This window comes from Hoplias malabaricus, chromosome 11 (assembly GCF_029633855.1).
Source record: "Hoplias malabaricus isolate fHopMal1 chromosome 11, fHopMal1.hap1, whole genome shotgun sequence".
NCBI classification, from domain to species: Eukaryota; Metazoa; Chordata; class Actinopteri; order Characiformes; family Erythrinidae; genus Hoplias; species Hoplias malabaricus.
In genome coordinates, this window is record NC_089810.1 from 9,842,946 (window position 1) to 9,962,362 (window position 119,417).

General features: G+C 43.4%; 4 protein-coding genes across 7 annotated transcripts in view; 1 reads left to right on the forward strand and 3 right to left on the reverse strand.

The window, feature by feature from the left end:
- Window positions 1-825, reverse strand: part of wnt2 (wingless-type MMTV integration site family member 2) — a 14,230-nt gene extending 13,405 nt beyond the window's left edge. Inside the window, exon 1 of the mRNA XM_066684789.1 lies at window positions 444-825. Coding sequence (XP_066540886.1) covers window positions 444-526 — 83 coding nt within the window. The 5' untranslated portion in view covers window positions 527-825. The remainder of the gene's footprint in view (window positions 1-443) is intronic.
- Window positions 826-9,528: 8,703 nt separating this feature from the next.
- On the reverse strand, window positions 9,529-29,757 carry asz1 (ankyrin repeat, SAM and basic leucine zipper domain containing 1). 3 transcript variants are annotated; one of them, XM_066685133.1, is made up of 13 exons: window positions 29,561-29,757; window positions 28,099-28,198; window positions 27,729-27,851; window positions 24,106-24,220; window positions 18,596-18,707; window positions 18,075-18,188; window positions 17,613-17,731; window positions 17,410-17,485; window positions 17,173-17,229; window positions 14,997-15,109; window positions 13,517-13,622; window positions 12,718-12,831; window positions 9,529-10,684 (listed from the first exon to the last, which is right to left on the reverse strand). In XM_066685133.1, the coding sequence occupies exons 1-13, from the start codon at window positions 29,663-29,665 to the stop codon at window positions 10,538-10,540; spliced, it is 1,401 nt and encodes a 466-aa protein (XP_066541230.1). In that variant the 5' UTR covers window positions 29,666-29,757; the 3' UTR covers window positions 9,529-10,537. The 3 variants fall into 3 exon arrangements, with proteins under 3 accessions (XP_066541230.1, XP_066541229.1, XP_066541228.1); XM_066685132.1 differs by having other exon boundaries at window positions 9,530-10,684; window positions 17,410-17,482; window positions 18,075-18,209; window positions 29,561-29,756; XM_066685131.1 differs by having other exon boundaries at window positions 9,531-10,684; window positions 18,075-18,209; window positions 29,561-29,756.
- Window positions 29,758-33,614: 3,857 nt separating this feature from the next.
- Window positions 33,615-69,581, forward strand: cftr (CF transmembrane conductance regulator). 2 transcript variants are annotated; one of them, XM_066685129.1, is made up of 27 exons: window positions 33,615-33,862; window positions 35,580-35,690; window positions 36,583-36,694; window positions 37,792-38,007; window positions 38,116-38,205; window positions 40,474-40,637; window positions 41,624-41,749; window positions 42,217-42,463; window positions 43,722-43,814; window positions 46,156-46,329; window positions 47,328-47,519; window positions 52,726-52,820; window positions 53,362-53,448; window positions 53,711-54,422; window positions 55,310-55,441; window positions 58,037-58,074; window positions 58,360-58,640; window positions 58,740-58,819; window positions 58,974-59,124; window positions 61,783-62,010; window positions 62,465-62,565; window positions 63,830-64,063; window positions 66,937-67,092; window positions 67,181-67,270; window positions 67,621-67,793; window positions 67,886-67,991; window positions 69,206-69,581. In XM_066685129.1, exons 1-27 carry the CDS (start codon window positions 33,810-33,812, stop codon window positions 69,416-69,418), a joined length of 4,455 nt encoding a protein of 1,484 aa, XP_066541226.1. In that variant the 5' UTR covers window positions 33,615-33,809; the 3' UTR covers window positions 69,419-69,581. The 2 variants fall into 2 exon arrangements, with proteins under 2 accessions (XP_066541226.1, XP_066541227.1); XM_066685130.1 differs by lacking the exon at window positions 33,615-33,862 and adding an exon at window positions 35,362-35,484.
- A 360-nt stretch (window positions 69,582-69,941) lies between these two features.
- Window positions 69,942-118,340, reverse strand: cttnbp2 (cortactin binding protein 2). The gene is made up of 22 exons (XM_066685127.1): window positions 118,238-118,340; window positions 98,846-99,070; window positions 92,099-93,554; window positions 88,562-88,768; window positions 87,125-87,224; window positions 85,840-85,990; window positions 83,384-83,605; window positions 83,037-83,154; window positions 81,468-81,728; window positions 77,608-77,703; window positions 76,205-76,284; window positions 75,153-75,239; window positions 74,872-74,971; window positions 74,619-74,774; window positions 73,454-73,635; window positions 73,121-73,299; window positions 72,781-72,986; window positions 72,458-72,640; window positions 72,259-72,310; window positions 71,974-72,085; window positions 71,620-71,766; window positions 69,942-71,146 (listed from the first exon to the last, which is right to left on the reverse strand). Exons 1-22 carry the CDS (start codon window positions 118,328-118,330, stop codon window positions 70,847-70,849), a joined length of 4,713 nt encoding a protein of 1,570 aa, XP_066541224.1. The 5' UTR covers window positions 118,331-118,340; the 3' UTR covers window positions 69,942-70,846.
- Window positions 118,341-119,417: the final 1,077 nt, after the last annotated feature.

A 119,417-nucleotide genomic window follows, 5' to 3' on the forward strand; every position in this document is an offset into this window, starting at 1 on the left:
AAGGTATAAGTTACATATCTTCCGTAGATTCGTAGGTAAAAAAATCTGCTTGAGTTTAGAAAAATATTGGAAAAATTCAAAACTAATTTCACACCAACCCCTTTATTATCATGGTTGTGGGTGACAAATCTAGAAAAACCTCAACATGAGGTGAATTCGTGGCTATTAAAAATACATTAAAAAACCACTATCTGAGTCTCTTTCCCACTAAAATACGTCGAGTAAATAATTCCGTTGGGGTTCATTTCAAGCCTCTGAACCTGGAGCAGAGTTAACGGACTTAACGGTCAAAAAAAAACGGTCGAGAAAACACGACTCTCTTCACGTCTAGTTTTTCCCTGCTGTGCTGCCTTATTGTGAAAAGCAATATTCGTGAAATAAAGAGTAAACAAAAGAAAAATGAAGCCCTCAACGTCTTCCAGGAGAGACAGACTACTACCCACCACCAAGACGAGTCGACTCCTGAGGGGAAGCAGCAGGCAGCGACAGACAGATACAGACATATTCCCTTCGGCAGAAAGTTCATATTCCACCAGCCGCGGTGCTGCACTCATTCGCGCCCGTCCTCTTTCTGGTGAAAACGAGAGAGTTGAGGAATCATACAGAGCTGGAGACGGTGGGAGTCTCCGCCTGAGAGAGAGAGAGAGAGAGAGAGAGAGAGAGAAGCGCTGGAGGCGGGAACGCTGAGGTAAAAACTGCTCTTCACCGTGAAAGCATGGTGTGTGTGTGTGTGTGTGTGAGAGAGAGAGAGAAGTGGACCGCTGCTGTCTGAAAATGTGCGATGCTCTCTCCTCTATCTCACTCCAGTAGGTTTTACTCGAGGGGTGGCGCACTGCTGCCTCAGGAATGAAGAGCAGAAAGTATGTGTTCAGGCTTCACACCAACGCCGGACGAGCTGGAATACATCCAGACAGCACAGCCTCAGAGGATCTGCTCTAACGTGAAATGTCTCTTCATGAGACTTCAGCAGGAAACAACAGTGCGATAGACGACTGCAGGAGTCAAAATAGCAACCACCCTGTTCACGATGAAGACGTTTTCTGCTTCATTTTGAACGCTTAAAGGCCAAATATTAGGAAACACTCACATGTTCGGTGCTTGAGCAAAGTCATCTGGGTCTTTGGAGCCTACACGTCCACAAACTGAAATAAGACAAAAGTCAGATTATAGCCTTTTAAAAGTCTTCTAGTGTGTTGTCAATGCAAGATAGAAATTGTGAGATTCAACAGAATAGGATATAACGTTAAAACCACGTAAAACATGCGAAAAGTGTGGAGAGCTAAGAGAAAACAAAATGGAAGAGAAAAAATGAAAGAACTGAAAGAAGCAAAAGCAAGAGAAGATTCATAAGAGATTGGAGCAAAAATGGTGCACTCGAGAGAGGAGTGAGCTGCAGCTAGCTACCATTTAAAGAAACCAGGCATTCTGAACAGGGCTGTTGTAGGGTTTGGTCCTTGTGGTATTTTGACTACACAGATGCTTCACTGAGACCCAGAAGTGTGTTCACTAACATCACTAGAGGTTTATTTTTATATAAAAGACTAACTCATTTACATACACATTCATTCATACATTATCTGTAACCCTTATCCAGTTCAGGGTCGCGGTGGGTCCAGAGCCTACCTGGAATCATTGGGCGCAAGGCGGGAATACACCCTGGAGGGGGCGCCAGTCCTTCACAGGGCAACACACACACATTCACTCACACCTACGGACACTTTTGAGTCGCCAATCCACCTACCAACGTGTGTTTTTGGACTGTGGGAGGAAACCGGAGCACCCGGAGGAAACCCACACAGACACAGGGAGAACACACCAACTCCTCACAGATAGTCACCCGGAGGAAACCCATGCAGAACACACCAACTCCTCACAGACAGTCACCCGGAGGAAACCCACGCAGACACGGGGAGAACACACCACACTCCTCACAGACAGTCACCCGGAGGAAACCCACGCAGACACGGGGAGAACACACCACACTCCTCACAGACAGTCACCCGGAGGAAACCCACGCAGACACGGGGAGAACACACCACACTCCTCACAGACAGTCACCCGGAGCGGGAATTGAACCCACAACCTCCAGGCCCCTGGAGCTGTGTGACTGCGACGCTACCTGCTGCGCCACCGTGCCGCCCTTACCTACACATAGGCATTACATACACAGTACCAGTCAAAAGTTTCACTTGTTAGTCATTGGTGGAATAGGGGTATTCACTGTATACCACTGTGTACCAGCCCCAGCCTCTGCACAACCCAAAGCGAGCGGTTCTACAAATGAACCCTTGACGAGGCCACAGCTGTTCACTAAAAACCCTTTGAGGTGACGACCTCATGAAGCTGACTGAGAGAACGCAGTGTGTGTGCAAAGCTGTCATCAAAGCAGAAGGTGGCTACTTTGAAGAATCTAAAGTATAAAACATATTCTGGGTTCTTTAACACTTTTGTAATAAAAAAATAATTAAAAAACAAAGAAAAACCATTGAATGAGATGTCGTCCAAACTTTTGACTGGTACTGTACATTCACAATATGGGGAAAATGGCCCAAAACAAAGGAAAACCTGTCTGAGTGGGTGTGTCTAAACTTATGATGGGTATTCTACACACATTTAAATCTCATTGCAAATCTATAATTCTATCTGATTATGTCTTGCTTTGTTTGTTTTGTTCCCTAGTCAACCACAGGAGGATGGATTCCCCTTTTGAGTCTTGGTTCCTCTCAGTGGTTCTTCCTCATGTTCTGGGGGAATGTTTCCTGCCACTGTCGCCTCAGTGACTCTCACTTGGGGCTAGGTCCCAGAACTCTGTCGAGCCTTATTGTAACAATGCCAGTCGTTAAAAGGGCTCCATAAATTCAACTTGAACTTCACTGAATACAATATTTCACACAGCATTAAGTAATGAGACTGCAGTGAACTATTTCACAGCTCATTTCTAATAAAAGGTGGGACTGTGATAAAAGCTTAGACAAAGTGAGGTTGAGCCACATATTCTGCTTATTCTTTTAATTGTGAGTCAAACTACAGGCAGCACACAACATTTGTACCATAGCACTGAAGACAGAGAGACAGCCATGATACAGAACCATAGAGAAGCCACTGTCCTATTTTCAGGGCTAATAAACGGTTCAGAATTTATCCTGAGGCTCCACTGAAGACCTTGAAGTCCCTGACGGCATGTCTCCGGCTTTTACTACTTAACCACAGGTCTTAGCTGATCATGCCATACTGACAGCAGCACTTCACATTAGTCCTGAGTCCGAGGTGCAAGTAGTCTTCAGTAATACGACTAGTCTGAATAAGAAACGTTAACAACATAGTCACAGAAACATTAACACTGATGCACAATGACTTTAGATATCGGCAGATATTTGTACAAAATGATTTGATGGAGCTCTGTCCAATACTTTTCCAAAGAGTGCGACTGGCATTTGTAATCCAGGACTTATTAGTATCTGACCTCATTAATACTCTTATGGTTGAATGCCTTCAAGAAGGAAACCCATGCAGACACAGGGAAAACACACTCCTCAGACAGCTGCGTGACAGAAACACGACCTGTTACACTCACCCTCATTTATGTTTTATTACATTAATAATAATAATAATTATTAAATAAAAGCAGCAGGGAGTGTTGCTGTCACACAGCTCCAGGGACCTGGAGGTTGTGGGTTTGAGTCCCACTCCGGGTGACTGTCTGTGAGGAGTGTGGTGTGTTCTCCGTGTCCGCGTGGGTTTCCTCCGGGTGACTGTCTGTGAGGAGTTTGGTGTGTTCTCCCTGTGTCTGTGTGGGTTTCCTCCGGGTGACTGTCTGTGAGGAGTGTGGTGTGTTCTCCCTGTGTCTGTGTGGGTTTCCTCCGGGTGAGTGTCTGTGAGGAGTGTGGTGTGTTCTCCCTGTGTCTGTGTGGGTTTCCTCCGGGTGACTGTCTGTGAGGAGTGTGGTGTGTTCTCTCGGTGTCTGTGTGGGTTTCCTCCGGGTGACTGTCTGTGAGGAGTTTGGTGTGTTCTCCCTGTGTCTGTGTGGGTTTCCTCCGGGTGACTGTCTGTGAGGAGTGTGGTGTGTTCTCCCTGTGTCTGTGTGGGTTTCCTCCGGGTGAGTGTCTGTGAGGAGTGTGGTGTGTTCTCCCTGTGTCTGTGTGGGTTTCCTCCGGGTGACTGTCTGTGAGGAGTGTGGTGTGTTCTCTCGGTGTCTGTGTGGGTTTCCTCTGGGTGACTGTCTGTGAGGAGTGTGGGTTTCCTCCGGGTGACTGTCTATGAGGAGTGTGGTGTGTTCTCCCTGTGTCTGTGCGAGTTTCCTCCGGGTGACTGTCTGTGAGGAGTGTGGTGTGTTCTCTCTGTGTCTGTGTGGGTTTCCCCCGGGTGACTGTCTATGAGGAGTGTGGTGTGTTCTCCCTGTGTCCGCGTGGGTTTCCTCCAGGTGACTGTCTGTGAGGAGTGTGGTGTGTTCTCCCTGTGTCCGCGTGGGTTTCCTCCGGGTGACCGTCTGTGAGGAGTGTGGTGTGTTCTCCCTGTGTCCCCGTGGGTTTCCTCCCACGGTCCAAATACGCACGCAGGTAGTCGGATTGGCGACTCAAAAGTGTCCATAGGTGTGTGTGTGTGAGTGAATTTGTGAGTGTGTGTCGCTCTGTGAAGGACTGGCACCCCCTCCAGGGTGTATTCCCACCTTGTGCCCAATGATTCCAGGTAGGCTCTAGACCCACCGCGACCCTGAACCGGATAAGACATTACAGACAATGAATGAATGAATGAATGAATTAATTAATTAAATGAAACACTAGGTCAGATTTGGTATTTTATATCATCGGCTCCCCCTACAGTTGCTGAAAGTAATTCACTTTTACGGCACTGCTCTGAAATCAAGCAGGGAGTGATTTCCTACTCTCCTTTAAAAGTTACATAGTGCACTTTCTGCAGTGCTAAGCCTGGAGTAGCAACAACAGAGACCCTATAGTCTCTCTATTGCATTTCAGTAAAATATCACAATGATTCTGAAGCTGTAATTGTATGCTAAAATATTACATAGTGTTCCTTTAACGTATATAAACTCAAGGGTTTGAGATGCAAATAGCATTAAGTTTGACTTAGATGCTGCAGACAGCTCTGGACTAGATTGGTCTTGGCCCATAGGGTCAATAGGTTGTGGAATGAAGGATGGGGAATAAAGAAACAGCACTGTCTCCTCACTCATCATTCACAGCTGAATGATTAAGGCACCTAACCTGCAATTGCTGGAATGGCTGCCATCCGTTCACAGTGTGTGTGAACTCATTGCCCTCAGTCAGTAGTGTGTGTGTTTTCACCCCCACACACACCCAAAGTAGCAGGTAGCCATACCAGCAAGCACTCATCAGCATTGGATTCTGAGGGAGGAGAAAGCACCCTTCCTTCACTGCCCCTGCCCCATTTATCCTGTCATTTAACCAGCATCCTCTCTGTCCCAAGCCCACATCACTAACCCTCAGGACAAGGCTGCCTCCTGTTTCATTTAATTAAAATGCATCCTTATTTTCCACTTGAAAAGAACCTAAAGAAAATCTGAGGTCATACTAGATTTTAGTCTGAAATTTTGTGAGCAGAAACCCCTTAATTGTAATAGATAACGTTACGTTAAGTGAGTTTGTCCCATAGAGTTCTGTGGCAAATATATTTAGAGATCAAAACTACACCCTGATTTCATTCATTGTATGTAATACTTGTCCAGTTCAGGGTAGAGGTGGGTCCGGAGCCTACTCGGAATCGCTGGGCGCAATGTGGGAACTGACCCTGGAAGGGGCGCGAGGAAACCCACGCAGACACAGGGAGAACACACCACACTCCTCACAGACAGTCACCCGGAGGAAACCCACGCAGACACAGGGAGAACACACCACACTCCTCACAGACAGTCACCCGGAGGAAACCCACGCAGACACAGGGAGAACACACCACACTCCTCACAGACAGTCACCCGGAGGAAACCCACGCAGACACAGGGAGAACACACCACACTCCTCACAGACAGTCACCCGGAGGAAACCCACCACGCAGACACAGGGAGAACACACCACGCTCCTCACAGACAGTCACCCGGAGGAAACCCACGCAGACACAGGGAGAACACACCACACTCCTCACAGACAGTCACCCGGAGGAAACCCACGCAGACACAGGGAGAACACACCACACTCCTCACAGACAGTCACCCGGAGGAAACCCACGCAGACACAGGGAGAACACACCACACTCCTCACAGACAGTCACCCGGAGGAAACCCACGCAGACACAGGGAGAACACACCACACTCCTCACAGACAGTCACCCGGAGGAAACCCACGCAGACACAGGGAGAACACACCACGCTCCTCACAGACAGTCACCCGGAGGAAACCCACGCAGACACAGGGAGAACACACAGCTCCCTGGAGCTGTGACACTGCGACACTAAGTTCATGAATTCAGGTGTTTCGTTCAGTCTCGTTGCCACGTGTACAAAGTCATACACCAAGTGTTGCAGGCTGCCTTTACACACATTTGTTAAAGAATGTGTCTTGTTCAAGATGTCACTGAACTGTAATGTGATGCCACCGTTGCAACAAGTCAGTTGCTAAAATTTCTTTCCTCCTAGACATTCCATGATTAACCTGAAGTAGTTTTGTTGAAAAGTTACAGCATTTAGGAACCACAGCAACTCAGTGCTGAGGCACACACCAGTGCTCTTCTGACTCAATAACTGCACAGTTCCAAACCTCCTCTGGTATTGACAGCAGCACATGGGGAGCTTCATGGCATGCCGAAGGAGTCTCATGCAAGCCTTACGTCACCAAGCACAATGCCAAGCTTCAAAGAGTGATATAAAGCAGGCTGCCAATGGACTCTGGAGGAGTGGAAAAAATATTCTCTGAAGTGATGAGTCAGCGTCCTCGATCTGGCAGTCTGATGGACAAGTCTGGGTTTGGCGAATGCCAGAATGTTACCTGCCTGCACTGTTCTGTGAAGATTAATAGAGGAGGGATAAAAGTATGGGGTTGTTTTTCAGGGTTTGCTTTACTCTTCTTACTATTTCCAGTGATGGGAAATGTAAATGCTTCAGCATACCAAGTCATTCTGGACAAGTGCAAGGAAAGCCCCTTTCTCTTCCAGCAGGACTGTGCCCCAGTGCACAAAGCAAGGTTCCTAAAGGCATGGTGGGGTGAAGTTGGTGCGGAAGAACCAAGAACCGACTGAGGTCAATCGGACTGCAAGCCAGCTCCCCTGTTTCAACATATGTGTCTGACCTCACAAATACTCGTCTAGATGAACGGGCAAAGGTTCCCACAAACACACACTCCAAAATCTTGCAGAAACACTTCCCAAAGTGTGGGAAATGGATTTAGAATGGAAAACACCTCTAAGTACAATGTGTATTTGCCCCAATACTTTGTCTTTAGTTTTTTTTTTATTATTTTATTTATTTTAAGCAGTTTATTATTGGTGAGTGAGTCAGTGTCTTAGTTAATCACCAAAATAGACAACTGTTTACACGGCATAATCTTTTGGCTCCACCCATTTCACAGAGTGACATAAATAAAAGCAAATATCTAGTGACTGCAGCTCAACACAAGTACTGCAGAGTAGAGACTGTACGATGTGAACATGTGGAGACCGAATCCGCCACTTACCAAGATCCAATGAAAAATATTTTCACATTCCATACTTAACAGTAACTGTAAGATGTCTCGACTCCACCTGCTGCACTGTGTTGTGTGATTTGCACAGAAGGTGCCAAAAACGGTTATTTGGAGATATGCCATAAATGAATTAATCACATCCTTTCAGATCCACAGCACAGACTCACCTCACAGTGGAAAGACGGGCAGAAACACTTAGGGAATTGAATCCTGAAGTGAAGCTTGAGCCTAAAAGCTTGAAGAGCTATTTATCTGATGGTGACACTTTTGATCGTCTGCCAAATGTTGCACAGATTTTAGGTGTCATTCTTTCCCTGTATCTTTTAATAGATTTTGATTTCTAATTTAGGAACCTCCACCTGTTTTCCCAGTTTTTTCAATAAAGTGTGAAAGTAGTGCATTCAACTAGCGAAAGTGGCCTTACTTTTGCATACTAGTGTAAATGCAGGTATTTCCTGTCTATTTGTTGACTCGTCATTTTCTGGTATAATTTACAAAGGCATCAGTATTCGAGTCCCCAACAGCTGCTAATGAGAGGCACTGTGAACGGGAAGAAAGAGTAGATTAGACAAGGTTTAGAAAAACCATGACAATTTACATTTGAATTTAAAAGTCTGTATGTATATGTGTGTGTGAGAGAGTTTATGTACGTTTCTATATCTTATGTTTTGCTTAAAGGCTAAGCACCAGCTCTATGAAAGTGTCAAACAAATAAATACAGTGGGATTTGAGTTCCTAACTTGTGTTTATTGATAGTCAGAAAACATGTTATTTCTTACTAATTGAAGGAATAAGGTTTAAAAGACCGTTGGTCCCCCCCCCAACGGTGTTGGGAAACTCTAATAGGCGTCTTGCCTGTGACGTAGATGGTGGACAACAACTCTAGAAGCTGCACTTAATTTAATGCAAAATGACGAAAAGGTGTGTTGTTTTTGGCTGCAATCATTCAATGTACAGTGGGACATCTGTGCACAAATGGCCCAAAGATCCCAAAATATCCAGAAAATGGACTAAACTTGTCCACTTTAAACGGACACTTTGGAAAGGACCATCCGCTCACTCCGTTATCTGTAGCTCATTTCACTGGCGCTTTTCCAACAATATGGGCATGTAAGGACACCAACGAAAGGTGTTCAAGAGCCTCTGTAACATGGAGGTAAACAGGGTAAGGACACTTACTTCGCCTGTTTTAGTTGGTGTTAGTTAACGTTAGCTTGACTCGCTAAACTCAGTGGCTCAGATTATACTCGGCTACGTAGCTGCATTACGGAGGTTTATAGTGTCGGATGAATTCGAGTTCGACTTCGATCACATTTACAAGAATAACGGTACCTCTACATTTGAGTTTAGCTTATTGCTAGGCTATTGTCATGAATAATGTTGGTTATTTAGCTAGATACTGTCATAACAGTCAGTCATAACGGTGTTTTACCGCGGCGTTGTTCAGCTGTTGTCCACCAGTGACGTCACGGTTACGTTCAAGAATTTCCGTAGCGAGCTCGGGTTTTTCCGTCAGTTTAATAAAATTGTCAGTTTTAAAGCAAATTAAGCTGCTATTTTCATTTTAATTCATACTTATATCTGTCAGTAACTACAATAATGTGAAATATTCATGGAGGTCCATTAAGTGGTGCTTAGTCTTTAAGCTCAGTTAAAGGCAATGTAGATGGTTCTGGAGAAATACCGTTTTCACAGCAAAACAAATCACCACTCTGTATCTAAAAATTCTGAAGTTTCACCATTTTTTTTTAAGTGGAATTCTATGTGAGTAAGAAACCAACTGTAGCTTGTTTGTGGCTGAAGTTCAACTTTTCTGTAAAATTTTATTCACCGTTTGAATTACCACTGAAGCTCATTTGTAACTCAAGCCGTTTAGTTTAATAGCACTTTGTCTGTGTTTACTTTGACACTCTGTAGTTTGTAGTGTCAATTCCATCTTAAGTAACGCAAATGTAACAGTAAAAATAAGTTTATATTACCCACCTATGGTGCTGAAATAGAGCAACAGCCTCAACCCTTTTCATGCTTTTCAACATTTGGAAGTCTCTTTACAGTCCAAAAGCCTCCAAGAGAAAAAAAAAGAGCCATTTCGGACTGAGAACCTTAGTGTTTTCCCTGTTTACCGAGCTAGTGCTGCATACAAACACTTGACCTTTTTTGAGTCTGCAAATAAACATTCTCTGAATGTATTAAAAAGAGTTATGGATAAAAAAAAGTGCGAACATTGCCTTTAAATAAACAGAAACTTTACCCGACATTCAATCAAGTTCATTATGTCTCCAAATTATTTAACCTAAACTGGAGAGCTTTATGCACTGGTTCTGATCAAGCATTTGACCTTTAAAAATAAGAAAACCTTATGTTGACTGCATGGCATTTGGGGAAGGGGGAAAGGCACTTCAGCACCATAGACAGCAGCTTGTTCACTGCTACTTTTCACCAAACAAAAACACACTAATATCATCTGTGCACATATATCTCTATGGATTCTTGCAGTAAATTATTTTTCCCCAAATACATCGCTCTGCTCGTCCTATGGGGGTCCCTATGAGGTCACAGATACAAAGTACAGAATCTGAAGCTCTCCAATCAGAACCAGGTGAGATTCAATGTGGTAAACTCAGCCAGTGATTTAAAGTTCAGTAACTTGCTAAAATCATAGCAGTGTTCTGTTAACGAGTATGTGATGTGAAATGAAAAAAAAAAACTGTTTATTAACAGAGAACATGGTTTAAGAAAACCAAAAATCTTAAATTATCTCCTTAAACAACTGTATTTCAACACAAAGAGAAGCAGCATTAACAGTCTCAAACTTTGATAAATGATATGCCAATAGCAATATAAGTCAATAAAAGAAGAGAACTTAAAAGACAAACATAAAACAATCTTCAAGGGAAAACTTTGAAATGTCTTGAGAGCAGCAGCAGGAGTCCTGCACCAAGCACACTCAGTGTAAGGTTCTTCAGGACACGTCTCCTCTTGCTGACGGGGGATTTGGGCAGAGAAGGCTGGAAGGTGTATTCAGGGGGATCCATCTAAGGGACAGCATCATAAAGTTAAATAACCACATCTGGTGTGGGATGTACAGAGCAGCTACATGAAAACGTGCTGAGAGATAACAGAAATTTGGGAAACAGTGACGTATGTTAATGCAGTAGCAGTCCTGAGGAGATGTGAAACAGTTGTTTCTATTGGAAAAGAAAGTGTAATCTAAGCACCTGCTAGAATACAACATGTATAGCTTAGAAATGGCTTGACTAACTCCAAGTCTGCCTTTAAGGCATTTTTAAAACACAGTAGAACCCCGGAAGTTGACGGTAATCCGTTCCAGATCTCGCGTTGACAACTGATGCGGCCGAGTTCCGAATCAAATTTCCCGATAAGAAATAACTGAAAACCAATTAATTGGTTCTTGACCATCAATTTTTTACCATAAAAAAGGTCACAAAAACACATAAAATACACAAAAACTTGGAGCACAACCTCAAAAAGCTTCCAACCTTGCGGAACAACGCCGTAAACTGACGGCAAGTAGCATCAGTTAAGTTCAACACAAGAAGCGTTTGTTTACAAAGGACGCGTGGGACAAAGCGCCAATCCATATCTGGGCGCACACACGTTCACTCACACACCAGCACATTTATTAGAGAATACAGTTCACCTAACCTCCATGTTTTTGGGAGGAGACCCTGGAGGAAACACACACAGACACGGGGAGAACATGGAAACTCCACCCAGATAGGACTTGAACCCAAGATCCCAGCGCTGAGAGGCGAATGTGCTCACCACTAAGCCACCTTGCCGCCAAGTAGCGTCACTTAAGCTCAACACGAGTGGTATTTGTTTACAAAAGTCACGTGGGTCGGGTCGGGTTCCGAGTTTTAAGGTCGACCTCCGAGCGAAATTCTCTTGACATTTGGCGTCGACTTCTGATTATGTCGAATTCAGAAACGGTCGACTTCCGGGGTTCTACTCTACGGACTAGAATGAATTCAGAACCACAACTTAAAAGACGGGTGGCAGTGATGGCGGGGCAGCAGGTACGTGTCGCAGTCACACAGCTTCAGGATGCTGGAGTTGTGGGTTCGAGCCTCGCTGTGGGCCACTGTCTGCCAGGAGTTTGACGTGTTCTCCCTGTGTCAGCATGGGTTTCCTCCAGGTGCACCGATTTTCATCCACGGTCCAAAAACACACATTGGTAGGTGGGTTATCCACTCAAAAGTATCCATAGGTGTGACGCGTGAGTGTATGTCACTCTGCGTGGCGCCCCCTACTGGGTGTTTCCACCTTGAACCCAGCGATTCTGGGTAGGCTCAGAACCCACATCGACCATGGGCTTTACAATGGTTAGAGACAGCGAATGAATGAATGAATAGTTCACCAGAGTCCACCCAAACATCAGCATGTATTCCTGGTTAATGTTTTGAGCTGATGAAGTATAAACAAGGCAGATTTACCATAATTCAAAAAAAAAGAAAGAAGGAAATCCCATAGATTTAAGCTCCGTAACTAAAGGTAACAAAATGTAGCTCTTTAAATTCCAATAGGGCTTAGTCTGATATGTGGAAGCTAGACAGAGACATGTTGATTGTTTTATTATTATTGTGTTTTTTTTCCCCCATTTGTTTACTGAATATTAAAGTAAGCTCAGTCAACTTCGTGAGCATGAGAGGTACCAGGTTAATACAGCAGCACCAAGTTCTATCACAACCACCGCCTCTGGGCGGTTTTCCGATCCCACTGCGGAGAGATTGATGAGATCTGTAAAAAAGCTTTATGGTTTTTTATGGTGAACACTAGCAGATAAGATAAACCACATCGGCTCGCGTCTCCTCTCGGCACGCTGCCAGTCTTTTCACATGTCCTCCATTTGCTCTCAGATTCCAGCCTGACACAGAGGGCACCCCGGCTGCCCTCTACCAGCGCCCACCTTTCATGCTCCCCTTCTCCACAGAAGACTCCACGCTGCTTCTGAGTTATGAGCTGCGAAGGCTTCTGCTGTCAGCCTCTGTCTTCAGCGGATCCTCAATGCAGAGCTAATGCACAAAGAAATGTGGAAGTTACTGACCTTGCTGAGGAGGTCCCTGAGACAGGTCAATTCTTTCTGGAGGTCTGCAGTCTGGGCCACTAGCTCTGTGCAAATGGCCTGAGCCTCCTTCTTCGGATCCCATGTGAGAACGAGCTGTCAAGCCAAAAAGAACATAGTAAAACCATCCTGATTTGGAGAATGCCCTTTCTGCAAAGTAACTTATGTAGAGAACATACATATAAACATACACACACACGTTGCTACACTCACTGTCCATTCTCTGAGTTCCACTGATGCTACAGGACGACTTTGCAGTTTTATAATTACAGACATAAGTCCATTTGTTGTTCTGTATACTTTATTTTTATTTATTTATTTACAAACAATATCCATAAATTCAATTAAAAAGCTTCCACAGGTTTTATATTTTCACCCACTATTTCCCCCCCTTCCCCTTGTTCTTCAGTGGTCAGGGCCCCACAGGACCACCACAGAGCAGGTATGATTTGGGTGGTGAATCATTCTCAGCGCTACAGTGACGGTGGTGTTTGTGTGTGTTGTGCCAGTACAAGTGGATCAGACACAGCAGTGCTGCTGGAGTTTTTAACTGTTATCCACTCCCCGTCCACTCTGTTAGACACTCCATCCTCGTAGATGTAAAGTCAGAGACAGTAGCTCATCTGTCGCTGCACAGTGTGTCGTTCGTCCTCTAGTCCTTCATCAGCAGACACAGGACATCGTTTTCAGTTGATGAACTATCCTCAGTCCAGCAGTGACACTGAGGTCTTGGAGCACCAGCAGCACTGCTGTGTCTGATTAGATGGTGTGCGTAGCCTACCTCAGACGGGCTGCGGGGGAACCTGCTGATGACATCCTGCACCGTCTCAGTTAGGTAACAGCACTGCTGCCTCAGGCTGATTAGAAAGTTGTACAGCTCCTCACTCCTAAAGAACCAAAACAAAACCAAAAGTCATCTTTCAGCAAAACTCAACACGGACTGAGAAAAAGTGAGTTGACAGACCTTGAAGTTTGAAATCATAAATGGCATAAATGTTGAATTACTGAAGGTTTGGACTCACCAAGTGTCATGAAAAAAGACCTAACATTTAACCAGAGCAAAGGCTTTAAATTCATTTATTCTCTTTAATGCCCCCTTCTCTCCTCAGTTCTGACTCAATGGAAATCTAAAGAAAATATTTTGTCAATGATCACAAGCATCATTCATTGGGTGACAGCATTCTTGAAGCACTTCGTCCATCACTTACCATGTCAAAGCCCTGTAATGGCTGACAGCAAGGCAGCGATGTTGATAGCGTTATCTTAACCGAGCGTTTCCCCAAGCAGCCGTTTTCTTCTCCTAACACTCTGTCAGAGGCTGTGGTAAACACTGTCAGACTCGCTGGAATTACTATCTCCCCCAAGACGGAGAGATGGGCTCAGAGCATTGCTTTGTTAGTTTTTCTTTGACCAAATGAGTGATAGGCTCTCACAGGACGACTAAGTGCTGGGTAAGAGCCACCGTCCTAACAGGCACCACACACAGATCCATCCTTGTACAGTCAGAAGCATTATTCCAAGTATTCCAAAAGTCCAGCTATCTGAGGAAATGTCGTTTAAGGGCCTGCTATCGTTTTATACACTCACCTAATCCTCATCCTTGCAAGCTATTAAACATCAATACTTAAAATGCATTAAAAACAATAAACTACTGCAAGGAAATGATTCCTTACACAGGTAACGTATGAACTTGAAAGGGTGGAGCACATGTTTACATACATCCCATTAGCCAGGAAACCAAACCTTGCCATGAATTTTGGCGTAACTCTATAGCCCTTTAATGTGTGTTTATAGACTGCCTCTCAGGAGAGGATTTAAACTCAGAATTTATTGCATGTCCCTCTCCTCGTACTGTACACCCTCAGGCTTGAATAAAGAAAATCACAGATTGATTAGCTTAATTAAGTGAGGACATGGCAGTTGGGCCAACTGCTCACAGCCATCGGTCAAAACATGGAACATGAAGAAAACGCACTCGCTCATTCCTCACTTTACAAATCATTACTAGAGCTTAAACCATTAAGACAGCCTTGAAAGGAAACCCTGTGGAGACACTGTGTCTTCCCACTTCAAACAATGAGAATCTGCCTTGGTGCTCCAATGGTAAAACTCAGGCCTCTGAGGAAGAGTTCCTCTGAGACAGAGGGCAACTGCTAAGCATCTTGGATTAGACTACGTTAATAATTCAGATCCAGGTAATAAACAAAGTTAAGTACCAAATGAACAAGTGTCCTCAAGTGAGGATGAATGAAGAGACTTACCCGCTCTCTATGTTGTCAAGCCGCGTCAAGGTGTCCACGTCCACTCGGTCGAGGTGCATCTCCTGAATGGCATTAAGAACCTTCTTCTGGTCTTCTGGGTCTATTACTCCAATCTACACAGAAAGACAAAAGAAGTCAAGCATAAACGGTGTGGTTTAAGGGCAAGTAAGATGGCAGGATTATGCCTCAAACACAAACGTGAAGTAATTATTCAATGTAATTACGCACTACTCTGTTCTAAACAACCAGTTCTTACTATTGACAAAATACAACATTTGTTCTGTGAATAAGCAACTAATCTGCATTTAACAATTTAAAAAGCCAGGCTAATCGACTAAAGAGCAAATAAATTCAATTTACAGTGCGATTTTAACTACACACACACTGAAAAGTGTTACATGTATTCATTTAGTCCACTTGGGAGCTTGGGATTTGAAAAGAAAGGCTAATAAGACCACAGAATAATAAAATATGTAACAATACTTTGAAATATTAGGTGTACAAATACGTCTTATAGTGTTTTTTTGTGTAACATATACAGTGCAACCTCGGTTAACGACCACAATCCGTTCCAGAAAGTTGGCTGTAATCCGAAATGTTAGATTTCCGAAATTATTTTTCCCATAAGAATTAAAGGAAATAGAAATAATTGGTTCCAGCCCCTGTTGACTCGCTAATATATAAAGTGTTAAAGGTTATATAGGTATGTTGTTTTAATGAGAACAGTTATAATACAGTTCATAAAGAGTTAAATAAACATACTAACATTAAAGAAAGCATTTAAACTTAAGAAAATTTACCTTTTTGACTGCAAAGTGATGGCGTGAGTGGATGGAGGTGTGGGAAGGAAGAGTGGAATTACTGCTTGGAAGGGGAATCCCCCTCCATGAGAACAACTGGCATTGCGAATTCTGGGGTGACTTCCCTTTTCTGTCGCTTTGAGGTCGAAGGAAAAAACTTGCTACTTAACCTTCTTTGGAGCCATGATTGAGGGCTAAATAAAGCACTTGAAATCACAAACGAAGTATCACAGAAGGAAGCAGAACGATAAGGAACCGAACGTAACTGTGTCTCGAACGGACGCGCGGGGCTGACGCCATCTGTACGCAACCCGAAATTTTGTTCACTAACCGGTACAAATTTTTGGTCGTAACCCAATTTGTTCACTAACCAAGGCGTTCGCTAACCGAGGTTCCACTGTAATTGTAATTTAAAATTCAAACATTCTCCTCGTCTTCTGTCACATTATGGTTACCGCTGCGAAGTATAAAGAATCAAAATTGTTAATTAATAACAATTCAAAAGAGTATACGTAAAGAAAATGTAATACACTACATTCACAATCACTAACACCAAATATCTCCATTTCAATTCAATTCAATTCCAATTTTCTGCAAAGAATTCAAACCAAAATTCAAGTGTACTTTTGGATACAATATTACCCCAAAGAACAGAACAGAGGTTGATGCACAAGTGTTTGCAGTGTTCTGTCTTTGATTGAACTCATAACGAATGCAATAAATACATTTATCTCACTTGCTGTTATTAAATTACGTAATTTTTTAATAAAAAGACAATAGTTATTTTTATACTACACAACAAAGAACAGGAAATGGTCTTCTAATGGTCTACATTTTTTTAAAATGAAGATAAGATTATTTATAATGAAGTCTTTTGATGACGGCCCCTGTCATACATATGAAAAAAAATGACCATAAGAGACATTAATCATTGCAATGCAAAGAGATCTCATCAACTGAAAAACCCTGGGCTAACGAACTGGAGAATGAAAATAAGCTTATTTATTTATTTATTTTTTTTTTTTTTTTAAGTGTTCCTAAAGGGCCAAAAGAAAGATAAGCTGTGAGAGCATATTGCAACATCCTTAAATGACCTTATGATTATTGTGGGTCTCTTAGACACCACCATAACTGCAACACTCCATCAATCATGAAGCCCGCATAACAGCGGATCTTTGCGCTGCATTTTCCCCAAACACTTCCAAATCCACTGAGCCACTGCTTACGGTAGATTAAGGAATGTTATCAAGGTGTGGCAGGAAACTATTTTGGGGACCACCTACGTATCAACGTTGTGAAACATACTCAATAATCAAATCTAAGCATTTTGTTTTAATTCTTCGTTCCAGGTGATATGTCGTTCACTATAAAGTTACCTTTTCCAAGTCCTCCTTCTCCATCGTCAACAAATAGCTCCAAGTGATGTCATTGTCCTTAAAAATGAGTACAGGAAATAAAAATAATATCCAGAATCAAACATCAACTGTTCAAACTGAAGGAGACTGAAACTGCTGATCTACATCCACTGGGTTATTAGTCACTACCTTTGGTCTATTAGCATTATGAAAATTCAGATTGGGCGTTCACACCAAATGACTGAGAATTCTGCTCACCATCATGACATCAGTGAGGTACTCCAGGTTAAGGCCATGCAGTAGGAGTTCAATATCACACAGCTTAGCAGAACTGCTAATAATCAGCAGAAACAACACGTCTTACATTCAGATACCACAGTTTATCAGGTGTCTTAAGGCCGCGCCACCACTAGGGGGCATCACAGCCTTTAGGACAGTGACAGATCTAGGTGTGACTTTACCTCTCTAAGCCAGATGGAGGATCTGGGTTTCTTTTGAGAAACTTAAATACAGTTTCTGCTTTAGACAGCTTGCCACTATTATCAGGGAAGTCTCCGGAGGAGCTGAGAATCCTGTAGATCTGTTGAGACATCGATGTTCATGTCAACACAACATTTGTTGTGTTTTATTGTCTTATGACTTCACACAGTAAATTCACTGCCTCCCAAGACCCTCTCTAAAAACATGCCAAAAAGTGAAAAGTAATGATTCCAATAATTTAAAAAAGAATTCTATTTCAAGACACTTCCACTAACAATAAATATCCCTGGCTTTCCTCAGAAGCTCGTTTATACAGAGGTGAACAGAATTATTGTTCTAGCGTTGTCCGATGGGGAGATACTCACATTGTAAACATGACTTGCTAAGTTTAAGTCCACTTGACAGATGAGGTGAAGTAAGGCCTCGGGCCAAAGGTCAAATACCTGAGGATGTTTGAGCTCTTGGGCCAGGTCAGCTGCCGTCTTCCCTGCTTTCGATTTGATGGACTTGTCAGCTCCAAGCTGAAGCAGTTTTAGAACAGCTCCTTCATTCCCATACTGCACAGCCAACATGAGCGCCTGACATTAATGGGAATGTGGGTTACTGTCTAAAGTATGAATCACAAATACTAAGCAAAGATCACCCAGGCAAAGCACATTTCATCATTCATGTATGGTAGACTGATTAAAACACAAGCCTGTGCATGATTTTGTCAGACAAATAAACAAAGAAATGTTGAATTATGAAAGTACAGCTTTTCTGATATATGTTCGCTTTTGGGTAACATACCACATTCCAAAACAGTGCCAAGTTGTTCTTACATTTACTTCAAGCCCTAGCATGCAATCCAGTTTTTTTTTTTATCAAAGCAAGCTTGATAAAGTCATGCGGGTAATGCATGAAAATGTAAAGCTAACTAGAACACCCGTTTTTGTGTCCAAAGAATAAGTGGAGCTTGACGTACTGTTGCGCCACTGTCATCCTGAAAGTCCAACTCTGCTCCGTGGGATACCAGAAGATTGATTACCTGACAATAGCCGTCCCTGGCAGCCAGCATCAAACACGTCATGCGGCTCCTGGGCAAGGACGAAAAGACAATTTAGGGCAAATTAAACATCTGTGTGAAGCAGTCAGGTTAGAATGACTGTCCCTGGATTTTATTCTCCAGCTAAGTTTGTCTATTGGTGCATACATGGCTTACACGGGTAAAGAAAACTATGTACAATGCACTCAGGCACAGATTTACACAAAGTTTTGCGTGACATATTAACGCCAAAAGTTTGATGTTTGAAAAAAAAACATTGTAAACCATGTGAAGCTTAAGTCAGATAATCTTTAAAAGAGAAGTGAATAGGGATTATTCATTCAATTAATTAATAATTCATAAATACAGTAGTTCTGAAAGTTTTTCCCAAACTGAAGTGAAATTAATTTTAAACATCTTATTTTGCAAAACAAAGCAACAAATCATAACACCGATGTGTTAAGCATCCAATTAATTTGCCTTGCTGCCCCCATTACAATAGCTCAGGGCCCCCAGGAATCATGACATTTAAAGGAGCGCTACATAATATTTTACATTATAGTTACAGCATAAACTCATTGTGACGCTTTACTGATCAGTATTAGCGTTCCTTTTATGCACTACATTGCCAAAAGTATTCACTCACCCCTATCAAATAATTGAATAGGGGTGTTCCAATCAATTCCATGAACACAGATTTATTAAACCAAGCACCTAGGCATGCAGACCGCTTCTACAACCATTAGTGAAAGATTGGGTCGCTCTCAGGATCTCAGTGAATTCCAGCATAGTACTGTGACAGAACGCAACCTATGCAAGAGTCAACCATCAGTGGTATAAAAACAAAGTGAAAGCCACAGCAACTCAGCCCCAAAGTAGTAGGCCAGGTAAAAATGACAGCGGAGTCAGCGGATACTGAGGTGCATAGTGCACAGATGTCTGCAACTTTTTGCAAAGTCAGTCACTACAGACCTCCAAACTTCATGTAGCCTTCAGATTAGCTCAAGAATAGCTTCATCAAATGGGCTTCCATGGCCAAGCAGCTGAATCCAAGCCTTACATCACCAACCACAATGCAAATCGTCGGATGCAGTGGCGTAAGGCATGCCACCACTGGACTCTAGAGCAGTGGAAACATGTTTTCTGAAATGATGAATCATGTTTCTCCATCAGGGCTCTGAGGAGTTTGGGTTTGGTGATTACCAGAACTGTACTTGTCTGACAGCTTTATACCAATTGTAAAGTTTGGGGGGTTGAGGGGTTGTTTTTCAGAAGTTGGGTTAAGCCCCTTTGTTCCAGTAAAAGAAACTCTTAATGTTTCAGCATACCAAGAGATTTTGGACAATTTTATGCTCCAAACTTTGTAGGAACAGTTAGGGGCGGCCCGTTCCGGTTCCAACAGGACTGTGCACCAGTGCACAAAGCAAGATCCATGGATGAGCTAGTTCGGTGTGAAAGAGCTTGATTGGCCTGCACCTTAAACCAAAAGAGCACCTTTGGGATGAATTAGAGCGGCGACCGTGAGCCAGGCCTTGTGCAACATCAGTGTCTGGTCTCAGAAATGGAAGAATGGTCAGAAATTCCCATAAGCACACTCCTAAACCTTGTGAAAAGCCTTCACAGAAGAGTTGAAGCTGTTATAGCTGCAAAGGGTGTACCGACATCATATTAAACCCTATGGATTAAGAATGGTATGTCACTCAATTCATATGCGTCAAATCTTGATTTTTTTTATTTCAATAATGTAGCTGCATCAAGAATCACTGTATGATCTTTCCATCATGAATCATTGGTACCAGACTCCAAGAACCTACATAGTATCGTTGTGTCTCAATGTGTGTGTGGCTGTTGAAGTGAGAGTTTATGTGACTACAATAAAAGCAAAACCTCTCATCAAACATTACACAGTACAGTGAGGTGTGTGTGTGCGCGTGGGATGTAGAAAGGGTCTGTGGGAGTATCCTCAAGTCATTCATCACAGTGACTGACATTTCCCCAGAGAAGAGGTACTGAGAACTGCGTCATGTACAGGTGAGAGGGGGCTCATTACTCCTCAACATGACACTATCTAGTTGCCAGGTGCAAACTTCCTCTCTTCAGTGTCAAATCGGGTGACAAACGTGTGATGGCTTCAGTGCACCGTTTCCCAGGGTGTCCTTCTTTGTGATGAAGACACTACACCAATCAGGAAGTGTGCTGAATTTATTTAACCAATCCCAAGAAGGTAAACACTGTACTGACGAAATTGCAGTGTTGACAAGATTCATATTGACTAATATGGCACAGGAGGAGGTAGATGGTGAATATTACAATAATGATTCATGCAAAGTCCGAGGATCATGGACCATAAGACAATAGAAATTAGAAATCATTAACCTCGTTAATAAAGATGTAATTCAGGATTTAGTTCATTCACCTGGCATAGCATTTGCCCTGATTTTTGCATCCAGGTCTATTAATACTCAATAGCACTGTTGAGCTAAACTTTTTGAAAACCCTAAAACTTATGATAAATGACAGGATGAGGTCTGAATCCAGTTTGCATTTTCAATAAAATCCTGCAATCAACATTATCTCCTAAATATATCACCAATACATCTGGAGGTCGTATAAAAAGTCATGAAATACTACATGCTCTTTTTGTCTGTGTAACGAAATCTGCTAAAATATTCAATGGAATATTAATTTAATTTTTGCATAGAATTAAAATTACAGTCCTCACTCATGATTTATCAACATTACTCCGTGTTTAAACTGAGTATTGCATAATATTCAAATTTATTTATGAGGAACATTTTCAGACATCACAACAGTTCTGCAGTAATCTTTCAGGCAAGTTACCAACTCACTGACTCGCTTATTGTAGTTTGTCAGTGTAAATTCTATGAATATTGCATAACTGGTTAGTGTGGCTTAGTTGGTAACACTGGTACCTTCTAAGCACCCTATGCTACAGTAATTAGAGTCTTAGGGCAAGACTCCTTCGCTATTTATATTCCTCTGTAACTGGATTAAACTGCAAGTTGCTGTGGATAAGAACATCTTGCTAAATATCAGATGTAAATGCAAATATAACGGGGGTGTAATGATACACAAATCTGACGACATGATGATTTATACAATGCGAATTACATCAGGGTACAATAGAAAACTGCAACATATATTTTTGCTTTTCTACCCCCTCTCATTCTTTCACTATCTGATCCTGTGTTTTTTATGTGGGGGGAGCGCTGTGCAGTAAATATCTTGCACATGCAACAGATTCATAGCCACCAAAATGGCGTGAAAACATGGCTCAATCACAACTAGAAAACTGTGAAATACTAGATTCTCCCACCCTTCGGAGCGACTTATTTTACTCATTCAGATTCGGTACTAGATGAATGTAGCTGCTGACATGTGTTTATGTATTAGCTTCAGAAATGTACAATAACTTGAGCAATTTCGCTCACAATTTCGTCACTGTATATTCATTAACCCATAAACATACATTTTGTGACATTAAACAGAATTCCATATTGTATCTGGGTTTACTGATTAAACGCCCCTACCCTCGGTAAATATACTAAACCATCAAGATAATTCTGTAGAAGCAAAACTCCGTGTTATCAGCTGAACTTTAATCTCCTGGAGGTGTTTTTAAACACACTCTTCCCTCTACAGAGAAAATTATTAAAAGGGAGGAGCATGACATTGCAATTAAACAGCGAGACAGGTCGTGATACATGCACAAACCTCCCATTAGATTCCTATCTTTCAGATATCACTCAGATTAAACAAAATGATTGGATGGCCTACTTGCCTGTTTACATGCCTACCCTACATATTTACACCTGAAGCATCCTTCACAAAGCTACACACACACACACACACACATTACTGAAAGCTAACAAGCTTGATGAACATAAAAGGCATGAATGTTGCACTGAACCGTACTTATGTTATAGTCTATTTACACAGCTCTCAGGTTGTATTCAGACCTGATTACAAGTCTAATTCCAAGAAGAAAAAAAAAATTACTCAATTTTTCCATTGACTTCCATTTGGAGATACATGTTTTTCATTGGACAGTGATGAAATACAAGAGAGATGTAGCCACCAATGAGTTCTATTCATTCATTCATTCATTATCTGTGAATTAGCTTATCCAGTTCAGGGTCGCGGTGGGTCCAGAGCCCACCAGGAATTACTGGGCGCAAGGCAGGAACACACCCTGGAGGGGGCGCCAGTCCTTACAGGTCAACACTGACACACCGATACACATTCACTAACACCTACGGACACTTCTGAGTCACCACCAATCCACCTACCAACATGTGTTTTTGGACTGTGGGAGGAAACCGGAGCACCCGGAGGAAACCCACGCGGATACGGGGAGAACACACCAACTCCTCACAGACAGTCACCCGGAGCGGGAATCGAACCCACAACCTCCAGGCCCCTGGAGCTGTGCGACTGCGACACTACCTGCTGCACCACCGTGCCGCCCGCTAATGAGTTCTAGCATTTTACAAATGCAGTTAAATAAATAATGTACAGATATTTAGAGTTCCGTTATAAAAGGTATAAAATAAAATGTATGAAATATTGGTTTAAACAACTTTCTGATGCCAGAGGTTTCATATAAACAACTATATCTGCTAATATCAATATAATTCCTATTAGGCACTTACTGGAAAACCCATGGACACACCCCAGAAGCAAAATTTCAAGTGTGAAATTACAGACGGCAAGACACATTGATCCAGTCACCCACAATTCCGTACTCTCTGACACCAGCCTCATATTTGCGTCCATTCCTCAGGCCCTCCACACCACAATTACTTACTTAGCGAGAAATCCTGCAGGACATAATAAAGGCTTGCAGTATGTCAGTACTTTTGCAAGCACACTGCATTTTGTTTACCAGACTCATTATGGAAATCCAGCTGTTGAAAAATTCCAGACAAGTGTACTGTCTTCAGAAGTCTAGGGAGAGAGGCAGTGTTTGACAAAATCCATCACTTGCCCACTTCCCTCTGGATCTTGTTCCAGTTCTTCAAATATTTTGTCTGGACAGGATACAATCACTTTCTTACCAGTCAACTGAACAACATGCTTGTTGACATTGGGTCATGTGCTCAGCTTTAGAAACAGATGATAAGCAGCTGGGGGCTGGTCGGAAAGATGCTTACTGTACAGGCCCACCATCACCACCTAGGTTCCAGCATTACCTTACCCAGGTTACTTACTACTCACTATAGTAGCCCATGACTCAATGTGTGATTTCTTTGTTTAAGACACATGTGGATTTAAAATGAATAATTGAATGCCATTTTAATAAATGTGTAACAAACTGAAAAGCCATTGGTGCATTTTAACTATCTTGTAATATCTCCACGTGCTAAACTGTTCTTTTTCACAAACTATGCACTTAGAGCATTGATTTGTACAAAAATGATGTACGCTACCTGCTGTAGATGTTTGGGTCAGCATTACGACTCAGCAGTAGAGCGACACACTTGGCAATTTGGTCCTCTGTAGCAGAGTCTGCTGTGCATGCAGCCATCAGCACAGTATAATCATCTGGGACCAAAAGATAGAAGAAAACAAAACGTAGAGAAAGCACAACTTAATTTTAACAAGGGTGCCAGATATAAATAGTGAACACACACACACACGTTAATGAGAATTCTGAAAATCAAGGCAAATCTCAGAACTGCTTTTATGCTGGGCTGAAAAGAAAAAAAGATCTGCGTAAGGTATCTGAACAGTTACATAAAAGTTGGCACTATCATACTGTGCAGCTTTCCTTACACAAACCCGATCTGCGCGGCAGAATTGTTAGAAAGAATATAGTATCTGCAACCTTTTTAAAAAATCAGTATATATTATGCAAAACATATTACTATGATTACAGTCCCCACACATTATAATTCAGTGAATATCTGTGGGTGGAGCTTAAACAACCTGTGCATTCAAAAAAGAAAAATATCCAACAATTTGTAAAATCTGTCTAAGGAACTAATACTAATAATTCTTTTTTTCAGATTTTGAAGTTAAATAACATAACTATGTTTTTATATTTGCAGAAATGTATTACTGCCTAAAACCGCTTGCTGCAAAGACTGCTTAATATTTTTAATTCATTCATTCATTATCTGTAAGCTCTTATCCAGTTCAGGGTCGCGGTGGTCCAGAGCCTTCCTGGAATCATTGGGCGCAAGGCAGGAACACAGTCCTTCACAGGGCAACACACACACACACACACACACTCACACCTACGGACACAATTGACTCGCCAATCCACCTACCGTGTGTCTTTGGACTGTGGGAGAAAACCGGAGCACCCGGAGGAAACCCATGCAGACACAGAGACTTCAAGACACAGGGAGGACACACAACACTCCTCACAGACAGTCACCCGGAGGAAACCCACACGGACACAGGGAGAACACACCACACTCCTCACAGACAGTCACCCGGAGGAAACCCACGCAGACACAGGAAGAACACACCACACTCCTCACAGACAGTCACCCGGAGGAAACCCACGCAGACACAGGAAGAACACACCACACTCCTCACAGACAGTCACCCGGAGGAAACCCACGCAGACACAGGGAGAACACACCACACTCCTCACAGACAGTCACCCGGAGGAAACCCACACAGACACAGGAAAGTACACAACAACTCCTCACAGGCAGTCACCCGGAGGAAACCCACACAGACACAGGGAGAACACACCACACTCCTCACAGACAGTCACCCGGAGGAAACCCACACGGACACAGGGAGAACACACCACACTCCTCACAGACAGTCACCCGGAGGAAACCCACGCAGACACAGGAAGAACACACCACACTCCTCACAGACAGTCACCCGGAGGAAACCCACGCAGACACAGGAAGAACACACCACACTCCTCACAGACAGTCACCCGGAGGAAACCCACGCAGACACAGGGAGAACACACCACACTCCTCACAGACAGTCACCCGGAGGAAACCCACACAGACACAGGAAAGTACACAACAACTCCTCACAGGCAGTCACCCGGAGGAAACCCACACAGACACAGGGAGAACACACCACACTCCTCACAGACAGTCACCCGGAGGAAACCCACACAGACACAGAAAGAACACACCACACTCCTCACAGACAGTCACCCGGAGCGGGAATCAAACCCACAATCTCCAGGTCCCTGAAGCTGTGTGACTGGGACACGCTACCTGCTGTGCCACCGTGCATATAAAATTTATTTTCCACATCTGAAAAAAACATGCCAATTTAACAAATTTGACATGACCAACTGCAATCAGTCTTTTTACAGTAGAGCACCAGCATTATTCCATTCCAAATGCTTCCCATTTCAGTAAGATACAATTAGCCCAAAGTTTAAGATCTGGCCACGTGACTCCATGTTGTAGATGAGATGTTGTGTTGATGTTGAGAGGAGACACAGTCGTGTTGCAGATTTATTTGCTGTGATTAGAGGTGGGTTTAGACTGCAGGAGCACTGCTGGGTAAGGCTAGGATGCAGACTCAGTCTGGTTGCGTCTGCGGTGAGGCAGGAAAATAAATAAAGCGTCAGTGTTGGGCCAACGCAATGACGCCAGCATCACGCTCTGTGTACTGAAATTATCAATCACTTCTGCATTCTTCTCTCTCTCTCTCTAAGCGGAACACAGGCTAGGAAGCGGTGGCTGCTTTCACATTTAATTATTTCCTTCCAAAGCCTGAAGCTCCAGTCGGCCCATCAACACCCCCGGCTCTCAACTCCACAAGCTGGACATGCTGGAATTGTCTAAATTACTTCACTCACTCTACCACCAACATCCTATTTCACAGAGACCTCCAGGTGCATTCAATTTTTTGGGGAAACAGAAACGTGACGTGTAAACTGAAAACACACCAGTGGATTAATCGCATGTTTTCAATAGTTCCTCTTTTGCGTCACGGCCATTAAGTAATGTCAGATGAAGCACATTGAAGAAAGCTCTGCTGGGCCGCCATCTTTTTGCTGACACATGAAGCGAAATTAAAAGAATATGCACATGTCTACTTCAAGGTAGAACACGATAATGAAAAGCAAGCTTTCACCCCTAAAGGATTAAGTCTAGCCGCTCTTTTTTGATTCGATAGCACAGGGTTCCTTCCTTGTGGCTGTTACAAAAATCCTGTTATCTCCAACGACTCCAGAGAAAGAGCTGGAGTCACCGAAAGGCCATCTGGTACAGTGCCAAAGTGACAACTTCAAATTTTGCCTTCCTCCAGGTGCTTCCTTACCGTCTAATCAGGTTTTAAGCTTCAGATATTATTCATGAATCTGTAAATAGAAGGTATTTACTGTTTCTATTCTAAATAGCTGGTTTCTTATCATATCAGAACTGCACCTTACCTATAAACACAGAAACAGCTCTATGAATGCATGATTATCTGCAAGTTTTAAATGGTCAGACAAATACGCCAGAGCTGACAGAGGTCTGAAATATAAATGAAAACATTAAAGTAGATATAGTGCATGTGCACATTAATTAGAGGAACTGAAGCCTCCCGACCAACACAATTGGAAATAAAAACAACCCAATCAGATTTGTAATGGTTTGCCTAAATCAAAAAATAAGGGACAAAACGAGCCTTTATGATTTTGTGCTGCATCTTCTAAGTCTCTCCAGTGGATCTGCTTTTGTGTGATGCAATGAAAAGATTCAACGGAGCAAAACAAACACAAGTAGTGCAGAGAAATAAGAACCGAAAAGAAAAAGAACTGTGCTGTCGTTCATCATCATTGAAAGGAACAGGTCGTTCGGTACAGGGGTGTTTAGGAAGAGCTGAGGAAACTGTGATGAAAATGACCCCACAAAATTGATTTAACATTTTAGTCTAAACACACTTATGCTACTGTTATAGTTAACACACACACACACACACACACATTTGTAGGCTTAGAGTTGTCCCACCCTTTTTTAAACAGAAAAGAAGAACACTTATAATGCTGTATTTTGAAAGTTTAGATGATTACTTAAGCAAAATTTTAGCTTTCAAAAGAATACATTTAAAAAAAGGAAGTCAAGCCTTTTACCTCTGCTAAAATTTGCACTCGCGCCACGGTCCAGTAGAAGTTGGGCCAAGTCATAGTGGGCTACATAGACAGCGCACATTAATGGAGTCCATCCGAATCCCAGACGAGTGTCCACATCCATTCCTGAGAGAAAAACGTACAGTGCATCCAATCATGTCCACAAAAGGCAAGTAAGCAGATTTACATTCACATTAGAGCAGTAGGTTCAATGCTAAGGCAAACTGATTACACAAATACATTCAAGGGATGGCATGGCAGCACAACAGGTCAAATCTTTCAGGTAGGGCTTTTCAGATCTGAATTTGCTGTGTCCGTACCCTTTCCACTGTCTGTATAGTGCAGTGTAGTCCACAAAACTGAAAATACCAACCAGTGTCCAGAAGCTGCTGAACAAGATTGACATCCCCCGCAGTGATGGCTCTTTTTAAGGCACTAATGTTGTCATCACCGGGCAATGATGAGCCTGACACCTGCAAGCAAAGTGCGTGTTATTAGGCTCCCTATTTCCTACATTGTGAACTGCTTGATACTGAGACTTCTACAATTAAGCAGTGTAGTGGATGTCCAGCAGATAATTGTTTCCATGTGGCTATGTCCAAAACTGCAGTTCAGAACTGTCTGGGCACAGAAGGCATTGTTTAAAATGTATTCAAGTTGCATTCCTACAACTCACCTCAGTTCATCACGCTTACATATTTACATCAAATCTCCTTCAACCTCAATAGTGGCTAAAATTCAGTTCTGCTCATTTGCCACTCAGCCCTCTGCTGTTCACCTGCAAGCAGAAAGTCCAACCCTGCACATGGACAGGACTGGTTCCTTAGGTTTGTGATGTCAGAAAACATGGATGTCTGTGTTGGCCGATATGAGACTAAACCTGGAATGCTGCAATTTTAAAGCAGAAATGCTCAGCAATGGAGTTGAATGCTTATATTGCTCATGTAGGTAAACACCACATGTGAATGTTAACACTTTTTTTTTTTTTTTTTTTACTGGAGGGGGTCTCTAACCTACATCTGAATTTTCTTTCCAAAAATCACTGCATGGTGCACAGACTGGTAGTCTGTCTGTCTGTCTAAAGATTCAAAAATATTCTCTGAATTATTCAAAATTTTTTCAGACTTCATTTTTCCCCGACTGAGTGATATTTATTTTAATTTTTCCAGACTATTAAGTTTAACTATGCTATTTCACAGCTAGCTAGAACTCTAGTGCCATGTTATGGGCGTTATTATTGTTATTACTTATATTTATTCAAATCAAGGGTAAACGCTGTAACTGAAGGACGGACCCAGTATCCTACATTTTACAATGATTCACTGATAATTTAGTGAACGTTTGTAGCACAGTGGCACTAAGGCTGGGTTGGGTGCTGGTGAAGCACTGAACCCCGAATCTACTCCGTGAAATGCCTTAATTTATTACACAGCCGCACACTATATTTGTGAATTTTAGCAAGTAAAGTTCTTAGAAAAAAGTTAAAAGTTAGAAAATAGACATTAACGCAGTTCCCTGACGTCACCTGCGGCCTTTACTCTTAAAATTTAACGGTTAACCGTTTGGAGTCTCAAAGGCTCTATCCTGTCCTCCCTGAGACAGTATGCTTTGTAAGTTATAACATTTCTTTCCCCAAAACCTAGCAGTTCACTTCTTAAAAGACATATGTGCAGTTTGGACTCCTAAAGCTATTATTTTACGGCTAACATATTGCCCTAAGTAGGGGGTGATTTGTGCCCGAGAGAAGCTCGTTCCCTACGTTAACTGACGTATCTTTAACCCGCCAAATATTACGTGGCCAAAACAAAATGGCAGTATTTAGCCGTAAACACAACCTCAGATGAAGTCTTTGCAAAACTGGAATATCCAATATCCCACTCGTCACTACTTTCTTCACTTTCATCCCCCGCAGGAAAGCCGTGGTCGACATTATTTATCATCGCCGTTTAGCTCTGGGCCTGTTCCAGCGGAGCCGCGGTTCCCTGGAGCTCGGTGGCTGTGACCGGGGAGGAGCCACCGCCAGGTGGAGATAGAACGAGGCGGCCATTTTACTGTCGATCTGCAAGTAGGCCCCAAATCATTTTTCATCGATATTGATTTTCTACAGAGCCCCTAAATTTTACAACGTTAAAGCATACATTTAAAGTTGTTTTTTTCCATGTAAAAAAGAGAATATTTGGAATGATAAGGTTTTTTTTAAGTTAAAATCAATAAATAATATATGACCAATTTGGTCATCTATAAAACCCCTAAATTTCATTTCTGATCATCAGAATTTAATTTAAAATTATATATTTTATTTATTATTGTATTTTATCTGGTTATTTTTTATTTATATTATTTAGAAATTATTTTTAAGAAAAAAAACATTGCTTTTAAAGTGGCTTTGATGCAATGTTACACACACCTTTATTCAGTATGCATGTATTTATGAATATGCAAATAAAGCGGAAGAAAAACATGTTAGTTTATTAATCCCCTTGAGGAAATTGAGTCTCTGCATTTAACACCAGTAAGTAATGTTAGCACACACACTGGGGGCAGTGAGCAGATCTTGAAAGCCCCACCACACAAGTGGACGATATTAGGTCTTTAAGGATAAAGCAGATCTTAGGTTTATGATGTCAAAAACAATGGATGTCTGAATCAGCCCATTTAAGACTGTCTTTAGCCCTGTTTGGATGGGATTAGTTTTACCTGTAGAACTGGGGTTAAATAATTACATTGTTATCTCACTGATTGTTCTGTTTGAATAGAACATTTCAGTAATTTTTCTGGAGTCCTCCATACCATTTCAGAAAAGATTTGAACGTTTTACAAATCAACAACAAAAATAATCCCAGGTTATACTTATCCCAGGTTATACTAATCCCAGTTTATACTACTCCCGTGCAAATTGAAATGTGGGTGATTATTGCATTTTATTCCATGATAAAGGAGTTTTTTTGCTAGTTTTCTCAAGAATGGAGGTGCTGGAGGAGGCATTTAGTGATGCAGTGTATGGCCCGAATGAGATGTTTTTCAAGTATGTCGCGCACCTCAGGTGTTGAACGATGCATCGCTAAAATCTACAAGACAACCTGTGCACAGCAGCAACCTACAGGTTTGTTATACACATGCATCATATTCATTAAATTACTACCAGTAAAATAGAGGTTGTTATATTTGTGTGAATGATTATGAGTAAGTGACTTTTTTTTGCCCTCATTTAATTTCTTCTGAAGGACAAGAAGGTCATTGTGGGCTGGAAATGTATGGTTGTTGTGACAGCCTAAAAACACCAGTAGCAGTGCTGTGTATGATCTACAATGTGAAAGAGGTGCACACAAACATCGGAAGCAGGGAAAACCTTGGTGTAAAAGGAGTAGCCACTCCCATTTCTGTTAATTGCACTAATGTTTCTTGTCCAGTGTAAAACCAATCCTGTACAAATAGCTTGTAAAGGAAGAGCACAACATTGGGAGTTATTCCTCACTTACTCGTGCACATTTAGGGACTGCTCCACAAGGGGCCGCTAATGTGCTTGGCATTAAGGAGACACAATGTGTCCTCGCTGGCACTTTTATTCCCAATGTTTTAATATCTACTACCAAAAAAGAACACTCAGTTGTTTTCATGTGACTGCACTGTTTTCATCCCAAATTTCATTACAAAGTGCATCAGCAATGGGCTGCAGTGCATTAAATAACTCAGTCACACACTTACAGCATTTACACTCTAACATTTCTCTGAACGTTAACATCCACAGTGAGAGTGTATTGTATTAGAATAGAGTTTTCTTCCAGCATTAGATCAGATTATTTCATTATTATTATTATTATTTTAACCCATTTACCACTTCACTTCACTTTACCCAGTGCCCTGTTCCACCCACTTGCTAAAACCCCTCCAGTCACAGGATGCTAGTAATTTAGAGGGTAGGCATGCACTATATGGGACATGTGAAACCAGCCACTCCTTCTTTTCGAACTGCTGATTGACGCAACATGGACTAGCACGCTTGGAGGAGAACACTAACTGCCCAATTATCTCATGTAAACTAAGAGACACCGGTGTCAGTTGTGCGTTGAGAGGAAATAGGATCATCCTACACACCCAGAGAGTGCAAGGCCAGTTATACACTCTTGTATTTTCAGGGATCGAACCTATAACCTCCTGTTGATTGAGCCCCTCATGAGCCTCTCTCTTTGGTATCTGATCTAACGATTTTGGCTTTTATTTGGTCAAACAGCACAGCCCTTATTCCAAGTGTCTCCTATTGGAGTCTCTGGTGAAAATCACTGCCATCAGTGTCAGTAATCAAAACAAGCCATCTGGTTGCATTATGCTGGGTTTGGGGTTGATTAGTCACATTTTTCTTTTTTTAAATAGAGTTCATTGATTCATTGTCTGTAAGCACTTATCCAGTTCAGGGTCACAGTGGGTCCGTAGCCTACCCAGAATCACTGGGCGCAATGCAGGAGCACACCCTGGAGGGGGCGCCAGTCCCTTACAGGGCGACACACACTCACACATTCACTCACACACTCACACTTATGTACACTTTTGAGTCACCAGTCCAGGAGAACACACCAAACTCCTCACAGACAGTCACCCGGAGCGGGGCTTGAACCCACAACCTCCAGGTCCCTGGAGCTGTGTGTTAATAGAGTTTATAATTTATATATTTTATGTGTTCATCATTGGTCATATAATTAAATCTTTGTGGAACCAAATCTCTTTTATTTAAAAATTAAAAACAACCATAACCTCAGAAAATCACACCAAAACTTTAAACATGTGCATCTTATTTACAACTTTAGCTGTTGGTTATTTGGGAAATGCTATAGACCTAGTTTAGGTTTCTAAAAGCATTTTTTGTGCCTGAGATGTGTGTTATTTAGTGTGTGTGCGGAATTATTTCAAAGCAACGTTTGACTGTTAATTCAGGCATTATATAAGCACATATATAGATGTGATGTGTGACTGTGCGTGTTTTGGTTGTGGTCTGTTGTTGTGTGTTGTGCTGGTGCGAGTGGATCAGACACAGCGGTGCTGCTGGAGTTTTTAAACATGGTGTCCACTCTCTGTCCACTCTGTGAGACACTCCTCCCTCATTGGTTCACCTTGTAGATGTAAAGTCAGAGACAGTATGGCTCACAGGTTTTGCGGGACATCGTCTTGTCCTTCATCAGTGGACACTGGACACTGGATGCTTTTGGTTGGTGGACTATTTTCAGTCCAGCAGTGACAACGAAGGGTCACTGCTGTGTCTGATCCACTGATACAAACGCAACACACACTAACACACCACCACCAGGTCAGTGTCACTGCTCCACTGAGAGTAATCCACCACCCAAATCACACCTGTTCTGGGGTCCTGACCCGTGAAATTGGGCAAAGTGTGCAGAGCAATAGATGGACTACAGTGTTACCTTAATTTTTAAGAGTGTGCGTTGCTTCGACCTGAATTAGAATCGGGATTTATTGGCTGTGTTCTGGAACATTCAAGGAATTAATTTTTGGTTACACAGCAGCTCCCAGTGCAGAGTAACCCACAGACATTTCAATCACATATTCTCTTTCTCTCTCTCTCTCTCTCTCTCTCTCTCTGGCGCGCGCACCTGTGTATTTGGAAACACAGGGAGTTTAAGCTGTAATGTTTGACTTTTTGTGAGTTAAAGAGAAACCCACTGGATCTGAAGCGCTGTTCCTGGGTCAGTTCTTGTGTCTGCGCGTGTTTATGTGTCGTGTCTCCTCACCGCGCCGCACGTGAGTTTAAAAGGCGCGGCGCGCGGGTGCCTCGCGCTCACAGAAGAGCTCGCGCACTGCTGTGGACACACACGGACGCTCACACACACGGACACACACACGCGGACACACACGCTGGACAGGGGGAGGGAACTCGAGGCTGGGGACAGCGTCGGAGAGCCCCCAAAGTGTGAATGAGAGAGAGAGAGAGAGAGAGAGAGAGAGAGAGAGAGAGAGAGAGAGAGAGGCTATGCTGGAGTGTGTGAGAGAGAAAGGGAGAGGGAGTATGGAGTTGTGCTGAAAGAGCAGCTGATGTGAGCGGAGAGCAGCTTCCCGCGCCGGGGCTCGTTGAGCATGAACAAGTCACCTGTGGATGAGGCCAACTTCCTCTCCAGATACTTCTTCTGGTAAGAACCTGCTCCAGTTCAGTTCTCCGCTCACTCTGAGCAAACCCGTGCTGTTTAGAGGTCCGTCCGTCTGTAAAAGTGCTGTTACAGGAGTCCTACCATGCTTTCATCCAAAGTGTAGCATCAAATACCTCAAACTCAACACTGTTTCCTCTCAGTCTTTTCATTAATACTTCTCTTTACACTGACATAACACTAGGAGGGGGCTAAAGCTGTCTGAACACGAGCTGAAGTAAAAATACGACTGGGCACTATGTGTAAAAATATCATTATCACGATACAATAAACATATCACGGTATTTTTACATGTTCTTTTAGTGCTAAGCCTCCAAACGGACTACAGTTCTTTTTATCTGTGAAAACCAGTCCAGTTATGGTCTTTCTAGAGAATTATGTGACTGCTTCTTTTAAAGTTCACCTTTGTTTATTGATTAACAGATTTGAGACGTTTAATTCCAAAAATAAAATAGTTTAACGCCTTAAAAGTGGTTTAAAAGTAATGCTAAATATTCAACTACTTGCAGATCTAGGAATATGGAGTTAGCCCTCTGTTCACCAGCAGTTTGAAAAAGCCCCGCTCCACAAATTGATGGGATTGGTTACTTTGGTGTATGATGTCAGAAACCCCGTCTGTCTAAATCTGTGTTTTGAGACAAATAAAAATTTGTGTGCACAGAAACATTTCTAACTGACGAAGCAAAGCTGTGTTAAATAAGTTCAATAATCGTATCGCTACAGTTTCAAAGCGAAATACTCAACCGTGGCAGTGACTGCTTATTTAATTCATGATATATCTTCAAGTTAAAAACATACTAAGATTATAAAAATATTAAAAACACTTTAGTCAAAAAAGATGCTAACAAGGTTAACGTTAGGTTGTTCTCAGAATAGATAGCTTTTGATTCACAATAGCAATTAAACACACCTCTTAAAATTATGGTAAAATAAGTACATTTTTTAAAAATGGTAAATTAAAAATTATAAAGTAAGAATACTATAAAAAAATGTGGAGATAAAATACGTAAGGGATGCAAAGCACAATAACCCCCCCTTGTGGAGCAATCTCTACATATGAGTGAGTATGTGAGAAATAGTGAGCGAGTGAATATATGGAGAAAAAATTGTATTCAAACCTTAAATCACACTTTCCGACATCCAGGTTTCCACTGTTGTACCAATGTAAATCTCTTGGTAATGAATCATGCAGCTGGTTCTTAAAGGACCATTATCCTAAAGTGTTCAACGCTATTCCCCTCTCTTTGGGATCTTTCTGATCCAAAATAAAACGATAAACCCCATAAGACCAAGCAGTGGAGAAGCTCTCACCTCTAACAACATTCATTAATGACTTCATCTTCTGTATCCACTTCATCCTTCATGAAAATTGTGGTGGGTCTGGGTCCTACCCCGGAATCGCGGTGAAAATAAACCTATAAAGTAATTAAATCAGTAATTACCCACGCATGACTGAAATGTAAAGGATTAAAGAGCAGATTAGTGTCCTCACAGATGTAAATTTACTCAGGAACCACATGCAACTGATTAAAAATCACTGCTTCTACCCACCCTTGTGATTAGAAGACGAAACGAAGGTCTGCTAACAGCTCTAACATCAATAACAGGTGCAAACTATAGCCTCCTTGTTTAATAGATGAGTCAGAGCATGCAACAACAAGATGCCTGTGGCTTTCTCACTTACGTTTTGACCTTTCTGCAGGTGGACAAACCCTATTATGCGAAAGGGTTTCAGGGAGAAACTAAGACCAACAGATGTATATCAAGCTCCTTCAAAAGACACCGCGGATGTGCTCGCAGAACGTCTGGAGAAGTTTGTATCTTCTACACACCCTTCCATGCCTGCTTCACAACAACAAACAACTATTCATTACCCACCAGAGAGTGTCATATCCGTGGATTTGTGCTTATGTTATTAGTTTGTGTAGCAGTATGTTTTATTCCTGGTGGAAGTCGTCTGATTATTATGCAACACTTAATTTATAGAATAAGTCTTATTTGACTTATTTACAATTACAGCATTTGGAAAATAACCCTGTCTTGCCCAAAGTCTCTTACTGGTTTAGTCTGCCTTGCATTCCCAGTTGGGGAAAATGGGGTTGGTTGCCCACTACATCACACCCACCGCTCAGAGAGAGAGGAACTCCTGGAATAGTGACTCAAACCTTAAACAATACGATTTCTTGCATAGCCAGATTTACACAATGTGAAGCTCCTAACAGGATGCATCCTTGCTCCTGTGGCATCTCCCAGTGGTTCGGAGGGTCCCGTTGCTCGAGCGGGGGCTAAATGTCACACCTTTGAGTCACGGTGTTAATGTGTTGTTTCTGGGTAAATGCCATCCTACTTCTTCCAATAAAGTCCCTAACATGCCATGTTTCTCTTCGCCCACAATGCAGTGCCTTGGCTCGGGGTGCCAGTGCCCCTTTAACGGGCATCAAACATGACCTTTTAAACCGCCAGGCTCCTGGTGAGTGATGGATAGTGGGCAGTAGTTTTAGTCCTCGAACATGCTGGCCTTCTGGGAATTTGAACTTTTTATACAATTAAGAGCTCAGAGCAATCTCCCAACTTCCCCCGGTTTGTCAGCGTCTCTTTTCCACGGCTAATAACTTCTCTAAATCACCCTGGTTATTCACGAGGGTCCTGAACAATGTGGACAGGAGGATGTGGAGGGAGGTTTAACTGTTTCTCTCTGCGTACAGGGAATGGGACAGAGAAGTCATCTCGGCAAAGAAAAAGCCCAGTCTCCTCCGAGCACTGTCTCGATGCTTCGTTCGGCCCTTTCTGTTCTTTGGAGTCCTCCTCTACTTGGGGGTAAGTCTCTGCAGCATCTCCGTCTTTCTCAAGCAGTCTGGTATGCAAAGACTTCTGCGTGTGGCAACAAAGAGCTATGCTTCTGCCTGTACAAGAGCAGAATAGAAGAAATCTCTCAGATTTATGGTGCGTACTGTGAGTGTCAGCTTGACGTTATGTATTGCTGGCTCACTGGGGTTACAGCAGTGCAGTCGGGCGATTCCTTCAGCAGTTCACAGCTTTGTGTGACTTTAGCAGTGTCCTTAGCTTAGAGGGAAATGTCCTGCCTTTTAGGTAGCCACCGCTGGAGCAATTCTCCTGTTGTTATAGCTCTTGGAGACTGACACATTCTATGTAAAAATGTGGCAGTGGGGTGTTCAGTGCTCACATTTTAATGATGGTGGTATTCTGACAGAGTGGTTCAAATGGGCATACTGCTCCCTGTATTAAACTATACAGAGTAACAGAAATACTCTCTTTAAAACCAATCGTGTGACATGCACTTCATGGATTAAAGTGTTTGTCCTTAAATTTGGGGCATCTGGAGCCTTCTAACATTCAGACTGTGAAACAAAACAACCAAAAACGTCAAGACTACGGGTCTGTCCTGCCTCCTCATCTGAGTATTTCAGATCACGCCCATGTGGAAAGGTGGGGTTAAACTGCGTAAAACACACACAATAATGAGACCTAGGTAAAATGAATGAACCCAGCTCGATGCTGCTGCTCGCTTGTGTGTGAGGTGTGTGTGGCTCATTCTCATTTAAAGGAACAGGCGCTTAAACCAGGCCACTCTGAACAGGGCTGTTTACACAGGGAGAGGACAGTGCTGTGATGTTATTTATGTGTTCCCTTGTGGAAAACAGGTTGTATATGTCACAGGAAAACATTTTTGATAATATGTAATAAGCCCATTCTATACTGGGGAATTCCACTGGAAAAGTCTGGCTTATGAATGATATTAATGAACTGAATCAGTAATGAATCGCTTGCTACATTAACTCATTTATATTTTTGTCCTCTTACTGAAAACCTACTATTTTTTTGACTTTTGATCTGTGAATTAATTACATAACGGTATTGAAAGAAGTCTCAACGTAACTTACCTTTTTGTGCAGGAAGCCACAAAATCTGTACAGCCACAGCTCCTGGGCCGAATCATCGCCTCGTTTGACCCTTTTCACGAGCCTGAGCGGGAGCAGGGCTACTTCCTGGCATTCGGGCTGGGCCTGCTCTTCATCGCGCGCTTCCTCCTGCTACAGCCCGCCATGTTTGGGCTGCATCACTTGGGCATGCAGATCCGCATTGCCCTCTTCAGCTTGATTTACAAGAAGGTGACTTGCCCTAATTCTTCTGTACTGAGTAAGACTGGGTTACGTCTTTTCTTGTTCTTGTTCTTAGATGTTTGTGGTCGCTCAAGTTTTTCTCCCTCTTCACCCTAGACACTGAAACTGTCCAGCCGAGTCTTAGACAAGATCAGCACAGGGCAGCTGGTCAGCTTAATGTCAGCCAACCTGGGCAAGTTTGATCAGGCAAGTATGACCAGCAATATGCTTGTGTCTCTTTTCTCTTTTCCAGGCTGTATTTACACTTTATCCAATGACATCCTCCTACATTTTATCACGCGCACCCCAAAAAAAACCCAAAACGTTAAGTAGACCAAAAGACAGAAAGACCTGGTCAGATTTATCCAAATTGTCCCATCCTTCTTAAATTATGCAGGCCCACGAACGTAACTGTGGCACCATTTAGGGTGGAACAGAAAATTGGAACAAAATCACAGGAACAATGTTAAGGAGCCTAAGGCAGATCTTAGAAGTGTTTCCTGACATAAAACCACAGAGAAAGGAATCTCTTTAATAAAGAGCCCAAAGCTGAACCCGTGGCTTGTATTGACTCAGAGAAACTAAAAGCACTGGAATGGGTTCTGATTGGTTAGTGAGTGGGCAGCCTGCTGATTGGCTAGTCAGCGCCGCCATGGGAGGGGAGGGGGGGGGGTGGTGTCCTATACTGTGACTACAGCCTTGGGTTCTACAATGGTGGATGGTCATCACTCCATGTGTGAGATCCCAGACGAGGGAAGGACTGAACTTTGGAACTCTTCACAGAGGTTGAACCAGGGTGCTGAATGTGGATACACTTTGCAAGTGCTCAGAGGCAATTATCACCTGTATAAAATGTGGTGGGTGTGAGGAACTGTTTGTTACCATAAACATATGTGATCTTTGCCTTCCTTGTGTGTGCTCCAAGAGGCCAAAATGCCACTGTATTCTCTTTGTGAGGCAGAGAATGTGATCCGAGTGCCACTATTTGTAGAGAAATGTATCCCCTTCTTCACTCACACCAGACCTCGCTGGTCTGTAGGTGAATGTATTTGAGGACAGGCCTGATATCTTGCATTTAGGTGCTGGGCAAGTGCTTCAAGAGATTGTGTGCTGCCCTAGTTAAGAGAAGTGGACCGAACTTCATTTAGTTCATTCATAATCTTATGGAGTGAGTGGAATGCAAGTTATACATTTTTAGAGTCAGAAAACAAACATGTCCCAACAACAAAATATAATATATTTTAATATACACAGCCATAGCTACACTATTGTTCCTACACTCTCAGATCCACTGACCATACAGGATCTCTTTGTAGTTCTACAATTACAAACCATAGTCCACCCAGTGCTCTGCATACTTTGTCTCATTTCAATGGGCAGGACACCCACATTGCAGCTATGATCGGGACACTAATGAGCAGTGACACTAATGTGTTGGTGGTGTGTTACTGTGTGTTGTGCTGGTGTGAGTGGATCAGACACAGCATCGTTGGTCGAGTTTTTAAACACTGTCTACTCACTGTCTTCTTTGATCCAGCTTGTAGATGTAGAGTTAGAGACTGTGGCTCATCTGTCCCTTCCCAGTTTGTGCTGGTCGTCGTCCAATTTATTCACCAGTGGACACAGGACACTGTCGGCTGGATACTTTTGGTTGGTGGACTGTTCTCAGTTCAGCAGTGACACTGATGGCGGTTGCAACACGCACTAACACATCGCCACCACGTACGTGTCACTGTAGCGCCGAGAATGATCCACCGCACAAATCATAAATGCTCTGTGGTGGTCCTGTGGGTTCTTGGGGATAAAAGAATTATGCAAAGGAACAGGTGGACTATAGTTTGTTATTGAAGAACTACAAAGAGCTCTTGTATGGACAGTGAGTGCAGAAACAAGGTAAGTGTTCCTAATCCAGTGATCCTTCATACCATAGAGTTTAATAGATTTAAAGCCATTGAAAACAACTTTAAAACTGTTTCTAGGAGGAACAGACAAGCAGAGATACTCTGGATACTCCGGCTGTATCCTGTCAATAATCTCTGTAGGTAATCGGGTAAAGAGGACATGGCAGTAGTCTAGACATGAGAGATAGAAAAGCATGAAACAGTTTCACACAGTATGACAAACGTGTGAGTTACAGCACATTCTCGAGGTGGAATATTATCTGTTTCCTAAGTTGTTGTTGTTGTTGTGTGATTTTAAATGACAGCTCAGTTATTAATATCAAAATGTTTAACTTTGGGCTTTTATAACTACCACTTAGTTAGCAACTAAACAAGTTGTATCAGGAAGGTCATTCCACAACAGTGTCCGGCTATATTTATATCTCAGACTGTTCTAAGTGTACTTTTGGGAATGTGATTCATCTGCATGAATCTTGTGGTCCTCGTAACGATTGCTGCTGCTGCATTGGATACAGTTGTTTTGACCTGAACTCTGTACAACGAACCTTCATCTGATACTGTGTTTGTCTTACAGAGCCTGGGCATGGCCCACTATGTGTGGATTTCTCCACTGCAGTGTATACTGTGTGTGGGGCTCATCTGGGAGCTCATTGAAATCAATAGCCTGTGTGCTCTTGCTGCCATCTCACTACTAGGAGTCATACAGGCCTGTTTGTCCCATAAAATGGGTCCCTACAAGTAAGTCCTCTCTTTTCCGTGTGTATCCCTCTATGCATTAGTGTTGTGGGTGTGTTTATGTATTTTAAATGTCTTGTTTTATATCACTGGGAGAATCAATTTAACATTGAGCATATTATAATGTATTTGCAGCTTTGTTTTTGTTTGTTTTGTTGCTGCTTTTATTGTTAAACTCCACATTTTCTGATCATTAATTAGTTAATTCATTCATTCATTATTTTTTGTAAATGCTGTTCCAGATCAGTGTGCGTTCAGAGCCTATCGAGAATCATTACGCATAAGGCAGGAACACACCCTGGATAGGGCATCAGTCCAAACAGTTTTACACAATCTAACGTGTTTTTGGATTGTGAGAGGAAACCCCAGCCCCTGGAGGAAACCCACACAGATACAGGGAGAACACAGCACAATCCTCACAGACCCAAGGCAGGGTTTGAACCCATATCAGTGCATGTTCTTTACAAATCAAATTGAGAGTGTAAAGTAAAGAGAACTTTAATACTGGGGGTTTTTGCCTCTCCATCAAAGGACTACATGGCACCTAGTAAAACACATTCCAGCAGTGATTCCCACTGGTCAAGCTCTTTGATAAGTTTGTACAGGTAGCTCTGATCCACGCTTGTAATCAGGAACTCGGCTTCCTTGTGCTTTTGAGAAATGTAAACAAGACTGCTAGGTAGGTCATGGTCACTACAGAGGAACGCTCGGCTCTGGTATCTTTTCGGCTAAACTCAGGAAGCGTGCTGTCCACATTTCTATTTACTTCAGCATTTCTCATGAACGTGCTGTTGTAGCTGCTGACAGTGGCTCAGTCTGATTTCTGATTTCAGTTCTAGCTTTGCACCCAGTGATTCCACTGCAACACTAAAAGGGTGAAGTGATTAAAGAAGATGAATGAATGTTTTTGAAAATAATGTCTGAATACAAGGACACTGCAAAAAAAGTGATCCAAACTAATTATTCTTTTCTCTCCTCTTTTTATTTAGAGCAAAAAGGGTGCTGCTGACCAACAAGCGCCTGGCTCTGACCTCAGAGATCATGGAGAACCTGCATTCAGTCAAAGCTTATGGCTGGGAGGAGGTCATGGAGACCATCATCAAAAATATCAGACAGTAAGAGAAAATGTGACAAAAAGAATATTAACCACACCATACATCAGAACCATAACAGATCGTTTATATCATGTGAGGTTATGACTTATATAATTGCTTTTCTATGTGGTAAATGTTGGCTCTAACGACCATACCTTGCTGTTTGAACGGTGGGGATGCTGCTCCATAATAAATCTGAAGGGCAGCTCTGGATTACGGAGCACGGTTCCCTGATTTGTTGTGGGTGTATTTTTAACTGTGCCCCTACAGGGCTTTTGTGTTTCTAAAGCTTGACTGAGACTTGAAAACTTTGATGTAGCGTACTTCTTGTAACGAAATGCTCAGTCCACTATGAAATGCATGTGATTTAATTCCAGAAAACTCTGTGTGTAATTAAATAAAATAAATAAATTGAATTATTTTTGTCTCTTAAAACTATTTAACCTACGTTTCACATGTGGTCATACATTGTCATCTCGTGCTTGCAGGGATGAGGTCAAGCTGACCAGGAAGATCGGCTCTCTGCGCTACTTTTACAGTGCTGCTTACTTCTTCTCTGCCATCTGGGTGATCTCAGCAGCAGTAGTGCCCCAAGCCCTCACCACGGGCATCACGGTGCGACGCATCTTCACCACACTCTCCTACTGCATGGTGCTGCGCATGACCGTCACCCGGCAGCTGCCTGCTTCCATCCAGATGTGGTATGACACCATTCGGCTCATCTGGAAAATCGAGGTCAGTGCCTTTAAAAGCAGTCGGCTGTGTGAATTAAACTCATTATTTTTAGGTTTAGCTTTGCCTTTGGAATGACTGGGCTGGGAACTGATCACTGCTTTACTGCAAGTTTCTGTCAAATCAATGTAAATGCCATCAAAATATCAGGAAGATTCAGTTACATGGAAACAGGGAAGTACTCTCTGTCTCGGGTAATTATTAAAGGTAATGATTAAGTTTAACACTTGAACCATATTTATTCTTATCATGCATTTAACACCTGAGGACACATAATCTCACACACTTTCAAAGTACAGGGAATACGAACCCCAATTCCAGGAAAACTATTGCAAAATTAAATTAAAACGTGAAATGATCTGCAAATAAATATATATGCCCATTTAATGACAACAGCACCTTCCTGTGCAGGCACCGTTAATGCTGAATGACATATACAGGTATGGAGCAACATGCTGATATCCAGACCTTATTCATTTCAGTATGACAGTCTACATTCTACATGGATTGCAACAGCATGGCTCCATATTATAAAAGACTGGGTGCTAAACTAGTCCAGATTTGTCACACATTAAAAAAACTGGTGCATTATGAAATGAAAAACCCTTTAAAGGGGATCCCAACATTTTTAAGCAGCTGAAATCCTGACATTCAACTTTCAAATCTACAGCAACCGGTTTCCTCAGTTCCCAAATATGTACAGAGTCTTGTTAAAGGATGAGGTGATGAAACACAGTGGTAAACACTTCCCTATTTTAAATAAATATAAGATTTAAATGATTTGAATATTGTTGCATTTATTTCTAATTGTGTAAAATATCTCAGCCGTTTTTTAAGTGGGGTGTGTTAAATAAACTTCATTTACGAAAGCTGAGTTGCACATGACAGTATCTCTTTTGATTGAATTGGATTTTTGCCCATCTTCTGTAAAATGTGTCCAAGACATTGACAACAGGAGCTGCTATGAAATATCTCACTTGTACCTACAGGGTAGTTGCGTAGCTGAGAGCTGCCTGTGCCTCTGCCAGTCTCTTTGTAACATTAGCATAGTTACAGATACAGAACTGGCAGAGACGTGACCTGCTTTGCTGTGGGTCAGAACGGATCAAAGTGCCCAGAAGACCATATATCCTTTGTACTAGTTTCTAACAATTTGTTCTCTTCTGAAATACAGCAGGAAGTAACTGTGTACGTCTCAAACTGTATCTAAAATGTGACTGTTCTTCTGTATAATTTCGTTATTGCCCAATGTGTCCTCTAGGAGTTTCTGAGCAAGGAAGAATACAAGATTATGGGTTATGACCTGAGTATTACAGACATGACACTTGAAAATGTCACAGCTTCCTGGGATGAGGTACATTTGACTGTTTTTTTCTTAAGGACCTGTCCTTCTACTGATGTTTTGTGTTTGTAGTGCTATGAAATTCACATATAAAAAACGTCAATAGATGATTTATTATCTCACACAAGCCTCCACTGTCACAAAATACCCTTCAAACATAAAAGAAAGCATTAACTATTTCTTAAATATATTATTATATTTAACTTATTTCCAGAAGTCAAAATCATTTCTGTGTGAATAACAGTGTAGGGTGCGATGGTGTGATTCCCAGCCTGTCTGCTTTTGCTGTGAGGGGGGGATTTATGAGGGGAGGAGAAGGCTAATTGTTGTGTTTTGTTGCCTTTTTTTCTGGCCACATTTGAATTTGAAATGGAAGCCAATATAAATCACTGACAACTAACAAAGACTGAGTGAGGTTAATGACTAAACCAAAGTCACTCCCATTTATCTACTCCTGAGTAGTTTACATTGTCCACTTCCAGTAAAAATGCGCCAATGGCCAGGGGCGGAGCTCATCTTGTCAATATATGGTTCCTGAAGTGTGAAAAACCTGGTTTGGGAATAAGCCACTGAAATCTGAGTATAATTCCACAGCAAAGACCCTGAAAAAAATCAATACTATACACCAAACACGTGTTTTTGATTCTTCACTTATTTTTCTACATATGATCTTTACAAATTTCTCAGTAACGTTGCCTCTGATCAATATTCTCCAACTCACTATTGTGAAAAATCACACCCTGATCACAAACAGTGCCACCAAAGCGAACAGGTGCTTCCTTTGAGGCACGTGAGGCCGACTCTTGGCTTCTTTTCCGATTTTCCATGCAGTGCCACTGAACTGCCGCAAGAGAACTGTCCACATCTTACACATCTGCTGACTGGTGTCTGTGCTAGCTTGAACCGTTAGCAATCCCACTCACATAAAGAGCATTCAGACGGCTGAGGCATTCCCAGGTGTTGAAATATAGGTCCACTGATGATAGGGCTAACACTTGGGAGCTCCATAGTCTCCTAGTTTATTATCCCCGGCTCTACACCTGTTCTCTCATTTTGTCCTGCATGCCAGCTACAGTTTCAGTTATTTTCAAAACCTTTTTCCCCAGGTCCCTGTTAATAGCAAGTGTTTTCTTATTAACAGGTTATGATTTGGTGGCTATTGAGTTTTCTTGTAAATGTGCTGTATGTTAGCCGTAATTTGTTGTATTTTTATTACTTTAACCTGTGTTTGCCTCAGCTGTGCCGTTAGGTGTTAGCTCTTAAATGTTTACATCACTACAGAATGTGAAAGGGGAGTCTTGTAAACATTTAAGAGCTAACAACTTTGGAACATATCGTTGTTGTCCGTTTAAAAACACGTATCTTCCAAAATAGTAACTTTATAGGAGATGGAAGTGAATGAAAAATGATTTTCTTCCAACTAAATTTGCATTTCTATTGGTTCATTCATCATGAAATGTTCACACGATGTGAAGAACCGCTGCTGTGTTCAAATGATGTCGAAAAACTAAAAATCCACAAAAATGGAGATACATGTTTTTAGTTGGACACCGACAATATAGTTCAGTAACTGGGATCAGGACATAATGTACTTTCTTTGATAGTCAGAAATGTTTGATTTCAGGACATTTATGCTTGAAATGCTCGTGGTGAGGCACAGGTAATCACTCTACAGTGGGGTAGTACTAATTACATATGAAATATTCTAAATAACCAGGAGGGCGGCATGGTGGTGCAGGAGTTAGTGTCGCAGTCACACAGCTCCAGGGACCTGGAGGTTGTGGGTTCGATTCCTGCTCCAGGTGACTGTCTGTGAGGAGTTGGTGTGTTCTCCCAGTGTCTGTGTGGGTTTCCTCCTGGTGACTGTCTGTGAGGAGTGTGGTGTGTTCTCGTGTCAGCGTGGGTTTCCTCCGGGTGCTCCGGTTTCCTCCCACAGTCCAAAAACACACGTTGGTAGGTGGATAGGCGACTCAAAAAGTGTCCGTAGGTGTGAGTGTGTGAGTGAATGAGTGAGTGAGTGTGTGTGTTGCCCTGTGAAGGACCGGCGCCCCCTCCAGGGTGTATTCCTACCTTGCGCCCAATGATTCCAGGTAGGCTCTGGACCCACCGCGACCCTGAACTGGATAAGGGTTACAGATAATGGATGGATGGATAAATAGCCAGGAGATATATTAAATGTAACAAAATATACACTAATTATGCACAGAAGTAGTGTAGTGTAATATAATGTTTGCTAATCAAGTTCAAATCCATCTTTGAGGTCTCTATCACTTTTTGTGACTTTTTTTTAGTGATATTTCTTCTTAAGACTTGGTGATATAGTTTTTTCAGTAACAGTTGTATGTTGTTTCAGGGTATTGGGGAGCTCTTCGAGAAAATTAAACAGGAGAACAAGGCAAATGGCTATCAGAACGGAGATGGACTCTTCTTCACCAACCTCTATGTAACTCCTGTCCTTAGAAACATCAGCTTGCACTTGCAGAAGGGGGAAATGTTGGCTGTGGCTGGCTCCACAGGATCTGGAAAGGTAGGTCAGGAAGTAACTCACACTACTATTAGTTGTTTATTCAATCCTAAGAGCCCATGTGTAGAATGAGTTATGTAGGTGAACAGTGATGAGGCCTTTCTATATCATTTCTGAGTGTAATTAGCATCTGCAAAAAGGGCCATTTACTGGTCAAACTACCACAAGGACCAAACACCACAGCACTGTTCTCCCACTTGTTCAGAGCAGCTGGTTTTAGCAGAAGCTCTGGTTTTTAGTCATTTTTCCTTCAGTTCTTTTTCTTCTCCATTCATGTATCCTTTCAGTTTTGCTCATTTTGTGTCTGTTTTACTCTGTTTAACTTTGCCTTCTCGCTCTCAGATAAATGTGCTCTAGTTCTATTATTGGAGAGATTCAGGCGAGGGACAATCCTAAAGTCCCTCCACTTGACATCAGAAGGAAAATGAAAAAGGCTTGTTTTTATCGCGACAGCCCAAAAAAACAGATTGGGTGGTGTTATTTGTGTGGTTTGATATGCCCCAGACATGCGATGAAGTGTGGGTTATTTTTGCATAATTTTTCCCTTTAAATAGTCCTCTGTAGTAAATAACATCATGATTATACCCTGTGAAGCATTATCATCAGCTAACATTTTAGTGATCACCATTGTTCTGATATGTTGCCGCAAGAAATGTGTCCATGCTAAAGATATGTACTGTCTGTAAGGAGTTGGTGTGTTCTCCCTGTGTCCGTGTGGGTTTCCTCCGGGTGCTCCGGTTTCCTCTCACAGTCCAAAACCACACGTTGGTAGGTGGATTGGCGACTCAAAACTGTAGGTGTGAGTGTGTGTGTTGCCCTGTGAAGGACTGGCGCCCCCTCCAAGGTGTATACCCGCCTTGCGCCCAATGATTCCAGGTAGGCTCTGGACCCACCGTGACCCTGAACTGGATAAACGGTTACAGATAATAGATGGATGGATAAGATGGAGGGCTTGTGCACTTGCTGCTGAATTGTCTGAAGCCTGTTTCTGCTGTCTGTAGAGCTCTCTGCTGATGACCATCCTGGGAGAATTGGTTCCCTCTTCTGGGAAGATCCGCCACAGTGGCCGCGTCTCCTTCTCATCACAGACCGCCTGGATCATGCCTGGAACCATTCGAGACAACATCCTGTTCGGTTTGACCCACGATGAATTCCGCTATACCAGCGTGGTCAAAGCATGCCAGCTAGAGGAGGTACTGGAAAACCTGCTATTCATTCCCTCATTAGTGTTATCTCTCTCTTTCACTCTCTCTCTCTTTGGCACATTCCTTCTAGTCCTCACTTCTCATGATTTACTCAGTCACTCAGTCTCTTTCTTTTTCTCTCTCTCTCTGACTAATCTCACGGCACTGGGAATGTTCAGCTGGCAGTTGAACTGAGAAGCTTTGTTACGTTCTGCGCTGCACTACTGTGTCATATTACTCAATATGGTTCACCCCCCTCGTTCGCAATCTCTTGATACGAAAGCGGCCAATCGTACGCAGCCATCGGCAGTGTTGAGTGACAGGGCCCCAGTTTAATTGAATCTCTTCTGAAAAGAGGCTCAGAGATCCAAAAGTCTCCATAGTCCCGGTGTTCACAGTCACATCTATGCCTCAAGGAGCTGCTCACCTCACAGCAAAACCTGTGATAGCTGATACCAACTTTACACAGCAGTGAGTCCAGTTTTGTCCAGTCAAGGGTTTCTTTTTTTTTTACCTTCAGAAGCAAAATGAAAAAGCCCTGCTGATAGTTAGATCATAAGTAAATATATCAGACTGGACTCTTTCTCTCTGAGGTGATTACAATTTGCTGGAATGAAATCATTTATCACGTCATCCTCCAGGGATTTGTGTTGCTTTTTTTTGGTCAGAGTCAGTGCCAGAGCCAGGTTTTCTCTCAGGCAGAAAAAAAGAGGCTGTTTACCTGAAAACAAAAGCTGTTTTCACAGTACAAGGTGGTTTGGCACCGTACTGACACCTTCTTGTTTGTGACTCTCTTCATTTATCTACAGACAGAAGGTGTTAAAAGGGTTTGTGAATTTGCCATTGCACCTGTAGGAACAGTAGTTTGTGAGACTCTATTGTCTTAACCTGAAATGTGCCTCTTTATACCCTGACTGCCACAGAGATGCTACATCATTGTTCCAGTGTATCAAATGCAACAGGACACATTGTTCCTCTGTATGGAATTTGGTCTAAGATCTATTTGGTCTCTCGGCAGCAGGCCTTAGAGATTCATGACATGGTTTCCGGACCCTCGTAAATATGTTTGTAGTGTCATTAAGGTGCAAAGAGAAGAACCCATTCACTTTAGTGGGGCCATGTTGGACAGTATGTTTCTCTTTTGTTGTCACATGGGGTTTCAGAGCCTCTCACACGTCATGTCTGGGTTGTAAACACAAGCATTTCCACCGATGTGACAGCAAAATCACTACTGCTGCCCACTGGTTTGTAGGTCTGGCGCAGTGCCCCGCTCTTTGTCTCAATTAGTGTTTTGAGCCCTACTGACGTAATCATTTTGTTTTTCAATGCTTCCAGACTGGACAATGATAAGGTAGGACAGGCCCTTTACAGGACAACTGTTTTGATGCTATAAACCTATGTTTTCATTATTTAGATGCATGTAATTCCTTCTCCCTCATTTGTTTGTGATCCACTACACCTGCAGCTACAGTATTTGCTGTTGTGCATTTTCGCATGGAGTGGCAGCATACTTGCTAAGGCTAATTACATAAACATGACATGACTTGCTGAATTAAACTAATTCTTGGTACTTATTTATAAATATTGAAATGTACACATTGTGTCCATATAATGGATGTAATATTTAGGGCACCCTTGGTTAAAGGGCTCATTTTATAATGTTTTTTATATTGATAAATAGTGAATACAGCCTGTGTAGCCTACCGTACATAAACACTATATTTTGGCTTGTTCTACCGTGCGGTTCCTTTCCTAACAGTAAAGCGTGGGTACAATAATTCATTGCTGCAAATCTTAGTTTCTAGTTTCTGTCAACTAAAATCAGTTTTAGTTGACAGAAAGACAAATTAAAACCCCATAAAACCTGTAGGACCATATAGCTGAGACAGGAGTGATGGTGCACCATTCCACTGTGCAGTGTTACATGCACAAACATAATCTTCCTGGATTAGTCATAAGAAGGAAACATTACATTCGCCCTAATCATAAAACAAAATTTTGAATTGTGCTACAGAACGTGTAGCAAGAACAAGTCAAATGAGTTTTGGACTGTGCTGTGGTCTGATGAAGTTAAACTTGAACTGGAGAGAAGAATGGATTCCAAAACATGTTACATCCTGGAAGCAAATGTCCATCTGAAGGCTGAAACTGAAAAGAGGATGGCTTCTGTACCAGGACAATGATCTAAAACCACCATGAAGACCGACAAACTGAAGCTTTATGGCCATCTCCTTGTTTCTACATTCACTGTCCATTCCGTCAGCTCCACCGTCCAAAAAAGGAGCACTTTGTAGTTCGACAGTTAGCTTACTTTCACACTGTTCTTAAATAGGACTCCCACAGGACCCCCGCAGAGCAGGTTGGATTCTGAGAGTAGTTCGCTAACCAAGAATATCCATCCAACAACGACTAGAGGGTGACCAACATAAATTGTGCATCAACAGATGAGCTACTGTCTCTGACTTTACATCTACAAGGTGGACCAATGAGGTGTGTCTAAGGCTACAATCACAAAGCAGTGAATGTAGCCTTAGACAAAGTGAAAAGTGGCCCAAATCTGATTTCGGGATCAAATCAGATTTTTTTTTTCATCTGTTCATTCTGTCTATAAAATGTGAATGTGTCTCAGTTCCATTCAAAGCACTTGTTTTTGAATGGAATGGAGCTGGACTGGTGTTTTACTGCGGCACTGTATCTCAACACGACCCTTTTGTTTATTCCAAATGAGTGTGGAAAAACGGTATAAATTAAAGGCTTAAAAGAATATTAAACTTCCAAATAGTAGGAGACAGGCGCCGGCATAATGAGATTAATATTTCCACGATCCATATTTAAGCAGCTTCATACCGACCTGAACATAATAAAATGTATATAGACTTCTCATGTTTCTTTATGTTAACACTTATTATTAATTTCCATACGTTTTTTTTCCTCATAAATTAGAGACAGGAACCTGGATTAAGAAGTTTCACCCGTTTGTCTTTCCCAATATTTTACACAAATGAGGCTCTTCCATGTTTAGAATCATATAGCTACAGATAGGATATGGATCAGATTTCAATACCACATATGAATGTGGCCCAAATCTGATTTAAAGCATCTTTGGGCCACTTTTGGGCCACTTTTACATGCCTAATAGTGCGGACACAGTGTTTAAAAACTGATCCACTCCAAAGCAACACACACTAACACACCACCACCACATCACACCTGCCCTGTGGGGGTCCTGACCTTTGACCTTTTCCACCAAAGTGAAAGTGGGCAGAGTATACAGTACAGAGTACAGAACTGTCTGTAATTGTAGGACTAAAAGTGCACCTGTATGGTCAGTGGAGCTGAGAGAATGGACAGTGAGTGTACAAAAAAAGGACGTACTAAAAACGTTATGGCTTTTTGCGGTATGCTATATGCGGGTTGCATTGTGTTGTATATGTACTTTGGCTGTGCATGGGTGCTTCTGTGTGTTTTTTTTCTGAACCGATAACGCCAGTCATGTTTGTAATTTATGTTCTGTTTTCCCTCACTGTGTGTGATGTCTGTGTACACTACGTCGCTTATGTGTATTTGGATTGCTGCTGTGTACCTGTGGTGATTTCCATGGTGTGACAGTGACACTGGGGTGATTTGTTATTGTGATTAATTATATTGAGATGTACTTGTTTGTATCATACAAAGGACTCAAACTCAGTCGAGTTACAGAGAGCCTGTAAAGAACAATGACCTGAGTGTGGTATCTGAAACAAGTAGCTGATTTGGACACACACACACACACACACACACACAAAGCTAATATCTTGTTCAGTGGTTTGTTTTAGAGATTGTTGTTTTTTTCTATCTTTTTCTATATTTTAGAGAGTTAACATGTGACTCCTGCTGCTTTGCTGGTGCATTTTGTCTATTTTGAAACTCAGAGAATCACAATTAATGTTGCATCAACACCACAGCCATATCTGCTTCAGTATTTGCCCCAGTATGTGTACATACATAGTAATTAAATTCTGAGTGAAGCTGGTGATGTGATTAGCTTGAGACAAGCAGTAACAGAAAGGCTTATTGGAACATTTGTCACCCGTGTATTTCAGAGAGTGACATGGACAACATAGATTTGACTTTGTCAGGTTTGATTAACTATTAAAAAATAAACTATGCCACAGAGAACAGTGAACGTTCATTCACAGAAACATGATTTATATGGGGCGGCACGGTGGCGCAGTCACACAGCTCCAGGGGCCTGGAGGTTGTGGGTTCGATTCCCGCTCCGGGTGACTGTCTGTGAGGAGTTGGTGTGTTCTCCCCGTGTCCGCGTGGGTTTCCTCCGGGTGCTCGGGTTTCCTCCCACAGTCCAAAAACACACGTTGCAGGTGGATTGGCGTCTCGAAAGTGTCCGTAGGTGTGAGTGAATATGTGTGTGTGTGTCTGTGTTGCCCTGTGAAGGACTGGCGTCCCCTCCAGGGTGTATTCCCGCCTTGCGCCCGATGATTCCAGGTAGGCTCTGGACCCCCCGCGACCCTAAATTGGATAAGCGGTTACAGACAATGGATGGATGGATAGATGATTTATGTGTGAGACACGAAACACGATGTTCTCTAAAATGAAATAATTGTTGAAATGCTGGGCGGCACGGTGGTGCAGCAGGTAGTGTCACAGTCACACAGCTCCAGGGACCTGGAGGTTGTGGGTTCGATTCCCGCTGTCTGTGAGGAGTTTGGTGTGTTCTCCCTGTGTCCACGTGGGTTTCCTCTGGGTGCTCCGGTTTCCTCCCACAGTCCAAAAACACACGTTTGTAGGTGGATTGGTGACTCAAAAGTGTCTGTAGGTGTGAGTGAATGTGTGTGTGTTGCCCTGTGAAGGACTGGCGCCCCCTCCAGGGTGTATTGATGCCTTGCGCCTAATAATTCCAGGTAGGCTCTGGACCCACCGCGACCCTGAACTGGATAAGCGCTTACAGATAATGAATGTTGAAATGCTATAGATATCAGGATTTAAAGAATTTCTAGTAGTTTGGTTAGAGTTGTGCTTCTCTGATCATCTTCAAAAATGTCTTGTTTGCCATTTTCACCAATGTTCTATCAGTGCTTTCACCTGTTAGGGGTTTCTAAGTTGTGGATCTAACACAAGATGTTTTTGAAAGGCTTGATTTATAAGTGTAAAGTACGTGTTTTTAACACTTTTTAGTGTTGAGTATTTATCATACGTTTTCCTTTTCGTCTTTAAGGACCTGGCGGCTCTTCCTGAGAAGGACAGAACACCTTTGGCAGAAGGAGGGCTGAACCTGAGTGGGGGACAAAAGGCACGGGTGGCCCTGGCCAGGTATATACACACACACACACACACACACACACACACACACAGCTCTAGTGTCAAAGGTCTGGTCCAGCAGAAACAACTCCACACACAATAACATCATACCATCTGTCACTACCTCATATTCACTTTTATATAACATTAGATTCGCTTTGAGTGCGGTCTGATTTAGCGGCCTGGTGTTTTCTTCCTCTTATGTTATCATGAGATATGATGCAGATACACAGTGGCTTTCCTTCCCACAATAACGTTAGTGCTACAAGGAAGAACATACACCCCACAGCTTTCAGTTCAACAAAGTGACTGTGTTTATAAATTTCCTCGGTCTCTTTATCTGTCCTCTTCTGAAATTACGTGGGTCATAAAGTATTACACTTTGAGTGAGTGCCACAACTTTACAACCTTAATATACTCAGCTGTAAAAGGATATACTGACACATTTATACTTCTCAGTCAAGGTTTTCTGGATAATTTCCTGGTACAGTTCTCTTAACAAAAGATACAATACTGGAACTAACAGAGTAATAGTTTTACTTTTCTCTCTCAGGGCTGTGTACAGAGATGCTGATGCCTATCTTCTGGATGCACCTTTCACTCATCTGGATATTGCTACAGAAAAAGAGATATTTGATAAGTATGTGTACAGCTTATAGTTACCATATTGAATTTAATGTGAAAAACATTATGAAGTGTTTATGGCAGTCCCAGTGTTTGATCAGATAAGGGCTTCGTGCTGGGGAACTGGGTGCTTATCCATAATAATTATACTACTACTACTACTACTTATAATAATAAATACTGGTGAAATACCCTACTCCAGGTTACAGTACTATTCCTGTCTGTTTAGCTTTAGCTTTTTAGACCTCATAAACTTAGGGCCATTTCTATTTCCCCAGGTGTGTGTGCAGACTCATGGGGTCCAAGACCCGCATTGTGGTCACCAACAAGATCGAACACCTGAAGCGTGCTGACAAGATCCTGCTGCTCCACAACGGTGAGTCCTTCTTCTACGGCACCTTCTCAGAGCTGCAGTCCCAGCGGCCAGACTTCAGCTCACTGTTGCTCGGCCTGGAGGCCTACGACAGCATCAACGCTGAGCGCCGCTGCTCCATCCTCACGGAGACACTTCGCAGAATCTCTGTGGACGAGACGTCGGGCATCCGGTCCGATCGCCCCTCTTATCGTCAGGTGGCTCCTCCTGCCTACAAAGATGAACGGAAACAGTCTGTGATCATCAACCCGCTGGTGGCTGACCGCAAATCTTCCTTCATCCCTGGTGGCCTCGAGGAGGAGGTGAAACGCCCACTGCCGGGCCGCAAGATCTCGCTGGTGCCTGAGAATGAACTTGTGGACGAGTCGTTCATGGGAAACGATATGTACCACAACCATGGCGTGCATATAGCCGGACAGAGGCGGCAGTCTGTGCTGGCCTTCATGACCAATGCGCAGGGCCAGGGAAGACGAGACCAGCTCCAGTCGTCTTTCCGTCGCCGTCTGTCCATCATACCTCAGAGCGAACTTGCCTCGGAGGTGGACATCTATGCCCGCAGACTGTCCAAGGACAGCATTTATGACATCACTGGGGACATGGATGAGGAGAACATCGAGGTAAGGGACATCAGACACATTCAGAATTCAGTAACTGTAGACCATTGGTAACCAGACTTCCTTCTGGAGATCTGACATCCAGTAGATTTAAATCCAGCTAGGGTTGCTTATGAATATGATCACGTGTTTATGATATATGACTAGATACTGTGTTCCAGTTGTGTTGCATTGTAACCTAAAAGCCCTTCATTATTTTGATTGTATTCATTACATTTTTAATAGATCCATTGATCCTAAAACCAACAGGAAGCGGTTGATCAGGATGCTCACAGCTCATACTAGTATTTTGGAATCTGTTCACAGTGTATTAGTGCTTCCAGACAGTATCACAATACAAATAAATAAGCATTTGCATTTTTGGAGCCCACCAACCCACACACTGTGAAACAAGAACACCTAGTCGGATTTTTGGGATCTGCCCAAGACTGAAAACATGGGCAAAAACGTTTTGATTTTGCATTGCTTCTTATATAAAGTGCAGGCACTTGGAATTGTCCCGCCTCCTCACCCACGTCTCTCCAATCACAGCACAGGACTCGTGTTTATGTGAGAGCACAATGACAAGGTTAAACAGAGCAAAACAGACACAGTGAGCACAGATTAAATATGGCAGAATGACAGCGGAGAGAAAAGAGAACCGAGCGAAACTGTTAATAATCCAGAGTTTCTGCTCCTCGTTCCTCATTGCTGGGATCCTGTGGTGAACTGAGCTGTGGCTCATTCTCATTTAAAGGCACAATCACTGAAACCGGTCTGTTAAAATGAATCGGCCTTCAGTTACAATGATGAACTCTCTCCTGTACCAGTTATGTGAATGTGAACATGATGATTTGTGGTTGCTTGTTTTTTTGTGAACAACATGCACTTAATGCTTTTTTGTTTTGCAGGCGTGTTTTGCAGATGAACAAATGGAGAACATCTTTGAAACCACAAAATGGAACACATATGTCCGATACGTGTCCACCAACAAAAGTCTCATTTATGTTATGATTTTCATCCTTGTCATCTACGCTGCTGAGGTACTGAGACTACTGATTTTTTATTCTTGATAGTGTAGTGTTGCAGTCACATGGCTCCAGGTTTGTTTCCTCTGGGTGACTGTCTGTGAGGAGTGTGGTGTGTTCTCCCTGTGTCTGCGTGGGTTTCCTCCGGGTGACTGTCTGTGAAGAGTGTGGTGTGTTCTCTCTGTGTCTGCGTGGGTTTCCTTCGGGTGACTGTCTGTGAGGAGTGTGGTGTGTTCTCCCTGTGTCTGCGTGGGTTTCCTCCGGGTGACTTTCTGTGAGGAGTGTAGTGTGTTCTTCCTGTGTCTGCTTGGGTACCTCCGGGTGACTGTCTGTGAGGAGTGTGGTGTGTTCTCCCTGTGTCTGCGTGGGTTTCCTCCGGGTGACTGTCTGTGAGGAGTGTGGTGTGTTCTCTCTGTCTCTGCGTGGGTTTCCTCCGGGTGACTTTCTGTGAGGAGTGTAGTGTGTTCTCCCTGTGTCTGCGTGGGTTTCCTCCGGGTTACTGTCTGTAAGGAGTGTGGTGTGTTCTCCCTGTGTCTGCGTGGGTTTCCTCTGGGTGACTGTCTGTGAGGAGTGTGGTGTGTTCTCCCTGTGTCTGCGTGGGTTTCCTCCGGGTGACTGTCTGTGAGGAGTGTAGTGTGTTCTTCCTGTGTCTGCGTGGGTACCTCCGGGTGACTGTCTTTGAGGTGTGTGGTGTGTTCTCCCTGTGTCTGCGTGGGTTTCCTCTGGGTGACTGTCTGTGAGGAGTGTGGTGCGTTCTCCCTGTGTCTGCGTGGGTTTCCTCCGGGTGACTGTCTGTGAGGAGTGTAGTGTGTTCTCCCTGTGTCTGCGTGGGTACCTCCGGGTGACTGTCTTTGAGGTGTGTGGTGTGTTCTCCCTGTGTCTGCATGGGTTTCCTCTGGGTGACTGTCTGTGAGGAGTGTGGTGCGTTCTCCCTGTGTCTGCGTGGGTTTCCTCCGGGTGACTGTCTGTGAGGTGTGTGGTGTGTTCTTCCTGTGTCTGCGTGGGTACCTCCGGGTGACTGTCTTTGAGGTGTGTGGTGTGTTCTCCCTGTGTCTGCATGGGTTTCCTCTGGGTGACTGTCTGTGAGGAGTGTGGTGTGTTCTCCCTGTGTCTGCGTGGGTTTCCTCCGGGTGACTTTCTGTGAGGAGTGTAGTGTGTTCTTCCTGTGTCTGCTTGGGTACCTCCGGGTGACTGTCTGTGAGGAGTGTGGTGTGTTCTCCCTGTGTCTGCGTGGGTTTCCTCCGGGTGACTGTCTGTGAGGAGTGTGGTGTGTTCTCTCTGTCTCTGCGTGGGTTTCCTCCGGGTGACTTTCTGTGAGGAGTGTAGTGTGTTCTCCCTGTGTCTGCGTGGGTTTCCTCCGGGTTACTGTCTGTAAGGAGTGTGGTGTGTTCTCCCTGTGTCTGCGTGGGTTTCCTCTGGGTGACTGTCTGTGAGGAGTGTGGTGTGTTCTCCCTGTGTCTGCGTGGGTTTCCTCCGGGTGACTGTCTGTGAGGAGTGTAGTGTGTTCTTCCTGTGTCTGCGTGGGTACCTCCGGGTGACTGTCTTTGAGGTGTGTGGTGTGTTCTCCCTGTGTCTGCGTGGGTTTCCTCTGGGTGACTGTCTGTGAGGAGTGTGGTGCGTTCTCCCTGTGTCTGCGTGGGTTTCCTCCGGGTGATTGTCTGTGAGGAGTGTAGTGTGTTCTCCCTGTGTCTGCGTGGGTACCTCCGGGTGACTGTCTGTGAGGAGTGTAGTGTGTTCTTCCTGTGTCTGCGTGGGTACCTCCGGGTGACTGTCTTTGAGGTGTGTGGTGTGTTCTCCCTGTGTCTGCATGGGTTTCCTCTGGGTGACTGTCTGTGAGGAGTGTGGTGCGTTCTCCCTGTGTCTGCGTGGGTTTCCTCCGGGTGACTGTCTGTGAGGTGTGTGGTGTGTTCTCCCTGTGTCTGCATGGGTTTCCTCTGGGTGACTGTCTGTGAGGAGTGTGGTGTGTTCTTCCTGTGTCTGCGTGGGTACCTCCGGGTGACTGTCTTTGAGGTGTGTGGTGTGTTCTCCCTGTGTCTGCATGGGTTTCCTCTGGGTGACTGTCTGTGAGGAGTGTGGTGTGTTCTCCCTGTGTCTGCGTGGGTTTCCTCCGGGTGCTCCAGTTTCCTCCCACAGTCCTAAAACACACGTCGGTAGGTGGATTGATGGCTCATAAGTGTCTGTAGGTGTGAGTGTGTGAGTAAATGTGTATGTGTGTTGTCCTGTGAAGGACTGGCGCCCCCTCCAGGGTGTATTCCTGCCTTGCGCCCAATGATTCCAGGTAGGTTCAGGACCCACCGCGACCCTGAACTGGATATGAATAACATTATATAACAGTTGTAATTAGTTATGATGGCGTATGCAGTATTAAAAAATACCAGCATGAAAATTTGCGGGGAATGTATTTAAAAAAGAATAATAATCAAACAAGTACAAAATACTAGTGAGAATGGTTAACTATGTCAAGCTAAGTTTGTCAGTGGCTCTAACAGGAAAAGTCCTAACAAAATACATGTCAGTGCTTTCACAAATGTATAATCACTTGGTTTAAGATGTCAGGAATGCATTTTTTTGTAATCAGTCTTTGCTGAGTCTTATCCTGTGTGTTTGCAGGTGGCTGGATCTGTTGTTGGGATTTTCTTAATAACTGAGTAAGTATTTATACTTCAGCAAGTCATATAAGTAATTATTATATAAAGAGTTATGTTCTTATCATAGAGTGTCATACCACATTTTTCTACAAGAGCAGGCGTGTCTTTCTCAAGACGTAGCTGACCACATTTCTGCAGACACTGACATATTCCCTCTTCTGACACTCTGCAAAGAACACACCAGGACTTTGCTCATTAGATGTGTTTAATGAGATAGAACCCTAAACTCTGCAGTGCTGTTGTACATTCTCCAAATTCATTTTAAATGATATGTTTCTACCACAGTGAAATCTGGAAGGATGAGTATCAGTCGTTTAAACTGAACCTCACCAAACAAGTCAATATATCCCTGGAAAGCTCAGAGTACTCTAACAGCATCCGTCCCACAAGCAGCTACTACATCTTCTACATCTACGTGGCCACATCAGAGAGCATCTTGGCGCTGGGCTTTTTCCGGGGGCTTCCACTGGTCCACACTATGATCACCGTCTCCAAGAAGCTTCATCAGAAAATGTTGAGCTCTGTGCTAAGGGCACCTATGTCCGTCCTAAACACCATGAAGACAGGTCAGAATGGAGTCTCAAAGGAAAACAGAGCAGAACTGTGCCTATTGTTGTATTGTTATATTTTTATTTCTCTAATGTGTCCTGTTCTCGTTTTTGTAGGTTCTATTATGAATAGGTTCACTAAGGACATGGCCACTATAGACGACATGTTGCCTCTCCTAATGTTTGACCTTGTCCAGGTTAGTAACTACTTTAATTAGCTCTTTTTGAGCGCGCTGCATTTTAGAGAGTGGGTTTGGGACAATGACAGGATCTGGCAACCCACATGAGGAGCTACCCATCCTGCCTCCATTTTAGGCTCCCTGCATTAACCTGTTGGTTTATCCCGTACAGCTGACCCTGGTGGTGACTGGATGTATTCTGGTGGTGTCCATCATGCGGCCATACATATTCCTCGCAGCTACCCCCTTGGCTCTCATCTTCATTGTGATGAGGAAATACTTCTTGAGGACAGGTCAGCAGCTGAAGCAAATGGAGACAGAAGGTGAGATTAAGGGGGGATTGTTAATGTGCATGTAAATGTTCAGTAAAGTGTCCCTGTCACTGCACCAGGCATCGGGATCCACACAGACCACAGGGGTGACTGTCTGTGAGGAGTAGGTGTGTTCTCCCTGTGTCTGCGTGGGTTTCCTCCGGGTGAGTGTCTGTGAGCTGTGTGGTGTGTTCTCTCTGTGTCCGCCTGGGTTTCCTCCGGGTGCTCCGGTTTCCTCCCACAGTCCAAAAACACACGTTGGTAGGTGGATTGGCGACTCAAAAGTGTCCGTAGGTGTGAATGTGTGAGTGTGTTTGTTGCCCTGTGAAGGACTGGCGCCCCCTCCAGGGTGTATTCCCGCCTTTCGCCCAATGATTCCAGGTAGGCTCTGGACCCACCGCGACCCTGAACTGGATAAGGGTTACAGATCCTGGATGGATGGATGGATGGCTGTTGGAATATAAAAACGGACCAGTTTCAGTTTGAACACAGTTAGTATAGCGCCTTGTTCAGTGGAGGGTCTGTAGGCGTGTGTCTGGATGTTCTCAACGGGAAAAAATGTGAAAAACGAAAAACAGGTTGATTTGCAGTATTTTGATGAAATTCCTGAGCTGTGTTGCTTGCGTGAGCAACGGTGGTGGCGTCTATGTGACTTCATATTCGAGACCGGACACGCGGCGGTTGGGGACAAAGTGAGGATCAGGAAGAGTCCTAAGAATGAGTGGCGCATGCCAGCAGAGGTCAGAGAGGAGGCAGGAGGGTAAACCTAGAGCTCACAGACGGAGAGGTGAGCCTCTGACTGCACGCTGCACAAGCTGGCGTGTGACTCCTCTCGGACGAGGCGGCCAGTTTGACAGAATCCCTGGCAGGAGGTCAGCGGCATGGCAGAAAACAGGAGAAGAGGAGAGGATGAATGAGTCAAGCTGGAGGAGATGGGATATTCCAGAGGAAGCAGTTTGGGCGTAGGGCAGTATTTGACCTCTCTATTCGTCTGCGGCTCCTCGTGTGCCCGAGCTGGGCAGTAACCCCATCGCGGTCAGTCTGTCCAGGGTCATGTGGGGAGCAACAAAGATTTTCCGCACTGTAAACACACAGCGAGTGTGGTTTTGGAAAGAATACCCGGCCTGGGATTTCCTCCTGACGGTGCTGACATCATTCCCTCACTGAGGCAGCACTTTTACCGGGGGAGATTGCAGCAAACTGGCAAGCCATGTCAGCCCTAGGTTTGAGGGGCAGGAGGAGGCTGGCCGTGTTTGTGAAAGAGCGTTAGGGATGTTGACGTGCTCTGATGAATGTCAAGAATGTGACGATGAATGTACGGTCGGGGAACGGTGTACGTTACACACTGTGCTTTCATAAACATGTGGGTGAGGGCGGGCTGTTGGGCAGTAGGTGCTTGAAAGCAAAAGGACAGAGGACGAACTTTTATTTCTTCCTTCCTTTTTCCTGGCTTCCTCTGCGGTGGGACCAGGTGGGATGGGTTGTAGAAAATAAATGAGAAGTGTTGGGCCCAAAGGTCAATAGTTCAGGATGCTCGCTCTTCTCAGTTCCACTTTGTCCAGTGCATGGGTCACTGTAGCCCTCATGATTGAGACTCCATGTCTGGACAGATGAAAGGAGGCTGTCTGCACCATTAAAACAATATTGTTTGATCCTCAGTATTTATGTGACCAAGTGTCTGGCCTTAAAACATTAATTTGAGGATCTGGAGCCTATCAACCCACACACTGTGAAACAAGACCCCCCCAGTTAGCTTTTTATGGGCTGCCTAAGTCTGAAAACATGGAATAAAACTAGCCATTCTGATTCTGTGCTGCTTCTTATGTAGAGTGTGGAGACTATAGGATTGTCTTATTTTGCCTTTCTTTTAAAGGACCAGTAAAGAAGGGCAACCTTTCAGAAACAAGATTTTATAAAAAGTCACAGTAACAAATTGTTTAATAATGAAATTTGGAGGGCGGCACGGTGGCGCAGCAGGTAGTGTCACAGTCACACAGGGTTCGATTCCCGCTCCGGGTGACTGCCTGTGAGGAGTGTGGTGTGTTCTCCCTGTGTCTGCGTGGGTTTCCTCTGGGTGACTGTCTGTGAGGAGTGTGGTGTGTTCTCCCTGTGTCTGTGTGGGTTTCCTCCGGGTGCTCCGGTTTCCTCCCACAGTCCAAAAACACATGTTGGTAGGTGGATTGGCGACTCAAAAGTGTCCGTAGGTGTGTGAGTGAATGTGTGTGTGTGTGTGTGTGTGTTGCCCTGTGAAGGACTGGCGCCCCCTCCAGGGTGTATTCCCGCCTTGCGCCCAATGAATCCAGGTAGGCTCTAGACCCACCGCGACCCTGAACTGGATAAGGGTTACAGATAATGAATGAACACACACACACACTAATGATTAGGGGTGCTCAGCGGAAAGCAGATGTGGGTTTGTCACCTTTCTCAAGGGCACTTCAGCCATGGCTGTTGAGGGAGGAGAAGGTGCTGTTCCTTCACTCCACTGCCCCCATTTCTCCAGCCCATCTTTTGAATCGAACCGGCAGCATTTTGGTCTCAAACTGTTAGGCCATGGCTGCCATCTTCTAAAGCACAAATGTAGTGTAAGGCTATTTAATCTTGTCTGAATAAACATCTCGCCTTTAAAACTTATGAACATGGCATAATCTTTTCTCTGTTCTCTCCATTCAGCTCGGAGTCCCATCTTCTCCCATCTCATCATCTCCCTGAAGGGCCTGTGGACGATCCGGGCCTTTGACCGACAGGCGTATTTCGAAACCCTTTTCCATAAAGTCCTCAACACTCACACGTCCGTTTGGTTCCTCTACCTCTCCACTCTGCGCTGGTTCCTCTTCCGTGCTGACATCATCTATGTGTTCTTCTTCACGGTGGCCGCCTGGATTGCTGTTGGAACCAACCGTAAGATCTCTCTTTCTCTCACGTTCCACTTCTAAATCTGAATCTAAAACAGGCTGCTTACAGGATGCACAGTGCACTTTATCTGCCATGAGGCCTTTACACCCCCCCCCCCCTTCGCAATGAACTTACCATGAACTCCTGAACCTTTTCCACATGGTGAGGATTGGTAGGAGCAGAGTAGGGGAGGTTGCTGAGGCTGTGGCGAGGGAGCAGATGCTACTGTTTGGCTGTTTATATTAGAAGTTTTCTCACGTAACAGAAAAGCCTTGTGGGTCTGAAAAGCCACTGAACACTTGGTTTGGCAGGTTTCACAGACAATTGATTTCTTTGAGAGTTAATTGCTAGCAGTACTTGGAAAAATGCTTTGAAGAGATATTTGAGGTCATTGCATGGACCGTTGTTCTTAATGTTTATGCATGTGTGTGTGTGTGTGTGTGTGTGTGTTATTCCACAGAGGATAAACAGGGGGAGATTGGTATCATTGTAGCCCTGGCAATGCTCATTCTGGGCACCTTCCAGTGGTGTGTCGTCACCAGTATTGCTGTGGATGGAATGGTACATGGTCTTCTTTTTCTCTCTTTCACCCATTACAAACATGCACACACCACAAACACACACACACTCTCATTCATTCATTAGCTTCGAGTAAGATTTATGGGGTGGTTAAGATGAGAGCATTTCATCATTGTAGTATTGTTCTTCACAAAGGCAGCGAGGTTAGTACTGATTACCTGAAACGATGCTACACTATAGAAGCCCATACACCTACAGCTGTTCTCCTAAACTGGCACTGGGTCCAATCAAATAATCAAAAATAATGACTTACATCTTAATATTATCAAAGATTTTCTACAAATTACATTTAACCACAAAAAGCCAGAGCCACAAATCTAGTCATTTTACAGAGGAAGGTAACTGTAGTGTGAGGAGCACTGCCCAAGGACTCTTACTGGGATAGCGTAGTGGACTTACCCAGAGAGGGAACCGAATAGTTTCTGATTCAGGAAACAATTCAGAAAACAGTGACACATTCATTGAAACTAACCTAAATATTAAAGATGAATGGTGTATTGTGAAACCTGTTTAAACACTGCCCACTGTTTGTAGCCTTTCATTCCTGCCGTTGCCGGTGAAGTCATGACCCAACCTTTTTTGGTGGGGGTTCTGTAATGTTCTGTTCTGTGACGGTGGAGTAGAGAGTGTATGTGCAGGCTGTTGACACTCCTAAGCCTTTGTCTTCATTCTTCACACCCGTCTTGTCCATGCCTTGACGGGCCTTATCTCGGTGCAGAACATCAAGTTCTCCCACATCTCGCCAGAAGAGTTGGGGGATTTTGTCATAGATATGCTAACAGAGCGGCTGCCTGTACACACTCTTCCACACGGACATTCACTCTCAAATGTAATCATATTCAAACACACACACAGGCTCACTTTGTACTGTAGACATCAGTGCAACTCTTTGTATATTATGCCCTGCCGAGTTAAATATCTAACAACGCAGTTAAATATCTCTCTGTAACTACGCATTCGATTTTATTTACCGTTAATAATTGGTTGGTTGAAATGTTTGAAATTACGTGACGTGACTTTAGCCTCCATGTTGTAAACCTTATGAACCAATCATAAAGCTGAGTTGCTTCTTACTACTGTGGCCACTAAAGCTGCAGGGAAGGCGCCTTGTGCAAAGTGAGCCTTCAGCACACACTCAGGCCCCGAGGTGAAGCATCATTTGGAAAGCAAACAAACCCATTTGTAGGAGGCACATTTAGGTGATGTCTTGAGTCGATTACATCATTGCTCTTCTCCTCACCTCCAGATGCGTTCTGTGGAGCGCGTCTTCAAGTTCATTGACCTGCCGTCGGAGGAGCCCAAACCCCGAGTGGACCAGAGAAAAGCCACAGACCTGGTCTTCGAGAACCCAGACGCTAAGAACGAGGACGCTTGGCCCAGCCGTGGTCAGATGGACGTGCAGAATTTAACAGCCAAATACACAGAGGCAGGGCACACCGTGCTCAAGAACCTCTCCTTCACTGTGGAGGGTGGACAGAAGGTAAGGATCGGTGTAGTTCTGAAACCTAAATTTCACATAGGGGTCAGTGGTGAAAGGTAATATTGGGCACTGCACATGTCTTTTATACACAATAGGTCCAAACATTTGTACCTCTATTCATTCATTCATTATCTGTAAACCATTATCCAGCTCAGGGTCGTGGTGGGTCCAGAGCCTACCTGGAATCATTGGGCGCAAGGCGGAAATACACCCTGGAGGGGGCGCCAGTCCTTCACAGGGCAATTTTAACCTCTATATTATAATTATTAATGTCATCTTCTGTGAGGTGCAGCCAAGGTGCCAACAGTTGATCAACTGCACAAACACAGCTTCTCTAACTTGAAAAGAAGAGCATGAAATGGAATGCTCTGGAGCAGCTGGACATGAGCTAAAGGCGCTTAATGCCAAGTGTCTACTAGAGGAGTATAAAGACCCAAGCATATATGCACTGAAGGACTGAAACTGCTCTCTGGAGTAAAGAGCAATATTCAGAACCTTCAGAATGAGCTGCGGTGGAGCTCATCATCCAAATGAACCATCAGCCAATCCTCATGTGGCTAAGTGCAATCATATAATCACAGAAATATTCCATAATCTAATCAAAAGCTGTTTCATTCCAGAAGAAATATTGGATGAGCAGGTGTCCTCCGTCTTGTGGCCAGTGTTTAGTTTTCATGCTCTCAGTAAACAGCTGAAATACAGTTAGGGTTTGAATAACTGAAGAAATGAAGAGGGTTCTGAGTGGCAGAACAGAGCTGTGACTGAGAGACTATGAGAAGACTGGGGAACAGTGGGAGAGCTGGCTGTGAAAGCTTCTTCAGGGAAATGCAGGGTAGAAATGGTGATTTATCAGGCATTAGACAGAGGTATTAAAACTGTGGGGCCATAAAATGATTTTTATTTCCCTATTCCCTCATGTTTTTCATATTTTTTCCCAATGAATAAAATAATTGGAGTTTAGGGGCCAGTGGACCCCAGATGAGGAGAGAAAGTGCCCCACCCCCACCCTGAATTGGGGTGTGTTCTGTTCTTATATGTCATTATTTTTCAATGTATTTTATTTTTAGACAGTTAATAATTAACAATAACAGTGATGGACAAACTGGGTGACATGGCCTGATTTTGATAAGTGTTAGTGGTAGTTTAGGGGGCTCATGAAAAAAAAAAAACTGGCAAGGGCAGCCTCCAGAGGAAAAACTATGAATATCTCTGGTTCAGGAGGAGGAAGAGCTGCAGTCAACGTCCTTCTCCCAAACCTCTGTTATTTCATAACTCCATTATGTGATGTTTTCCACTGGTGAGACCTGATATGAGTGCATGCCTGGCTGATAGTGTTATAAATACACGCTCCTGGGATGGCAGTGCTACGTTAGCCTTTAGCTCTTTAGCTAGCATCTTCCTCTAACTGAATTTGCTGATGGAACATCCACAGAAGGTAACAGTGCCCAGCAAACATACAGCTCACTCTGTCACAAGCCTGAACTGAAGGACTCCTCCTGTCTGACAAAAAATACCCTTGATGCCTATAGCATTAATGCCCTTATAGGATACATTAGAAAACTGATCATTCATTCATTTCATTCATTATCTGTAACCGCTTATCCAGTTCAGGGTCGCAGTGGGTCCAGAGCCTACCTGGAATCATTGGGCGCAAGGCGGGAATACACCCTGGAGGGGGCGCCAGTCCTTCACAGGGCAACACACACACACACACCTACGGACACTTTTGAGTCGCCATCCCACCTACCAACGTGTGTTTTTGGACTGTGGGAGGAAACCGGAGCACCCAGAGGAAACCCACGCAGACACAGGGAGAACACACCACACTCCTCACAGACAGTCACCCGGAGGAAACCCACGCAGACACAGGGAGAACACACCACACTCCTCACAGACAGTCACCTGGAGGAAACCCACGCAGACACACGGAGAACACACCACACTCCTCACAGACAGTCACCCGGAGGAAACCCACGCAGACACAGGGAGAACACACCACACTCCTCACAGACAGTCACCCGGAGGAAACCCACGCAGACACAGGGAGAACACACCACACTCCTCACAGACAGTCACCTGGAGGAAACCCACACAGACACAGGGAGAACACACCACACTCCTCACAGACAGTCACCTGGAGGAAACCCACACAGACACAGGGAGAACACACCACTCCTCACAGACAGTCACCTGGAGGAAACCCACACAGACACAGGGAGAACACACCACACTCCTCACAGACAGTCACCTGGAGGAAACCCACACAGACACAGGGAGAACACACCACTCCTCACAGTCAGTCACCTGGAGGAAACCCACACAGACACAGGGAGAACACACCAGTCCTCACAGACAGTCACCTGGAGGAAACCCACGCAGACACAGGGAGAACACACCACACTCCTCACAGACAGTCATCCGGAGCGGGAATCGAACCCACAGTGTGACTGCGACACTACCTGCTGCGCCACCGTGCCGCCCAAAACTGATCATAATAATAATAAAAAAAAACAATAATAACACTCCCCCTCATTTTAGTAGACATAAACATATTTACTTCTTGTGAACTTCGTCTTGTTTTTAAAGCAGGGCAATGAAACAAGTTGTCACTACTTATTTTTGTTTGCCATTTTTCATAAAACCAAGTCGTCGTACGGTGGCCTGGCGGCTGGGCCTCTGCTGCAGTTTAGCAGAGTGTGTTCTCCCCGAGTCAACCCTAGCCACTCCAACTGAGCTCTGTTCCCCAAGCCTGAGTGAATAGGGAGGGTAGTGTCAGGAAGGGCATCTGGCGTACAATCTGTCCTGTGTCTGGTGGAGATAAATCTACAGAGCTAATGACCTGATTGAAACCATATTATGTGCTTTTCCTTTAGGTGGGTATACTGGGAAGAACAGGCTCTGGGAAGAGCACACTATTCAGCGCACTCCTGCGACTCACCTACATGGACGGAGACATGGGCATCGATGGCGTCTCCTTCAGCAACGTGCCCCTGCAGAGATGGCGCAAGGCCTTTGGCGTGGTGCCTCAGGTACGTCCACACCTTCAGATGACACACTTTCTTAAATTTGCTTAGATGTTTTCATCCACCCTTCATTTCTACTCCTCTCTGCCTACAGAAAGTTTTCATCTTTACCGGAACGTTCCGCATGAACATGGACCCCTATGGATGCCATAGTGACGAGGAGCTGTGGAGCGTTGCTGAGGAGGTGAGTCTCATTATAGGAGGACTCTGACAGGCTGGGAGTGCATGTGGGTTATTTCCTTCATTACAATCCTGGAATGCTCTAGACATAAGTTTGAAGACCACTGGGTTGGGCTCTTTGACTCTATTGCAGTCCTGTACTTGTTAGCAACGTTAGCTTCACCGCTTTAGATCTAAAATAAAGTAAAATTCTTAGAGCATGTGTGTCCTGGATGAAATGTTGCATTAAGCCCACAGCAGTTTAGCCCCGCCCACTCATGCTGAAGTCACAAGGTGCATTTCTTTTGCCTATACCAGTCTGTAATAAAGAGGTCAGGAGGTTGCCACAGTGACTGTTGACTGGTGTCTCCGCAGGTGGGTCTGAAGTCCGTAATCGAGCAGTTTCCCGATAAGCTGGACTTTCAGCTGGAGTATGGGGGTCACGTGCTGAGCTACGGCCACAAGCAGCTGATGTGTCTGGCCCGGTCCATTCTCAGCAGAGCTCGCATCCTGCTGCTGGATGAACCCAGCGCTCACCTCGACCCACTGTACGTATACACACCCTGTAAAGAGCGCTGGCTAGCGTATGTTCTCTGTGGTGGGTGAAATGAGGATAACTGTGGACTGTGTTGGATTACAGCACTGCGAAGGTACTGAAGAAGATGCTGAGGCAGTCCTTCTCTACCTGCACCATCTTACTGTGTGAGCACAAGGTGGAACCACTGCTGGAGTGTCAGAGCTTCCTGGTAAAATTCATTTTATCATGATTATTATTATTGGTTCAGAGATGAATCTGTCAAAACTTTTGTCTCCTAACACAACCTCTAACAGGATATTAACCAGGCCGAGTCAGAGGTGTTTTTTCCACTGGGGCTTCGTAAACACATCACATCAGTTTAGAGCACAAACAGACTGGAGAGCAGCAAATGACGAGGAAATATCTTCTGAATTTGATTAAAAAAATAAATGTCTTTTGATTACAGTCGCGTACATCACCTTTAACACAGAAAAGCACTGAATGTGATGCTCTGCAGCACCAGTACATGAGCTTAAGTGTGTAAAGTCTCCTCCGCACTGTGCAGCAGCAGCAGAACTGCCTTCTTTAGAGTAATGGTGCTCCACGGAATACCTCTGTGATGAGTGGAATTTGTGATATTCAGACCTAACATTTAAAAAACTAAAAAAATCAAAACTTATCTGAGTAGATGCGCCTTAGTTTACGATGGTGCGGCACGGTGGCACAACAGGTCACACATCTCCAGCGCCCTGGGGTTGTGGGTTTGAGCCCTGCTACTGTTTCCTCACATGATCCAAAAAAACGTGTTAGTAGGTGGATTGACAACTCAAAAATGTCCATAGGTGTGAGTGTGTGTCGCCCTGTGAAGGACTGGCGCCCCCGGGTGTATTCCCACCTTGCGCCCAATGATTCCAGGTAGGCTCTGGACCCACCGCGACCCTGAACTGGATAAGGGTTACAGATGATGAATGAATGAATCATTTACGATGGGGTTACATCCCAATAAACCTATTGTATTGTTATCGTATTGCAAAGCACATTTTTATTGGGAAAATGTTTACTTAATAATACACTTTCTACCCAGTGTGTGTGTGTGTGTGTTATTGGATTCCCATTTTGGAGTTGAAATATCGTAAACTGATCCATCATAACCTGAGGATCATCTGTACCGTTTCCTGATGTTTAGAGGCTGTTATTGAAGAAAAGGCTTCAGATGCTTTTTTTAAATCTATTAACATGATAACGAAGCATTAAGGACATTAAACTGTTCACTAATAAAGACAAGCAAGTGTATATGAATAGGAAATGTGCATCGGTCGTCTGGCCAGTCCCTGATCCGTTGATAAGGCTAATACTAGCACAGCTAATCAGTTTACTGCATCTGTATTAATGTAATACTACAGCCTGGATTTGACCTGTTTGACCTGTGTCCTTTTGTTGTAGATGATGGAGCAGGGCCAAGTGAAGGCCTACGAGTCCATCCAGAAACTCCTGAATGAGACCAGTCATCTGAAACAGGCCATAAGTCCGGCCGAGCGCCTCAAGCTCTTCCCCCGCCGTAACTCCAGTATGCGAGTCCCTCAGCCCAAGCTCAGCTCCGTCACACTGACCCTGCAGGAGGAGGCCGAGGACGAGATCCAGGACACTCGCCTCTGACTCGACCTCCAGGAGCTCTCAGGGGCAAAGCCCAGCTCACATTTCTGAAGGAGAACTCATGAACTGGATTAAGACCATGGTACAATGGACATCTCAGACATTTTTATATATGCAGTTAGTTATTTACCTACGGTACTCAAGGACTTCCAGAGGAGGACACAGTGGAATGAGCGGACGCTGTTAAAACCAAGTCCTTCCTCTGTCTTTCATCATGTTTCAGTGCAGCTGTTTACAGCTGTCAGTCTTCCCTTTAACTTATTGACCGTGTGCCTGACCTCGCCTGGCCTCTTATGTAAATCCTGTAAAGGGAAAGCAGCACATGTTTCTTTTTTATTTAGGAGTTTCACAGAACTCAAACTAGGAACAAAATGGATTAAAAGCTTTGCGCAGGTGTAAATCCATAAACAGTGTTGATGTAAACATGGGCTATTTTTTTATAGAACCTTGTTGTTTTGGATATACTTTTAATAGCAATGCTGTGTGTGGGAAGACGAGAAAGGAGGGGAAATAAAGCCAGGGTTGAGGTGATGGTTGGGGTAAACAGTGCATTTTAATGGTTGTGCTGGGAGGAAACAGGAAAATCCTCTGAACCTCGTCAGACAACTATCATACAACTCAGCAACAGTGGTTGACTATAATCTCTTCTGTACATATGAACAATGGCAAGTTTAAAGTAGTACTTGATTCTCCTAAGTGTTTATTACAGAAACACTGAGCCAAAAATGAAGCGCGCCCTGCTTTAAGTTTCGGTCCGGCTTTGAGCGTGTCGTGACTCGGCGCGAACGAACTACTCCATATGGCTTCACAGACGAAAGAAAGTAACCTGTGTTTGCAATGACTTCACTTATTGCCACATTCAGTTCACTTTGAAACAAGTGAAAAATATCAACCGAATTCAAATATTACAAACACTATGTACAGTTTTTTTTTCCCCCTGTTTAGGTTTCATCAATGTACAAGCGCAATACCACAAACACTAGTCTATATAACATTTAAAGATCCCGTTTTGTATTTACACATATTTGGTAAAACCCTGATTAATTTCGACAATATTTAAAACCAACCTCGACAATATCTCAAACATAAAATACTTGTTTTAAATATTTAACAGCAAAAAAAAGACTGTCTTGCTTTTGCTTTGATCCACAACATTTTTTTACCTAAAAAAAGTGAAGGTTGACAAAGCTCTTCTCGTCTTAGGCTTTCCTTCCACTTCCTGTTTTTTTTTTTTTTTTTGTTTTGTTTTTTTTTCCTCTCAAATTTAATACTTCAACAGTAAAATTTAATAAAACTATGGTCCCCAAGTACACAAGGTAATATAGTGTGACGCGTATGGACGACGTATAAATACTAAAAGGCTGTCAGTAACGTAACTTCACAACGTGGAGGGAGTTTACAGAGTAAAGGATCTAGGAGTCGGGAGGGAGTCTATTCATGATTACTGTAGTTTTGATGGGAGTTGAGGATCCAGATCTCCTCTTCTGATTGGTTGTTTCTGTTGTTGCTTGGGGTCTGCCTTGTTCTGCTGCTCGCGTGGATCCTGCTTGGAGTGCTTTTGTGGGATTGGGACGGACGGCTGCTGCTGCTGATGGTGGTGGTGGTGGACGCTGGGTGGGGGTTGCTGTTCGTTTGATGGAGCCCCCTGCTGCTTGGGACAGGGAGCTGAGACCTGGGCCTCGCTGCTCGTCGAGGAGAGGCACTACTTCCTGCTGAATGACTGCTGTCAATCTGTGGACAATCCATCACTTCAGTCAAACAGGACATTTATCACTGCCAGGGTGTGTAGCACAGGTCAAGGCATGAACAGCAGGAGGTGCATTTACTTCAAAATACAGATGTCCCAGGTCATCTTGGCCTTCCCATAATGCATGTTTACATTAAAACAAAAACACTAGCAGCTGATAAAACCTAATTAATAGGAAGTTGTCTCTTTCTGCTCTTTTTTCTCCATCTTTTGTGTTAAATACAACACGCCTACAGCACAAAGAAACATTATTAATGCTCCTGGCGATTAACAGACATTTAAATTATTATTTTTTCCAATGTTAAACTTTGCTTACTGGACTTACTGCATATTTAACAATTAAACAACTTAAAAATGGCTTCTGCACCCATCCATATTGATGCGGTGCTTTGTTTATTGTCAGTGACATGGATAAAGTTCATTAAACTGGACCTGAAATCTCTAGTTCACGTGTTACCTGCTGTGGAGGAGGCTGGGAGGTCTCCACACTGCCCTGTGTTCTGGCCCGTGCCTGGAGCCCGGTGCAGCTCTGCTCAGTCTTCCTCTGGGGAGCAAGTCGACTTGAGCCTGGGAGCAGGATGAAGTCCTCCTGGGACAGAGCGATCTGCAAATACAGGCGAAAGACGAAACTGATGCGTTACAAATCCAAGTCTGAGAGGAAACAGTAGTCTGTTCTTCTGCCCAAGAACAGAACCCAGAGCCCAAAACACCAACCTCACATTAGTAACAGAGCTATAACAAATGTGTAAAGCTGTGTGTACTCTAAACACATCATTTCCCTGAGAAAAACCGATGTGGGAGATTAGCTTACCTTGCTTATGTCAGGCTCAGATTTACTGGAGCACATGGTCTGTAGTTCCCTGATCAGATCGGTTTCATCGTCAGAGCCGAAAGACAGCGTGACTGGGTCTCCATCGCTGAGCCTGGAGGAGCAGGGTCGATACAGATTTATTCAACCACAGCCGAGCTCTTCGTGTCAATCTCTGAATGATCCATAACTGAAAAACGCTGCTCTGCTTTTGAGGTATGTTTCTGGAGTAACAGTGCCCTCTGCTGGCAGAAGTAAACTCAGCTCTCTCAGTTCTAGGAAACTAACCTGGGATGGTTGGCACTCGTCATTAAGTGGATGTCTGAATTGGCCACCGAGCCTGAAGAGGGAGGACAGAATTGTATTAACCCTATTCTTATACATTCTGAATGTTTATTCAAATATGAATACCACGTTTGACTAATACTTGGTGATGTAAACCACACAAATCATATTTTACGAACTCCAAAAACAGATCATTCCTGACCTTCTCGCAGGGAGCTGTTAGAGGTTCTCCCAGAGGCAGGACTTCCTTTCTTTCGTGGACTGGTGTTGGATCGTCTCCATGCCCCATTATCACGGCCCTTCCTTCCACCTTTTCTGTAGGAGGAGCTAATAGAGGACAGCGGAAAACATCCACCCCGGAACTCTGGCAAGAGCCGATCAATTTCTGAACAGCATTCAAACACACACAAGATACACATTTCAATATAAATACACCATACGTTTTTCGAAGACGCAGTGGTCAAACATTAGCGTGTGGAAAGGCAAAGACACTGGGGTGGCTTTACTACTGCATTAATGCCGCACCTGATCTGGCCAATGGGCAGCCCTGCAGCACAGCCTTGTTCAGGAGGATGCTGAGAGCCGCTCTGACCACAGCCCTTTGTCCTGGGCTCAAGCCTTTGTTGCTAGGGGACCGTCTCTGTGAGGGCGAGCGCTTGGCTGTTACCCTGGAGATGACAGCATCCTCCACTCGCGGGACCACCACCACATTCCACAAGCGGGCCAACCACCTGCATTCAGTCCCAAAAGTGGAAGTGAGGCACTGGTCATCACAGACGAGTACAGCAGTGTTCAAAAAGTCATGCCACACTCTACTAATAGCAGACAAGAGCAGTAATGATGAGGGGACATCATGTTTACTCACTTTAGGACAGCGTGGGTCTGTTCAGGCAGGACTGGACAGGAGAGAAAGACGTGAGGGCCCAGGAGGGCCTCAGGGGTCCCCAGCCGAGAGAGGCAGCCGTTAAGCTGCTGCCAGACCGAACACACCCAGGAGAGAGCTCTGTGCACAGGGTCATCAAGTGCCCAACACTGGCCTTGAGTCTGGAATGATCATAATTCTGGTTATGTTTGCTATATGGGTATAATACTATTTCTCACAGAAAGACACCACAATATATTAATACACATTTGATGTTCATTAGAACCAGGGCTTATGCAATTACCAGTCACGAAGAAGCAGAGGAAGAAGGCTAACCTTGTGGAGGAGTTTCCTGCGAAGATGGCGTCCCAGCATGCCGCTGAGAGGCTCAGTGTCCCAGCGCAGCTGCACCCAGCGAAAGTGCTGCTGCAGTCTCAGCTCTGGACCCTGCAGCCGTGGCTTGGCTAATGTGCCAATCAGAAAGCTCCCCTCCTGGAAGTAGTACAACCCGTCTGGACCTGCCGGCCAGTAAGAAACAGAAATATGCAGGACTTGTGTGTGGTAATTCTTAACGTTATGAAAGGGTTAAAACTGGTCTCTGTCGACCATTTTGTGATGAATACAGACGTGGTTCTGGGCTTAAGGTTCAGTGAATGATGTACGAGTGAGACTAATGCTAGCTTGGTTGTATTTCTAGATCTACAGATGATATATCCCTGGGAGGGCCGACCCAGGTCATGGACCGGATGCGGCTCTTTTCGGTACAAATGCGAATATTCCATTCATAGTAAAAGATGTAGCCATGTACTTTCGGGCCATTCAGTATTCTTTTTGAAAAAGGAAAATAGGAAACAACCAGTTTCTAATTTGGAGACAGAAAATATGTAGACAAGTAAACACATGTATACGTCTGTCTCTGTGGCCGTGGTCAAGGGGCGACTCGATCTGTGCTCACTTTCACCGGTTCTCTCGGTAGTTTCTCAGCAGGACAAGCCCTAGAACCACACTCTAGAATAATTTTACACATGGCAAAAAGTAAGTATCTTCCGATATATATCAGAAAGTTATGAAGGAATGAGGGTTTTCTGTTAGGAGTGAGGAGACTGGTCTAAAATTGCTTGACTTGACACACTATTTCTATATTAAAAGCGTTTTCGTCCTGTGAAATAGGGCAGATATTGCTCGGTTAACAATGTCCATTGTTATTTTCAGATCCTGGTCCCAAAGCGCACCGCTGCAACGTCTCTATTCAGAGCGAGAGCGGCCAAGCACAAAGTAAACAGAGATAGCGAAGAGAAATCAACTCGTCTCTCAGTTTGGGATTGTCATAAGAAGTTGTATGGGAGGACGATAGGTTGATCATCCCTGGTATAGCCTTGAGATCAGAGTATACAGCCTACAGATCAGTGGTTATCTGGTAGTCAGAGTATTTGACACCATTCTCAGGGCTTGTAAAGTGTATCACATACATTTTTTAAAAAATTCAGCATATGAATCTCACCATGGTCGAGGGAGAGCGAGTAGAGGGAGCCGCGGTTCTCCAAAGCCTCACAAAGGTCTTCAAGCAAGTGACTGAGTGACTGGGCTTTTTCGAGACCCTCCAACAGCGCCACCACGCTCCGGCCTGGAGCAGCCTCACGCACAGAGATCAGGAACCCTGAGACACAACACAGCAAAGTGTTCAAGGTTTTATGTTTGTATATTCAAGTGTTTGATGTGTGATTGATCCAGGAGACTGAACAGGAAGGTCTTACCACAGTTGATGAAGGCTTCCAGCAGTTGATCTTTACTCAGACCCTCCTCTATCTCCACACGGATGACATCACAACCTATCCCCATGGCCTCCTGCCTGTGCTACAGAGCATTGCACGTACAGAACATTAGGACAGATGAAACATTTAACACAAACTTGTTTCCACACTAAAGAGCATGTCCAATGCCCTGGATCCAAGACTGAAAGCTTTCTGACAGTGTTTTCAGTGTTTAAAATATCTGTGAAAACAACAAAAACAAAACGTACGCTTCTCTCTCTTACCATGACATGGTGGGCAATCTGTCTGGCGATGTACTCCTGGAAGCTCCCCTCCAGTCCATGGAAAATGACATTACGATACTGTTCAACCTAGAGAGTAGGGGAATGGATTATTTAACCCTTTGGGGTCTAAGGACATTTTTTATCAATTTTCGGAAATTCGCCTTTAAACTACTTGTATTATAACATATTGCCCACGTGTTTTATATCAAAATGTTCAGAACGATCTCAGCTCTCTCCTTAAGAGAGGCCCATGTGACCTAGAGCATTTTATGAAAAGATAATCTGTCTCTAACCCTGAAAAACTTAAATCCGATTTTAGAAAATCTTTATATTTCTTGTGATTTCATCCCTCTACTCGTGTGGATGAACTGTGTTGGTGATTGAAACAGTTTTATCAGAGTCAGAGGCAGAGGAGGCGTGTCTCAAGCTCATTCATGGGCCGGTAACTCGGGATGTACAGATGATAACAGTTTCTGCACATTCACAGAGCGTCTGAACTGTATTTCTGCGCCGTGTTATCGCTAGGATATTAATAGAAACGTTGCGAATGGTTCTTCGACCCCAGAGGGTTAAGTAATGCATTGAGAGCATTTCCCTCAAGTCACCCTTGCAATCAGCGAGTGTAGCACCCTGTTTCATTCCTCATGATTTGCTCATTAGAATTATTTACAGTAACAGTTTAGGTTTTGTCACTTCAGTCACTAAATTTCATCCCACGTTCATTTTCACGAGCATTCTATGATGAAATGGTTTTGAAAATAATTAGACATTAACTTCAGTATTTACATTTGTCTCCAAACCAAGTCCTAAATATTTAAACCCAAGTCTTTAGGTCAAGCCCCTGTGATTGTGAAAAAAACCTGTATGTGGCTCAGGCAGAGACTGATTAATCAATTGTCAATCAATCAAAAAATCAGTTAAGAAATTGATTTTTTAACTGAAATCAATGCAAAGTTAAAAAAGCTCAGCACCCAATCAAAACACAAGCCTTGCATCAGTAAAGGAACGTTCTCGAATAAAACATGATTGCTTTCTCTGTGCGAGAGACATACCAGGCGCGCATAGTTCTGCAGCAGTTGGAGAGGGATCAGAGAGTCGTAAGTCATCTCGTCCAGAGCACACTCCGCCAGGCCTGACACACGGGGGAAAGAAAAAGAATGTAGCTGTTAATGAGTACGTCTGAGCACAGCACTGAAGGCGGGAGTGCGGGAGCATGCTGTTGCTGTGATGAGGCACTTGACGTGCCGGCTTTAATAGGCCGTCACAGGAGATGGAGCCTGAGTCACGTGACATGGTCGCTAAGGAGCTCAGTTAAATGATGCACCCACAATGTGCAGCTTTAGAGCAGAATGTGCTGTTGTATTTGGGAGTGATGAACATCTCTGAGATACTGAATTATAAAGAAGGGTAATTTCCCTGACTCTGGAGGAACCCAAGCTGTCCTCACTCTCACGTCCTTTCTTAGTCCCTTCAGTGAACCGGCCACGCAGGGTAAACCAATAATTATGGGTTATTTAGGAGTTACTGCTGTATTAACTGTAGTGTTTCCACTACATAATTTTGCAGAGGTGGTCTCTACCACCGCAAATCTGCTGCTGCCGCTCCTTCAGTATTTTATCAAATGTCAAATCGCAGAAGGCTTTTAACTGGAGATGATGGATACAGGGGAGAAGAGAGAAATACAGATTAAAGTAGTTAATGTTACGTTTGATAGTTTTTACAGCTGAACATTTAACCAAGCAACATAAAGCTGCTCAAACACCAGCTGCGCCGTGCCACGCTACTTCCACAAAATTCAAAACCACTGCCACAGCTCCGACACAGTGGCTGCATGACTCCAAGCTCTGTTCAATAACTTAGTGCGCTACAACACACAACGCAGGGCAAGTAAACTATTACTATTACTATCCTAGACCTGTACAGCTCATATCTTTGAGCTCAGGTATGAACTGTCACTCGGTGTAGGTCCAGACTGAGGTCTGCCAGGTCCCTGCTCTAGAGTCCGAGTAGCTGGTGAATGTGGTCCTGAGTGAAACCAGAAAAGAAATACAAGAGCACATCAGTACATTAGCAGCGACAGCAGAGGAAAAAGAAAGAGAGCGATGTGTCAGGGTGAGAGAAAGGTAACAGTGGAGCCTTTCCTTTGTTTGTTGAGCTCAGTAGCCACAGAAGCAACACAAGATTATCAGAGGAGGGTGGATGGTGTTCTTTGCCGGATACATTCGGCAATTCCAATACGCTGACCATAAATCCTGTTTATTTTAGTGTACTAAAAACGCAAAAGAGCATTTCAAACCAGGGAATCCATGTCTGTGATCCATCAGAGCCTGCTTGGGTAGCTGTAGCCTAATAGTTTAAGACGCGGGCGGTCCTCCTTCAACATCCAAGGCTGACACAGGGATGTAAAGTTCCTAAAAAGCACTAAGAGAGGGGACCTCTAAAATGCAAAAAGCACCTTTGAGGATGATGGAGATCCGCTGGCTCAGGCGCTTTCGGATTAGGTCCCAAGGAGATTGGGCCAGGTCCTGCCCAGGCAGCCAAACAGCATCACCTACAAAACACACGCAGACACAAAATGAATAAGGAGAAGCTTTGCGTCAAAGCATGTGTGTCAGGCTCAGTCCTGGAAGGTGTGTGTGTGTGTGTGTGCTAATATGGAAATAGGATTTCCAGTGTCACGACAGCTTTTATCTTTCACATAGACTGAGACAACAGTAGTGAGTTTCTCCAATCCTCCCCCAGCTCTGTCTCCTTCTCCTTTCTGAACGTCTTATCATGAATAATTAATACACATCATGCTGCTCGGTGTCATGTTTTCATTTGTGACATCTGCTCTTTCTGGAAAGGACCCCTCCTGCAGACGTACACCCAAATCTGACCCTCACAATAATTTGTTTTTTTTATTCGCGACAAATTCTAACACCATGATAAGAACATAAGAGGGTAAGTAAAGAATGAACAAATAAATAAAGAAAGAAATCAGTGACAAAGACCAGGCCGGAGGGGGGTGAAGGAGAAAGTTGAGAGCTTGGTTTATTTTCAGAAGCCCTGCATGACAACTCTTAGGCTGGGCCAATTTCAATTAGGCTGCTGTGCCAGCTCCTTCCCCACTTGGCCCAGCGTGGTTTGGGAGGAGAGCCATTTCAAAGAGTCAGCCTGTGTGTGTCTAATTGTATTAAAGCTATGCGCTCTTGGAAGAGCAAATGTTTTTGTTTGTTTGCGTGTGCTGGAGGGAGTGTGAGAGGGAACCCTTTTTAAAACAGCTCTAACAAAAGGCAAACTAGGATCCAACATTGGTTTATCAACTTGAAACTAAAGACAGCGTTTATTCCCATCTATTTTACCCCTCTGTCTTCATGACACTTGTGTGAAAACGCTGAGCTGGGGAAATTAAAACTTGATCGGTGACCGAGAGGAATTTAGGAAGCCGCAGCTGTTCAGAAGGCTGAGGGCATCCCGAAATAGCAACCGACACAACCTCAAACGTGCTTCTAGTTTACATATCACTTACAGCAGGCCATAACTGACCGTTTACCGATATATTCCAACCACACACAGAGGTGCTGCTTTCTTAAACACTGCACATAACACTACAACATCACTGCACTGTTAAACTGTTAGATTTAAAGCAGTGCTACACACCTTTCAAGATCAAGTGAATGAATATGTAGTTTAGCGGAGCTTTGCTGAAGTAACAGTCTAAACCCTTCAGAAAATACTTCATGAGTGCTTTCAGTCACAGAACATTAACAAGGAGTGCTATCAGTGTTCAATGATTGGTCCAGGATCCCAAACAGCACTGAAAGCTGTCCCACAAGTATTGGATTGTGCTCTATCACTCCAGAGAATGCAGGACTAGCGCTACACAATGTAGTGCTCTGGGGTTTAGTTTTCCCTCCTCTGGTTGACACTTGGCACTGGGCGTGGTGATATGGAGCCTGTGTGCAGCTGTTCCACAACACATCATTCTACTGCTGATGCTCTTCTATGGAAATTATACAATGTGCTAAATTGACATTCATAGGTCTGCGATATCTAAACTTACTCATTGCAGGAAAGTGAGATGTGTAAGAGGTAAAGAAACAAAGCAACTGCAAGAAAAATAAAATAAATAACATGCACGCCAACAAACTAATTAATAATTGATTAATATCAGGGGTTAATAAATAGTCACAAAAACACAATTTCACAAGAAAAGGATAGAACCTGCCTTTAAAGAAATGCTCCTTCACTCATTCCCTCACTCGTTCACTTTTATTACTCTGTTTTATTATCTTTTATTTTGTTTTACATTTTACTGAATAGCTTTTTAATCATTTTTATTATATATTCTGTTTTAATTCTACTTTAATACTTTTTAACTGTTTTTATTTTCTTGTACTTTTTAAATTCTACTGTAATTTTACTGTAGTGCTCTGTAAAGCCATTTTGCCATTGTGTACGGAAGGTGCTCTATAAATAAACTTGCCTTGCAAGGCAGGAACACACCTCGGACAGGGCACCAGTCCATCACAGGATATCACATACTCACCCAGTCAGTCACACACACACACACACACACACACACAACTGTGTACATTTTCTATCCAGTCCATCTATAGTCACGTATGCTCAGACTGTGAGGAAACCAAAGCACTCAGAGGAAACCCACACAGACACAGCATGAACACACCAAACGGTGACACTACCCGCAGCGCTGCCATACTGCAACACAGATGTTATTCCACACAATTCTGAACAGCTTGCATTGGTCTATTACTCAGGTACAAGTAAAAGAAACCGGCAGCTAGGGCTGTGCCTTATCGTATCGTTTGCAATAATATTGTCATAATATTTAAAATGATATTAAAAAGTCAATGGGGCGGCACGGTGGAGCAGCAGGTTAGTGTCGCAGTCACATAGCTCCAGGGGCCTGGAGGTTGTGGGTTCCATTCCCGCTCCGGGTGACTGTCTGTGAGGAGTTTGGTGTGTTCTCCCCGTGTCTGCGTGGGTTTCCTCCGGGTGACTGTCTGTGAAGAGTTTGGTGTGTTCTCCCTGTGTCTGCGTGGGTTTCCTCCGGGTGACTGTCTGTGAGGAGTGTGGTGTGTTCTCCCTGTGTCTGCGTGGGTTTCCTCCGGGTGACTGTCTGTGAGGAGTGTGGTGTGTTCTCCCTGTGTCTGCATGGGTTTCCTCCGGGTGACTGTCTGTGAGGGTGTGGTGTGTTCTCTCTGTGTCAGCGTGGGTTTCCTCCGGGTGACTGTCTGTGAGGAGTGTGGTGTGTTCTCTCTGTGTCTGCATGGGTTTCCTCCGGGTGACTGTCTGTGAGGAGTGTGGTGTGTTCTCCCTGTGTCTGCGTGGGTTTCCTCTGGGTGACTGTCTGTGAGGGTGTGGTGTGTTCTCTCTGTGTCAGCGTGGGTTTCCTCCGGGTGACTGTCTGTGAGGGTGTGGTGTGTTCTCTCTGTGTCAGCGTGGGTTTCCTCCGGGTGACTGTCTGTGAGGAGTGTGGTGTGTTCTCCCTGTGTCTGCGTGGGTTTCCTCTGGGTGACTGTCTGTGAGGGTGTGGTGTGTTCTCTCTGTGTCAGCGTGGGTTTCCTCCGGGTGACTGTCTGTGAGGAGTGTGGTGTGTTCTTCCTGAGTCAGTGTGGGTTTCCTCCGGGTGCTCCGGTTTCCTCCCACAGTCCAAAAACACACCTCGGTAGGTGGATTGGTGACTCAAAAAAAGTGTCCGTAGGTGTGAGTGTGTGAGTGAATGTGTGAGTGTATGTGTGTGAGTGTATGTGTGTGGCACTGTGAAGGACTGGCGCCCCCTCCAGGGTGTGTTCCTGCCTTGCGCCCAATGATTCCAGGAATGCTCTGGACCCACCACGACCCTGAACTGGATAAGGGTTACAGATAATGAATGAATGAATGAATGAATGAATAAAATGTCAATATCGTGGTATTCTAGCATATTTACCTAACGAAGTTATGCAATTAGCCATAATATGGCCGTTTTACATTTGTAACATTACATTGGTAATAAAATAAAAAAAATTTAATAAATAAAAACAATTTAATTCCTTTAATACATATTACATATATTTAATATAATTAATATCAATATAACATTTTTGTTGTAACAGTTTGTTTATGAAATTAATACAAGAATTTTTCAAGAATTTGTTTTGTCATATCGCCAAGGATATTGGTATCGTGAAAATACCCTAAAATATCGTGATATATATATTTTTTATCGCCCACACCTACTGGCAGCTTTTATTTTTTTCAGATGAAATATGAAGTACTGGTTCACTGCGATTATACAAGTGCATATCAAAGATCTCTACACATGTTTACCTATCTTCACTGTGGCCACACTGTCTGAGGACAGGCCTAGGGGTGTGTCCGCTCCTCCCTGCCCCTCCTGCAGCTCCCAGCTCCCACACACCAGCTGGAGGTGATTGGTCAGCAGGTGGTTCAGTATCTTCCTTAGCTCTGCCCAGCTGGTGTGGCGCTGAATGGTGACTGTGCCGATGGTGGGGCCGTCTTCCAGGAGATCGACAGGGCAAAGACGCTCCCGTGAGTCGGTGTGCACCTGAACCAGAACCCTGTAACACTCTGACAGAGAGAGAGAGGTCACTAAAATATTATTTAAGTGATTAACACTCAATATTTCTGAGCATATTGTGGATAATGTCCATATTTAAAAATGCTGACCAATTGCATGGTTCATTAAGTAAAGCAAGTGTCGCAGTTACACAGCTCCAGGGACCTGAAGGTTGCGGGTTCGATTCCCGCTCCGGGTGACTGTCTGTGAGGAGTGTGGTGTGTTCTCCCTGTGTCTGTGTGGGTTTCCTCCGGGTGACTGTCTGTGAAGAGTGTGGTGTGTTCTCCCTGTGTCTGTGTGGGTTTCCTCCGGGTGACTGTCTGTGAAGAGTGTGGTGTGTTCTCCCTGTGTCCGCGTGGGTTTCCTCCCACAGTCCAAAAACACACGTTGGTAGGTGGATTGGTGTGTGAGTGAATGTGTGTTTGTGCTGCCCTGTGAAGGACTGGCGCCCCCTCCAGGGTGTATTTCCGCCCTGCGCCCAATGATTCCAGGTAGGCTCTGGACCCACCGCAACCCTGAACTGGATAAGCGCTTACAAACAATGAATGAATGAATGAATTAAGTAAAGCAACAGAAACTGAATTTAGTCCTTGATGCTAGTCTTTACATGTGGCACTAGTGGTGCATTATATGTATCAAAATATGCAGTGTATAACACATCAGGAAAAGTGTCATTAGAAAATGTCATTATTTATATCACCTACAATGAGTGTGACAGTTCTGCACAGATATCTAATTGAATCAGAAGTGTTAAGACAAGGAGTGCAATAATACACCCAGCCCATTGTTTAGTTTGATACACTACACAACGTTCGAAAATATAATCTCACCCATTTTTAAAAAATAATGGCAACATACAGCCAAGTGCAAATTAATGTGTCAGTGAGCGCTCTGATTTATTCTGGTAACTTGGTAACACCACCATCAAATGAATATCAGGAGGAGGCTGTAAATTCTGAAAACTAAAAATCTGCTGAAATTACAGGGTTCACACATTAAACAGCTGTGTAAATATGTAATGTCACATTTTGCATTATGTTATTATTTAGCCAGACCTTTCTCAATATTATTTCCATGAAAGGCACTAATACTGGTTTCCGCACATTACACTACATCCCCAGCTACTTCATGTTCCAGAGCACCGTGTTCATACCAACTGAAACTGCAGCTAGTTTTGACAGCTGACTGACAGCTATGATGTCAGTTGTTACTTAGCAACAGGGAGACATGCATTTATAAAGCAGTCCTTGAAAAATGCAGCATCAAGCCCAAAGAAAACAGGAAAACTAATTTCATACAGGAGAGGTTCTCCAGCTCACCCAGGTTCTCCAGTAAATCTTTGCAGTCATCGGTGGCCACGTCATGTATAGTGCGATTACATTTGTCACGCTTTTCAATGTCCTGTTCACTGTGGCTACACAAAACCTCCAGGCATTTCTGAAAACAAACCAGAGATGGATGTGTATGTTACTAATTTAATCTCTGTGTACTTGTAAATTCCAAAATTTGTGCCAATGAAAGTGCAACAGATGAAAATAAAAATTACAAACTGGCAGCAAAAAAAAAAAAGACCATCACCTTCATCTGTATAATTGCTGTACGATAAAATATGAATATACAAGCGTGTGTGTGGGTGTATGAAAGCGTTGATGTAAATTCTGATCACCTTGTAGCCTCTGGATGCAGCAATGTGGGCTGCAGTCCAGCCATCCTTGTTGGCGTGGTTGAGGATGTGTCTGGACATGACTGGGCGCGGGTGTGCATGTCGCGTATCTGGATCAGATGCTGAGCCACCCCTCTCAGGCTTTGGAGACGGATGGTACAGCAGGAGCTTGAGGGGACCCACATGACCCAAACTAACGGCGGCATGTAGAGCAGTGCAGTTATCCTGTAAACAGCAAAGTCACAGATGAATAGCAATTACAGAAGGAAAAAAAAATACATGATGCATAGACTTGGATGGACAATTCAAGGTTTCCATGCACACATGTGGTAGTGCAGATGTGTAACCATTTGCATAGAAATAAGACTAGGTAAGTCTACTTTTGTCATCTATATTTCAGTAACGCAGAGGCAGCTTTCATGTGGCTCCAAAATATACATAATACTTATTGGAATCCTTTGTGTATAGTTTTTCATTCGTGGGTAATGTACTATGTTTTAAAAAAAGCATAAAATGTGACATATATTATGTTTCATGTAACATTTCATGTGACGCCTTCAATTAAAGGCTAAGCACCAGCTCTATGAAATTGTCAAACAAATAAATACAGTGGAGTTTGAGGTCCTAACTTGTGTTTATTGATAGTCAGAAAACATGTTATTTCTTACTAATTGAAGGAATAAGGTTTAAAAGACCGTTGGTCCCCCCCCCCCCCAAATGGTGTTCGGAAACTCTAATAGGCGTCTTGCCTGTGACGTAGATGGTGGACAACAACTCTAGAAGCTGCACTTAATTTAATGCAAAATGACGAAAAGGTGTGTTGTTTTTGGCTGCAATCATTCAATGTACAGTGGGACATCTGTGAACAAATGGCCCAAAGATCCCAAAATATCCAGAAAATGGACTCAATTTGTCAACTTTAAACGGGCACTTTGGAAAGGACCATCCGCTCACTCCGTTATCTGTAGCTCATTTCACTGGCGCTTTTCCAACAATATGGGCATGTAAGGACACCAACGAAAGGTGTTCAAGAGCCTCTGTAACATGGAGGTAAACAGGGTAAGGACACTCACTTCGCCTGTTTTAGTTGGTGTTAGTTAACGTTAGCTTGACTCGCTAAACTCGGTGTCTCAGATTATACTCGGCTACGTAGCTGCATTACGGAGGTTTATAGTGTCGGAGGAACTCGAGTTCGACTTCGATCACATTTACAAGAATAACGGTACCTCTACATTTGAGTTTAGTTTATTGCTAGGCTATTGTCATGAATAATGTTGGTTATTTAGCTAGATACTGTCATAACAGTCAGTCATAACGGTGTTTTACAGCTGTTGTCCACCAGTGACGTCACGGTAGCGTTCAAGAATTTCCGTAGAGAGCTCGGGTTTTTCCGTCAATTTAATAAAATTGTCAGTTTTAAAGCAAATTAAGCTGCTATTTTCATTTTAATTCATATTTATATCTGTCAGTAACTAAAATAATGTGAAATATTCATAGGGGTCCATTAAGTGGTGCTTAGCCTTTAAAGGACACAAAGGTTTTATTCAGAGCCTGAAAATATAGACCATATATTTAAATAAACGGTGAAAACACAAGGTCATTGAAGGCAAAACAATCTGCTTTGCTTAGTTTTATGATGTTAACGATGTTATATTTCACAATATAATTAATTGGCAAAGAATGGTTTCAAAAGGATGACCAATCAGAACTCTACTTTCAAAATAGGCATTGCTTTACAGTTAAAATAAATACATAAATAAATAAATGTATACAATCAGTACACGCAGTGAAGGAGACGGACACTGGGAGATGTAAAGTTAGTGCTGTGGCTCTAACAGGCAACTGTTAAAGGAACTTAAAAGCAAAATTTGTAATATTATTAAAGCCACATGAAACATACTGCAGATAATAAAGCTAGAAAAAATAATTAATAACCAGCAAAGCAATCAATATGTTGTTAAAATACAGTAAAATAAAAGTCTTCCTCATTTCCTTTGCATAAGAGGTTCCTCACCTTTATGTGACAGCTGGGGGAGTGTCACAGTTTTCATGGATTTGACGTCCAAACACAGTGTAGGCGCTCCGAAAGACAATATGCCCCCCCCACTCCACAAATTAAACCGGTTCCTTATTCGAACCTAAATTCATAACTCCCTGAGCCTCAAGAACTGCACAGTGTTATGCCGCTTCTTATGTGGAAGTTGCATGCTGATAAATATGCCTATTTTACTTCAGAGGAATAATTAAACCCTGCTATAATAAGCAGCAGAGTCTCACTCTCAGCATCACAAAGCAACATGCAAGACCCTCGCTCGGTAACGGTTACCACAGCAACACGATGAGAGGCAATATTTCCTGACGCATGTGTAACATATACCACTGCTGACCTCTGATACACCGCTTTAGTGTGTGTGTGTGTGTGTGTGTGTGTGTGTGTGTGTGTGTGGTGCAGAACTTACATCAGTGATGTGAAAGCGGTTCGCTCCGGCATCCAGCAGGATTTTCACACACTCCACACTGCCATGCTCAGAGGCCAGGATCAGCGAGGTCCGGCCACCTACACACTCTCGCTCTACCTCCACGCCGTAGCCCAGCAGAGCCTGCACACACCTACAAGCAAACACCCAGTGAGCATGAGGGCTGGGTCCCAATAACAGTGGTTAAGTGGTTCTAAATCCACTGAATGGAATGAGATGTGGTATTTAGACTTTCATTGTCAAATTAATAGCTAAATTATAAAGCACTTCTCTAGAGACTCGAAGAATTTAACGTTCTTTGAGACATTAGAGAGTAGCCTCAGCCAACACCAGTGTGCAGCATCCAACTGGACACTGCGATGGCTGCCAATCACGATGGTACACTCAACATACATCAGCTCTTAGACAGAGAGTGGGCCACTGACTCTTTGAATTAAGGGTGGGCATTATGTTAAAATTGACATATTACAATACCTGAGGTTTTCAAGTTATATGTCAATATTAATGCCTTCAAACAGGAGAAGTGTGTTGTTCATTAGTTCCCTGTAAGCTGCCATCACTCCAGAAACTTGTATATGATAGGAGATACTTGGCGATGTGCTATTTTTTGATGTTGAAAATTGGCAAATACATAATGCTATCAAGAAAGTATAATATAATAAAGATAATAAAGGCTTGACTGGATCTTGACTGATTTAACAAGGCAATATGTGCAGAGGTGTGTGCGTAATGAGCTAGAGAATTCACCCAGGAGGTACTTTAAATGTCTGAGGGAGCATAGGACCAGAAAAAAATATGTGGAAGCCTCAGAATTACAAACAAGTGTTATCTGACTTGTTGCAGTGAACTCTAACTTAACAGAAACTGTCACCCCGGCCTGAGGCTGATCTGAAATTTTGGGTCACGCCAGTGCAGGTCTATGATGCAAACTTGCCTGACTTGCAGCTGAAACGGCTGTTGTCCTAAACTATAAATCAGCGCAGGTTCAGTTCAGAGTGATGACATCACTGACAGCAGTCTCTGTACATTGCGCACAACAAGAACAGGCAAAATCCCAAATGACAAGCTCTCTGACACACAGTGCACTATTTAGAGAGACACCTGACTTTATAGCACTCCATCTTTCACCAGATCTTTCATCTGTCAAACAGTGTGTCATTTTCAGAGTGGAATGCTGTGTGTGACTTCACTCACAGTCCAGTGAAAGTACAGGCCTTTTAAAACCAGCAACAGGAAAACAGGTTTAAAAACAGAGACAAGTGCTCACCCATGGTGGCCACTAGCAGCAGCGACGTGTAAGGGGGTAAATCCATTTTCATCAGAAGCGTCAGCAGACAACCCCAAGGTCAGCAGTAGGTTCAAGCATTCTACAGGATACAAAACACTCATTTCTGTACAGTAATGTGGCATAAACCGAGGCTTTTTATTTTATTTCAAGTCAAACGGCCAAGTTAAAAAATAAAAAGGATATATTTTTGAGAATATCCCATGGGACTCTAAATGTGCAAGACCTAACAGACCATCAACACTGTCAGGATTCAGGTAAACAGCATTTACACCTAAGCAGTTTTTGCCTGTGAAAATTAAGCTATTGTTTCTGTCTATCCGTCCATATCTATCCGAGACAACTCACTATGGGTCTGGGAGAAAGCAAAAAAATGAAATGTGCAAATACTTGTCATCGTCTTCCGCATTTAACCCATCAGTGGCAGTGAACACACAAACACACACTAGTGCACTAGGGGTTGTGAACACACACCCAGAGCGGCAGGCAGCCAACCCCCGCGCCCAGGGAGCATTTGGGGGTTCAGTGCCTTGGATTCAACCATGGAAGTTCCTGACAGTCCTGTGCTCCCCAAATGCTCTCTGGGTGCCGCCGCTCTGGGTGTGTGTTCACAACCCCTAGGGCAGGGGTGTCAAAGCAAATCCACGGAGGGCCGTGTGGGCTGTTTTCAACCACGCAAAAGCCCCACACTACTGAAAGTCAAGATCTATTGACTAGATCCAATGATTAGAAACAGGTGAAATGAGGTTTGGCTTCTGCGTGGTTGGAAAGACATCCTGCACCCACCCCGGCCCCTTCGTGGATTTGGTTTGACACCCCTGCCCTAGGGAATCAAACCGGCAACCTTCCGGTACTACGCCCGGTCTTCTAACCATTAGGCCAAGGCTGCCCCTAACAGTAGTACATGGTAGTACAGCCCTGTGTAAAATAGTTGAGCAAGAAAAAGCTAAATATTTTATATCATTCAGCAACACTGCAGAGGTTTTTAAAACCATGGATGGGCCACTCCAGGTCCCAAGTCTTAACACCTCGGAATGTGTTTAGTACGTGTTTAGGATTAAACAAATCTTGAGAGGAAACACAACCGAATTCCAAGACTGAACTGAAAATATACTGAAGGCTATAATAATGTGGACACACCAAAACCTAGTTTAGTGGTTTTTGTTAAACGTTTTTCTGCTTCTTTTCCCGTCACTGGGAATATGATCATGTACTTAACGGCCACTTTGACAAGACATAAAATAAATAATGTTTAGCCTCTGATTTAATTACATTCATCACTCATCAACATAATGCAATTATTATCCACTGATAATGCCACATGCCATGTTCACCAACTGAGGCTTATAAAGTAAACTAAAACCCTTTGTTCTATCTTTCAGTCTGCAGCCTCAGCAGGTCCTGCAGGAGGGTCCATACCTGTGTGTCCATTTCGAGCAGGAGAAAACAAGGCAGAGGTCAGGTCTGGTTGGAGGTGACTAATATCCATTGGTGGATCTTGATTAAGCAGCATAGACAATAAAGTGACATTTCCCTGGGAAGCAGCTTGGAGCAAAAGGGTGTGCCCGTCATCCAGGGGGACGGGGCCACCACAGGTTACTGAGGGGACTATGGAGGGACACCAGCCTGTGAGGGGCAAGCAGCAGCAGTTACCAAAGTGATACAGTGTGAACAGTCACCTGTTAAAACAGTAGTGTAGCCATGGATGAGGTTTTCACAATTTCCCCTTTACACCAGATTTAGTTTTTACGGCTGACCAAGGATAACCACAAGTAATACGTTATTGATCCTAACACCAGTGGCCACATTGTAAACTGCATGCCACAATAATTACACATTTGCAGTTTACTTTTTATACATTCAATTGTGGGGCAAGGGAAAGTTGTGTACACTGGAGCATGTGCTATAACCTGCTATGGGCAAGTACACAAACAAAAATCACTAAACCATGCCCTAAACTCATTTTAACAACTGTTTCAGTGTGGTATTCACATTAAAACGACATCAGACACATGGCTGTGGAACAGATGTGATTTAGAGCCCACAACCTTTGTCCTTCATGTCGGAATGAATCACTAACCACTAATGACAACTCATTCATCTGCTCAGAGGTCAGAATGAGGTCTAGGCAGTTCACAGAAATGGACAGGGTTTAAAATAACGTTAGGACAAGGCTGTTTACATCAAACTGGAATTACATTCAAACCAAATCTGTTCAAATTTTATAACCACCTCAATCCAAAAATAAACCTAGTTCATATATGTACTGTCAGAAACGTGTCCTGTACAGGTACACTGACATTCATTATAAGGTACAGCAGTGGTCTTAAGGTCCAGTTGTGTACCTTGTACCTTCTCTACCCTCAAAGTTGAACATTTTTTAATTGAAAAAGAAAAGTCTGAAATTTTTGAAGTCAATAGAATTTCAATCCCCACAGTTAATATAAAATATGGTAAAATTAAATACAGTGGAACCTCTACTAATGAACGCCTATACTAACGAACTTTCCAAGATACGAACCGAACCACGACTCTAGAAACGAACCCGAGCCTCCACCGAGCCGGCGGCTGGAAATGGCCACTGACCCCAATAGGCGAGTCTCCCAGCACGCCCAGACTTGAGTGAGCGTTTAAGATTAGCACATTGTAGCTTTAGCAATTTAGCATTAGTGTAAATAGCAGACATCGAAATTCGTGCTAAGTTAAGCCGTATCTACGCTTCATCTCCCCACATTCACCGCCTACTCTCCGTTATTCCAACCACCCCCCACCTCCCGTCATACAGCCAGTGCCTGTGTTACTCCTCCAGCCAGTCGTTTGTTACTGTTACCTCTGTATTTCTCTTTTATTTCTAGTAATGCTACATGTATTTTTTTTTTACTATTTTGAGAGTGTTGTAAACATATATCATTGCAAAAAGGGTGACTTTCGGGGTGGGGGCTGAAACGTATTAATTGCTTTTCCATTATTTTAAATGGGGAAAATTGACTCGAGAAACGAACTTTTACACTTACGAACCGGGCCACGGAACGGATCAAGTTCATAATTAGAGGTTCCACTGTATATCAGTGAACATACCAACAGTGAGGGGAAAAAAGGTTATAGAAGGTAAAGGAAAGTTTAATGTGTCAAGAAAAGAATCGGCAAAATATACATCTATTCAGAGCCTGTTCCAGCACTTGACTCAAATAGGAAATGCTTTTAATTGTGTGCACTACATGCTCATAAATAGCTTTGTCTCTAGGGAGATGTTTTATTTTGGTTAGTGAGATTTGTTAATGAAGGAGAAACTAAAAAAAATTACAAAAAAAGGAAGAACCTGAGAGAAACGCAAAGCAATGAGAAACAGACGATTTGGAGATGAGGAGAAGAACTGTTGGCTGTATTTCTCTGGCAGTTAGAGAGTTATAAACAGCAGCTGCAGGAGACACAAAGCTGCAGGATGGTTGTGTCAAAACCCTCACGGAGAGCTACTTAGTGAGAGAGGAGAAAAGAGCCAATTCTTAGTGTCTTTAGGAACATGACTAATGACAGCAGGCTCTCTGCCGAAGCTCTGCTGAGGAGAAGTCTCTAGTGACAGTGAAGCAGTGGCGTCTGGTAGAGTACTTGTTCTGCTTCGACTGGTGATTCAGCAGAGCCGGCATCGTGTTCTCAGAGTGATTTTTTTATAAGTTCTACAGAGACAAGTTGGTATTTGCAGGAGATAAGTGTCTAGAGACAAAGCCAATATTAAAAGTTTTGCAGCAAAAAGATTTTTCATCTCATGCATTATTAATATTGCTCTGTGATTCGACTGTATTGCGTTGGCATGTAATCAGCGCGTGTGGTTCTCAGACATGCCATTGGGTTAGTTTATGGTTCTCTCAGTCAGACTCCAGATTCAGGCATAGATTTTACAAAAGAAGCACAAGCAATCTCTGGTAGTGTCTTGAAACAACACATGGAATCGAAAGGTATCAGTAAGATATGCCTTAACTTTGCAACCCTCCATGCTGATTGCCTTCTCCCAAAATATCTTTAACAACAACAAAAATCATGAGCACATATACACAAGGTTAATTGGGTAGGAAATCTCATTCGCACATGGAAGCAATAGAAAGACTTGGAAAAGCACAAACGACGAACACAAAAAGGGTGCTAGGATAAGGTACGGGATGTGGTCAGGTTAGTTGTAGGAGCATAGACATGCTGCAAGAGCATGGAAATGGCAGTGGAACTGGAGGTGGTAGAGGGAAAAGAGGGACAGAGCAGCCTCTGGCATCAGCTTCAGAGTGGAGTGGGTAATATGAACGTCTCCTTGAGACCCAGAAGATCATGTGAAGGGGTTGATGCTTAAACCTCAGATTTAAAATCTAAAAAAGGGCTTTTAACTGTGAGGAAAGGTCCAAGGTTCAGGACCTATAGGACCTCACTCATGTCCTTAAGAGGAACTAATCACAGCTTCGTATCTGTATTTGGTATCTACAGATGCTTTTGAAGCTGAATTGAACAACTCCTCTTTAAGCTTCTGCTAGTCAAGAGACACTGTTGATTGAGCTCTCACAGAGTTTGTTAAGCAGGCTTGGGCGATACAGCTGTGATTTCAAAGGTATTGACCACAGTGCGATGAATGTGAGAGTGAAAGCAGAAAGATAAAGCTAGTGCGAAAAGAAAGTTTCTTTTAAAGCATCTCCAGATGGTGCAGGACACCATGTGCCCAACTTACAAAATGCCTCTATTCCTTATGGAACCAAATTTGGTGTAGACTTATTTTCTTATTCTAATAACATGTTCTTTTTTATTATTATTATTATTATTATATTTTTCCGAATAGTAACATTACACACTGTCTGCAGGGATAATTACAAATGGCCGAATTCAAAATACTAACGTCGCCCAACCCTTGTGGAAAGACAGTAGTGCAGGAGAGAGCAGAGGCAGTGAAAGGGGGGGAGGGGGAGCTGAGCACCCGTTTACCTGATGCTGCTGCCAGGGGACTGCCCGGGTGCTTGGGGCTATGGGATGGAACACTAGCAGGGTTTACGCAGGGGCTACTGACAATGGTAGCGATGGCGGTGGTGGTGGTGGTGACAGGGGGACAATCCACGCATGCTGTGGCTGGTCGGGACCCCCGCTGCCTGGAAGCGCAGGGCACACCCACCTGAGACGCTGTCAAGGCTGGGACCGCACCCCCCAAGTCCAGGGAGGGCTTGGGAGGAAGCTGGGGTGTAGCAGCTGACTTGGCGGGCCCCACCCCCAATCCGACCCCTGGGGACCTACTGGCCTCGCCCACCACTTTAATCGGTGGGTGAGGAGGTGACGGCGTCTGAGATAGTCCAGGCTTTTTTGGTGGGATGGGAGGCGGGTTGCCCCTGTCGATACGTGCCACCGTGGGCGATTTAATGCCGATCTGCGGGTGACCAAGGCGCCCAGCAAAGGGTCCCCCCTCTGAAGCGGAGTGGGACAGGCCAGGTCTGAGGGCTGCAGGGGGACCCCCTGCTGGTGGGCTGGTGAAGCGCGAGAGGACTTGTGTTACTGTGTGGCGCGCCTGCTGTTTTGCGGCAAAGTTGTCTCGGTTGGTGGGGGACAGGTCCCGGGACGGAGGCCCCTGACCTGCAGTGCCATTTTGGTCCTGCTCTGAAGCTGAGGGCTGGAATTTGTAGCGGGCCGCCTGGACGCGTGGGCTCACCCCTGTAGGCAGGGTGGTGGCACTGCCAGGCGAGTGTAAACCATGAGCTGTGTTCTGCACTGTCTGGCCTTCCCCTCCATTCTCCGCCTGAGAGGCACCATGGTGCAGTCCCCTCCCTGGGGTGGTGGTCTTGGGTAGGTTCATGCTAGCGTAGTTAGAGCTGGTTGGCTTAACAGGGATAGTTAGCGGCACTTTCTTTGGTGCCTCGTGATCAGGCAGCAGGTCTGTCTGGGATGCGGCTACCCTGCAACTTGCTGCCTCTGTGCCAACAGCGATTGACAGAGTGCTCTTGGGCTTGACCGCCGCTGAGGGTGGGGGCAGAGATGGGGCATCTTTGCCCCGCTCAGTCCTAAGATGCTCCACCTGCTGCCGCAGGTTTTCACTCTCTGCTCTGAGCTCAGCAGCGCGGGTTTCCTCGCGGCTCAGCCGAGCCCGCAGCTGCTCACGCTCTGTGTCGAACTCAGCCAGCTGTTTCTCCATCTCGGCCTCCATCTGCTGGCTACGGCGACGCTCAGCTGCCAGCTCCTCCTCCAGGCGGCCTGAGGAGCGACCCTCCTGCTCGGAGCGCGTGGAGAGTTCCTCAAAGCGCTGGCTCTCCTCCATCACTCGTGCCGCCAGCTGTTTGCACTCGCGCACCAGCATCATCACAACGTGCTTGTTCTTCTCGCGCTCGTCCTTCAGCTGTGCTGATAGCTTGCGGTGCTCCTGCTCCAGGCTCTGCAGCTGTAGCTTCTCCATCTCCAGCTAGGTACAGCAGCAGTACAACAACACAACATCAGACACACATTCAAACCTATACATGGCAGGAGAATTGACAGCTTAATGTCAAATGCTTTTAAAGAAAAGTTCTGAACCAGTGACTATGCACATGAAGAAAAGCTGAATTTTGTCTGGTTAAACATAGTCTGCATCACTTAAACAGATACTGTAACACCCATATTTCACTTATTTAACAAGAATGAGAATGATGATGACGACATTTTAATCTCTGGGCGGAGCAGTTTGAGTGAAATCTTTAAGTTACTCACTGCTCAGATGCTGCCTCAATCCCATCAAAAGAAGAAAAAGCTGGGCTTCTATTGCTATGTTTAAGTCAATCTAAGTCACTCTGGCACTGTGTGAGTGAAGTAATTTGATCTGTTCTGCCACCACAGCCTTTAAACGCTTCGTTTATCACAGAACTTTAAATTGCAATGACAATAAAAATACTATCTATTACAAAGCCCCACCTACTATGGCATATTTATTCTATGTAGTCCGATTAGGACAAACTTTACTATGTGAAGGAAGGCAAATCTTCATCACATACTGCTGAAACGTGTGAGACAGACATAGTTACAAACACTGAGTTCAAAAAGACTTTCACATATCAGCTTTAAGTGGCATCAACTCCAGACTTGATGTCTTTCTGCAGATAGTTGCTGGAGAGAAAGTAATGACAGAAATATCCTTTAAAGAAATCCACAGTGGATGAAAGCCTGTAATGACAGAGTACACCGATTCCAAGCTCCTGTACAAGTCTCATGAGGATGATTTAGTACAAGCTCACCTCATGCATGTCTGGTCACATCATGAATTTCCAAGAAAAAGCAAAATATATTCCTTTGACTAAACAGGCCAGCGGGGAGTTAGTGTGGAATTCATTTATCACACCCTCAGTTAATCCCTGTTAAGAATTCTTCCTTCTCTACTAAATAAAATGCTGTAAACTCTGAAATGCCAAGATGTTTTTATAAGATGTGGTATGATGCAGCATTCCCTGCTGATTTAAAAAAAAAAAACAGCCTTCCAGTCTCGTGGTGATATAACAACAACAGACCCCAGCAGATATGCGAGACAGATATTTTCATTTGAATTACTGAAGCAGGATGACGAACAACAAACCTTCAAGTTAAGAGGTGAACAACAAGACATGGTTTAGAATCACTTTTTACAGGACTGTATACGAAAAATGGAAAGGCATTAAGCTTTGACTCTTGTTTGATTTAAATAAATGTATTATATTGCTTCTGTTGCTGTCTTCTATTTCTTAATTAGAACACAATTGAAGCATTGTAAAAATGGTAAAACATGCAGAGAAGATGAGCCATAGCCTCTACACTAGAAACGAGCGAATAATTGGCCAATTTATTAATACAGAATGAGAGTAACAGCCTTAATGGGAAGTGTGCCTACTTCAGCAGACAGAACAGTGATGGGACCATTAAGGTAATGCTAGCAATCTTATACCTGTGTGCCTTATGACTGCATTAAAATCCATCATCCTACTGGCATTAGGTTTGGCAGCTTATACTTATTGCTATGCTGTGCTTAAAGATGATGCAGACCGTCCAAGTGAGTGCCACACAAGCTCTCCTCTGCTAATGAATATTTTAACTCTTTCTCAAGAAAAATGTAACAATGGTCAATTTTTTTTAAAGAAAAATAAGCACATAAGCAGATGTGTATAACCCACATATGGCCTTAACTGTAATGACAGTTATTAAATTCATATTATACACCAGTCGCTCTGGTGAATGAGTGCATCCTGGTTAACCAGCTATGAAACGAGAGATGTGTCACCATAACAACCAAGTGTGAATATTTATTCTTGGGAGAGAGGGAATCCAGTCCAGTCTTCTCAGTTTCAGAGACAAGGCCGCACTGGCGGCCATGGCATCAGGTATCAGCAGACGTGCACGAAGTGGAAGAGAGACTTCTCCATGGCTAAAGCCATTACACCTAAATCCAGAAGCTCTCAATGTGGACACGGCGATGGTCTGTTTTATATTTTACTGCTCGTAAAAGCAGGCAGTGAGAGTATGGCGAGGGAGTGGGCGCTTCGTGATTAAAGTGGGTCACTTCGTACTCAGGGTCCACACTGGTGAGCTCATACTGCTGTAGTGGAGGGGATTAGTTCTCCATTCCCAGTAGAAGCTCCCTGACTCCAGCTCCGTGCCTCTTTAAAAAGTGATCTCCCAAACGGCTGGGTAGTTGTTGGTTTTAATCTGTTTTTTACTTCTAACCAAAACAACAGTGACAAAGGTTATTAGATCAGTTACTTTATTGGATCCCTACAAGAAGTTCTTCATGTTCAAGAACCATTTAACCATATCAAAATCAATCAGACATTCAAACGGTTCTCTGAGTTAGATGCTACCTAATATAACTAATTAATAACCCTTAAAGAATTCCTTTTCAATGGTGTAGCCATCTTGCTTTTATCCACCTGTTGTGTACAGAAAGAGTGCTGGTGGTGTGTGGTGAAAAAAACAGGGGTGCGACCAGATGATCGTGTAACTCAGATGTAACCTGCAAGTGAACAGGTGCTGGGTGGATGGATGTGTTAGACAGCGATTTGGCTTTCAGAGTCTGGCACGTGCTCCTCTGTGCCGCTTCTCACGATTCCTGACAATTACTCACCTCTCACACTCCCTGTTCGCAACTGTAGGATGCCACTCTCACAACCCTTTAATCGACTGCTACTTAAACACCCTGAAGGAAAAAGCCCTTGTGATCAGAAAACATGGGTATGGACATAAAAATAAGTAACTTTTAAGTATTTTGTTCTGCTGGAGACAAAGCCACATACAAATATTGTCACATCAGAACAGGAGGTAAGTAGGGCTACAAAAACTGGAAATAAGATAATGCCCTCTGTTGGAAGCCATGATGAACATATGAAAAGTGATCAACTGTGATTAGCAGTGTATTAGTGTGCCTCTGACTGAAGTTCAGCAGGTAAATACTTTATTGGCTATTTAAATAAACATTTAACTGATGTTTAAGAGATTGATGCAAGGCCTCATCTCCCATATCACTGCTCATGCATCTGTCAGCTGATGTGAAAGATCTATACACTTTGCTTTCTCCTCTAATGCGCTAAACTGTTAAAGTACAAAAGAAGTGATGGGCTGCCTCATGTGTCTCGGAGGAAGCATGTGTTGGCTTCCAGCCCCTCAGGGGTCTGAAATCAGGAGACACACTGAGTAAAGAGGGGAACTGGCAAGGATTAATAATTCCTGAGAAAAAATCAGGCGCTTAAACATTTTTACAAAGAAAATAAATAATTCCGCATTCAAACAAATCTACAAAGCTGCCAAATAAAAAATAATGAAATACCAAAATGTACTTACTCCAGAAGTGCAATGAAAGTTGTTACCTGTACGATCTGTAAGGAAATAGCCCACTATCCTAAACAGCTTCTTTATACAGGCCCACAAATCACATCCATTTATATCACATTTATGAAAATGTACCTAAATCTGCAATGCTATAAATTTCACATTTTATTGGTCACACTAAGAATGATTATCACATTTTAATCACTGGAAAAAGTTAGTATTTCAGGACATAGAATGAAATCATTAAGTCACTGCTCAGGACTTGCCTCAAGCAAAGCAAAAGGACGCACAAACTGGGCTTCTAATGTTACGTTCAAGTCAATCTAATTATGTCACTCTGGCACTGTGTGAGTGAGGTAATTTGATCTGTTCTGCCATCACAGCCCTTAACACTGCGTATATCACACAAACGTAAATTGCAATAACAATAAAATACTATCAATTACGAAGCCCAAGATGCAACAGCAGAACTCAACACTTAAATAATCAAATCTACTACTGCTGCATAACATTTTTAAGGGAAGATCTGGTTACAACATAAACTCAATGTCTCACGTGTCTCGCTCACCTTATCCACCAATATTGATAGTGCAGTGTCAGTTAGGTGTTCACTATCAACATTCATTATGTAGCTGTATTGTGCGAACTGATAAGTGTATTTACTTTTGTAGACATTCACCCTGTGATAACACTAACAATAAACAAAAACACAACAAAGCAGTTGTAAGAAATAAAATAAAGAAGCTCTCATATGGCTCCTCTGCAGCTTCAGTTAGCTTTAAATAAACATTTTTCACACATCACCAGCACATCAGAGCATCATTATCCTTTTCAATTCTGTATCATCCTTATAGCCCTAGTCACTAGCTTGCTGAATACAGAGGGGTATATGTAAAACAAGGCAGGTGTGAAAGAGCCTTTACACATAAATCTGTAGACAAATGAGAGGAGGAGAAAAAGAGACATACTCACACACCCCCATCCCCCACAAAACACATTTCATACTAGGACAAAGCCAACACACATCTGGCAACGAAGTTAATCATAACCAGATTATCCCACACAAACAGGGCACTCTCTCAAACCACACACACACACACACACACAAAGAGACAAATACTAATCCAACCCAGACTCACAACAACACGACACAAATCAATCAAACTATTTCTCTCCCTCTCTCTAAATTAATGATGAGAACTAATGTTTTTATTGACCAGTAATAAATACAGAAATAGAACAGAGCAGGTATGATTCCGGTGGTGCATCATTCTCATCACTGAAATGACACTGACATAGTGGTGGTGTGTTAGTGTGTGTTGCGCTGGTGTGTGAAGAGTTCATAAACTCCTCAGTGTCTCTGCTGGACTGAGAATAGTCCACCAACCAAAAACATCCAGCCGAACGCATCCTGAACCCACTGATGAAGGACTAGAGGACGACCAGCACAAACCGTGCAGCGACAGATGAGCTACTGTCTCTGACTTTACATCTACAAGGTGGAGCAATGAGATAGGAGTGTCTCACACAGTGGAGAGTGAGGGGGCAGAGTGTTTTACAACTCCAGCAGCAATGCTGTGTCTGATCCACTCACACTAGAGCAACACACACTAACACACCACCGCTACATCAGTGTCACTGCAGCGCTGAGAATGATCCACCACTAAATCGCACCTGTTCTCTGGGGGTCCTGACCATTTAATAACAGGGTGAAAGTAGTTTATAGATGCACTGCAGTCTGTAACTATAGAACTACACAGTGCACCTTTATGGTCAGCGCAGCTGGTAAAGTGTGTAGAACAAGGTCTACAAGATCTACCTCTCTACAAATCATATTAACACACAAATAAACTATAATCTCTCTCAAGAAGAGGGTTTGTTTCCTTTCCTACCACATACAGAAGCACATATGCTCGCACTAAGAAGTCTTACCCTCTTCTGCCTGCTCTCAGCAGCTGCTAACTGGGCAGACATCCTTTCTTGCATCTTGCGGCAGTGAGCCATAACAGCCTCCAGAACACTGATTGGGCTGGCACTGACAGGCCGGCGATCCTTCTGCCCTGCCCCAGACTCATAGTCTCTCTGCAAGGCCAGGAATGGGTCAGTCAAGCTGAAATGGCCGTAACGCTCCTGCAGGAACACCTCCTTCCTCCGAGCCTATGAGAGAGAGCGAGAGGGAGAGTTAATAAGAGTTAATAAGATAGACACGTATGCATAAAGCACAATGTTAATTGCTGACACCCACACACAATTCTTAATACCCCTACAGATCTAACACATACACACACCCACACAGAGAGCAGGTTAGCACTTCTCCAGATGGGATCGATTAAGCCCAGTGTCCAGTTAGACTCTGTGTTGAGACCAGCTGGTCCGCTCAGCGGGAACGGCAAAAGGCCAGCTTTCCATCTTCCAGCCCACACTACACCATGAATCAATGCCGCTTCACAGCAATCGTTCTTTCTCCTTCTCACTTCAACAAGCCAAAAAATTATACTGTATTTCAGACTGTACAAAGAATGAAGAGCTAAAAGAATGTCTCACAGAATGTTTCATATATTTCATGAAATAAAGGCAAGCTGTGTTCTTAAGCTTTTAGATAAAACCTATTGTTTGTTAATCATTAGTTTAATTTAGATTGAGCTGCACAGTGGAGCTAAAGGTAGTGTCACAGTCACATAGCTCCAGTGTCCTGGGGTTGTGGGTCCAATGCATGCCTTGGACCACTATCTGCAAGGAGAAGCGTTTGTTCTCCCTGTTCCTGTGAGGGTTCCCTCTGGGTGCTCTGGTTTCTTCCAACAGTCCAAAAATATTGGTAGGTGTACTGGCCGAGAGCGTGAGTGACTGGGCAAATGAGTGATGGCCTATGATGAACTGGCACCCTGTAGGAGCTGGGGTCTGGACCTGCCACGACCCTGAACAGGACGATGCAGTTCCAAGAGCGGAGTAGATACTAAATGTGACATGCAATCCTTGCAGAGTGCTGAGAGGCCAGATAGACTTGTCAATCACAATGAAATGCAGACCTCCTACACAAAAGATGTCATCTGTACAATCTCCAATGACTCTTTCACACATGAACTTCTAGAGAAGCTCCAGAGTATCTGGTCCATGGATGTCCCCGTGTGGTCTTTAACACGTGCAGCTTACAGCGGGAGATTTTTGCGCGGCAGGTGTGCTCTCGCAGAGGGAAATGAAACACGTGCTTTAGGCGAGGAGAGGAGGCTGACTCAGACTTTACTAGGGCACAAGGAGGATAAAGTCCAGGTAGTGTCCGCAAAGACACTGGGTAAACATTTCTGCATTACCGCGCATGTGAGAAAGGGGCACTAGTTAGAGCAGCGGTGACATCTGTTTTTATCCGACTCACAACAGCAGCTTGGATTTGTGGTCGAAGAAAAACTGTGCCAAGCCGAGCTGAGTAGATACCATACAGTGGAAGAGTGCTATAACTAATCCATGCCTTTACTAAGATGAACACAAAGCCAGTTGGTCTAAATATACACAATTGCATAGCATCAAATATTTATCATGGGGCTGCATCCTGTTTCACTATATGGATTATATTTTAGCCATAATTTGCAGCGCTACTGTAAAATCTACTCAGGATCTTACTGCACAAAAGTATGTACACTGCAGGCAAGGGACAGTGCATTGTCTATTTTGAGTGTCCATATTTAGAGCAGTGAGAAGAGTGAAGAGCTGGACTGAGAGTGGGAGGAACAGAACTAAGAGCCGTAAGCATCCTTGAGGCTACTGCTTGCTAAGCGCTACTACCTCACCAAAGAAGGAAAAGACTAACCGGCAAATGCTCACTCATGCTGACACTTTCGCTCACTCAGACACACACACACACACAGAGGCATACACACAGGGTGCATCTCAGTCATGGGCACCTACAGTTTGCGGATATGATACTAGAGAGCCACTTAGGAGCAAACACAAATGTGATTGAACTTGAGATGCATTTCATTAACAGCACTACCATCTGCATCAGTGTTTCTTGGTGCTGGTGCTGATCCTGTCATAAAACATCTGCTATAAACAAAAGGGTATGTTAAAGAACTGATGAGCTCAAGTGTATTGAGAACTGAGCAGGAACTTAATGTGTGTGAAGGTTTACTGCAACACCAACACCTGGGAACATTAGTCTGCATCAAAATAATATAAATATAATGGTTCTAACATCTGGAACAGCCAACAGGAAATGTCCAGTGGTGTAATAATTCACATACACTGTCTGTAACTCTGTTATAATGAAAGAAATCAGAGATTTAAGTTCAACCATTTCTGAACACACATTCAACTGTGAACACACAGTTTGTATAAACAGGACAGACTAATAAAAATGGACACACGGGAAGATAAGTGTTATCAGTGCACGGCACATCAGCAAACTAATAAAATAACTAGCAGCATAAGCCATAAACGAGGGAGAGAAAGCACACGTCCACTTAGAGAGTGAGGCTGATTGTGCTCTCTAGGACTCCAGGAATTCAAAACCCTTTGGAATTCACACACACACACGTTTATAATTTAATATATTTCAGTCACGAGCGTTCATTTCTCAGGACTGTAGTCTTTCGAATCTGATGAATCTCACACATTTGCTTCTGTGCAGAACGAACACCACCATTTGTGTTTGACATATCCTCCATTTGTAGCTTAGCTGTGGGTGTGTTGACAGCCACATTCCACAAAGAAACCATAACCCTATCAAGCATCAGTCGAATCCCAAAAGGACTGAATGAGCCTCACGCTAAAAAGCTATTTTCTACCTTTCGCTCAAGCCTGCATTCAACTGAATTTGATGTGAACATGTGACGGATATTAAATTCACTGCATAGGAAAGCATGGTTTTTGAGTTCAGTAACAATCCAGATGATCCCTGAAGCATGCAAATTGTATTAGACTTGCTGAACATTACACAGACTATGACAGGGTAGTCTGAGTAAATTATAAACATGCTACTGTTACTTTTACCATCAACTGTGAAGGTCCAAGTAAACAGAGAGAGAGATTGTGTGTTTGTGTGTGTGTGTGTGTGTGTGTGTGTGTGTGTGTGTGTGTGTGTGTGTGAGAGAGAGAAAGAGTCAGTAAAATAAATAGATGAAGTGCAGGTGTGAAGTGTGTGTGCGCTGTGGAATAAAGAGCTTTCAAGCTTTGAGAACCACAGACCCTGCTCTAATCACAGAGGCCCTGCTCCTTCTCCTCCAATTGCACTTAATATATTAGAGGTCAGAGGTCACACTCATCCTGTGTACTCCTGCTTCAAGTTGTTTGACCCATTTATCTTAGTAATAGTTGGTTATAATTCAAGAACAGGATAGAAAGCTCCTCTTTGGTTAACTGTGTAGTGAAAGTGTGGTCTGTGATGTCACTGTAAGGTCTGTACCAGGCTTGAACTCAGAGTTCAGCGTCCTTGTCTGTTTCCTGACAGGCTGAGTGAGTGAAACTGCTCCACAAACGTTTATGCTAATGCTAAAGCTAACGAGGTCATTCTTTAATCCCATACATCAAGCTTATACACTGCTGGATTACATGAAAATCGCATGATCAAGGCAAACAGCAGCAGGCATGAACCACTGAATCCTGTATCGTTTGATGTGTTAGAGGTTTTAATGTATTTATTTATTTATTTTCACATTAAATACTTCTACACAACTTCTAATAATTGAATTCAACTACATTTAAAGTGCATCCACAGGTGAAACAGATGTTCAGTTGCATAGACGGCTTGTATAACCCCCATTGAAAAGGATTGGGGTGGTCTGGACAACTGCACATAATCATAAGGTCACCATTCCCAATGGCAAACACAGGTCAGAATCACCTCCAAGCACTGGAACTGAATTCAGCTCATTTCGACATACTACAATTGCTTCTATGCATTTAACCCATACATTTTAGTAAACACAAAAACACACTAGTGAGCTATTCTCCACACACACTAGGGGCAGTGAACCCATGCCACTGATGCCACTGGAGCACAGGGCTGCCAACTACCTTGGCGCCTGTCGAACACTTTGCGGGGGTTAGGTTCATTTTTCCTGCCAGTCCTGGAAGCTGAACCCTCTGGTCTCAAACTGCCTTCTCTAACCTTAAGGCCACAGTTGCCCTCTTTTTGACAATGTTCCACTCTGCTACACTCTCTCATATATCTCATATAACTGCAGAAAAATGAATGAAAACATGCCGTTCAGGAACGACAGATTACACGGCGTGGGATCAAGGAATAATACAAGCTACTCATGGATATTAGAGGCTTGCAAAAGCACAAAACACCATCATAATCCCACAAACAAACAGTTTGTCAGGTTTGTTAATGTGGTTATCAGAGGCCGTGGAGAACACTGGGGAGGAGTCCCACTGCTGCTGGGGCCATCTGGGTATCCTCTGGGGTCCACACCAGCACTGGGACTCCACTAGTGGCCTGTATTTACCAGCATCAGCCAGGTCTTCGATATTATTAGCATTAACCTTTACAGGCATGTGCTGGCAGGGGCAAGGGTTCAGGCATGCTGTCAAACAGAGAGAAGGGTAAAAACAGGAGCAGGAAAAAAACAGGCCCCTGGGATAGAAAGGACTAGGATAGCTAATAGTGGCATTTTGCTGTTGAAGAAAGCAATACCCACCAACTCATCAGGGGACTCGCTCACTCCAAAGTAGCCTAAGCAGCGTGTAAATAAAGGACTATAGATTACACTGCTTGGTCTCCAGCATGTTAAATAAATAGACTATCAGGTCTCCATTTTTTTTATAACCCATGAGGCTAACCGGGTATTTCTCACCATGGCTAACAATGCTGCCTGAGTTTGTGGGTGGTCACCACTTTCAGTGTGTCTGGACCACACAGTCCACAAACTGTTACAGTGCTGTCTAGGGTGATAAGCTAAGAAAAGACAGAAAGAAATTAGTCTAAAATGAAATGCAGAAATGGAGGAGGGGAATAGAGTGACGTTACCTTTCACTGCAATAGAGACTCTTTTCCAAGGATCTCGTGTTACATACTGGATGGATTTAAACAGCTGAGGTCCACATCAGAAACCTCTAAGCTGTCTCGCACATTGTTACTTGAATAAAAGTCATTGAATCTGTTGCTTGTAGTTTTGATGTAATTATTCATTCATCCATTATCTGTAACCCTTATCCAGTTCAGGGTCACGGTGGGTCCAGAGCGTACCTGGAATCACTGGGCGCAAGGCAGGAACACACCCTGGAGGGGGCGCCAGTCCATCACAGGGCAACACACACACTCACACATTCACTCACATGGACACTTGAGTCGCCAATCCACCTACCAACGTGTGTTTTTGGAATGTGGGAGGAAACCGGAGCACCCGGAGAAAACCCACGCGGACACAGGGAGAACACACCAAACTCCTCACAAACAGTCACCCGGAGGAAACCCACGCTGACACAGGGAGAACACACCACACTCCTCACAGACAAAGTAACCTGAGATGAGGCTTGAATCCACAACCCCAGGAACCTGGAGCTGTGTGATAGCAACATTACTGTCATGCCACCGTACCACCCACGCAATAAGCTAATAATATTTTGTTTATTTATTGACCTTTTTCAACAATAGCTGAATTGTCCGTTTGTAATGACGACAAATTTTCTGTAACCACTGAAAGAGCAGTTCTGTACTTGCTACACAGTGCTATACAATAGCTTGGGGCCTGTCTAAAAATCATATTCTACAGCCATGTCGTCCAGTTTAACGGACCTCCATTTCGCAAGTCTGCAGCTTATCAAACAGGGCCCGAGACAAAACAGAAGGTGAATTTAAATGTCAAAGCAAGAGTAAAATCAGCAGGACTCCCGTGTCCACAGTGGGCTGAGAGCGAAAGACTTTCAGAGCCTGTGCAAAAACCTTTCTACAGACCTCAAAATCTGCTACGGCTACAGCAGGAATCTGAAGACCTTTACTTGGACTGGAAAAGGTTAAGCCATGAGTAAGGCTTTTGTGTGGGAGCAAGTTTTTTTTTCTCTGCCGTGAGGGTGTATTCAGTCTCTCACAAGGACCCTTTCAATTAGATCGACACAGAGCCTGCTTTGTGGGCCAAGGACTTCCGCAGTTCCTGTCTCTTACCCCAGATGTGAGGTCGCTAAATCTATCAGGAAGACCCAAGGGAGAAGAGGGGAATGCAGACACAGCTAAAAGCCATCGACAACACAATAGGCCTATTAAGAAAGACATTTTAGATATTACACCTATAAAACCTTCTTCCACATCACCGTCAAATTCTCAAACACGGAACAACAACGGTCCAATTCTTCAAGACATTTCCGTGACAAACTTCTATTAAATGGCTGTAAGATGAAGTGATGAGTAGAGACAGAGATAAGGATGAGAGATGTATACTGTTTTCGACTGAAATATAGGCCAGAGGAGGTTTAAGCGATCAAGTGGCCGGGTTGAGGGGGGAGGGGGAGGGGGGGGTGTGCCCTGAGGGGAAGGGGGAAGCTCCAACTAGGCAAGCAAGCAGTCACACACTCCCTCCAGACCACCCCCATGAAACCTCACAATGCCAAATACCATCTGTCATCCACCCCCTCCATCAAAGTCCACATCTCAGGCACTGAACATGCTGACCTGGCTGTTAGTGCTGTGAAGTGCCCCAGATCCATTCTGAAACCAAGGGATGCACAGGTTATTCAGTGCTGAGGTCTGCTTTATTGGTTGACCAGCCGTGATCAGTCAGTGCAGAAAATAAAGCGCTAATGCATCAATGAAGACAACGTCAAAAACGATCTAAAAGGGAGTAAATAAATTCCATTAAAGAAAACATACAATACCGCTTTTACATAAGTGAACACACACTTCTGGGTCTTAATGAATCAACTATGACACGGTTTGGGCAAAATACCACAAGGATCAAATCCCAACGCAGCATTCTCTCCCTGTCTAGAAGCAGAAGTGCTTGTTTTTAGCTGTTTTTGCTTGGTTCTCTTTCTTCTCTGTTCTCACTCAAGGCTCTCGTTTCTCCACGCATGTTCTGTTCGTTTTGCTCTATTTGACCTCATCTTTGCCCTCTCACAAACGCAGGTCCAGTGCTGTGATTGGAGAGACTCGGACGAGGAGGCAGGACAAATCTAAAATTTCAGCACTTGATGCAAGAAGTAGAGCAAAATCAGAGCTATTCTTTTTATCCCATGCTTCTATCAGGCAGCCCATCAAAAATCGACTACGTGTTCTTGTTTCACAGTCTGGGGGTTGGTAGACTCCAGATCCCCAAATTAATTTGCACATGCATCGAGCGAGTGATTTTTTTTTTTCCATAAAATGTCTCATTTGAAAAAATTTGAGGAGTGAACGGAGCTGCAGGAAGTGAAGATCAATATCACCAGAAGCTGATCGTTCTGGCAAACAGGCACAAACCTTGAGGAGCTTATACGAACATTTAAACACAACGAAGCCACATGTATGAACCAGAGCTCTGTCTGATTGTCTGAAAGACTAATCCACACCAAGTGCCTGAGATTGATGTATGCTGTTGCTCCCTCAAACACAGACACATTTTTCACACTGCCAACGTTATGTAAAAGAATGACATGAATGGCAATGATGGTAAATTTCTAAAGTAAAGTGAGTGAATCATTTCATCCAGTCATTCCTTTATTCCCTCTGCTCGCCTGCCAGTGTAGAAACAACATGACTCTGACATTCAAATAGGCCCCCGCAAGGAGCACTTACATAAACAGGGCACAGTGGCAGGCTCGCTGGCATTTGTTTCATGCAGCACAAAGCACCATACCAAGCAACAGAGAACAGCAGTGCTGAACATCTTCTGGTATGAGAGTTTAAATAAGAAATCTGTCTTCAGGAAAAACTGCCTTTGCACTGACAACTGCACAAAAGAAGCGTTCTGAGACAATGAAGATTACCAAGCAGTGTACAATTACATGTTTTTGTAGATGTTTCTTGTGTGTGACGTTCTCTTCAAGGAAGAATGCTTAATTGGTTTAGATCCTGTACATTATGTGGAGGTTATTTAAAACTTAAATTGGTTGTTCAGGTCATTCATCTCATTTCCGATAAATCTTCTCTAAATAACGATGCACTAAAATGTTGAAACACTTTCTACCAAAAGAACTCTGGTTCTACAACTGGTTTTGTTCCTGACTTTTAGTGGCCTGGAGCTCTCCAGTGAACCTGCCACATTTCTACCACTTTTTCAAGGTGGGTGGTGACCATGGCGGCCATTTTGAAGTCAGCCATTTTGGATCCAACTTTTGTTTTTTCAATGGGAAAAGGGTCATGGGACACATCAAACTTATTGGGAATTTCACAAGAAAAACAATGGTGTGTTTGGTTTTAACGTAACTTTATTCTTTCATTAGTTATTTACACGTTTCTGACCACTTATAAAATGTGTTCAAAGTGCTGCCCTTTGTGTTGGATTGTCAATGCAACCCTCTTCTCTCACTCTTCACACACTGATAGCAACACCGCAGGAGAAATGCTAGCACAGGCTTCCAGTATCCGTAGTTTCAGGTGCTGCACATCTCGTATCTTCACAGCATAGACTATTGACTTCAGATGACCCCAAAGATAAAAGTCTAAGGGGGTCAGATCGGGAGTCCTTGGGGGCCAATCAACTGGCCCACGACGACCAATCCACTTTCCAGGAAACTGTTCATCTAGGAATGCTCGGACCTGACACACAATGTGGTGGTGCACCATCTTGCTGGAAAAACCCAGGGAACGTGCCAGGTTCAGTGCATAAAGAGGAAAATACATCACCGTGTAGTAATTTCGCATATCCAGTGGCCTTGAGGTTTCCATTGATGAAGAATGGCCCCACTGTCTTTGTACCCCATATACCACACCATACCATCAAGATGTGCAGCACCGGAAAGAACTTTACTGGATTGTGAACCAATTTATGTTGGTGGAAATGTGCCAAAAGGTTCCAAATAATGTTTGTAAACTGGAACTGTTCTAGTTCCACCTTGGTGGAAATCACTATTTGAGAGCCCATTGGAGATGTTTTGTATAAACACTTTGAACTAAATGTATATTTAAAGTTGAAGGTAAATGGTTTCATCAAATTTAGCACTAAACCTAAGTGTAAACTCAATCTGAAAAATCCAATGTATACAATTACACACTTAAGGGCACATTGGGGGTTCAAATTATGTTTGAAATGAAGTGAAATATGTTTTTCTTTCCCATGCATCAGTAAGTGGGGTATGATGTTGCACTTGATGATGTTGTATTTAATTCTCTCTCTTCAGGGTTCAGCATTGACTCCTGTATCTAGTGGGGTCTTAGTTCAATGGTATCTGGAATCTAATCCTACTTCAGTGGTGAGGAAATACCCTTAAGCTGACCCAGCACTTTGTAAGACACTTTGGAAATGCTGTAAATGTAAATTTAGCTTCTTTAGTTTGTGCTGGAGCTACAGAACATTTCTAAAACCAGACAGTTTATTAGGGTTAAACCACCTGTATCCAAATTATACAACGCCAAAAGTTTTTATCCAAACTAAGCTTGGCTCTTCAGTATTATCTTCTAAAATAGACAGTAATATTATCACAGGCGAAAGAATGAGGGAAGTAACCCATGAGATAAGTCTTTGACAAGTGCGTGCTAAACACATTGTGGGTAAGTGCGAAGCTGATCAGCTTATTCACAAATACTCACACATCAGTGTTTCAGTTAGTCTGTAAACAGCATTATTTTACCAGTAAAAGCTAAGCAAAGATACCCTGTTAAACAAAGTCCTGTGAGAGCGCACCCAATGTTGTTGTACATATTCAGAAAATTAAATTCGAGTTTTCTTAAATGTGACTAAAATGTGGAATATCCTGAGGCAACTGATAATGTTTCAACAGTTACGATATTAAATGTCACCAAATTATTTCACATAGGAAATTGACTGCACTTTTCCACTGATCTGCTCTGTCAGTAAGGACATTTGCTTGAGATAACACCAAATATGCATGGCTCTTGGTTTTGTACTTTAAAAGGCTCTGCACTCAGGATTAAAACTGCCTTCAGGAGGTGGGAGAGAAAACTGAGAATTGAGATTGAGAACTGAGAAAGAATTTGAGATTAAACTGGCAGCAGACGTGAAGACAGATAAAATGATATGCATTTTGTAGCCACCCCAAAAACGGTCTCTTTAGCATAGTTTTATTTTGGGCTGTTGGGGAATAAACCGCAGATAACGTCTGGATTAGTCCATCACACCCTTTGAAACAAATGCTCAATCACGAATGGCATCTTGTTCCCCGTGTGCACTATGTGAGCGATGAAATTACTCATTTCTAGTGAATTTTATGTCTAATATACTGCATGCATATTCAGCCATAATCTTCACTACCCATCTAACATTCGGGGCACTATTTGGGTGTATTAGCCAATGTTTGACAACCTATGTATAAAACATATATAGGGTGGAGAGAGCCATTTGACATGCAACCAGAGCATATGCTCTGTACGGCGTTAGTATCACAAGCATATGATTGGAACGTATTACTAACTTGTGATTCACTTATTTGGCCTGTATATTCTGACCGATCACTTTCAAGAAAGACTCTATATGAGACAGCACTGGAATCTTCCCCTACCACAGAGGTTTAGATTCTGTGGCAACCAACAACATTCAGAGTGAGGACTCTAAAGGACCAGGTAATTCACACACTTTCAGTTTTATCACAATCAAAGTCCCATTCCTCACGTGTAACCCTCCAAGACTCCATGGAGAATCTATTTATAGCCACACGATTATATAAGAAAGACATATATCTCTGAATTATTCAACAATGCTGAGCATGGGGGGGATTTCATATTAAGTCACAGAGAAAAACCCTGAAAATGTTTCAGTGTATTTCCTGCATGAGAGCGACAGGCACTGCTGTGAGGCTAAAATTGGCCCTGGCTAATGATGCTAGTGGCCTATTTTAATGACCCTCTCAGATGAACTACATTTTAGTGCGGGACTCCACGGAGTGGGACAGTTTACAGAATCTCTACAGAATCATGACATGGGACAAACCGTTTTATAACAAGACGTATTATTACAGGACAACGTCAACGAATTCCTTGCTTGAGATTACAATAAACATATTGCTAACTTCTTTGGTTTTGGTCCAAATCTACTTAAATTATGGAAATAATGGTTGAAACAACTGCCTTTTTATACAATCAGCCCTTAAAAATATATATATAAGCAAAATTCAGAACAGAAAATTACACAGAAACCTTTAAAAAAAAAAAAAAAAAAAAAACATGCCCACACTTTGGCTCAGTGTAAACTTTCATTTTTTTCAATATTTTAAAACACAAAAGGCCTTAGAAATCGGTTACATCTAAAAAATATGTCCTCGGAATTAATTGGTTGTATTTAAAACCTGCTTTGATAGGAAACTAAAATTGTGGGTAGTCTCAAATAAAATTAAATAACTCTGATAATGTTTTTTGGAGCTGCTGATGAGTGTAGATACTGTATCGGTTCATATAAATACTTCAAAGCTTTTTTGTTCTATATTTACGTCCCAATTGTATCCCCAATTATCAGTTTTCAACAAATCCACCTTCTTAACTAGGACTTCCCCAAACACACAACATAATGCCACAAACTCACAGTTGTGTTAGGCAAAGCCAGCTACGGCCTCTTGTTGAACTGTCGTTAACACAACACCACTGGACATCTAAAGGTGCTGGAGGAGAACGAAGGTTAGCTACTTTCCCAGCGAGAACTCAGATGGCTGAGGAATCCCTGAGAATCAAACCAGGAATCTGTTTTTTCTGTAAATCAAAAAAGCCACTCGTGACATCCACCCACAGAGCACTCTTCGAGTACTGCTGTCAAACACCTAGGCAACCTTAAACAATCACTCGTTTACTCATCTACATGTAAAGTTCACCAGGATGTTTAAACATATTATGTGCCAGATATGCCTACAGGCTCTCTGCTGGCTCTCTAGGGTTCTTTGTCACTTGCTTGCATGTTCTGCTGTGAGCCATTGCACTGATCTTTGTAGGACGCCCACTTGTAGAGGGAGCACACACAGCAGTGCATTTCATCCATTTCCATCTGCCTGACTGTGTACTAAAGGAGGACAGAATCTTTCTCTAACAATTTCCAGTCTTAAAAACCCAGGTTCTTCAAAGTTTGTCTGAAATGTCTTTCAACTTAAATTAACACACAATTGCAAGGTTCCGTGTCTGTACTTACACAGAGGTAGGTAAAATAATGAAACTGTGTTATAAGAGGATTTTCTTGTTTGTTTTTCTCTATTTAGGTCTCACAGCAGTGTTAATGTGATAAGGTGATTATATTCTTGAAATATAATCCGTTTATAAAATTTTAACAAAGTATTCAGTCCCATGTCACAACATGCAATGGGCACCGACCTGCTGTTGGGCCAATGTGCCTCTCCCCCGTGTCAGAGGACCTCTAAATAGCATGCCCCCTCTATTAAAAGACCACAGAAAAATATAATGAAAACAAGTCTACAAACAACAGAGGGACTCATGAAATACAACCTGCACAGATGAGGAAAGAGACTGGCAACAAACCAGAGCAGTAAAACACACTTGGCATGAGCGGCAAAGCTTGCTCTAGCCTTCAATAACAAACAGCCTACCCTGAGCAGCACTGACATTTAATGAACTCGAGTCTACAAGTGACCGCTTCGCTTTGGACTTCCCCGCTGTCTTTCAGGCGTTAAAGCTTGGGTTTCAGGCTTTAGTGTTTCAGTTTTTAATCTTGGACTGTTGAGTTACCATAGGCCTGGGCAGCTTCTTCTTAAGTGTGGATGCCTTTCTGCCTGGCCTTTCATGTTGGAGTAGGTCATTTTGTAACCACCATGTAACCACCAGCAACAGGTGTCAACCTGAAAACAACCCTATGCCCTACCTTCAGCCCTCCTCCCTCCAAAGCCACTCCCCCCAAAGTACATGAACTGCACTGCCAGACTACAGCTGGAGGAGTCTGCAAGGAAGAGCGCTGGAGAGAAAAGTGCAACATTGCTTTTTCTACTTCTGTCTTTCTTAGGCAGTGTGAACTGTTGTAGGTATCAGTGGAACTATGTTTGGCCTATTTGTATTCATCCTATTTGTATTCAGCCTTGTCAAAATAAAAGTCCTGAAAGAAGCCTATAACAGCCTAACACACTTCTTACAACAAAGCATAGCAAAGCAGCATTTCATTTTGTCAATTTTACACTTCAAATTAGGGTTCACCAAGTTCACACAAAAATGCTGTGATAAGTTTCGTGACGCAAGCAACACACACTGATAATCCGCTTGGGAACTGGTTTAATTTGGCTACGACTACAGCGTTAACATTAAAAGCATTTGTCGTGACTAACACAAAACCAGAAGGAAAAGCTAAAATACCTAAAGTGGGAGAGAAAACTGATGAAAATAGTTCAAGTCAACATGCAGCTCAGAGGGCTTGAGCTATATGAGAATGCAGAGGCACTCCAGTCAGTCAGAACAGTGTGTGTAGCACAATGAACAAACACACTCTGCTGTTCTCAATTTCTATCCACAGCACTGCTTGAGATATCAAGCGTTATTAATGCTATGGCAGTTTTAGAGGTAGTCTAGAGGCTGATTTCCTTTCCTCTACTGCAGGATGTCAGAAAGAACTGCCAAGCCAAGTCTTGGAGAACAGTGCTCAATGATATTCCTCTGGTGATAGAGTGAGAACAAAGCAGCCTCTGTAGGTCCATACATCAACAAAGGACAAAGTATACTGTCAAAGTGTGCTGCAATGCATGCTGGGATGAAAGCTGTTTTATTATCTCTGTTCAGTCTGGGACTCTAACCCAGCAGATTTCCTTCTACATTAGAAGATGGTTCAGCTAGAGTTCTTGAAAATTAGTGCATTGACCTGCCATAAAACAGTCATCTGTGATATTCACAGTAATAAAAGTGGACACCAGATCACCCCCACCCTCTCACCGCTCTCTCTCTGGAAAGGCTTAATATTAAATATCGAAATACTGAATATTTTGGACACAGTGCATTTAAATATAGACTTTGATAACTGAGGGGTAGTCATGGTCTAATGGTTAGCTATGGGACTAAGAGGTTGCTAGTGCGATCCCCAGAACAGGAGGATCAATTGGGGTGGAGGTAAAGCAACAGCAATTCCTCCTTCCTCGATATCCATGGCTGGAAACCCTTTCAAGTAATGCACCTAACCCCCAACTGGCCCCGGGGTGGCAACCCACACTTTTACCCACACTAGTGTGTACAGAACCTCGGGATATGAAGTTCATGTTGTGACAGTGATACACTTCTGAAATTGAGCAGAGTGAGGGTTAATTTGCATTTCCACATGATTAGCCTAATCTACCACATAGGAGGTCAGCAGGAGCCGTGTTCCTCTGGACAGCAGCCAGCTTTAGCAGCACTCCAACACCACGCATACAACCTGAGCATAGCCTCCACAGCTAATGGGCCAAAGTGGGTGGCTGACTGAGAGAGCACTGTTTAGCACTCTAGAGCCAAGTTTAAACTAGTTCCCCACAGCTGAACATGCTTCTTCATCAAATTTATTCAGCTTCACTCTGTGTTGGAATTGACAAGATGCACCCACAATATATTTGATGACTCAGGTGGTAAGTTCTCACTGTCCCTGCCCTTATTTCAGTACAAGCTTTCAAGAAAAATCAATGAAAAAGGAAATCATTTCCAGTTGCTGAGACATACCCCAAAAAGACCTCCCGTAGGGAAAAGACTTACTTAAGATTAAAAAAAAAGTATTAGGGTCAGTTCAATTTGAATTCCACTCAAGTCAGCATATTACAATAATAATAATAATAATACATTATATTTAGAAAGCACTTTTCAAGAACACAAAGCGCTAAGCAAACAGTGCAAAGTATAAATAACACCGGAAGACAAACCATAAACACAGCATTTAGCAGATCACTAGCCAATGAGGATATGCTCACTCTGTCGACATCTGCAACAGCCAGCAGCAGTGATAACGACCACAACAGGCTCCCTCAGTCAACAGTCCCAGCCAAGAAAAGTGGCAACAACAGGCAGGCAGCCACCAAAAATCCCATGGTATGGGTAGCATCCACTTTTTTCATATCGTCACACCATCTCAAACCCATCAGTCTGTCAACATCTCTGTTCATCACAGTGCAGCTGCTACTCTGACAACTGCTAAACTACCACCACCTGCTGATGATAAAATATGGAAAGTGACTTTTGCTGGACTTAAAAGAAATGAAAAATGAGGTTATGCTGTGTTTGTAATTGTAGCTGGCCAGCTAGGCTCTGATATGTGAGCTAACAAACACCACAGCACAGACCGTGTTCCAGCGGACTAAGGCTCAAATCACACACGTTTAGAGGATAAAGCCTTATATCTGTGAAAACAAACTAAAGTCAAATGTCTTCACTTCAAACCCAATTCGTCTTCCTCTTACCCACATTCAGCGCTGAAGTCTCAACTACGGTGGGCTACTGGCCTTGTTTTTGTTTTGGGTTTTCAACATTCAGTGAGCTCCTACAGTGCCCCCTAACTGTGGCTCTCTTATATACACATGAATAAGCTCATTTAACAATGCACTGACTAGATGGACACAGAACAGAAATTGGACACAACAGACACGTCTGATATTTTGAGATACCGCCCACGGTATACAGTATTACGGCCAAACCCTAGTGGGCTCATGAACCTTAGTTATGGTAAAGGAACATCCTATAAAGAGACACTGTTCTCAGCTGTAGGGGTCAGGAAAACTCATAAAAATCCCTTCCTATCCTCTCTCCCACTTGCATGCATGCCGTTTGAGTGACAGCTTGGAGTTCTGCTTTATTGCTCGCACACAGAGACAGCTATGAAGAGCTGTCCATGTGGAACCATGTGGGAGAGAAAGGTATGTTAGAGAGTGAGAGTGCGAGAGACTCAAAGACGGGATGATGAGAAACGAAGCAGAGAAATGAAATAAGTGGGCTGAGGCACACTAAGAGCCTTCAAGGCTGGTGTGTAGTGTCAGGCTTTCAGTAGGAGTCCTGACCAAACTCACAGCCTGAGCCTGCACAATATACCTCGCACCCAGCTGCTCATTGGCTGACATGCATGCGAGACCTACAACAAAAACTGTGTGCGCCTAGGAGTTTAAGACGGGCAATAGTGCAATACAAATAACGTGACATCTCTATAAGGCAAATATAAATATGCAAGTCCTAGACTGTCACCATTACACAAAATGAAAGCTGAGCCGGTACCTGTGAGCACAGGAGTTTGAAAACCTTACTTCAACTTACAAGAATACCTGACACACAAAGAGAAAAATATCCCTGCGTAGCTCAGGGGCTAAACATGAAGGCTTGCACTGCCACTCGTTCCTGTGACATGCACATACACACGCAGCGTCCTGGGAGCAAAGCTATTTTAGAGCCCGATTCCAGTTTGGCCTAGAGATGGCCCTGCTGCGGAGTCACGTGTCCTTCGCAGCGAACGCATTCATGGCATGCTAAAAAGCTCCATCTGATCAGAGTCACAGCTGCACAGCAACACTGGCGCCTTGTTACTGATGAGCCATCAAAGCTGTGGACAGGAAGTGACCAGCTTGTTTCACTGTGGGCCAGATCCTTGCCTCTTCCTGCATATTGATTATTTTCTTAAATTTGGGGGCAGAACTTGCTACAAAAAGAAGACTATAGAACCATGAAAGCCAATTCATCAAGTAACGGGATTGTTAGAGCTCTTCGTAAGTAATAACAGCTCGTCTGTCACCGTTAGAGCTGAGCAGTGAAATTCAATACTTTCATGGTGGGGACCAAATTACTTCAATGCCGTGGAGTATTGTACAATTCCACGTCATTCAATACCAAATTTCAGTGTCTTAGTTGTCAATATCCTCAGTATCCGTGAATCAATAAGCATGCGCACTGTTAAATCTAGACTGCTGACTGGCGTGTTGTTATCGTCAGTGCTTCTTGATTAAGTTTAAACCTTTCACAGTCAGTAAATATAAGCACGATTGGTATTTAAACTAGTGCTGTACAAATTAAAATATTAGCACACAGGTATTTAACTCATGTATTTAACACTATTTCAACAAATTCTGCCATTACTTCCTCCCAAACTACAGAGCTTAGTGATATATTAGCAGTTTTATTTAGCACCGTAAACACAGCTCGTGTCTGATGCTAAAGCTTTCCCTGAAACATTTACTCAGCAAATTAATAGATTCTTATTCAAAAATCATCAAAACTACACTGAGATATTATAATAAAGTAACAAATAAGAATGGTTTACTCTGGTCTGTTTTTCAGGCATAGCACACTACACATGTATCTCCCTCCCAAAACTACATTCAGCACCCGGAGGCAACCCACACGGACACAGGGAGAACATACCACACTCCTCACAGACAGTCATCCGGAGAAAACCCACGCGGACACAGGGAGAACACACCACACTCCTCACAGACAGTCACCCAGAGGAAACCCACGCAGACACAGGGAGAACACACCACTCTTCTCACAGACAGTCATCTGGAGAAAACCCACGCAGACACAGAGAGAACACACCACTCTCCTCACAGACAGTCATCTGGAGAAAACCCACGCAGACACAGAGAGAACCTTACACTAATTACTTTATTTAAATGTCCATTACTAATAGTTTAAGTCCTAAGAAAGGACAACACAATGGCAGCAAACTGTGCAATTACATTTATTTCCCCCTATAGACAGCACTTGACTTAACCTTTACACTTTACCACGTCGTAGCCACCTTTATACCAAAGAAATTGCCACTAAGTTGTGAAATAAATCTTTGGGAAAGACTGACCAAAAATTGTTTGACTTTGTCTGGTTCATTTTAAATCATCACCATAAAATCAACAAAAATAACTGTTCCTGACCACGGCACCCATTTCCTTAATATTTTCTCGATCGTGCAGCAGACACTATGCATGGTTCGACATAATTGGTCCCAAAGCAGGGCAACAAAAGATCTTCAAGTGACCTGGCTGGATATCATCTAGTCTCTGAAAACAAGCGTGAAAGGGGCTGCAGCATGTGACCGGGCGCCAATTCGGTTAATCTGCTTACAGCCTTCCATTCTCTCTGATGAAAAATGATACAACGGCTCAGTGAGCTTTTTCAGCTTGCTAATTAATCGCACAGACGAAGACCTCTTAATAATGCATGGGACGGCCACTTTGATCCACAACCCTTCAATTTCCACGTCCATGTTTAGGTTCTATATGAGGCTTCCGTGTGGAGATCATATACGTTCCGATTCATTAAAATCCCCCAGTCCGTTAGACCTTATAGATTTATTCATTCCGTATACCCTGTATATGACAAGCCCCCTCACAGCATCTCAGAGGGAATAAATGAGGCTTTGTGCTTGTGAAGAGAGAGAGAGAGAGACATGAAGCGAAATAGATGAGATGAGATATCCGCGGGAGGGAAGCCTGCTGGGGAACACTAGAAGCCAAGGGAACAACCTGACAAAAAGAGTGGGATGGAGAGCATTATGAAGAAGAGCAGAAGTGTGAGAATGCGAAGATACAAAGTGTAGAATAAAATTCTGAGAGAGAGAGAGAGACAAAAAAAGCAAGAAACAGAGCCTGTGGCCTAGAAACGAGCCCAGCAGAGCCACCCAGGATTCCACAACAAGTCTGAGAGGACATTGTGAACTAGAACACCTGAAAATATGGTGTCACTTCTGACCTTGACATTGTCCTGACTGTCCTTATATTTCCAGTTCAAATAGTTTGACAGTTCATCCCGCAGCAGAATATGAGAACTGTGCTGAGTTTTTACAGCCTTTTAGCTCACATTTCCCCTCGTAGCATTTATCATTTCTCAAAAACACGCCATGACGTTCCGGAAAACGTTTTAAACACAGCCCATCATATGATTCAGCAGACCACCTGGACTTTTGTGTCTGAGACAATAACCTCCATCGCTAATGCTCTGTGGTTTATTAACCAAGGGCATCCAGTCCAAACCCGACCTCACGGCTTCATTACAAATGTCCTTTACTCCCCTCCATTCCCCAAGGATACGATCCACACAGGCTTTGTCAGTGAGCTGTTGCTATAAATTTAATTTCCCACCTTGCTTTTGGTTATGAAGTCAAAAATGGAATTACATAATTCAACACAAACACAACCAGCCACCTCCAGCGCATTTGTAATTCCATATAAATTCTTGTCTGCAAATGGTGGCCAAAGTGGCGATAAATGAAAACATACTTGAGGATGAAAACTGACTGTGACAACTACAACAAATTAGAAGTAACACCCCGTGAAATATTCCCCAGTAGTGGCTCTACAATTGTGAGAACTGAGGAGTAGGTGATTACTCACCCTAAGAGCCTCGATGACGAGGTCTCTGGCCTCCAGCTCTCCCTCCATGATGCTCAGGAGTGTCAGGAGCTCCGGCTTGCTCAGGTTATCCATGTTCAGCTCACATTTCTGAAACACAAAGAGGCACACTTCTTCTGTAAATAAAGTGACATACAGATTTGAAAGCTGCTAAGACTCCCAACAGGAAAAGTGTGGTGTGGGTGGAGAAGATGCAGCTCACAACAACAAACACATGGAATACGTCATATACCTCAAATTTTCAAAGAATTGTTCAAAGACAACAACAAAATAAAAATAGCACGTAAAAGTGAAAGGGTAAACACTGGTCTGCGCACAGCTGTATACAGCTACGTGATTTTCAAAATGAAAATCAGCCTCTGGGCGGCACGGTGGCGCAGCAGGTAGTGTCGCAGTCACACAGCTCCAGTGTCTGTCTGGGAGGAGTTGGTGTGTTCTCCCTGTCTCTGCGTGGGTTTCCTCCGGGTGCTCCGGTTTCCTCCCACAGTCCAAAAACACGTTGGTAGGTGGATTGGCGACTCAAGAGTGTCCGTGGGGGCGAGTGTGTGATTGTGTGTGTTGCCCTGTGAAGGACTGGCACCCCCTCCAGGGTGTATTCCTGACTTGCGCCCAATGATTCCAGGTAGGCGCTGGACCCACCGCAACCCTGAACTGGATAAGGGTTACAGACTAATGAATGAATTAATGAATTTTTATGGCAAGGCTTTTGCTCATGTAACATTCAGAATGAATCTCTGGCATTCCAACTTCTTTTAAAGATAAATACTAAAAAGTGTTAGATTCAGAAATCGCAGTCAACAATGCTGATTAAATTATTGTTGTTATTATTATTATACTGTTTTCACCATCAGAGGCATTTAAAACACAGTAGTGCTGTTCTACAGTAGAGTTATTCTGTCAGTAGGAACATGCATCATGAAATATAGTCTGAAAATGGAGGTAATAAACAGGAAGCCATGAATTTATGCTTAAAGATCCAGGTCTCGATTTGCACGGCATCAGTAGTCTCAGACTGAAGTATCCAAATGGTTTGTTTATATTTTATGGGTTAAATAACTGGGACAAGCTGTTTGCCACTTCAGGATGTAGGACGGCGAAAACAGGAGCCAAGATCGCAGCATACATCATTTTTGAATAAATCTTATACAAATCACAAACAAAT

Excerpts from the sequence above, each read along its gene's own strand:
- asz1 (XM_066685131.1), bottom strand. The coding sequence starts at position 29,665 with ATGATAAATAATGTCGACCACGGCTTTCCTGCGGGGGATGAAAGTGAA. Across the intron at positions 17,230-17,409 it reads ACCTCACTGATGTCATGATG|GACAATGACATCACTTGGAG; the intron begins GTGAGCAGAATT and ends CTCATTTTTAAG. Across the intron at positions 15,110-17,172 it reads AGAAGGAGGACTTGGAAAAG|ATTGGAGTAATAGACCCAGA; the intron begins GTAACTTTATAG and ends CTTTCTGTGTAG.
- cttnbp2 (XM_066685127.1), bottom strand. The coding sequence starts at position 118,330 with ATGGATAACCTGAGCAAGCCGGAGCTCCTGACACTCCTGAGCATCATG. Across the intron at positions 81,729-83,036 it reads AGATTTACTGGAGAACCTGG|AGTGTTACAGGGTTCTGGTT; the intron begins GTGAGCTGGAGA and ends TCTCTCTGTCAG. Across the intron at positions 72,086-72,258 it reads ACGAGTGCCAACCATCCCAG|GCTCAGCGATGGAGACCCAG; the intron begins GTTAGTTTCCTA and ends CTGCTCCTCCAG.
- cftr (XM_066685129.1), top strand. The coding sequence starts at position 33,810 with ATGAACAAGTCACCTGTGGATGAGGCCAACTTCCTCTCCAGATACTTC. Across the intron at positions 35,691-36,582 it reads CTCGCAGAACGTCTGGAGAA|GGAATGGGACAGAGAAGTCA; the intron begins GTTTGTATCTTC and ends CTCTGCGTACAG. Across the intron at positions 58,075-58,359 it reads GGGATTTTCTTAATAACTGA|TGAAATCTGGAAGGATGAGT; the intron begins GTAAGTATTTAT and ends TTTCTACCACAG.